The sequence below is a fragment of the Oncorhynchus tshawytscha genome, unplaced genomic scaffold (genome assembly GCF_018296145.1).
Source record: "Oncorhynchus tshawytscha isolate Ot180627B unplaced genomic scaffold, Otsh_v2.0 Un_contig_4912_pilon_pilon, whole genome shotgun sequence".
Lineage (NCBI taxonomy): Eukaryota > Metazoa > Chordata > Actinopteri > Salmoniformes > Salmonidae > Oncorhynchus > Oncorhynchus tshawytscha.
The window spans coordinates 1-101,405 of record NW_024609043.1 but is presented as its reverse complement, the minus strand read 5'-3'; the positions used below and the strand labels follow the sequence as shown (position 1 = coordinate 101,405).

Here is a 101,405-nt window from a genome sequence, read left to right as displayed (position 1 = left end):
CATATGAATTTCATGAATTATGAAGCCTTTGCAATTGTTCTTTTTATTCCATAAATACTTCAAAATTCACAAGAAGTGATGTTAGCTGATACAGATTGTAGAACAAAACGGATAACATCTAAACCTGTGTTTTCAACAGACCTTCCGGCGCCGACAGATGGCCGCCTCGCTTTGCATTGCTAGGAAACTATGCAGTATCACAAGCATTTCGCTACACTCGCATTAACATCTGCTAACCATGTGTATGTGACAAATAACATTTGATTTGATTTGCTTATAGAGATGGCTCATTCATCACAAAGCCCACTGATATTGCAAACCACTTGAATTACTTTTTCATTGGCAAGATAAGAAAACTAAGGGATGACATGTCAGCAACAAACACTGACACGACACATCCAAGTATATCGGACCAAATTATGACAGACAAGAATTGTACTTTAGAATTCCATAAAATCAGTGTGGAAGAAGTGAATAAATTGTCTATCAACAATGACAAGCCACCGGGGTCTGACAATGTAGATGGAAAATTACTGAGGATAATAGCAGACGATATTGCCACTCCTATTTGCCACATCTTCAATTTAAGCCTATTAGAGAGTGTGTGCCTCAGGCCTGGAGGGAAGCTAAAGTCATTCTGCTACCCAAGAAGAGTAAAGCCCCTTTACTGGCTCAAATAGCCGACCAATCAGGCTGTTACCAACCCTTAGAAAAAATTGTGTTTGACCAGATACAATGCTATTTTACAGTAAACAAATTGACAACAGAATTTCAAGATATTAGCTCTTGTCACTTAGTATTTTAATGAATGCATAATGGTAAACCTAGACACTTGCATATTCTAGTATTCTGAGTGGTGACTGAAGGCTTGTTACCTTGACTAGATTCATTGTTACAATTATGGGTCTTTAGCATCATGTAATATTGGAGTCAGAGTCTAAATGTTCTTCACTCTTCACATTCTTCAAATCAAATCAAATCAAATTTTATTTGTCACATACACATGGTTAGCAGATGTTAATGCGAGTGTAGCGAAATGCTTGTGCTTCTAGTTCCGACAATGCAGTAATAAAAAGCAAGTAATCTAACTAACAATTCCAAAAAAACCGACTGTCTTATACACAGTGTAAGGGGATAAAGAATATGTACATAAGGATATATGAATGAGTGATGGTACAGAGCAGCATAGGCAAGATACAGTAGATGATATCGAGTACAGTATATACATATGAGATAAGTATGTAAACCAAGTGGCATAGTTAAAGTGGCTAGTGATACATGTATTACATAAGGATGCAGTCGATGATATAGAGTACAGTATCAACGTATGCATATGAGATGAACAATGTAGGGTAAGTAACATTATATAAGGTAGCATTGTTTAAAGTGGCTAGTGATATATTTACATCATTTCCCATCAATTCCCATGATTAAAGTGGCTGGAGTAGAGTCAGTGTCATTGACAGTGTGTTGGCAGTAGCCACTCAATGTTAGTGGTGGCTGTTTAACAGTCTGATGGCCTTGAGATAGAAGCTGTTTTTCAGTCTCTCGGTCCCAGCTTTGATGCACCTGTACTGACCTCGCCTTCTGGATGACAGCGGGGTGAACAGGCAGTGGCTCGGGTGGTTGATGTCCTTGATGATCTTTATGGCCTTCCTGTAGCATCGGGTGGTGTAGGTGTCCTGGAGGGCAGGTAGTTTGCCCCCGGTGATGCGTTGTGCAGACCTCACTACCCTCTGGAGAGCCTTACGGTTGAGGGCGGTGCAGTTGCCATACCAGGCGGTGATACAGCCCGCCAGGATGCTCTCGATTGTGCATCTGTAGAAGTTTGTGAGTGCTTTTGGTGACAAGCCGAATTTCTTCAGCCTCCCCTTCCTCACGATGCTGTCTGTGTGAGTGGACCAATTCAGTTTGTCTGTGATGTGTATGCCGAGGAACTTAAAACTTGCTACCCTCTCCACTACTGTTCCATCAATGTGGATGGGGGGGGTGTTCCCTCTGCTGTTTCCTGAAGTCCACAATCATCTCCTTAGTTTTGTTGACGTTGAGTGTGAGGTTGTTTTCCTGACACCACACTCCGAGGGCCCTCACCTCCTCCCTGTAGGCCGTCTCGTCGTTGTTGGTAATCAAGCCTACCACTGTTGTATCGTCCGCAAACTTGATGATTGAGTTGGAGGCGTGCATGGCCACGCAGTCGTGGGTGAACAGGGAGTACAGGAGAGGGCTCAGAACGCACCCTTGTGGGGCCCCAGTGTTGAGGATCAGCGGGGAGGAGATGTTGTTGCCTACCCTCACCACCTGGGGGCGGCCCGTCAGGAAGTCCAGTACCCAGTTGCACAGGGCGGGGTCGAGACCCAGGGTCTCGAGCTTGATGACGAGCTTGGAGGGTACTATGGTGTTGAATGCCGAGCTGTAGTCGATGAACAGCATTCTCACATAGGTATTCCTCTTGTCCAGATGGGTTACGGCAGTGTGCAGTGTGGTTGAGATTGCATCGTCTGTGGACCTATTTGGGCGGTAAGCAAATTGGAGTGGGTCAAGGGTGTCAGGTAGGGTGGAGGTGATATGGTCCTTGACTAGTCTCTCAAAGCACTTCATGATGACGGATGTGAGTGCTACGGGCGGTAGTCGTTTAGCTCAGTTACCTTAGCTTTCTTGGGAACAGGAACAATGGTGGCCCTCTTGAAGCATGTGGGAACAGCAGACTGGTATAGGGATTGATTGAATATGTCCGTAAACACACCGGCCAGCTGGTCTGCGCATGCTCTGAGGGCGCGGCTGGGGATGCCGTCTGGGCCTGCAGCCTTGCGAGGGTTAACACGTTTAAATGTCTTACTCACTTCGGCTGCAGTGAAGGAGAGACCGCATGTTTCCGTTGCAGGCCGTGTCAGTGGCACTGTATTGTCCTCAAAGCGGGCAAAAAAGTTATTTAGTCTGCCTGGGAGCAAGACATCCTGGTCCGTGACTGGGCTGGGTTTCTTCCTGTAGTCCGTGATTGACTGTAGACCCTGCCACATACCTCTTGTGTCTGAGCCGTTGAATTGAGATTCTACTTTGTCTCTGTACTGGCGCTTAGCTTGTTTGATAGCCTTGCGGGGGGAATAGCTGCACTGTTTGTATTCAGTCAAGTTACCAGACACCTTGCCCTGATTAAAAGCAGTGGTTCGTGCCTTCAGTTTCACACGAATGCTGCCATCAATCCAAGGTTTCTGGTTAGGGAATGTTTTAATCGTTGCTATGGGAACGACATCTTCAACGCACGTTCTAATGAACTAGTCCACGTGATGGAAGCAGTCTTGGAGTGTGGAGTCAGCTTGGTCAGACCAGCGTTGGACAGACCTCAGCGTGGGAGCTTCTTGTTTTAGTTTCTGTCTGTAGGCAGGGATCAACAAAATGGAGTCGTGGTCAGCTTTTCCGAAAGGGGGGCGGGGCAGGGCCTTATATGCGTCGCGGAAGTTAGAGTAACAATGATCCAGGGTCTTTCCACCCCTGGTTGCGCAATCGATATGCTGATAAAATTTAGGGAGTCTTGTTTTCAGATTAGCCTTGTTAAAATCCCCAGCTACAATGAATGCAGCCTCCGGATAAATCGTTTCCAGTTTGCAGAGAGTTAAATAAAGTTCGTTCAGAGCCATCGATGTGTCTGCTTGGGGGGGATATATACGTCTGTGATTATAATCGAAGAGAATTCTCTTGGTAGATAATGCGGTCTACATTTGATTGTGAGGAATTCTAAATCAGGTGAACAGAAGGATTTGAGTTCCTGTATGTTTCTTTCATCACACCATGTCACGTTAGTCATAAGGCATACGCCCCCCGCCCGTCTTCTTACCAGAAAGATGTTTGTTCCTGTCGGCGCGATGCGTGGAGAAACCCGCTGGCTGCACCGCTTCGGATTGCGTCTCTCCAGTTAGCCATGTTTCCGTGAAGCAGAGAACGTTACAGTCTCTGATGTCCCTCTGGAATGCTACCCTTGCTCGGATTTCATCAACCTTGTTGTCAAGAGACTGGACATTGGCAAGAAGAATGCTAGGGAGTGGTGCACGATGTGCCCGTCTCCGGAGTCTGACCAGAAGACCGCTTCGTTTCCCTCTTTTTTTGAGTCGTTTTTTTTTTGGTCGCTGCATGTAATCCACTCGGTTACACTGGTTGTAAGGCAGAACACAGGATCCGCATCGCGAAAAACATATTCTTGGTCGTACTGATGGTGAGTTGACGCTGATCTTATATTCAGTAGTTCTTCTCGGCTGTATGTAAAGAAACCTAAGATGACCTGGGGTACTAGTGTAAGAAATAACACGTAAAAAAACAAAAAACTGCATAGTTTCCTAGGAACGCGAAGCGAGGCGGCCATCTCTGTCGGCGCCGGAAGAAGAAATGGCATACGGTCCATACTTGGTCCCTTACTCTTTTTAAGCTTCAATGATCTTCACATTTTCCAAATGTGTATTTTGGTCCTGTTTCATCCATCTGATAAATACATTACATTATCAAAGTATGTTTGTCTATTTTATGTTTCTATCTGAAAAGTCCTCTGAGGCGTGTAATGACTTCTCTGAGAAGTGGTGATCAGGGTGGAGGTGGTAGCACATGCTGGGGTGGGGGTATGGTCAGGGGGCTCCCCACACGAAGCCTGGTCACTTTTTCAAGGTCATTTTTATGATGTTTCAGAACTACTTGTCAAAACAAGTTACAAATGTATAATTTTCTTTTAAAATAAATAACAGGTCATTCTGATGAGTATGATAGAACACATTTTCAACACCAAGGACAAAAAAAAATGAGTGAGACAACCGAGCACCCTGGCTCATTGACTATAAGGTCTACAGATTCATTCAGTTTATTTTTATCAATGTGTGTGTGTGTGTATGTATATATATTCGATTGTACAGGTGTGTATATTTCAATAATTCTAATCTTTTACTTTTAGATGTGTGTGTGTGTGTGTGTATTGTTATATATTACTGCACTGTTGGAGCTAGGAACACAAGCATTTCTACACCCGCAATAACATCTGCTAAATATTTGTATGTGACCAATGATTAGAGTGTGTGTTTGTGTACGAGTACAAGTGCATAGGTTTGTGTGTGTATGTTTGTAATTGGTGGAGGGTGGTATGTGCATTAACATTAGTGAGGTAACACATAAAACATTGGTTTAGGTGTTATTACATTATTCATTAAAGTTGTAACTCACCTGATAAAGTAACTTATTACATTAAATGGAAAAAGTTATTACTATAACAATTCAACATTTTATCATATTAACCAACAAGATGTTACATTTACCAGTTTTATTACATTATAAATCTAAAAGTTATTACATTAACCGTTGTTACAAGACACAGTATGCATAGATCTTGTCTTGAACTCATGGAAATAATTATCCAATATATTATGGATTAGATTTAGGATCATTTAAAAAAATACAGATTTATAAAATACACCATTTAAGTGATAACTTCTTGTTTAGAAGATAATGGATTTAATGTATTGATCAATTGAATAAATGAATATGTACCTATTGATGAAACATTATTCTACATTATCCCCCCCCCCTTTTTTTTGTTGTTGCAGCAATTACAGCTGCAAGTCTCTTGGGGTGTCTCTATTTTTGCCCATTCTTCAAGGCAAAACTGCTCCAGCTCCTTCAAGTTGGTTGGATTCCGCTGGTATACATCAATCTTTAAGTTATACCACAGATTCTCAATTGGATTGAGGTCTGGGCTTTGACTAGGCCATTCCAAGACATTTACATGTTTCCCCCTTAAACCACTCGAGTGTTGCTTTAGCAGTATGCTTAGGGCCATTTCCATTTTTTATGGATTTAATGGTGCTCCGTTGGATGTTCAAAGTTTCAGATATAATTTTTACAACTCAACCCTGATCTGTACTTCTCCACAACTTCGTCCCGGACCTGTTTGGAGGCCTCCTTGATCTTCATGGTGCCACTTGCTTAGTGGTGTTGCAGACTCTGGGGCCTGTCAGAACAGGTGTATATATACAGTGGGGAGAACACGTATTTGATGCACTGCCGATTTTGCAACTTTTCCTACTTACAAAGCATGTAGAGGTCTGTAATTTTTTATCATAGGTACACTTCAACTGTGAGAGACGGAATCTAAAACAAAAATCCAGAAAATCACATTATATGATTTTTAAGTAATTAATTAGCATTTTATTGCATGACATAAGTATTTGATACATCAGAAAAGCAGAACCTAATATTTGGTACAGAAACCTTTGTTTGCAATTACAGAGATCATACATTTCCTGTAGTTCTTGACCAGGTTTGCACACACTGCAGCAGGGATTTTGGCCCACTCCTCAATAAAGACCTTCTCCAGATCCTTCAGGTTTTGGGGCTGTCGTTGGGCAATACAGACTTTCAGCTACCTCTAAATATTTTCTATTGGGTTCAGGTCTGGAGACTGGCTAGGCCACTCCAGGACCTTGAGATGCTTCTTACAGAGCCACTCCTTAGTTGCCCTGGCTGTGTGTTCCGGGTCGTTGTCATGCTGGAAGACCCAGCCACGACCAATCTTCAATGCTCTTACTGAGGGAAGGAGGTTGTTGGCAAAGATCTTGTGATACATGACCCCATCCATCCTCCCCTCAATACGGTGCAGTCATCCTGTCCCCTTTGCAGAAAAGCATCCCCAAAGAATGATTTCCACCTCCATGCTTCATGGTTGGGATGGTGTTCTTGGGGATGTACTCATCCTTCTTCTTCCTCCAAACACGGCGAGTGGAGTTTAGACCAAAAAGCTCTATTTGTCTCATCAGACCACATGACCTTCTCCCATTCCTCCTCTGGATCATCCAGATGGTCATTGGCAAACTTCAGACGGGCCTGGACATGCGCTGGCTTGAGCAGGGGGACCTTGCGTGCGCTGCAGGATTTTAATCCATGACGGCGTAGTGTGTTACTAATGGTTTTCTTTGAGACTGTGGTCCCAGCTCTCTTCAGGTCATTGACCAGGTCCTGCCATGTAGTTCTGGGCTGATCCCTCGCCTTCCTCATGATCATTGATGCCCCAGGTGAGATCTTGCATGGAGCCCCAGACCGAGGGTGATTGACCGTCATCTTGAACTTCTTCCATTTTCTAATAATTGCGCCAACAGGTGTTGCCTTCTCACCAAGCTGCTTGCCTATTGTCCTGAAGCCCATCCCAGCCTTGTGCAGGTCTACAATTTTAACCCTGATCTCCTTACACAGCTCTCTGGTCTTGGCCATTGTGGAGAGTTGGAGTCTGTTTGATTGAGTGTGTGGACAGGTGTCTTCTATACAGGTAACGACTTCAAACAGGTGCAGTTAATACATGTAATGAGTGGAGAACAGGATGGCTTCTTAAAGAAAAACTAACAGGTCTGTGAAAGCTGGAATTCTTACTGGTTGGTAGGTGATCTATTACTTATGTCATGCAATAAAATGCAAATTAATTACTTAAAAATCATACGTGATTTTCTGGATTTTGGTTTTAGATTCCGTCTCTCACAATTGAAGTGTACCTATGATAACAATTACAAACCTCTACATGCTTTGTAAGTAGGAAAACCTGCAAAATCGGCAGTGTATCAAATACTTGTTCTCCACACTGTATAACAATATATATATCTGTACTGAGATCGTGTGACAGATCATGTGACACTTAGATTGCACACAGGTGGACTTCATTTAACTTATGTGACTTCTGAAGGTAATTGGTTGTACCAGATCATATTTAGATGCTTCATAGCAAAGGGGGTGAATACATAAGAACACACCACTTTTGTTTTATTTATTATAATTTTTTTAAACAAGTAATATTTTTCATTTCACTTCACCAATTTGGACTATTTTGTGTATGCCCATTACATGAAATCCAAATAAAAATTAATTTAAATTACAGGTTGTAATACAACAAAATAGGAAAAATGCCAAAGGGCAGTGTATGAAAGAAGATACAATTATCAACATCCCCACAGGTTCACTATAACATTTCCTATGATAACATTTATCCATTTAGATCAATGTGTGATATTACATAGACACAGGGGAGACCTGATCCTAGATCAGAGCTGCATATTATGCTGCACAGAGGTTACCATGGTGATCAGACTGAGGCAACTGTTTAAGAATGGGAGATGGATATGACTGTTCACTAGATGTTTCCTATTGATCCTTTATTTAGTGTACTGGAACCGGTGACAGATAGGAGGGAGAGGAAATACGGCACGTTTTTGTTTTCTGGTGTTTTTTCAATTGCCCTAAATAAGCAAAGCGCTTCCTACATAGACAAACATAGGGTTTCTCTCCAGTGTGTGTTCGCTGGTGTGAATTTAGGGTCCCTGATTGACTGAAGCTCTTCCCACACTGATCACAGCTATAAGGCTTCTCTCCTGTGTGTATGCGCTGGTGTATAGTAAGTTTTTCTGACACAGCAAAGCTCTTCCCACACTGTTCACAGCTAAAAGGTTTCTCTCCTGTGTGTTGTCTCTGGTGTATATTCAGGTGTACTGATTGAGCAAAGCTCTTGCCACACTGAGCACATCTATAAGGTTTCACTCCAGTGTGTGTTCGCTGGTGTGAATTTAGTGTTCCTGATTGACTGAAGCTCTTCCCACACTTAACACAGGTAAAAGGTTTCTCTCTAGTGTGTGTCCGATGGTGTCTAGTCAGGGAGGAAGCTATAGCAAAGCTCTTCCCACACTTATCACATCTAAAAGGCTTCTCTCCAGTGTGTGTTAGCTGGTGTGTATTCAAGGTGGAAGCTAGCGCAAAGCTCTTCCCACATAGACAGACATAAGGTCTCTCTCCAGTGTGTGTCCGATGGTGTCTAGTCAGGGAGGAAGCTAGAGCAAAGTTCTTCCCACACTGATCACAGCTATAAGGTTTCTCTCCAGTGTGTGTTCTGATTGTCTTGCCACACTGAATTTAGGGTGCCTGATGTGTATGATCACAGATATAAGGTGTGTATGCAGTGTATAGTTAGGCATCTGATACAGCATAGCTCTTCCCACATTGATCACAGCTATAAGGCTTCACTCCAGTGTGTGTTAGCTTGTGTATGTTTAGGGCTCCCAAATATGAAAAGCTTTTCCCACAATCAAGGCAGGGGTAAGGCTTCTCCCCTGTATGAATTCTCAGGTGAGATTTTAAGGTGTTAGAAGCAGCGAAACTCTTCCCACACTGTGAGCAGCAGTACGGTTTCTCTCCGGTGTGAATCCGCTGGTGAATAATGAAGTCACTCCGGTTTGTGAAACTCTTCCCACAGTCAGAGCAGCAGTGGTGAGGTTTCTTCCCTGTACACCTCTGCTGATGTTTCTTGAGATGTTCTGATCTGGAAAGACTCTTCTCTGTCTCGTCAGCAACATGTGGTTGAGGATGCCCAGAAGATAAGCACCTGCCACTGAGAGAACGACGGTTAGGGGTGTCCCCTGTGAAACAAAGACATTGAATAACTAGGTTTTGGAAACATGGGTCCATAAACAAACACGATAACAAAAAAAATGTAAGTGTTATTTAGCAGACGATGTTATCCAGAGTGATTTACAGGAGGTTTAGTATCTTGCTCAAGGGCACAGACAGATTTTCTACCAAGTCGGATCAGAGATCCAAACCAGCAACCTTTCAATTTGTGGCCCAACGCTCTTAAAACACAAGACTACCTGCCTCTGTTATCATCAATATACACCCAGTTTATTAGGTACCCTCCATTCATGAAATTCTATTGACAATTAACTAGCCCCTGAGCGTTTTACTGTTTATAAATAAACAGAAGTTGCAGAAGCAGATTGTGGTCTCATCCACACACCCCATTGTTCTTACTTGATGACATCAAATCTCCATCCTCGTGTCCTTCTCTCACAGCTCCACTCTGCCCTGTTGTTTTCCTGCAGTCGACCAGCCGCACAAAACCCTCTTGAGACCCAGCAGTAAGGTGCTACCAGGAGAGTTGTGACCAGGGGACTCCGGCAGGGTGGAGGGGGACGGACTAGCTCTGTCCTGGTGACCACAGGAAGTATTGTACATAGAATATATCATTAGACCAAACATTTGATTAGTCTAAATCTCTGATTGGTGCATCCTTATAAATACCTCCTTTCTCCTGAAGTGTGTAACTGTTCACTACTTTCCACAAATGTACAGTTTTCAAATCACTTTGGGACATTTCTCAAATGTTAGTGGTATATTTTTTTACTAATGTAAAAACGTATAACACTTGTAATGCCTCCTGTCTTATGTTCAGAACCTTTGAGTTTTCATTGGAGTTGAACACATCTTTCACCCCTGAGTTAATCTTGGTTAACCCAGAACTAATGTCTCACGTAATTAGTCAACCGCACGATTTAGTTCTGAGTTCATAAGTGTTAGGATGAGAGCTTAACAGATGCTGGAATGAAGAGCTCCACCCTTCCCTCTCCAAAAAGTCAGCGAACACCAACACCTGCAAAATCGTTATTCGTCATAATAACCAGATGAAAAACCTCAACATCTGAACTACTGCTGCTCATTATGATGTAGTATTTAGAGCCAACTCCATCAATTATTTGGTTTTACCTTCCACCCTGAATTAAATGAATGTATACAGTTATCCCCATGTACAATAGAGCCACATCTTTCTGGTGCCTTTAACAGCCTGTTTCTAGCCTGTGTTGCAGTGTTATGTATCCTATACATTTATATAATCAGGGTTTGGGGGGCATTAGCCCCTCCCCCACCCCAAGCACCACTCCACTGGAATGGCCGTTGACAATTATCCAACACAGGGCTAGTCCACCATCCAGATCAGAGCTGTAAATACAATCAAGCCTGTCTAATGGCAGAGTTGTTAGTTTGGCACTGTTGATAAGCACAGCTTTGGCATGACCCTCTCCTTAGGACCATCTGGCAGAACGGCCAGAATATGTTCTATAAGTTAAGACAGGAGGCGTGCCAGACACATGCCGGAACCAACCCTATGAACTATTACTATGTAACGTGTCTGTAACCAGTATATAAGAGATCTAATGGGACTTCCCTGAGGGAGATACCTTCAGAACAGTACTTTATACTTCTAAGTTTGACCTCTCCAGCATGCTGATTAAAAAAAACTTCATTCATTTAAGATTGAATTCGAGTGTCCCTGTGTTGAATTTCCACGAGAATCCCATCACATACACTACATTCCCAAAAGTATGTGGACACATGCTCGTTGAACATCTCATTCCAAAATCATGAGCATTAATATGGAGTTGGTCTCCCCTTTGCTGCTATACAGCCTCCACTTCCGGGAAGTCTTTCCACTAGATGTTGGAACATTGCTGCGGGAACTTGCTTCAATTCAGCCACAAGTGCATTAGTGAGGTTGGGCACTGATGAAGGGCAATTAGGCCTGGCTTGCGGTCTGCGTTCCAATTCATCCCAAAGGTGTTCGATGGGATTGAGGTCAGGAGTCTCTGTGCAGGCCAGTCAAGTTCTTCCACACCAATCTCAACAAACTATTTCTGTATGGACCTTGCTTTGTGCACGGGGCATTGTCATGCTGAAATAGGAAAGGGCGTTCCCAAACTTAACACAAAGTTGGAAGCACAGAATCATCTAAATTGCATCTGTAGCGTTAAGAATTCCCTTCACTGGAACTAAGGGACCTAGCCCGAACCATGAAAAACATCCCCAGACAAGTATTCCTCCTCCACCAAAACTTTACAGTTGGCACTATGCATTGGAGCAGGTAGCTTTTCCTGGCATCTGCCAAACCCAGATTTGTCATTCGGCGGTGAGCCTTACACCACTCCAGCCGACGCTTGGCATTGCGCATAGTGACCTTAGGCTTGTGTGCAGCTGCTCAGCTATGGAAAGCCATTTCATGAAACTCCAGACGAACAGTTATTGTGCTGACGTTGCGTCTAGAGGCAGTTTGGAACTAGGTTGGGAGTGTGGCAACTGAGGACAGACAATTGTTATGCGCTACGCGCTTCAGTACTCGGTGGTCCCGTTCTGTGATCTTGTGTGGTTTACCACTTCTCAATTGAGCTGTTGTTGCTCCTAGACATTTCTACTTCACAATAACACCACTTACAGTTGACTGGGGAAATCGCTAGCAGGGCAGAAATTTGACATACTGACTTGTTGGAAAGGTGGCATCTTTGATGTTACCATGTTGAAAGTCACTGATCTCTTCAGTAAGGCCATTCTACTGCCAATGTGTGTCTATGGAGGTTGAATGGCTGTATGCTCAATTTTATACACCTGTCAGCAACAGGTGTGGCTGAAATAGCCAAATCCAATCATTTGAAGGGGTGTCCACATACTTATGCATGTACTGTATTCATACTCTGGACTAATATTTATATATTTCTGAATTCCATTCTTTTATTGTTAGACATTACTGCACTGTTGGAACTAGGAACAATCAATTCGCTACACCCTCAGTAAGATCTGCTAAGTATGTGTATGGACCAATACAATCTGATTTGTTTTGTTTTCTCAGCTAGTTTGAGTTGTGTCCTGTCTGACAGTGAAATATGGCTAGCGTTTACCGCAGCTTGGACTATGGAGTAGCTAGCTAGCGTTTACCGTAGCTTGGACTATGGAGTAGCTAGCTAGCATATTTTGTTTTGAACTGATGTAGTTAATGTAGTTCAATGCTGTGGCGCTTCCAGGCAGCTGCTTGAGAGTAAACGTGTTACAATGTTTGAGATGTTTGTTGGTGTTGTTTTTTCATTGTTTTGTGTCACACTGCTCCTTGCTCTTTTAACGGATTAAGCATGGTTTTGACAACGATGAATTGTACACACGTTGTTGAATACTCATTACATTTTCTACGGATTTACAAAAAATATGCACCTCCACTGGAACCACATATCCCGAGACCAACTTTAGTGCCTGGGGATAATGCGCGTAAGACGCAGGGTGAAGCCGGGTGAGATGGACTACAGCTGGTAAGGGCAGACGGAGGAAAACACTGACAATATAAAGTAACGGACCTAAAACACAATCGTTCACTTGAACGCAGAATTCTACCTGAATTATGTGACGTCAACAAATACGTCCCAGGATGCCCCAAGGACCCCGAATGTGCTGGTTTGTAAAATTCAAGATCATTGATGAACAAAGTGGATGAATTTGATCTGCTTCTTCATTGCAGTAAATGCATACATTGGATGCGTCACTTTAAACTTGGGCCCACGAAAATATCCCAGATTAATCTCTTTTCATATACAACTATCAGCTGTTCAGAAATGACAGGTCCAGAGAGGAGGGGGGGGTGTGGCTATGTATGTGAACCACAGTATGCAGGCAAAGAGAAGAACTGACCCGGAGAAAGAGGAATTTTAGTGTATGTGGCTTCAGCTCCGTCCTAAACGACTCCCCAGCTCATTTTCAACTCTGTTCGTGGGAGTACACTATCATCCACCATGGGCAAATGAGAAAACACTTCGGTAGAACACAGTGTATTATCTCATCAACATTGTCCATGTGATCAGGATGTCCTATACCTAAAGTGTCAAACCCATGTACAACGAGTGACTGGAGGCCCATCTCTCTAACGTCATGCCTTGGAAAAATCCAGAACTTCATTAAAAGAAAACTCAAGCCAACAGTTTTATCTGAGTGCACAAATCAGTATGCCTACCTCCCAAACTCCAGTGATACTACCGCCCTTGTGAAAGCCACACACTCCTGGCTGACAACTACAGACTCCAAACATACCAACAATGGTGAGGGTGTTACTTGCTGATATGTCCAAAGCCTTTGATCGAGTAGATCGCACAAAGCTCCTGCAACATCTGTTTGACATTGAACCAAGGTTACTAGCCTGGCTCAGCAGCTACACCACAGGAAGAAGGCAGAGGGTGATGGTTACTAGCCTGGCTCAGCAGCTACACCACCGGTAGAAGACAGAGGGTGATGGTTACTAGCCTGGCTCCACAGCTACACCACCGGTAGAAGACAGAGGGTGATGGTTACTAGCCTGGCTCCACAGCTACACCACAGGAAGAAGGCAGAGGGTGATTATTACTAGCCTGGCTCCACAGCTACACCACCGGTAGAAGGCAGAGGGTGATGGTTACTAGCCTGGCTCCACAGCTACACCACCGGTAGAAGACAGAGGGTGATGGTTACTAGCCTGGCTCCACAGCTACACCACAGGAAGAAGGCAGAGGGTGATTATTACTAGCCTGGCTCCACAGCTACACCACCGGTAGAAGACAGAGGGTGATGGTTACTAGCCTGGCTCCACAGCTACACCACCGGTAGAAGACAGAGGGTGATGGTTACTAGCCTGGCTCCACAGCTACACCACCGGTAGAAGACAGAGGGTGATGGTTACTAGCCTGGCTCCACAGCTACACCACAGGAAGAAGGCAGAGGGTGATGGGTACATAGGCTGGCTCCACAGCTACACCACAGGAAGAAGGCAGAGGGTGATGGTTACTAGCCTGGCTCCACAGCTACACCACAGGAAGAAGGCAGAGGGTGATGGTTACTAGCCTGGCTCCACAGCTACACCACAGGAAGAAGGCAGAGGGTGATGGTTACTAGCCTGGCTCAGCAGCTACACCACAGGAAGAAGGCAGAGGGTGATGGTTACTAGCCTGGCTCCACAGCTACACCACAGGTAGCTGATAGCAGTGGGTATAAGAGTGGGGGGGGGGACAAAAAAGCAATTTCAGAATGTGGGGGGGTCATGTCACCCCGCCCCCAGTGAAAGTTGCGCTCCTGATTGGTTGTATATTTTAGTTGTCACTGTAGTAGACTAAGCATAGGTGATTAGAAAAAATATCAAGACTGTTTCAAGGACAGCTTTTTTCCATCTACGTAACATCGCACAAAATCTGAAACTTTCTGTCCAAAAATTATGCAGAAAAATGTATCCATGCTTTTGTCACTTCTAGATTAGACTACTGCAATGCTCTACTTTCCGGCTACCCGGATAAAGCACTAAATAAACTTCAGTTAGTGCTAAACACGTCTGCTAGAATCTTGACTAGAACCAAAAGATGTAATCATATTACTCCAGTGCTAACCTCCACACTGGCTTCCTGCTAAGGCAAGGGCTTGATGTCAAGGTTTTACTGCTAACCTACAAAGTATTACATGGGCTTGCTCCTATCCATCTTTCTGAATTCGTCCTGCCGTACATACCTACACGTACGCTTCGGTCACAAGACGCAGGCCTCCTTAGTGTCCCAAGAATTTCTAAGCAAACAGCTGGAGGCAGGGCTTTCTCCAAAAGAGCTCAATTTTTATGGAATGGTCTGCCTACCCATGTGAGAGACGCAGACTCGGTCATGACCTTTTAAGTCTTTACTGAAGACTCATCTCTTCAGTGGGTCATATGATTGAGTGTAGTCTGGCCCAGGGGTGTGAAGGTGAACAGAAAGGAGCGACGAATCGCCCTTGCTGTCTCTGCCTGGCCAGTTCCCCTTTCCACTGGGATTCTCTGCCTCTAACCCTATTAGCTGAGTCACTGGCTTACTGGTGTTCTTCCATGCCTTCCCTAGGAGGGGTGCGTCACTTGAGTGGATTGAGTCACTGATGTGATCTTCCTGTCTGGGTTGGCGCCCCCTCGGGTTCGCGCTGTGGGGAGATCTTCGTGGGCTATACAAGGCCTTGTCTCAGAGTAGTAGGATGGTGGCGGAAGATAGCCATCTAGTGGTGTGGGGGCTGTGCTTTGGTAAAGTGGGTGGGGTTAAATCCTGCCTGTTTGGCCCTGTCTGGGGGTATCGTCAGATGGGGTCACAGTGTCTCCCGACCCCTCCTATCTCAGACTCCAGTATTTATGCTGCAACAGTATATGTGTCAGGGGGCTAGAGTCAGTTTGTTAGATCTGGAGTATTTCTTCCGTTTTATCCCATGTGAATTTAAGTTCTCTCTGCCCTAAGACCATGCCTCAGGTCTCTCTGCCCTAAGACCATGCCTCAGGTCTCTCTGCCCTAAGACCATGCCTCAGGTCTCTCTGCCCTAAGACCATGCCTCAGGTCTCTCTGCCCTAAGACCATGCCTCAGGTCTCTCCCTGCCCTAGACCATGCCTCAGGTCTCTCCCTGACCATGCCTAAGACCATGCCTCAGGTCTCTCTGCCCTAAGACCATGCCTCAGGTCTCTGCCCTAAGACCATGCCTCAGGTCTCTCTGCCCTAAGACCATGCCTCAGGTCTCTCTCTCTCTCATTTACTCCTGAGGTGCTTGACCTGTTGCACCCACTACAACCACTGTGATTATTATTATTTGTCCCTGCTGGTCATCTATAAACATTTGAACATCTTGGCCATGTACTGTTATAATCTCCACCTGGCACAGCCAGAAGAGGACTGGCCACCCCTCAGAGCCTGGTTCCTCTCTAGGTTTCTGCCTTTCTAGAGAGTGTTTTCTAGCTACCGTGCTTCTACATCTGCATTAATTGCGGTTTGAGGTTTTAGGCTGGGTTTCTGTACAGCACTTTGTGACATCGGCTGATGTAAAAAAGGCTTTATAAATACATTTGATTGAATGATTCAATTATGTTGAAATGGTGCTTGAATAGTGGAGGCAGCGCCTGTTTTCTTTGCGTTAACAATAATTCAATAGTTGTTGAGTAGTCTGAAAGCATCCGAAACATTCACTTGCTTGACCATTCTGTAGGTCATGTAACTGTTAGTTACATGGAACATATTTGGTTAACTTCACCGGAAAGACGTTGCACTCTGGTTTTATGATTACACAAAAGGTCTTGTCACGGCTGTGTCAAGGCATATGAACGAACAGGTTAGAGCAAACAAAATATCCCAAGTTTTTAATTACCATCATCGTTTAATTTGTCCAGCTGTTCAAATGTAAATGGATGATCAAAGATGACGAAAATAGGCCTAGACATGTTATACACCACAGTAAGCATACTGTAAAATAAAACTAAACTTACCCGATCCATCGTTGAAGCTATTTTTTCTTCAACATTTCTTCAAATAAAAAAAACGTGACAGTAAATCTGTAGCTAGCCTCCACTATAGTTACTTTCTTTGTTACCGCGTTCAGGTAAATAACAGCTATACCAGAGCCATCAAACGTCCTTTTAAATATCAAAACTAGATTTAATTTGTGACAATAAAATGTCTGATGTAGGCTAACCTAACTTCAGAAAGATCCTGGATAAGATCTTACCTGATCTATTAAAGTCAGGAAAACGTTCAACACCTTATTCACCATGAATCCTGTTGTCTGTTATCGTCTAACTCAACCCGAGAGTCTGTTGGAACAACGTCCTCTTCGGGAGTCCAGATAGTTTTAATTATCTGAGGCCCAGTAATGGACGCCTATAAAATACCAGACTGATTACCGCTGCGCTGTTCGTGCAGCGAACCAGTGAAACCCAAAGTATGTTCAATCCGAAGTCTGCAGTTGTCAATCAGCACTTAACAGCACTGCAATCTCCGCAGTTGTCAATGTACTTATACTTCCGTTTCACCCGAGCAGCCTCGAAGCAGTTGAGAAGGAAGTGGTCTTCTTCTTCTTTGGTATTATGGCGGTCCGCCATAAACAATTGTTATAGGTTCATACCTCCAGCAAGTGTATTGGCTGTGTATCAGTCTACTATTCTGTAGTATTAATTCATTGCACTTTGTGAAAAACCAACTAAACCCTCTGATTCAACACCAGGCCAGCAGCCTGGGAGGACAGGATATTATCGGTCAAAACACATTATAACTCTGCAGTAAAATATTGTACACCCAAGTACTTCTCTACAGCTGCCATCACAACATCTATCCACTGTGTTTTACATTCTACACCTGCGGTACAGATGACAACCATGGCTATGAACGCCCAAAAATTATTGTTGGTGTTGTTTTTTCTTTTCTTTTTTGTGTCGCACTGCATACTGTTCCTTGCTCTTTTAACGGATTAATTAAGCATGGCTTTGACAACGATGAATTATACAAACATTGTAGAATACTCATCACTGCTGGAAGGAAGTAGTCAAGAGAAGACGTTTGTGTTTATACAGGAAGTACCGCCCCCACTTACCGTCAACCAATCATGTCAATGTTGAGCTAAACAGAGCTTCAGATCTCGCCAGCTTGTAGAATTATAACAATGAAATGAGTTACCTTTGGCTCGTTCAGCCATCCTAATGGGAAAAATAGGGTCAGTACAGGCTAAGGAGATCTTATACGTTTGTTCTATGAGATAATAGCAGTCAGTTAATATTACCTTTATTAATAATGAAGCCTTTATGTGATGTAAATGCTTTTTTTATTGCATAATTGACATTAGCTAATAATGATTGATGAACAAAACGAACAAGATCTCCTAAACCTGTGTTTACAACAGTCCTTATTTTCAGCATTTATCCAAAACCATGCAAAACCGCCATTCATTTTCCCCATAGTCTTTGTCCAGCGAACCATGGCAAAATTAGTGCCTATAGAAAGATGCCATTACTATTTCTCTCTATAGAGCCCCACAGTGGATGAGTCATAATACCCTTAAAACCAAATGGTCAAACTAGGAAATGGTTCCAACCACTTTCCACCATTTACCCATAGGGGATTTTCCATAGATTTACCCTGGAGAGACATTTTGAGAATCATTTCAATCTCTCTCGGACAAGGTGACTTTTATCAATATAATCGTCTCTATTTACACTCAAATTTCGCAAACGCTAATTAGGATAAAAGTAGACATCATGCAAAACTGCAAACCCTTAAAAGCTCCTGCACATCATCTCCAGCTGACACCTTTGCTAACCTTTGCTAGGTATTGTCATTTCAAATCTTGCCCATGACAGGTCACAGAATTGTCCATTTTAAAAAGGTCATTGATTGCAAGATATTAGCTGTTGTCCCTTAGTCTTTTAATGAATGCATAACGGTAAACCTAGACACTTGCCTCTTATAGTATTCTGAGTGGTGACTCATGGCTCGCTACCTTGGCTAGATTCATTGATACAATTATGGGCTTGTAGCATTCACATCATATTGGAGTCAGAGTCTAAATGTTCTTCACTCTTCACATTCTTCTGGCAACGGTCCATACTTGGTCCCTTACTCTTTTAATTTGCTTCAATGATCTTCACCTTTTCCTAATGTATTTTGGTCCTGTTTCATCCAACCGACAACACATTACATTATCAAAGTATTTTTGTCTATTTTATGTTTCTATCTGAACATATTTTTCACTCTTACAGTCTTCTGACGTTGACAACAGAGTCCTCTGAGGCGTGGGGTGGGGGTCCGGTCAGGGGTTATCCCCGCCTGAGGCCTGGACACTTTTGAAAGGTAATTTATGACGTTTCAGAATCAATTGTCAAACAAAGTTTAAATGTATAATTTTGTTTTAAAAGCTATGACAGCTCATTTTGATATGTATACTAGAGGTCAAATATCAACTTTCTGTCAATCTGAACATTCTGAAGATGTGTCTGATGGACAGCTATGAATCTAATATTTCCAATGATATATGATTAAAGGGTAAACATGAGTAATAACCTGATGTACTGTATGCTGACGTTGTCATAGGGGTTTTACCCTATGAGAAAACTGAAAGGGATGGAGGGATGAATAGAAATAGTGATAAACACACAGAAAGGTACCATTGCTGCTGTGATAGAATGCATGTTCAACTCCAGGGACATGGCCCTTCAAAAAAACCCTATGAGACATTTTCAACCCGAGGTGAGCCCCACCGAGCACTCTGGCTCATTGACTATAAGGCCTACAGATTCATTCAGATTATTTGTTGATCAATGTGTGTGTATGAATGTACATGTGTGTACATTTCAAGAATTCCATTATTTTACTTTTGTATTTGTGAGTATTGTTGTATTTTGTTAGATATAACTGCACTGTTGGAGCTAGGAACACACGCATTTCTACACCCGCAATAACATCTGCTAAACATGTGTATGGGACAAATACAAGAGTGTGTGTTTGTGTGTGAGTACAGGTGCATAGGTTTGTAATTGGTGGAGGGTGGTATGTGCATTAACATCAGTGAGGTAACACATAAAACATTGGTTTAGGTGTTATTACATTATTCATTAAAGTTGTAACTCACCTGATAATGTAACTTATTACATTAAACGGAGTAATTTATTACTACAATTCAACATTTTATCATATTAACCAACATGACATTACATTTACCAGTTTTATTACATAAATCTAAAAGTTATTACATTAACCATTGTTACAAGAGACAGTATGCATAGTTATTACCTGGACCTCATGGATATTATTATCCAATGTATTATTGATAATTTTAAAAGGAGCATTTTAATCTATTTAGATATTATTATAAAAATATAAAGTGATAACATCTTGTTCAGAAGATAATGGATTGAATGTTTTGATCAATTATTCTACATAATGACATTTAATAATAATAGTATCATGAGTACATGAAAGAAGATACAATTATCAACATCCCCCCACAGGTTCACTATGACATTTCCTATGATAACATTTATCCATGTAGATCAATGTGTGATATTACATAGACACAGGGGAGACCTGATCCTAGATCAGAGCTGCATATTATGCTGCACAGAGGTTACCATGGTGATCAGACTGAGGCAACTGTTTAAGAATGGGAGATGGATATGACTGTTCACTAGATGTTTTCTATAGATCCTTTATTTAGGGATCTGGAACTGGTGTTGGATAGATGGGAGATGAAATAAGCCATGTTTGTGCTTTTTGGTGTTGTCTCATTGGTCCTAAAATTAGCAAAGCTCTTCCCACATATATCCAAGGTGTCTCTCCAGTGTGGTGTCTATTCAGGATGGAAGCTACAGCATAACTCTTCCCACACTTATCACAGCTATAAGGCTTCTCCTGTGTGTGTGTTAGCTTGTGTTTTGTCAGGTGGCCTGACTGATTGAAGCTCTTCCCACACTGATCACAGCTATAAGGCTTCACTCCAGTGTATAAGCAAGGCTTTCCCACAATCAAGGCAGGGGTAAGGCCTCTCCCCTGTATGAATTCTCAGATGCAATTTTAAGGTTTGAGAAGTAGGGAAACTCTTCCCACACTCTGAGCATCTGTAAGGGTTCTCTCCTGTACGGATTCTTTGTTGTACTTTAAGACTTCCTGGACAGGTGAAACTCTTCCCAGACTGAAAGCATCAATACGATTTCTCTCGGGTGTGAATCCGCTGGTGAATAATGAAGCCACTCTGGCTTGTGAAACTCTTCCGACAGTCAGAGCAGCAGTGAGGTTTCTTCCTGTACGTCTCTGCTGGTGTTTATTGAGATGTTCTGATCTGGAGAGAGTCTTCTCTGTCACGTCAGCAACGTGATAAGCCCCTCCCACTGAGAGCGCGACGGTTAGGAGAGTCCCCTGTGAAACAAAGACATTGAATAGACCGGTTTTGCAAATGTGGGTCCATAAACAAATACGATAACACGTTTAACTGTTTTGTTATTTAGCAGAAGCTCTTATTCAGAGCAACTTACAGGAGCAATTAGGGTTATTAAGTACCTTGCTCAAGGGCACAGACAGATTTTTCACCTAGTCGGCTCAAAGATTCGAACCAGCAACCTTTCGATTAGTGGCCCAACGCTCTTAACCACTAGACTACCTGCTACCCTTATCAATATACACTCAGTGGCCAGTTTATTAGGTAAACAGATGGTTTAACAGATGGTAGAACAAGGAGAAGATCCGTAACGAGGAGCTCGACCCGCTCTGTCATGATACGGGCTGAATGTCCTCTTCCAACGTGTGAAAGATGGTAACACCTGCTAAATCATGTTGTTCAAATAACCAGTGATGAAAAACCTAAACACCAGAACTACTGCTTCTAGTTATCCCACTTGGAGCATGTTGAGAAAAATGTCAGTCTCAGTTTCAGTATCCATATACAGTACATACATAGAAGAAACCATGAGATATGGGGGTATTGTGGCATGTAGCAGAAGCCTACAGTAAAAAGGTATGGGTGTAGCCTGGTGCAATTTCTGCCCCATGTAACATTGCTCAAGATTCACTTGTCAATGTGACTTGTTACTGTAACAGCATCCTCATCTAAAATCATCAGTTTACAGTGTTTTCAATCTCAAGGCCATCAGACTGCTAAACAGCAATCACTAACTCCGAGAGGCTGCTGCCTACATTGAGACCCAATCACTAGTCACTTTAAACAATGCCACTTTAAATAATGCCACTTTAATAAATGTTTACATATCTTACATTACTCCTATCACATGTGTATACTGTATTTTATACCATCTATTGCACCTTACCTATGCCACTCGGCCATTGCTCATCTATATATTTATATGTACATATTCTCATTCACCCCTTTAGAATTGTGTCTATTAGGTAGTTGTTGGGGAATTGTTAGATTACTTGTTAGATGTTACTGCACTGTCGGAACTAGAAGCACAAGCATTTCTCTACACTCGCATTAACATCTGCCAACCATGTGTATGTGACCAATAAAAATGTATTCGATTTTTAGTGGAGAGAGAGGAAGAGAGGAAAGTGGAGAGAGGGGAAGAGAGGAAAGTGGAGAGAGAGGAAGAGAGGAAAGTGGAGAGAGGGGAAGAGAGGAAAGTGGAGAGAGGGGAAAGTGGAGAGAGAGGAAAGTGGAGAGAGGGGAAGAGAGAGGAAAGTGGAGAGAGGGGAAGAGAGGAAAGTGGAGAGAGGGGAAGAGAGGAAAGTGGAGAGAGGGGAAGAGAGGAAAGTGGAGAGAGGGAAGAGAGGAAAGTGGAGAGAGAGGGAGAGGTGGAGGAAAGTGGAGAGGAAAGTGGAGAGAGAGGAAAGTGGAGAGAGAGGAAAGTGGAGAGAGAGGAAAGTGGAGAGAGAGGAAGAGGAAAGTGGAGAGAGAGGAAGAGAGGAAAGTGGAGAGAGAGGAAAGTGGAAAGAGAGAGGAAGAGAGGAAAGTGGAGAGAGAGGAAAGTGGAGAGAGAGGGAAGAGGAAAGTGGAGAGAGAGGGAAAGTGGAGAGAGAGGAAGTGGAGAGGAAAGTGGAGAGAGAGGGAAGAGAGGAAAGTGGAGAGAGGGGAAGAGAGGAAAGTGGAGAGAGAGGAAGAGAGAGAAAGTGGAGAGAGAGGAAAGTGGAAAGTGGAGAGAGGAGAGAGGAAAGTGGAGAGAGAGGAGAGAGGAAAGTGGAGAGAGAGGAAGAGAGGAAAGTGGAGAGAGGAAAGTGGAGAGAGGGGAAGAGAGGAAAGTGGAGAGAGAGGAAAGTGGAGAGAGAGGAAAGTGGAGAGAGAGGAAAGTGGAGAGAGAGAAAAGTGGAGAGAGAGGGAAAGTGGAGAGGAGGAAGGTGGAGAGAGAGGAAGAGAGGAAAGTGGAGAGAGGGGAAGAGAGGAAAGTGGAGAGAGGGGAAGAGAGGAAAGTGGAGAGAGAGGAAAGTGGAGAGGGAAGAGGAAAGTGGAGAGAGAGAGAAAGTGGAGAGAGAGGAAAGTGGAGAGAGAGGAAAGTGGAGAGAGAGGAAAGAGGAAAGTGGAGAGAGAGGAAAGTGGAGAGAGAGAAGAGAGGAAAAGTGGAGAGAGGGGAAGAGAGGAAAAGGGAGAGAGGGGAAGAGAGGAAAGTGGAGAGAGGGGAAGAAGGAGTGGAGAGAGGGAAGAGAGGAAAGTGGAGAGAGAAGAGGGAAAGTGGAGAGAGGGGAAGAGAGTGGAGAGAAAGAGGGAGAGAGAAGAGAGGAAAGTGGAGAGAGAGGAAAGTGGAGAGAGAGGAAAGTGGAGAGAGAGGAAGAGAGGAAAGTGGAGAGAGAGGAAGGTGGAGAGAGAGGAAAAGTGGAGAGAGGAAGAGAGGAAAGTGGAGAGAGAGGAAGAGAGAGAAAGTGGAGAGAAGAGGGGAAGAGGGGAAGGAGAAAGTGGAGAGAGGGGAAGAGAGGAAAGTGGAGAGAGAGGGAAAGAGGAAAGAGAGGGGGAAGAGAGGAAAGTGGAGAGAGGGAAGAGAGGAAAGTGGAGAGAGGGGAAGAGAGGAAAGTGGAGAGAGGGGAAGAGAGGAAAGTGGAGAGAGAGGAAGAGAGGAAAGTGGAGAGAGGGGAAGAGAGGAAAGTGGAGAGAGGGGAAGAGAGGAAAGTGGAGAGAGAGAAAAGTGGAGAGAGAGGAAGAGAGGAAAGTGGAGAGAGAGGAAGAGAACACACTGGAGACAATAAATTATTTTAACTACAAAAACAGATTAACGTTAATAAATGGGATTATAGATATACAGATGGTAGCAAGCAAGGCTAAACAGGTGAGTGGGTCCAGCATTTGATACACAGGATTGGAAATAAGCATAAAACGAATGACTGTGGTGTTTGTTTTGAAGCCAGAAAGACATCCACTAAAAAAACATCTAATTTCAGGGGGAAAATGGAGTCCCTAGAGAAAGTACAAGATGGGTGTCAGGGATGGAGCGGCAGTATTATCATAAGGAGATGTGTACTTGGAAAATGGAGGAGGAATGGAGGGAAAAAGAGAGGGAGAAAGAGGTCTAAGAGAGAGGGAAGAGGGTGAGCTCGATTTGGATAAAAATGGTGGGGAAAAAGGGAGATGGTTTGTCAAAGAACAAATGGTAGAACGTGTAAGCAGAGTGAGCTGAAGACAGGAGAAGAAATGGAAGTGAATGAGGGTGAAGTATCGGAAGTGAAAGGTGTGGTAAAGTTATCGGAGACCGAGGTATACACCGAGGATGAGGAAGAGTCTGACAGTAGGAGTGAAGTTTATGGAAAAAGTGGACTCTTGCCTTTTGGCTGATCCATTTGTGGTTTCACGGTGGGTGAAAAAAAGAGTTGGGTCATGTGGAATCGGAGGGAGTAACTAGAAGTTGTCTAGTGATAATTGTTTGTATTTCTGTTGGGCAGAAAGGTGTTCCTATGTGGCAGCAGTGTGTAGTAGGGAGGGTCCAAGGTGTTCCTATGTGGCAGCAGTGTGTAGTAGGGAGGGTCCAAGGTTTGAGAAGTGTGCAGAAGGGCATGAGACAAAGGAATGTGTAGCATTGGGGAAAGTAGTGGAATGTGTTAATTGTAGGGGTGCCCATGGAGCTGGGGATCAGACATGTCCTGTGTGAGAGAGAGGCAGGTTGAGGTTTCCAGGGTTAGAGTAGAGCAGAAGTTGTCATATGCTGAGGCAGTGAAGAAAGTAGAGGAAGATGGGTTAAGGGGAGGAGTGGTGAGAGTAGTAGAGATATACCCGTACAGAGGGATAGGCCTAAAAGTGAACTACTCTACAGTAGTGGGTGTTTTCAATCACGTAACATGTGACACACACATTTAATTGCACCACCAACCAACCCTACCATTATTTCAGAATATATTTTTTAAATGTATATATATTTTGACATCTCAAAACATCTATTAACTCTTCAGCAGTAAAATCTTGTACACCCAGGTACTTTTCAGCAGCTGCCCCTACACTCATTAAAAACACACGACCCCATGTCAGTTCATGCTGCAAGAGGTCTGATAGGTTGGAGGACGTCCTCCAGAAGTTGTAATAATTACTGTGTAAGTCTATGGAAGGTGGTGAGAATCATGAGCCTCCTAGGTTTTGTATTGAAGTCATTGTACCCAGAGGAGGACGGAAGCTAGCTGTCTTCCAGCTACACCATGGTGCTACCCTACAGAGTGCTGATGAGGCTACTGTAGACCTTCATTGCAAAATAGTATGTTTTAATAAATTACTTGGTAACATGATTATATTTAGTATAGTTTTTATCTAAAAGGATAACTTAAAATGTTTGAAACATTTTTTTCTGAAAAACCACTGAGGATGGTGCTTCTCTTCCCCCTGACCCCCCCCCACATTACATTGATATGCTTTGGAATGTCTAGCCAGTGTATCAGGAAAGCTAGCTAGATTTTGGTTTAGATATACAAATGTAGTTCGTTAGCTACCTCAGATTTTTCTTTTTTCTGCTGTGCTGATGTTAGCTGACTGGATGCCTTCATCTTTGAGATGAAAGAGAGGATTTTTTTTTTTTGATAGAATAGAATCACTTTTCAACGTTCAACGACATGGCAACCCCAAGAGTTGAGAATTCAGTTCTGTTTCAAAATCCTCTAGTTGAAAGTGATGGCTACAAACAGACATTTTTCTCACATCAACTGGATAAACCTTCACAGGGCGGTTCTCCAAGTCCTGAAATCGCTATGAATTCTGGATATTGTGATTTGCTTACAACCAAAAAAATGTAGCTGGCCAGTTCTAATTTGCATGTAGTGATGAATTAAAATTTTTATGACTTGATATATTAATAACATATTAATGGACATACACTGAGTGGACAAAACATCATGATCACCTGCTCTTTCCATTACATAGACTGAACAGGTGAATCCAAGTGAAAGATGTGATCACTTATTGATGCCACTTGTTAAAGCCACTTCAAATCAATGTAGATGAAGGGGAGGAGACAGGTTAAAAAGGGATTTTTAAGCCTCGAGACAATTGAGATTAAGGCAGTTTATACAATTTAAAAATAATTACAAAATATTAACAGATTTCACAACACACTGTGTGCCATCAGGGCCCTACTCCACCACTGCCACATATCTACAGTACTAAATCCATGTGTATGTTATCGTGTGTGTATGTTATCGTGTCTGTATGTTATCGTGTCTGTATGTTATCGTGTCTGTATGTTATCGTGTCTGTATGTTATCGTGTCTGTATGTGTCTGTGTTATCGCGTGTCTGTGTTATCGCGTGTCTGTGTTATCGCGTGTCTGTGTTGTTTTAATCTGCTCTTTAAATCTAATTTTACTGCATCAGTTATTTGATGTGGAATAGAGTTCTATGTAGTCATGGCTCTATGTAGTACTGTGCGCCTCCCATAGTCTGTTCTGGACTTGCGGACTGTGAAGAGACCTCCTGTGGCATGTCTTGTAAGGTATGCATGGGTGTCCGAGCTGTGTGCCAGTAGTTCAAACAGACAGCTCGGTGCATTTAACATGTTAATACCTCTCATAAATACAAGCAGTGAGGAAGTCAATCTCTCCTCCACTTTGAGCAAGGAGAGATTGATATGCATATTATTAATATTATCTCTCTGTGTACATCTAAGGGTCAGCCGTGCTGCCCTGTTCTGAGCCAAATGCAATTTTCCTAAGTCCTTTTTAGTGGCATCTCACCACACGACTGAACAGTAGTCAAGGTGCGACAAAACTAGGGCCTGTAGGACCTGCCTTGTTCACAGTGTTATGAAAGCAGAGCAAGAAAGAGATGGATATGACTGTTCAATATATGTTTTCTATTGATCCTTTATTTAGGGATCTGGAACCGGTGTCGGAGCGGAAGATGAAATACGGCACATTTTTGCTTTCTGGTGTTTTTTCATTGGCCCTAAATGAGCAAAGCTCTTCCCACAAAAACAGACATAGGGTTTCTCTCCAGTGTGTGTTCGCTGGTGTGAATTTAGGCTCCCTGATTGACTGAAACTCTTTCCACAATGCTCACAGCTGTAAGGTTTCTCTCCTGTGTGTGTTCGCTGGTGTGAATTCAGGTGTACTGATTGACTGAAGCTTTTCCCACACTGATCACAGCTATAAGGATTCTCTCCTGTGTGTGTTCGCTGGTGTGTATTCAGGTGTACTGATTGACTGAAGCTCTTCCCACACTGATCACAGCTATAAGGCTTTTCTCCTGTGTGTGTTCGCTGGTGTATAGTTAGTTTTTCTGATACAGCAAAGCTCTTTCCACACTGATCACAGCTATAAGGCTTCTCTCCAGTGTGTGTTCGCTGGTGTACAGTCAGGGTGGAAGCTAGAGCAAAGCTCTTCCCACATAGACAGACAAAAGTTCTCTCTCCAGTGTGTGTTGCCTGGTGTCTAATCAGGGAGGAAACTACAGAGAAGCTCTTCCCACAGTGATCACAGCTATAAGGCTTAACTCCTGTGTGTGTTACCTGGTGTCTATTCAGGGTGGAAGCTACAGCAAAGCGCTTTCCACACTGATCACAGCTGTAAGGCTTCACTCCAGTGTGTGTTAGCTTGTGTGTCGTCAGGTGGACTGCCTGATTGAAGCTCTTCCCACACTGATCACAGCTATAAGGCTTCACTCCAGTGTGTGTTAGCTTGTGTGTCGTCAGGTTGCATGACTGGTTGAAGCTCTTTCCACAATCAAGGCAGGGGTAAGGCCGCTCCCCTGTATGAATTCGCAAATGATATTTGAAGGCGTTAGAAGCAGTAAAACACTTCCCACATTCTGGGCAGCTGTAAGGCTTCTCTCCAGTATGGATTCTTTGGTGTACTTTAAGACCTCCTGCACAGGTGAAACTCTTCCCACACTGAGAGCAGCAGTACGGTTTCTCTCGGGTGTGAATCCGCTGGTGCATAATGAAGCCACTCCTGCGAGTGAAACTCTTTCCACAGTCAAAGCAGTAGTGGTGAGTTTTCTTCCCTCTACATCTCTGCTGGTGTTTCTTGAGGTGTTCTGATCTGGAGAGACTCTTCTCTGTCACGTCAGTAACATGTTGTTGAGGCTCCCCAGATGATAAGCTCCTCCCACTGAGAGAACGACAGTTAGGGGTGTCACCTGTGAAACAAAGACACTGAATAATAGGTTTTGGAAATATGGGTCCATAAACACTTTCTTTTTGTTATTTAGCAGATGCTTTTCTCTAGAGCGACTTACAGGAGCATATAGGGTTTTGTACTTTTCTCAAGGGCACACAGACAGATTTTTTACCTAGTTGGCTCAGAGATTTTAACAAGCAACTTTTCGATTAGTGGCCCAATGCTTTTAACTACTAGACAACCTGCTGTCTTTATCATCAATATACACTCATTGGTCAGTTTATTAGGTACACCCCCTCCATTCACAAAACTGGATCGATAATTTACTGGCCACTGAGTGTTTACTGTTTATGAATTAATTAACAGAAGTTGCAGAAGCAGATTGTGGTCTCATCCACCCCCCCATTGTTCTTACTTGATGAAATCAAATCAACCTCCTCATGTCCTTCTCTCACAGTTCCACTCTGCCCTGGTGTTTTCCTGCAGTCGACCAGCCTCACAGACACCCTCTTCAGATCCAGCAGTAAGGCGCTACCAGGAGAGTTGTGACCAGGGGACTCCGGCAGGTTGGAAGGGGACGGACTAGCTCTGTCCTGGTGACCACAGGAAGTATTGTACATAGAATATCATTAGACCAAACATTTGATTACTTTAGTCTGAATCTCTGATTGATTGGTGCATACTAATATTGCATTTATCCTGAAGTGCATCACTGATCACTACTTTCCACAACATTTTCAATCACTTTGGCAGATTTTTCATATGGAAGTGGTATATATACAGTGGGGTGAAAAAGTATTTAGTCAGCCACCAATTGTGCAAGTTCTCCCACTTAAAAATATGAGAGAGGCCTGTAATTTTCATCATAGGTACACTTCAACTATGACAGACAAAATGAGGGGAAAAAAATCCAGAAAATCACATTGTAGGATTTTTTATGAATTTATTTGCAAATTATGGTGGAAAATAAGTATTTGGTCACCTACAAACAAGCAAGATTTCCATCCACACAGACAGTGTGGTGAAGAAGACTGAACAGCACCTCTTCAACCTCAGGAGGTTGAAGAAATTCAGCTTGGCCCCTAAGACCCACAAACTTTTACAGATGCACCATTGAGAGCATCCTGTCTGGCTGAATCACCGCCTGGTATGGTAACTGCACCATTCACAACTTCAGGGCTCTCCAGAGGGTGGTGCGGTCTGCCCAATGCATCACCGGGGCACAATGCCTGCCCTCCAAGACACTGACAGCACCCAATGTCTCAGGTTGGCCAAAAAGATCATCACGTTCATCAACCACCCGAGCCACGGCCTGTTCACACCACTATCATCCAGAAGGCGAGGTCAGTACAGCTTCTCTCTCAAGGCCATCAAACTGTTATATAGCCATCACTAGCCGGCCTCCACCTAGTACCCTGCCCTGAACTTGTCACTAGCTGACTACCACCCGGTTGCGCTACCATGCACCTTAGAGACGGCTGCCCTTTGTACATAGACATGGAACACTGGTCACTTTAATAATGTTTACATACTGTTTTAACCACTTCATATGTATAAACTGTATTCTGGTGAAGTCCATAATATTCAACTAGTCCTGTATATACTGTATTCTAGTCCATCCTATTCAACTAGTCCTGTATTCTAGTCAAGGCCATCCTATTCAACTAGTCCTGTATATACTGTATTCTAGTCAAGGCCATCCTATTCAACTAGTCCTGTATTCTAGTCAAGTCCATCCTATTCAACTAGTCCTGTATATACTGTATTCTAGTCAAGGCCATCCTATTCAACTAGTCCTGTATAAACTGTATTCTAGTCCATCCTATTCAACTAGTCCTGTATTCTAGTCAAGTCCATCCTATTCAACTAGTCCTGTATATACTGTATTCTAGTCAAGGCCATCCTATTCAACTAGTCCTGTATATACTGTATTCTAGTCCATCCTATTCAACTAGTCCTGTATATACTGTATTCTAGTCAAGGCTATCCTATTCAACTAGTCCTGTATATATACTGTGCTGTGAAAAAGTATTTGCCCCCTTCCTGATTTCTTATTTTTTTGTCACACTTAAATGTTTCCGATCAAACACATTTTAATATTATACAAAGATGAACTGCATTTTGTGTTTACTTGGGTTAAGTGATCATTTTATTTACTAAGGGAAAAAAGCTATCCGAACTCTCATGGCCCTATGTGACAAAGTAATTGCCCCCATTAGTTAAATCATGAATTATCTGTGGTTAATCACATTCTTTGGAAAGCTGAGTTAAATTTCATGAGCCACACCCAGGCCTGATTACTGCCAGACTTGTTGAAACAATAAATTACTTAAATAGAACCTGTCTGACAAAGTGAAGTAGGCCAAAAGATCTCAAAAAGCAAGAGATTATGCCTCGATCTAAAGAAATTCAGGAACAGATGAGAAACAAAGTCATTGACATCTATCAGTCTGGAAATGGTTACAAAGCCATTTCTAAAGCTGTGGGACTCCAGCGAACCACGGTGAGAGACATTATTCACACATGGAGAATTTGGAACAGTGGTGTACCTTCCCAGGAGTGGCTGGCCTACCAAAATTACCCCAAGAGCGCAGCGACGACTCATCCAAGAGGTCACAAAAGGACCCACAACAACATCTAAAAGAACTGCAGGCCTCACTTGCCTCAGTTATGGTTGAGTCATGAACACTGACCTTAAGAAAGACACTGGGCAAAAATAGCATCCATGGCAGTGTCATGACTTTGCCCTCTTTGGACACAGCTCTGCACCATCCCCCTACCAGCACCATCCCCCTGCCAGCACCATCCCCCTGCCAGCACCATCCCCCTCTCTCTGTCTCCTACAACTAGGCTGCTGTGGTCAGAGAGGTCGTAAATTCCTGGAGGAGATTATCTTCTCATGGCCACAGTATAGAGAGAGAGCGTGAATTTTCATAGAGAGAACAAAGGAATTTCTTCCACCTCACAGAACTTGAGGTCCGAACAACATTTATGTTCTGGAGAATGTATAAAAGATCGGTGAAGAATCCAGCTACGAACTGGTCCATTTGGTACAATTTTGTGAAACAATACGGCCACATTACCATAACGCTGTTTATACAATAGCCTCAGATATGAGACTTACATCTAATTGTTGTATAAGATGAATGAGTGAGGATGATACTGTTTGTGAAATTGTGTAATGTGATTTTGGACTGTTTAATGAAGGAAACTCCAAATCCCTTTGGAGTTTAACTAAATCAGAGGAAGTCCATTTCTGAATGGCTTAAAAAAACAAAAATGAAGGTTTTGGAGTGGCCCACTCAAAGTCCGGACTTGAATCCGATTGAGATGCTGTGGCGTGACCTTAAAGGCGGTTCATGCTAAAAACCCTCCAATGTGGCTGAATTAAAACAATTCTGCAAAGAAGAGTAGGCCAAAATTCCTCCACAGCGATGTGAAAGACTCATTGCCAGTTATCGCAAAGGCTTGATTTCAGTTGTTGCTGCCGAGGGTGGCATAACCAATTATTAGGTTTAGGGGGCAATTGCTTTTTCACATAAGCCATGAAGGTTCGCATAGCTTTTTTCCCTTAATAAATAAAATCATCACTTAAAATGCATTTTGTGTTTACTTGGGTTATTTGTGTAATATTTAAAGTTGTTTGATGATCTGAAACATTTAAGTGTGACAAATGTGCAAAAAAATAAGAAATCAGGAAGGGGGCAAATACGTTTTCACAGCACTGTGCACACACACACACACACACACACACACACACACACAATTCTATCCTACAGGTAGAAGATTTAGTATATCCACATACTGTCTCTACATCCTGTGATGGAAAATGTTATCATGTGAAGAGCAGCCTTGAAAATGTTCATCTTTTCTAAATGTCAAATAATCCTTGGTTCCTGCCAATTATTCCTCCTCCACCAAACTTCACAGTTGGCAATATGTATTACAGCAGGCAGCATTCTCCCCCCTGCCAAACCCAGATTTGTCGTTCGGCGGTGAGCCTTACACCACTCCAGCCGACACTTGGCATTGCGCATAGTGACCTTAGGCTTGTGTGCAGCTGCTCAGCTATGGAAAGCCATTTCATGAAACTCCCGATGAACAGTTATTGTGCTGACGTTGCGTCCAGAGGCAATTTGGAACTCGGTAGGGAGGGTTGCAAAAGAGATGATTTTTACAGGCTACGCGCTTTAGTCCTCGGCGGTCAGATTCAGATATTGTGTGGCGTACCAGTTCTCCATTGAGCCAGTGTTAATCCTCGATGTTTCTACGTCACAATAACAGCACTTACAGTTAACTGGGGAAGCTCTAGCAGGGCAGAAATTTGGCATACTGACATGTTGGACCGGTGGCATCCTATGGTGATGCCACGGTGAAAGTCACTGAGGTCTTCAGTAAGGCCATTCTACTGCCAATGTGTGTCTATGGAGGTTGCATGGCTGTATGCTCAATTTTATACACCTGTCAGCAACGGGTGTGGCTGAAATACCCAAATCCAATCATTTGAAGGGGTGTCCACATACTTATGAATGTACTGTATTTATACTCTGGACTAATATTTATATATTTCTGAATTCCATTCTTTTAGATGTGTAACATTATTTTTGTGAATTGTTAGATATTACTGCACTGTTGGAATTAGACACACAAGCATTTCACTACACCCTCAATGAGATCTGATAAGTATGTGTATGTGACCAATAGAATCTGACTTGATTTGTTTTCTCAGCTACAGTTTGAGTTATGTCCTGCCTGACAGTGAAAAATGGCAAGATCTTACCATAGCGTGGACTATGGAGGAGCTAGCTAGCGTTTGTGGTAGAAATGTCAACATTGTTATTCAAATGACCTATAGAATATTTTTTAATTAGTACTTTCACACTGTCTGTTGACCTGAGAGGAGCCTCTGAGGCTTAATGCTGGCAGTTGATTTATGATGCCTTGGTGATAAGACCTAAAGACTACATTCCATTGCATGATTAGTGTCTGTGTCAAATGCTGGTCTGTCTGCCAGGGCCAGGAAAACTCTCCCCCCAGTTTCTCTTTCCCACATCACAAATGGACACTGGACTTCATCTGTTGTGGGAAGGACCCAGTGTCCCATGTTTATACATAAATTATAATACAACAAGCAGTAAATGACCGAGACAGACATTTGGCGCCATGTAAATTTCGCTGTCTGTTACTGTCTGTACCCTTGTATAATTTCACAAATCTGTTAGTTATGAGGGCTCAGGAGGACTATAAAAAGTAGTAACCCAACCCTGCTTATTTGGGCTTTTTGCTCTACACCATCTGGTAACCGTTAACCCTCCATTACTGCAGTAATTAACAAAGTGGGATGGTTTTGTAGAAATATAAAAGTCTCTCCTTTTGATTAGAATAATTACGGGGCTGTAGTGGAACAGGTCGAGAGCTTCAAGTTCCTTGGTGTCCACATCAACAACAAACTAGAATGGTCCAAACACACCAAGACAGTCGTGAAGAGGGCACGACAAAGCCTATTCCCCCTCAGCAAACTAAAAGATTTGGCATCGGTCCTGAGATCCTCAAAAGGTTCTACAGCTGCAACATCGAGAGCATTGCATCACTGCCTGGCACGGCAATTGCTCGGCCTCTGACCGCAAGGGTAGTGCGGCAGCCCAGTACATCACTGGGACAAAGCTGCCTGCCATTCAGGACCTCTACACCAGGCAGTGTCAGAAAAAGTCCCTAAAAATGGTCAAAAACCCCAGTCAGTGTTCTCTCTGCTACCGCACGGCAAGCAGTACCGGAGTGCCAAGTCTAGGACAAAAAGCTTCAACAGTTTTTACCCAAAAGCCACAAGACTCCTGAACAGGTCATCAAATGGTTACCCGGACTATTTGCATTGTGTGCCCCCAACCCCTATTTTTACGCTGCTGCTACTCTGTTTATCTTATATGCATAGTCAGGAACTATACATTCATGTACATACTACCTCAATTGGCCTGACCAACCAGTGCTCCCGCACATTGGCTACCCAGACGTTGACTATCTGCGTTGTGTCCCTCCACCACCAAACCCTCCTTTACGCTTCTACATGTACATACTACCTCAATCAGCCTGACTAACCGGTGTCTGTATATAGCCTTGCTACTGTTATTTTCAACTGTCTTTTTATTTCTTTATTTACCTATTGTTCACCTAATATATTTTTTGCATTATTGGTTAGAGCCTGTAAGTAAGCATTTCATTGTATGGTCTACACCTGTGGTATTCGGCGCACGTGTAAAATAAACTTTGATTTGACATCATTGGTTCTTAAATGGACAGAAATGTGCACCTGAGGTAGTGCTGGAATAGTGGAGGCAGCCCGTTTTCTTTGTGACTTTCGGTAACTAAATCAATAGTTATTTAGTAGTTCGAAAATGTCGGAAACATTAACTGGCTTGAACATGCTGTAGGTCATGTAACTGTTTGTTAAATACAAAATGTTTTGTGGGTTTCACCGGTTTTATGATTGAACATGTGGTTGAATTTATTCAGCCACTGTATTCTTGTCTCGGCTGTGTCAAGGCATATGAACTAACAGGTTATAGAGCAAACACAATTATCACAACACATAGGTTGTAATATGGCTATTTTTCTGCCTTGGCTTCCTGGCGACTTTACCCACACACCCTTACTGCAAGATGTAGGCTCATTTCTCCATGGTTCTGACTTAACCTGCCCATTGCCTTGTATCAATATGTGTGCTTTAGGCTAAGACAAAATATCCCTCGTTTTTATTTCCACAATTGTTTTTTTTGTCCCGCTGTTCAAATTAAACGAATGGATATGGAAGGTCAGAAGATGACAACTAGGCCTAGACATGTTATACACCACAATAAGCAAATTGTTAATAAAAGTAAACCAAACTTACCCGATCCATCGTGGAAGCTATTATTTCTTCAAATAAAAACACGACAGTACATCTGTAGCTAGCCTACACTAGTTACTTTCTTTGTTGCAGAATTCAGATTTAAAAAACAGCCAGATCAGAGCAATCAGACGTCCTTTTCAATATCAAAACTTTAGTGGTGACAAATAAATGTGATGTAGGCTAATCTCACATAGATTTGACCTGATCTATTAAAGTAAAAACGTTTAAAGCCCTATTCACCAAGAATCGTGTTATCTGTTCTCGTCTAACTCTACCCGAGAGTCTGTTGGAACAACGTCCTCTTCGGGAGTCCAGATAGTTTTAATTGTCTGAGGCCCAGTAAGTGTAGCCTATAAAATACCAGCCTGATTACCGCTGCGCTGTCCGTGCAGCGAACCAGTGAAACCCAAAGTATGTTCAATCCGACGTCCGCAGTGGAATTTTACAGCAATGCAACCGTGCTAGATGTTAGGGCATTCACACTTCCTGCGAGAAGGGCTGTTGTAAAGCAAGAAAACGTCTTCTTCTTCGGTATAATGGCGGTTTGCATACAATTATTATTGGTGCATGCTGCCACCTACTGATTTGTCTTTTTATCAGCTTACTATTTTCATTACACTTCGTGACAAAAATTGACGAGACAACTAACCCTACACCCATTAAAACTTCATAATTATTCCACTTCTTTGACCCTCTGATCCTACACCAGGCCATAAGCCTGGGAGGACGGGATATTATCCTTCAAAACACCTTGTAACTCTGCAGTAAAATATTGTACACCCAAGTACTTCTCAACAGCTGCCACCACAACATCTATCCACTGTGATTTACATTATATTCCTGTGGTACAGTTGACAACCATGGCTATTAAAACAAAACAACCTTTCTGTAGCATGTTATTCCTGTCATTCTCTATTGACCTCCGCCTAATCAGAGATCCTCTCAGGATCCCTCACCCTGGACCCATCTTCCTCTAGTACTCTCTTCACTGCCTCAGCATACAACACCACACCTTCTGCACTACTGTGATCCTGGTAACCTCAACCTGTCTTTCTCTCACCGGACACATCTGATCTCCAGCACCATGTGTATCCCTACAGTTTATACACACAACTTTTTACATCAATACTACACATTCCTTTCTCTCAGGTCACCCTGCACACTTCTCACATCTAGGAATCTCCCTGATACACACTGCTGGAAGGAAGTAGTCAAGGAAGGGAGTTTGTGTTTATACAGGAAGTACCCCCCTCCACAGAATTGTCAATTTAAAGAAATGTAGCCAATTTATTCAGTACTACGTTTAGCTAATATTAGATAGTTAATCCAGAGATTCTTACCTTTAATGCTAGATCATTGATTGCAAGATATTAGCGCTTGTCACTTAGTCTTTTAATATATGCATAACAGTAAACCTAGACACTTGCATATTATAGTATTCTGAGTGGTGACTGAAGGCTTGTTACCTTGACTAGATTCATTGTTACAATTATGGGTCTTTAGCATCATGTAATATTGGAGTCAGAGTCTAAATGTTCTTCACTCTTCACATTCTTCTGGCAACGGTCCATACTTGGTCCCTTACTCTTTTTCATTTGCTTCAATGATCTTCACCTTTTCCTAATGTATTTTGGTCCTGTTTCATCCATCTGATAAACACATTACATTATCAAAGTATGTGAATTTGAATATTTTTCTCGCTCTTACGTTGACATCAAAGTCCTGAGGCATGGAGTGACCTCTGAAGAGTGGAGATCAGGGTGGAGGTGGTAGCCAATGATGAGGTTGGGGTGCGGTTTGGGGTTCTCCCTGTCCTAGGCCTGGCCACTTTTTAAAGGTAATTTTTATGACGTTTCAGAACCACTTGTCAAACCAAGTTAAGTGTATAATTTTATTTTTAAAGCAATGACAGGCAATTCTGATATGCATCCTAGATTTAAAAGTTCACATTTCTGTCGATCTGAACATTCTGAAGATGTGTCTGATGGACAGCTGTGAATCTAATATTCCCAATGATATATGATTAAAGGGTAAACATGAGTAATAACCTGATGTACTGTATGCTGACGTTGTCATAGGGGTTTTACCCTATGGGCAAACTGAAAGGGATGGAGGGATGAATAGAAAGAGTGATAAACACACAGAAAGGTACCATTGCTGCTGTGATAGAACACATTCAACTGTAGGGACATAGTGATTCATTTTCTTTTAAGGTCTATGAGACATTTTCACCCCGACTGAGCCCCCTGGCTCATTGACCATAAGGCCTACAGATTAATTCAGTAAAAAAAATATATATAATTGTGTGTGATTGTGCAGTTGTGTACATTTCAATAACTCCTTTCTTTTCATTTTAAATGTGTATTTTTGTGTATTGTTAGATATTACCGCAATGTTGGAGCTAGGACCACAAGCATTCATACATCTGCAATAACATCTGCTAAATATGTGTATGTGACCAATACAACTTGATGATGAAACTGTGTATTTGTGTGTGAGTACAAGTACATAGGTTTGTGTGTGTGGGTGTGCAATTGGTGGAGGGTGGTATGTGTATACTATAAACATTGGTGAAGTAACACATTAAACATTGGTTTAGGTGTTATTACATGATCGGTTGAAGTTATTACATTCATAAAAAGTTGTTACATGATACCGTAACTTACTACATTAAATAGAGAAGTTATTACTATAACAATTTAACATTATCATATTAACCAACAAGATATTACATTTCCCGGTTTTATTACATTATAAATCTAAAAGTTATTACATTAACCGTTGTCACAAGACACAATATGCATAGATATAGCCTTTAACTCGTGAATATTATTATTCAATGCATCATTGATTAGTTTTAGGAGTACGTAAACACACACGTTGACTATGACATTCTATGGTAACATTTATCCATTCAAATCCCAATGTGTGATATTACATAGACACAGGGGAGACCTGATGCTGGATCAGAGCTGCATATTATGCTCCACAGAGGTTACCATGGTGATCAGACTGAGGCAACTGTCTAAGAATGGGAGATGGATATGACTGTTCACTAGATGTTTTCTATTGATCCTTTATTTAGTAATCTGGATCCAGTGTCAGATAGGAGGGAGAGGAAATATGGCACATTTCTGCTTTCTGGTGTTTTTTCATTGGCCCTAAATGAGCAAAGCTCTTTCCACATAGACAGACATAAGGTTTCTCTCCGGTGTGTGTTCGTTGGTGTGTATTTAGGGTCCATGATAGACTGAAACTCTTCCCACACTGATCACAGCTATAAGGTTTCTCTCCGGTGTGTGTTCGCTGGTGTCTATTCAGGTGTTCTGATAGCGCAAAGCTCTTCCCACACTGATCACAGCTATAAGGCTTCTCTCCAGTGTGTGTTCGCTGGTGTCTATTCAGGTGTCCTGATAGAGCAAAGCTCTTCCCACATAGACAGACATAAGGCTTCTCTCCAGTGTGTGTTACCAGGTGTGTAGTCAGCTCTCCTGACCGAGCAAAGCTCTTCCCACATTGATTACAGCTATAAGGCTTCTCTCCAGTGTGTACACGCTGGTGTATGCTTAGAATTCCTGTGTTAGCAAAGCTTTTACCACAATCAAGGCAGGGGTAAGGCTTCTCCCCTGTATGCATTCTCAGATGAGATTTGAACGTGTTAGAAGCAGCAAAACTCTTCCCACACTGTGAGCATCTGTAAGGTTTCTCTCCTGTATGAATTCTCAGATGAGATTTGAAGGCGTTAGAAGCAGCAAAACTCTTCCCACACTGAGAGCAGCAGTACGGTTTCTCTCCGGTGTGACTCCGTTGGTGCATTATGAAACCACTCCTGCTAGTGAAACTCTTCCCACAGTCAGAGCAGCAGTGGTGAGGTTTCTTCCCTGTACGTCTGTGCTTTTTGAGGTGTTCTGATCGGCAGAGACTCTTCTCTACCTTGTCACAAACATGTTGTTGAGGCTCCCCAAATAAGTCCCTACCATTGAGAGAGCGAGAGTTAAGGGTGTCCCCTGTGAAACAAAGACATTGAATGAATCGTTTTTGGAAATATGGGTCCATAAACATATCACCATCGATATACACTCAGGAGCCAGTTTATTAGGTACACTACCCTGTTCATGAAAATAGACCACTCCTACAGACAGTGTCACGCGTCTGTGGCTTGCTATATAAAGCAGGCAGACAGGCATTCAGTTACTGTTTGATTGAACATTAGAATTGGCCAAACAAGTGACGTAAGCGACCTGAGTGTCGATGCCAAGTGAGCTGGATCCAGTATCTCAGAAACGTCCGACCTCCTGGTCTTTTCACGCACGACAGTGTCTAGGGTTTACCAAGAATGGTGCGACAAACAAAAAACATCCAGTCAGAGGTGGTCCTGTGGGGGTAAACAGCTTGTTGACGAGAGAGGTCGAAGGAGAATGGCAAGAATTGTGCAAACAGAAAAATAAAGGTGCAGTACAACCGTGGTGTGCAGTGTGACATCTTGGAACGCACAACTCGTCGATCGTCGCCACTGATGAGCTATTTAAGTAGATGACTACACTGTTCCACTACTATCAGCTAAAAACAAGAAGAAGCTGCTCCAGTAATAACGCTATCACCAACACTGGACAATTAAGGAGTGTAAAAACATTACCTGGTCCGGCGAATCCCCGTTCCTGTTGCGTCATGCTGATAAGATTCAGGACTGGGTGTAATCAGGATGAGTTCATGGCACAGCCGGTTGTCAACGATACAGGATGTTGGTGATGGTGTACTGGTGTGGGGAATGTTTTTCCTGGCACAAGTTAGGTCCCTTGATACCAATTCAGCAACATTTTAACGCCACAGTGCTGACCAAACCCAATAGAGTATCTTTGGGATGAGATGGAACGGACTGTTGGCAGCACGAATGTGCCACCATCCAATCTGCAGCAACTGTGTGATTCCATTGCGTCAGCATGGACCAACATCACCAGGGAATGTTTCTGACACCTTGTAGAATCCATACCCTGAAGAATTCAGGATGTTCTGGAGGAAAAGGGGGGTCCGGTCGGGTACTAGATAGGTGTACCTAATAAACTGGCCAATGAGTATATATTGTTTATCAATCAATTAACAGAAGTTGCAGAAGCAGATTGCAGTCTAATCCACACACACCATTGTTCTTACTTGGTGAAATCAAGTCTTCCTCCTCGTGCTCACCTCTCAAAGTTCCACTCTGCCCTGGTGTTTTCCTGTAGTCGACCAGCCTCACAGACAGGCTCTTCAGACCCAGCAGTAAGGCGATATCAGGAGAGTTGCGACCAGGGGACTCCGGCAGGTTGGAGGGGGACGGACTAGCTCTGTCCTGGTGACCACAGGAAGAATTGTACATAGAATATCATTAGACCAAACATTTGATTACTTTAGTCTAAATCTCTGATTGGTGCATCCTTATATCTCCTTTCTCTTTTATTGTGTAATTGTTCACTACTTTCCACAAATGTACAGATTTTTTCAAACGGAAGTGGTTTATATATATTTTTACTCTTAGTACAAATGACAAAACTGATGACACTTGGAATGCCCCATTTTATGTTCAGAACCTTGATTGAGCATTCATTGGAGTTGAACACATCTTTCACCCCTGAGTTAGTCTTGGTTAACCCAGAACTAAAGTCTCACGTAAATGGTCAGCCGCTCTATTCAGTTCTGGGTTCATACGTGTTAGGAGAGATTAGGAGATGTTAGAAGGAGGAGCGGAACCGGAATGAGGAGCTCCCCCTGTCTCTTTCAAGATACGGGCCGAATGTCCTCTCCCCTTCCGAAATGTGAAAGATGGTAACACCTGCTAAATCATGATCTGTTCAAATAACCAGTGATGAAAAATCTAAACACCAGAACTACTGCTGCTAGTTATCCCACTTGGAGCATGTTGAGAAAAATGTCAGTCTCATAGTTTCAGTATCCTTATACAGTACATACATAGAAGAAACCATCAGTTATAGGGGTATTGTGGCATGTAGTAGAAACCCACAGTAAAAAGGTATGGGTGTAGCCTGGTGCAATTTCTGCCCCATGTAACATTGCTCAAGATCCACCTTTCTATGTGACATGTTACTGTAACAGCATCCTCATCTAAAATGGTTGGTTTCCAGAGTATCAACAACATTCAGATAATGAGTGGATTATACCACCCAAGTATTTCAGCAGTGCATGTACACTACATCATTTCAAATGGGTTTTAGATTTTTTTTTAAACTGAAAGTAAACTAGACACTATCATTTTATTTCCGTAGCTCAGATTTGAGCAGTTTGATTAAATTATTGTTAAATGTCTTAAACAACAGGAAGATATTTTCAAAAGTAATCAACTGAAAATGGCCTAAGAGTTTTGAAACATATTTTTGTGCTTAGAGTTGTGAAAATGTACCACATACATGTGAAAATTGCACCAAAGACAATTGGCAGAGTCATGGGCTGGAGGGAGTTTCCACCGTATGTTTTATACAAGCCATTTCCCTTCAAATCAGTGAAGGAAAGTGAACAAGTGCACTTTAGTCAGGACAGAAAGATAACTAGAGATTCATTAACACAGAAGCAGAGCATATCACCTCCAGGACTGTTCCTGCAGATACAAAGAAACCATTATTTAACACTATAAAATGTGTTACATATAAAATATTATGCAACACCATCAAACTGCCCTATAAAGACTTATTTAACACTAATTATTATACCTATGAAACATGGCAAAAGAATGCTGTTCATTTTATACAGCTCAGCATTCAACACCATAGTGGACACCTGGGACTGGTAGCGTGCCGCCCCAAGCTAGTGAAGGTAGGAAGCAAAAGTTAACATCCACTTGAGGTAGGCCTACACTAGAAGAATCCAACAATGATGCACGCAAGTTGTCTACATTTTAAACAATCTAATAAATATTTTGGCAGTAATTAAGAAAATAAAAGTGATTCAAAAAACAGTTAGCAAATTCCCAGTTTAAATTGCTGGGATATGACATGTACATGGAGTGTGTGACTTTCTTTATTTTGATAGTTAAACAAGGAATTAAGAAAATAAAAACATTCAAAAGAACAGAATAGCATATTCTGTAGTTTAAAGGTTAGACTCAGCGATATAACAGGCTATAGGTGCAAAGTAAATAGCATGGTGGGGAAATTTCCGGAATAACCATGAACATTGAAGCTAATCAAGGCTAAACTTCTCCAATGTTTGAAAAAATTATACTGAATAAATACATAACGCAATTTCAAAGATTTTAGTACATATGAGGAAATGAGTCAGTTGAAATAACTTCATTAGGCCCTAATCTATGGATTCCACATGACTAAGAATACAGACATGCATCTGTTGGTTACAGCTACCTTAAAAAACATTGTCTTCACAATGGGCCTCAAGATCTCATTGCTGTATTTTTGTGCATTCAAATTGACAATCGATAAAATGGAATGGTGTTTGTTGTCCGTAGCTTATGCCTGCCCATACCATAACCCCACCGCCACCATGGGGCACTCTGCTCACAATGTTGACATCAGCACGCTGCTCACCCGCAAAATACACATGGTCTGCAATTGTCAGGCCTGGTTGGAGGTACTGCCAAATTCTCAAAAACAACGTTAGAGGCGGCATATGGTAGAAATTAACAGTACATTTTCTGCCAACAGCGGTGCTGGACATTCTTGCAGTCAGCATGCCAATTACACCCTCACTCAAAACTAGGAGACATTTGTGGCATTGTTTTGTGTGACAAAAGTGCACATTTTAGAGTGGCCTTTTATAACAACTTCTTGATATGCCACACCTGTCAAGTGGATGGATTATCTTGTAAAGGAGAAAGGCTCACTAACCGAGATGTAAACACATTTCTGCAAAAAAATAGAGAAATAAGCTTTTTGTGGGATCTTTTGTTTCAGCTCATGAAACATGGGACCAACACTTTACATGTTACATTTATATTTTTGTTCAGTGTTTATGAAAGCAAGACCATCATGATTCATTGACAGGGCGTTTTTTTCTTGTAGAAATGTGGAGCCTGCCTGTATTTCCTTAAACCTTTCGAGCAATACATGTCATTCAGAAGAAAAACAAATATTTCATAACATATTTTCTTGCCCTCATTAGCGCCTCACCACTAGAACGGCAGTGCAAATATCCAACACATGGGCTAGTCCACCATCCAGATCAGAGTTGGAAAAATAATCAAGCCGGTCAAATGGCAGTTGTTCGTTTGGCACTGTTGATCTACACAGATGTGGATTAAAATGTCAGGAAGACGAGAGAAGGAGCATAATAGAATCTATTCTGGATGTTCGGAACTGGTGAGTTTGTCCTGATGTTAGCCAGCATGCATCTGCTCTCTGCAGTCCACAACATGCTGTTTGCATTTGTATTGTTTTCTCAGCTACAGTTTGACTTGTGTCCTGTCTGACAGTGAAATATGGCTAGATCTTACCGTAGCTTGGACGACAGAGTAGCTAGCTAGTGCTGTAAAAGCCAAATTGCATTGCAAGGTAGTATCGTGACAATTTCCACAAAGTTTGTTGTTGGTTTTGAAATTATATAGTTAGCCATCTATGTTTTGTGGAAATATTTAGGGCTGACATTTGGAAGTGAATTATCTATCGTTAGATGCCTTCTGTGTTCAAGTCAGCTGTTGTTGCATGACTCTAGCAAGCTAATGGCTGAAGTTATTTGTGTAACAAATCTTCCGTAAACAAATATAGCTAGATACATTTATTTGCCTGTTCATTAGCTAGCTTTCAGCTGTTAGCTATTTACAGAGGCTAGCTGTTGGACATTGGACAAGCAAGCTAATAGCAGCTGTGTTGTTGCAGAACAACAGAGTTTCTGACTCGTTCAGATAGAACTCTTGAGATTCGGCTGAAATATGTCAGCATTGTCAAATGCTACAAAAAAAGGAGCTCATTGTTGGTTCCTAATGGACAGAATTATGCCTGTGAGAGCGAGTATTTATAAAAATGTAATAAAATCTGTTGAACCTACACATTTAGTCAATCCCGACATTTTTAAAATGACATGGTCACTTTATGGTAGCTAGATGCTTGTTTTAAATCTGACTTCTAGACTTGAGGTATGTGGGCGTAGAAAATACTCTGAAAACTCAATTGCTAAAGACCCTGTTAGAAATCCGGTCTATGGTACTCCGTAACGGCTGGACAGATCATGACGAGGTGGGGACTGTGTTGTGTTTATCCAATCAAGTTCATTTGCGAGATTTCATCGACATTGGCGTCATAATGGCTTAGATTCGATGGTAGGGAAATTGTACTTTATCATTGAGCTTCAACCAATGCAAACTCCGCGAGACTAGAACATAATGGAATAGAACTAAATAATATGAAAAATGTTGCAAAAGTGAGACGTAACATGCATCATTGGTGTGGCCTCTCAATGGCCAATACATATCAGCAATCCAGGGTTTATATACATCACTGGTGTAGCCTATGCTTAATTATTTCTCCATGGTTCTGACTTAACCTGCTAACCATTGCTTGAATCATCAATCTGTGTGCGATTGACTAGTGGGCTACTTTGCTGAAATAACCACCCTGGTTTCTTTTGTCTAGACGTTCAAAGGGAACGCATAGATGTGGAAGGTCAAAGAAAACTAGACCTAGACGTTGTATACACCACAGTAAGGACACTGTTGATAACAGTCAACCAAACTTACCCGATCCATCTTGGGAGCGATTCTTTCTTCAAATAAAAAACCATGAAAGTAAAGGTGTACGCTAGAGTTACGTTCCTTGTCACGGCGTTCAGATAAAGAAAAGCTAGACCAGCGCCATCAGACGTCCTTTTACATATCAAAACTGGATTTAAGCTGTGACAAACAAACGTCTCATAGAGACTAATTTTACATCAGAAAGATCCTGTGAAATTTTATTTGGTTTGAAAACTCGACAGACGGTAACAAAGTACTTCCTGTTGATGCTTTTCGGCATCTTCTGTGGTGTTTAAGAGGTGCCGCCACCTACTGTACAAAGTGGGTGAGGCGGTTCAGGGAGTATAATTTATTGCTAGAAAATAACTGTTTGTATTCCCTCATATATATTATGTTAAATCAATGACAAATGTAGACGATTTTTTGGTATAATCACGTAATTCATCTATTTAAACTGTAAATGATTAGATGCATCACGTTGTCAATGATTGTAAATGCATTTTGTCCACGTGTGGTTGTATTGTTGGCAAATACAATATAAACAACTAAAATAGCTTGCAGCCTCTGACTGGCTGTGGTTTGCTGGAAGGTGGCAGGTGGCAGGCTGAATATGAGATGTCTTGTTATTGTCTTTCAAAAGGCTCGATGGCTTTCTATGGTTTATTTATTATGGATCCCCATTACTTCCTGCCAAGGCAGCAGTTACTCTTCCTGGGGTAAAGCAACATTAAGGCAGTTATATACAATTAAAAATATTACATTACATTTCATACCACTTTTCACAACACATTGTGTTCCCTCAGGCCACTTCTCTACTATCACATATCTATAATGCAAAATCAATGTGTACATGTGTGTAGAGTGCGTGTTTCATGTGTATGTGCGTCTGTGCCTGTGTGTCTCTTCACAGTCCCTGCTGTTACATAAGGTTTATTTGTATCTGTTTTTTTTTAAATCTGATTCTACTGCTTGTATCAGTTACCTGATGTGGAATAGAGTTCCATGTAGCCAATGCTCTATGTAGTACTGTGCCACTCCAATAAGCTGTTCTGGACTTGGAGACTGTGAAGAGACCTTTGGTGGCATGTGTAGTGGGGTATGCATAGGTGTCCGAGCTGTGTGCTAGTAGTTTAAACAGACAGCTCGGTACATTCATTCAGCTTGTCAACACTTCTTACAAAACAAGTAGTGATGAAGTCAATCGCTCCTCCACTTTGAGCCATGAGAGATTGACATGCATATTAATGTTAGCTCTCCATGTACATCTAAGGGCCAGCCATGCTGCCCTGTTCTGAGCCTATTTAAAAATTTCCGAGGTCCCTACTAAACAGTAGTCCAGGTGTGACAGAACTAGAGCCTGTAGGACCTGCCACTATGATGTGATTTTCAATTGCATTTGATGTCAAACACTTATCATCAAAACAGTATCATGCTTTTAAAACTCACTTCACTGTGAAAATACATTTGAAGAAAGAAATCCAACAGCAGGTTGTTTCAAAGACTAACACAACAAAATGGACAGCCTTTAAGGTGATGATTATTTAAAAACATCTATATGCAAATTAGAGTTATGAGTCCAAGCCGAACCCCCAAAACTGTATAAAAATTATGATTGTGCCTTTATACAATACTTAGCCTACCACATATTACGCACGGCAGAAAAACGTGAAAATACATGTTAAAATAAACATTTAAGATCTCTTGTGTGTTTGAGTGTGGATTGTATTATTATGCATACTAGATGAACTGATTACCTTTTGCTACATTCCAACATCTGTGAGAAAATGAATAGACCTAGGCGATGCGGTTGGTTCATTGATAGTGCAGGGCGGCTTACAGTTAGCCTACAATTATAGTGAATTTGTTTTTAGTAGGGACTTTTTTCTATTCATATTTTTCTTTAAAAAACAAAAAATTGTAATTATTCGCCTACCTCCTCATGCCTTTTGCACACAATGTACATAGACTCCCCTTTTTTTTCTCTACTGTGTTATTGACTTGTTAATTGTTTACTCCATGTGTAACTCTGTGTTGTCTGTTCACACTGCTATGCTTTCTTGGCAAGGTCGCAGTTGCAAATGAGAACTTGTTCTCAGCTAGCCTACCTGGTTAAATAAAGGTGAAATAAAATAAAATAAAAAATTTAGTAGGATGACACATTCCCTTTAGCTATACAGAATATCTCAGTGCCATATGTTTCCATCTCCTCCTCGCTCTCCTTTATTCCTTTCCTGAGCGCCTTCTTCCTTCTTGATGTTCCCCAACAGATTTCACTTGGTTTCCCAAATTAAGCATTGGGTAGCTACAGGAACAGGGTTGGAGAGCCAATGGGCATACAGTGTTTGGGGGGAATAACTCCTGTTGCACAGAGAGCACATGCTCCTCAAACAGTGGTTGATGTGTGGAGTGAAATAAGTGTTTTTATATTTATTTCTCAGCTGCTCATATTAAGCACATGCTCTGCAAAAATAAAAAAGTAGCCTACCTGGTCGGTGTGCTGCCACCATTTGCTGTTCAAGTGCGTAACGATGACATGTCTTTTTCCCCTGTTCCTGTCCATTTGATAATGGGCCATTCTAAATCAGAACAAATTTTACACTTTAGTAAAGAAAAGATTAAATTGAGAGTAGTCTGTTGGGTGAAAATCTGACCACTTGATGTGAGAACAGCTGTGCAGCCTGAGGCAAGGAACAGAGCACAAGCTTCTTTTTTTTTTGTAACTTCCCAAAATCATCAATAGGCTATAATCGCATCATGCAGCCCATATAGAATGTCTTTGAAATCATAACATAAGGTGTATCATTTACAACTAAAGTTGCCAAATAACTCTAAAACTAGTGTATAGGACCTTTTTCAAATGATCACTTTTACATTCAACAAAGCCACTTCATATTCGCTCTGGAATGGGAAAAATATCCTATTTTATTCAGCTAAGATCAATTGTATTCTTCTTACTATGAAAATAATTTAATAACGACATGGGCCTTATAAGCATCTTTTGTCAGCTAAATGAACAAGCCTACAGCCTTTGCAGGAAGCATGTCTGCATCCCACTGCTGGCTGGCTTCTGAAGCTAAGCAGGATTGGTCCTGGATGGGAGACCAGATGCTGCTGGAAGTGGTGTTGGAAGCCCAGTTAGGAGGCAGTCTTTCATCTGGTTTAAAAAAATAGCCCAATGCCCCAGGCAGTGATTTGGGACATTGCCCTGTATAGGGTGCTGTCTTTCGGACTGGACGTTAAACGGGTGTCCTGACTATCTGGTCACGAAAATATCCCATGGCACGTATTGTAAGAGTAGGGGTGTTAACCCTGGTGTCCTGGCTAAATTCCCAATCTGGACCTCATATCATCACAGTCACCTAATCATCCCCGGCTTCCAAATGGCTCATTCATCCCCCCTCCTCTGCCCTGTAACTGTGTCTCCTGACCCCTCCTGTCTCAGCCTCCAGTATTTATGCTGCAGTAGTTTGTGTCGGGGGGCTAGGGTCAGTTTGTTATATCTGGAGTACTTCTCCTGTCCTATTCGGTGTCCTGTGTGAATTTAAGTGTGCTCTCTCTAATTCTCTCTTTCTTTCTCCCTCTCTGAGGACCATGCCTCAAGACTACCTGACATGATGACTCCTTGCTGTCCCCAGTCCACCTGGCCGTGCTGCTGCTCAAGTTTCAACTGTTCTGCCTTATTATTATTGGACCATGCTGGTAATTTATGAACATTTGAACATCTTGGCAATGTTCTGTTATAATCTCCACCCGGCACAGCCAGAAGAGGACTGGCCACCCCACATAGCCTGGTTCCTCTCTAGGTTTCTTCCTAGGTTTTGGCCTTTCTAGGGAGTTTTTCCTAGCCACCGTGCTTCTTCACCTGCATTGCTTGCTGTTTGGGGTTTTAGGCTGGGTTTCTGTACAGCACTTTGAGATATCAGCTGATGTACGAAGGGCTATATAAATACATTTGATTTGATGATTCCCCAGATCGTTGCTGTAAATGAGAATATGTTCTCAGTCAATTTACCTGGTAAAATAAGGGTTAAATAAACTATGGCATGGAGCATAACCAGATAATATACAGCAGGCCAACTCATATTCTGTTCTTCTGAAATACATTTGCTTCATATCATAATATTTTGTTAGTCCTGACTAAAATAAATAATGGAGTTTTTGTGATGGTGTATATTAAATAGATTTGACTTTTATTTTTATGTAGATGTTTCAAAGGTATGAATCAGCAGCTTGTATGTGTGGACACCTGGAGATGCTAAACATGCTCGTGTTAATGGTCAATAACTGTGAGACTGGCAGTCTGCATAACAATAACCAACTGACAAAATGTCACAGCCCTAAGTGGGTCAACATTCCACAGGCCACAACGAACAGCCTGATCAACTCTATGCAAAGGAGATGTGTCATGCTGCATGAGGCAAATGCGGGTCACACCAGATGCTGACTGTTTTTCTCATCCACTCCCTAGGTTTTTTTTTAAGGTATCTGTGACCAACAGATGTATATCTGTATTCTCAGTCATGTGAAATCCATAGATTAGGGCCTAATGAATTTATTTAAATTACTGATTTCTTTACATGAACTTTAACTCAGTCAAATCTTTGGAATTGTTGCGTTTTATATTTTTGTTCAGAGCAGATGATCAGGACAGTGTAGAGTACTATTTGCCCGAAGAGGTGAGGTCTTGCAATGAGCTATATGACTGTACTTCTGATTCTAATTCTCAAGAGGAAAGTTAAAACCCTCAGCCACAAGGTCACTGAGACGGACCAACAGGGGATCGTCTGAAAGGAACTGACATGCAGGGATGGGATTTAAGGATTTTGGTCACTGGCCAGCAGACTGCAATGTCTACTAGCCCGGGTAACATTTGGGACCTAAATCTGTGGCATTCGTTGTTGGTAAAGGCAAAATGTCACTGCTGTGTCGGGCTAGTTTGGCACCTTTTCTACTAGCCCAATCTGAAAAGTACTAGCCTTGGGATAGCTTGATTTCCATCCCTGCTGACGTGTCTGACTTCACAGGTCATTTGACTAATCATGTACAACAGAAGCACTCTGGAACAAAACCGATTTTGTAGTTTGTATTGGAAAAACATCGAGTCCACAAGTCCTTTGTGAGCTAGTTAGCCAACTAGTTAATGTTAGCTCACTGTTTGTGTAATCACACTTTTCCAAGTGGTGACATGTTAGCTAGCCCACCAAGGCAGGGATATTTAGCTAATGTTTAGCTAGCTATGTTAGTTAACATTAGCTCAACATTCGTGTAGTCAGACTTTTTACGTGGTGACATGCTAGCTCACTAACTACTGTTGCCCTAGTGCTGGGCTAAAGTTAGCAAGTCTGACTACACGAACGGCGAGTTAACGTTATCTAGCTGGCTAGCTCACAAAGGACTTGTCAATCATGAAATGTCAGTCATTATGCTGTCCTATGCTGGTTTTCTTTTTACCTGTAAGGAAGATAACGTTAGTCAGTGGCTTTCTAGCTAACGTACATTTTTAGAAGCCCCTAGCTAGCCAACCACTGATCTTTGACACACCCAACATGGCTTGTTGGCAGCTATCAACAGGGCTTACCTGTACTGCATATCTATCTAATGTTTCTCTGCAGTGTGTGTTCGGTGGTGTCTAATCATGTTGTAAGCTACAGCAAAGCTTTTCCCACACTGATCACAGCTATAAGGCTTCTCCCCAGTGTGTGTTCGCTGGTGTGTATTCAGGGTGGAAGCTACAGCAAAGCTTTTCCCACACTGATCACAGCTATAAGGCTTCTCTCCAGTGTGTTTTCGATAGTGTCTAATCAGGGTGGAAGCTACAGCAAAGCCCTTTCCACACTGATAACAGCAATAAGGCTTCTCTCCAGTGTGTGTTCTCTGGTGTATAGTTCGTTTATCTGATAGAGCAAAGCTCTTCCCACACTGATCACAGCTATAAGGTTTCTCTCCAGTGTGTGTTCTCTTGTGTCTATTCATGGTGGAAGCTCGAGCAAAGTTCATCCCACACTGACCACAGCTATAAGGCTTCACTCCAGTGTGTGTTAGCTTGTGTGTTGTCAGGTTGCCTGACTGATTGAAGCTTTTCCCACACTGACCACAGCTATAAGGCTTCACTCCAGTGTGTATACGCTGGTGTATAGTTAGGGCTTTTGATAGAGCAAAGCTCTTCCCACACTGATCACAACTATAAGGCTTCTCTCCTGTGTGTGTTCGCAGGTGTCTAGTCAGCTCTCTTGACTGAGCAAATCTCTTCCCACACTGATCACAGTTATAAGGTTTCTCTCCAGTATGTGTTCGCTGGTGGGAATTTAAGGTCCCAGATTGACTGAAGCTCTTTCCACACTGATCACAGCTATAAGGCTTCTCTCCTGTGTGTGTTCGCAGGTGTATGTTTAGGGCTCCCAAATAAGAAAATCTTTTCCCACAATCAAGGCAGGGGTAAGGCCTCTCCCCTTTATGAATTCTCAGATGAGATTTGAAGGTGTTAGAAGCAGCGAAACACTTCCCACACTGTGAGCAGCAGTACGGTTTCTCTACGGTGTGAATAATGAAGCCACTCTGGCTTGTAAAACTCTTCCCACAGTCAGAGAAGCAGTGGTGAGGTTTCTTTCCTATACGTCTCTGCTGGTGTTTCTTGAGACGTTCTGATCTGGAGAGACTCTTCTCTGTCTTGTCAGCAACATGATATGGTTGAAGCGCCCCAGATGATAAGCCCCTCCCACTGCGAGAACGGCGGTTAGGGGTGTCCCCTGTGAAACAAAAACATTGAATAACTAGGTTTTGGAAATATGGATCGATAAACAAATACTATAACAATTTAAAATAATGTTTTTTTAGCAAATGCTCTTATCCAGAGTGACTTACAGGACCAATTAGGGTTAAGTACCTTACTCAAGGGCAGACAGATTTTCCACCTAGTCGGCTCAGAGATCCAAACCAGAAAGCTTTCAATTTGTGGCCCAATGCTCTAAACCAAGACTACCTGCCTCTCTTATCATCAATACACTCAGTGGCCAGTTTATTAGGTATACCACCCTCCGTTCACAAAATTCAATCGACAATAAACTAGCAACTGAGTGTTTTACTGTTTATAAATCAATTGAGCAGATTGTAGTCTAATCCACACACCCCATTGTTCTTACTTGATGAAATCAAATCTCCCTCCTCGTGTCCTTCTCTCACAGTTCCACTCTGCCCTGCTGTTTTCCTGCAGTCGACCAGCCACACAGACACCCTCTTCAGACCCAGCAGTAAGGCTCTACCGGGAGAGTTGTATCCAGGAGACTCCGGCAGGGTGGAGGGGGACGGACTAGCTCTGTCCTGGTGACCACAGGAAGAATTGTACATAGAATATCATTAGACCAAACATTTGATTACTTTAGTCTAAATCTCTGATTGATTGGGTGCATCCTTATAACACCGTTCTCCTGAAGTGTGTAATCGTTCACTACTTTACACAAATGTCTAGTATTTTTTTAAATCACTTTGGCAAATTTTTCAAATGGAACTTCTTATTTAGAGCCTTTGATTGAGCATTCATTGGTGTTGAACAAATTAGCCGCTCAATTTAGTTCATACGTGTTAGGAGAGCTTAAGAGTTTATGGAAAGAGGAGCTCCACCATCTCAAGATACAGGCCGAATGTCCCCTCCCCTTCCAAAATGTGAAAGATTGTAACACCTGTTAAATCACTATGCACCATAGGTATATTTCACTGGTCATCCCCAAAGCCAACACCTCCTTTGGCTGCCTTTCCTTCCAGTTCTCTGCTGCCAATGACTGGAACAAATTGCAAAAATCACTGAAGTTGGAGACTTATATTTACCTCACTAACTTTAAGCATCAGCTGTCAGAGAAGCTTACCGATCGCTGCAGCTCTACACAGCCCATCTGTAAATGGCCCATCCAACCAACTACCTATCTCATCCCCATATTTGTTTTTATTTTTCTGCCCTTTTGCACACCAGTATTTCTACTTGCACATCCTCATCTGCACATATCACTCCAGTATAAATTGCTAAATTCTAATTACTTCACCACTATTGGCCTATTTATTGCCTTACCTCCTTACTTCATTTGCACATACTGTGTACAGATTTTTCTATTGTGTTATTGACTTTGTTTATCCTGTAACTGTGTTGTTGTTGTCACACTGCTTTGCTTGATCTTCCAACATAAATTAAAAGAATGTCAATTTATACAGTTCTCAAACTGTACTTAAACTTGACACTATACAATTTGTTTAGTAGTTAAGTTTTGAGCAATTTGATTAAATTATAGTTAAATGTATTGTTTACAAATTACTGGAAAATATTTTTTCATGTAATTAATTGTAAATGGCCTTTGGAAACATGTGTTTAGAACTGTGAAAATGTACCACATACTTCAAAAATGCAACAAAGTGATGAAAAAAACTCAACTTAACGGCATTGGATTGGTGGAAGCATGGGCTCGTGGGTGTTCACACCATATGTTTTATACAAATCATTTCCTTTCAAAATCAGGGAAGTGAGCAAGTGACGACGTTGGAAGGAAAGATAATTAGGAATTCCTTAACATGGTATCTAGCCTACCAAAAACATGGTGTAACACAATAAAACATGATGTAACACTTACAAATATTATTTAAACGCCTATGCAGAAATTGCTCCACCATTTCCTGGTTGCTAAAATTGCTAAGAAGTGCACTGTAGAGATTTGTTGTACCACCTAAACAAACCGCTGTGAAATATATTTTCCATAACCCAAAATATTGTATTTTCAGATGTTTGTAGCTGGTGCACAAAACCGAAAGTAAGACTGAAAAACAAAATAAAAATGGGAAGCATAGAAATAACACACACAGAACAGATTTACTGATTCTTAGACTTCCTTTCAATGAGAATGACAGATCTATAACTGACATTGCTATGTGAATTCTCCCAAAAACAAAACATATTGCAGCTTTAACACTTTCAAACATGATTTAACACTAAGACATAGCAACATTGATATACTGTGCCTTTAGAATGTATTCACACCCCTGGACTTTCCACATTCTGTTGCGTTACAGCCTGAATTAAAAATTGATACAATTGAGATGTCGTCCCTGGCCTACACACAATACCCCATAATGTCAAAGGGGAGTTATGTTTTTCCATTTAATTTGTATTTTTTTACAAATGAACATACAGAACATTTGTGGGCAGAACTGAAAAAGTATGTGCGAGCAAGGAGGCCTACAAACCTGACTCAGTTACACCAGCTCTGTCAAGAGGAATGGGCCAATATTCCACCAACTTATTGTGGGAAGCTTGTGGAAGGGCTACCTGAAATGTTTGACCCAAGTTAAATTATTTAAAGGCAATGCTATGAAATACTAATTGAGTGTATATAAACTTCTGACCCACTGGGAATGTGATGGAAGAAATAAAAAGCTGAAATAAATCCTTCTCTCTACTATTATTCTGACATTTCACATTCTTAAAATAAAGTGGTGATCCTAACTGACCTAAGACGGGAACTTTTTTAATGAGGATTAAATGTCTGGAATTGTGAAAAACTGAGTTTAAATGTATGTGGCTATAAGGTATATGTAAAGTTCTGACTTCAACGGTAGCCTCGCTACTGTTATTTTACTGCTGCTCTTTAATGATTTGTTATTGTATTGTTGGTTAAAAAGGGCTTGTAAGTAAAGTTGACAACTAATGATTTGTTATTGTATTGTTGGTTAAGGGCTTGTAAGTAAGGTTGTTGTATTCGGCGCATGGGACAAATACAATTTGATTCGATTTCAGAAGACAACTAGCTTGATTGAGCCAAAGAGCAGGTGTTCTTAATCAAATCAAATTTGATTGGTCACATACACATATTTAGCAGATGTTATTGCAGATCTAGCGAGATGCTTGTGGTCCTACTCCAACAGTGCAGTAGTATCCAACAACTCATAACAAGACACACAAATCTAAAATAATGAATGGAATTAAGAAATGTATAGCATATCTGGACAAGCAATGTCAGTGGCATTGATTGAAATACAGTAGTATACAGTACATATGAAGTTAGTAAAACAGTATGTCAACATTGTTAAAGTGACCAGTGATTCCATGACTATGTACATTGGGCAGCAGCATCTAAGGTGCAGGGTTGAGTAATGGTGGTAGCCAGCTAGGGATGGTCCCAGCTTTGATGCACCTGTACTGACCTCGCCTTCGGATGATAGCGGAGTGAATGGGCCGTGGCTCGGGTGGTTGATGTCCTTGTGGTGATGCAACCCAACAGGATGCTCTCAATGGTGCATCTGTAAAAGTTTGTGACGGTCTTAGGGGCCAAGCAGAATCTATGCAGCCTCCTGAGGTTGATGAGGCGCTGTTGCACCTTCTTCACCACCCTGTCTGTGTGGGTGGACCACTTCAGATTGTCAGTGATGTGTACACAAAGGAACTTGAAGCTTTTCACCTTCTTCACTGCGGTCCCGTTGATGTGGATGCGGCTGTGCTCGCTCTGCTGTCTCCTGAAGTCCACGATCAGCTCCTTTGTTTTATTGAGGGAAGGGGTTATTTTCCTGACAACACTCCGCCCGGGGCCTCACCTCCTCCCTGTAGGCTGTCTCATCTTTGTTGGTAATCAGACCTACTACTGTTGTTGTCGTCTGCATACTTGATGATTGAGTTGGAGGCGTTCGTGGCCACGCAGTCATGGGTGAACAGGGAGTACAGGAGGGGGCTGAGCACGCAACCTTATTGGGCCCCAGTGTTGAGGATCAGCATAGTGGAGGTGTTGTTTCCTACCTTCACCACCTGGGGACAAACCATCAGGAAGTCCAGGATCCCGTTGCACAGGTCAGGGTTCAGACCCAGGGCCCTGAGCTTAATGAGTTTGGAGGGTACTATGGTGCTGAAGGTTGATCTATAGTCAATGAACAGCATTCTTACATAGGTATTCCTCTCATCATATATGCATAGTCACTTTAACCGTATCTATATGTACATACGACCTCAATCAGCCTGACTAACCGGTGTCTGTATGTAGCCTCGCTACTGTTATTTTTCACTGTCTTTTTACTGTTGTTTTGTTTCCTTACTTACCTATTGTACACCTTGTACCTTTTTTGCACTTTTGATTAGAGCCTGTAAGTAGGCATTTCATTGTATGGTCTACACCTGTTGTATTCGGCGCACGTGACAAATAAACTTGGATTTGATTTGTCCAGATGGGATAGGGCATTGTCATGGCGATTACATCGTCTGCAGATCTGTTGGGGAGGTAAGCAAATTGAAGTGGGTCTAGGGTGTCAGGTAAGGTGGAGGTGATATGATCCTTAACTAGCCTCAAAGCACTTCATGATGACAGAAGTGTAATGTTTTGTATACTCAGTGAAATTGTCCATTCTCACAAAAAGTTTATTTCTTTCAAATTGTGTGCACAAATTTGTTTACATCCCCGTCAGTGAGCATTTCTCCTTTGCCAAGAATGCATCCACCTGACAGGTGTGGCATATCAAAAAGCTGATTAAACAGGATGATCATTACACAGTTGCTCCTTCTGCTAGAGACAATAAAAGGCCACCCTAAAACGTGCCGTTTTCCACACAAAACAATGTGCCACAGATGTCTCAAGTTGAGGGAGAGTCCAGATGGAGCTGTAAATACAATCAAGCCTGTCTAATGGCAGAGTTGATCAGCACAGATTTGGATCACAATGTCAAGAAGACAGGAGAAGGAGCATACTGGAATGTATTCTGGATGTTTGAAACTGAGGAGTTTGTTCTGATACTAGCCAGCATACATTTGCTCACTGCACATGTTTAAATGTGCATTTTGTTTTCTCAGCTACAGTTTGAGTTGTCTTGACAGTGAAATATGGCTAGCTCTTACCATAGCTTCGACTATAGTGTGTGTTGGAAAAGCCTACTTGTATTGCAAGGTATCAAAGTGACAATTTGCCCAACGTTTGGTGTTGGTTTGTTGAACCGATGTAGTTAGCTAGCTATGTTTTGGAAATATTTAGGACTGACGTTTGGAAGTGAACTAACATTAGCTACCTTGTGTTAGTCAGCTGTTGTCTGGCTAGAGTTAGCTAATGGTTGAAGTTGTGTAACAGACCTTCCTTAAACAAATATAGCTAGCTACCTTAGCCTGTTCATTAGCTATCTAGCATTCAACTGACTGGTGTTAGCTAAGCTACAGAGGCTAGCTGCTGGACTTTGGACAAACAAGTTAACTTTAGCTACTAGCAGCTGTGTTGTTGTAGAACAGTTGCTGACCCGTTTAGATAACTCTTGAGATACGGCTAAAAATGTGTCAGAAATGCTACAAAAAAGGATCTCATAGTTGGTTCCTAATGGACAGAAATGTGCCTGTGAGAGCAATAAGTAATCAAATCTGTTGCGCTTACAAATGGACTCAAAGTGACCATTTGATTTAAATGTCATTATGGTAGCTCTTTGCTCGTTTTCATTTGACTTATATCATTGGAGCTAGGTGGGACTAAACTCTGACAACTCAATTGCTAAGGACCCTGTTAGAAGTTAAGAATATGTTACTCCGTGACGGCTGGACAGATCCTGAGAGGTGGGGAGTGTTGTCAAGTTGATTTACGAGATTGGCTTCATAATGGCTTAGATATGATGGTAGGGAAATGTTAATTTGACATTGAGCTTCAACCAATGCAAACTCCGCGAGACTAGAACATAATGGAATAGAACTAAATAATATGAAAAATGTTGCAAAAGTGAGACGTAACATGCATCATTGGTGTGGCCTCTCAATGGCCAATACATATCAGCAATCCAGGGTTTATATACATCACTGGTGTAGCCTCTCAATGGCCAATCCAGGGTTTATATACATCACTGGTGTAGCCTATGTTTAACTATTTCTCCATGGTTCTGACTTGACCTGCTAACCATTGCTTGAATCATCAATCTGTGTGCGATTGACTAGTGGGCTACTTTGCTGAAATAACCACCCTGGTTTCTTTTGTCTAGACGTTCAAAGGGAACGCATAGATGTGGAAGGTCAAAGAAAACGAGACCTAGACGTTGTATACACCACAGTAAGGACACTGTTGATAACAGTCAACCAGACTTACCCGATCCATCTTGGGAGCGATTCTTTCTTCAAATAAAACACCATGAAAGTAAAGGTGTACGCTAGAGTTACTTTCTGTGTCACGGCGTTCAGATAAAGAAAAGCTAGACCAGCGCAATCAGACGTCCTTTTACATATCAAAACTGGATTTAAATGGAGACAAATTTTACATCAGAAAGATCCTGTGGAATTTATTTTAGTTTGAAAACGAGATAGAGGATGGTAACAAAGTACTTCCTGTTGATGCTTTTCAGCTTCTTCTGTGGTGTTTAAGAGGTGCCGCCACCTACTGTATATAGTCATCAACACCTCTCTTCAAGTGGGTGAGGCGGTTTAGGGAGTCATTATGCTAGAAAATAACTGTATTCCCTCAAATATATAGTGTTAACTTAATGGCAAAAATGCAGGCTATTTTTGAATAGTGGAGGCAGCTCCTATTTTCTTTGACTTGCAGTAACTCTAAATCAATAGTTGTTCATTAAGTAGTCCGAAAACATCGGAAACATTCACTTGCTCGACCATTCTGAAGGTCATGTAACTGTTACATGCAACATTTCTTGTGAACTTAACAGGACAGATGTTGCTCTCTAGTTTTATGATGTAACAAAGGTCTGGTTGAATGTATTCTGCCGCTGTCTTCTTGTCTCAGCTGAGTCCAGACATATGAACTAACAGGTTATAACAACACAATTATTATAACATGTAATATGGCTATTTTTCTGGCTTTCTTCCCTGGTGATTTTTACCTACACACCGCTACTGCAAGTTGTAGCTTTGCCCTCATTATTTCTCCATGGCTCTGACTTTACCTGCTCGTTGCGCATTGCCTTGTATCAATCGGTGTGCTTTAGGCTAGTAGGCTACTTTGCTGAAGGACAAAATATCCCAAATGTTTATTACCACCATTGTTTATTTTGTCCAACTGTTCAAATGGAACGAATGGATATGGAAGATCAAAGATGATAACTAGACATGTTATACACCACAGTAGGAAAACTGTTAATAAGTCAAAATGTACCCGATCTATTGTTGACGCTATTAAATCTTCAGCGTTTCTTAGTGACAGTAAATCTGTAGCTAGCCTACACTATAGTTACTTTCTTTGTTACCGCGTTCAGATAAAGAACATCTAGACCAGAGCCCCCACCTACCATCAACCAATCATATCAATGTGGAACTATACAGAGCTATAGAGCTTGTCGTCCTTTAAAAAAAAGAAGCTTGTAGTCCTATATCCCGGAAATGAGTTTACCTATGACTCGTTCAGCCATCTCTATGGGTAAAATTAAATGGGAGAAAGAATAGGGTTTTTAGAATAAATGCAGAAAATAAGTCTTAGGAGAACTTATAGGTTTTGTTCTATGAGATAGTATCAGTCAGTTAATGACCTTAAAGAATTACAATTACAATATTTATTACATAAATCCTTCAAAGTTACATTAGCTGATGAAGACTCTCATAGAACAAAACGTATTCCAGACCTTTATATTTGGCATATATCCAAAAACGTCACTCCCCCCAAAATGGCTTCCAATCATGGCAACATTTGTGCCTATAAAAAGATACCATTACCATTTCATGCTTTAGAGCCCCACAGTGGACGTGTCATAACACCCGTAAAACATGGTGGTCAAACAGGGAAATGGTTCCAATAGTTTTTCCACCATTCATTTATCCCCTAGGAGATTTTAGAAACACTAACTATAAGGGCTGTGTTTCATGTAGGCCTACCCTGGCAAGACATTTTTTATAACCATGTTAATCTCTGTCGGACAAGGTGACTTTTAAATCAATATAATATATAACATTTATCCATTTAGATGACAATGTGTGATATTGCATGGAAATGGCAAACCTGCTTCTAGATCAGAGCTGCATATTATAGATGCAGTAAAGGAGTCAATGGAACGAAGATCGTTCAACAAATCTGATCTAACAAAGTGGATATTCGTCAAATCGTCATGATATACAGCATCTGGAAAGTATTCAGACAAGGGCTATCCCGACAAAAAAATTCTGTAGACCGAAATTAATTTGTTCTTTTAACCAACTGATTGATCTAAATGTTTCAAAGTGTATTTTTCTACATATAGACACACCCAATGTGTTTTAATAAAATTAACTATATGCACTGATCTTATCTGATGATTTTAAGCTTACGGTTTGATGAAATAAGGCAAATGCCTCGAGGGCGCCAGAGATCTAGATAAAAAAACATACCCGATCCAACTGTTCTCCTCCCGCTCCTGCTGGCTTTCTCCGATTCTACCATTACTCTCCTGAAGTTGCCAGTAATGGGCTACAGGAGGAGTTGGCAACCTTTCTCATGTGGAATGCCAATATATCTTACCATTTCTACCAATATGCGTGCCAGTTATGGTTTTCATATGCACATTTGTCATGTGGTTAAACAAACCTAGCCAAATCTTAATAAATGGTACAAACCTAAAAAGTAACTTCTATTGCAATTGCCAACTATGTAAAAATAGCCTACATAAAGCCAACAAATAAACATTGCAGCCTGCAGGTAGAAAATATCCTGATTTTTTTCAAATGAAATATCCTATGAATCACATTGGCGACACATGGCCTGTCTGCAACGAACTTATGTCAACTATTAACTTGGGTCCGGCTCTAAGCTTATGCTAGCAAACTTGCAACATGAAGAAAAAGATGAGATGAACCCTCGGTTTCCTGTTCCAATGAGCTCTGGATAGACACAGCTGTAGGCCATTTGTGCAAGGGATAAGAAACTTCGGCAGGAGCTCAATGGAGCTGAGTACCGGCACCTCAAAATGTTCTACTGCTTGAGCTTCTGTTAGTCTTGTAGAATATTAGCTCAAAAGTATTGTGGCGCTAATGCACCAAAATATAAACAGTACCAGCATGAATACCAGAACCGGTCTCAGTCCAAGTCGAGCACTGATAAGAAGTGATCAGGTAGGCCTATTATGACATTTCCACTAGATCAGAGCATGGCATTTTATCTTTTCACACTGGTTATTTAAAGTGAGAGAGCTGGAAAGATTTTCCAAATACAATGATTAACTATTGCAATTCTCAATGGATGTAAAAACAGACTTTGTTTGCTTGCTGTTTTGAGGTAAAGAAGACAACATTTACTTTGAGAAGCTCCACGGGTCATTAGTGATGGTGCGTTAAGCCAATCAGAAATACTATCAGATCTCCAAATGGGCACATTTATGTACACACATTTGCCCGCAGGCCAGGTAGCCTACAGGTCTACTTCTATGCATGCGGGTCCTTACTCAACATTGACAGGAGGCTCCAAACAAAAGACTGACTAAAATGACAAAACACATCAATTGAATGAAATCAACCAAAACTTGTTTCTCACAAGTGCAGCATAGGTTGTGCGGTCTGCAAACAACGTGTCGACTCCGACAATAATACTGGAATAATTATATTGAATGCATGAACAGAAATTACTGTAACCAAAGTAACAAACATTGTAGATTAGGAATTAACGTTTGAATGCACTATTGGTGATATGTAATGGGGAAGTGATATCAAACGCAAACAATTCACACAATGAAGTTATGAAACAATGAATGTGCACAAATTGGCAGGAGAGAGAAGCACAAAGTGCATCTTTGCGCTGCATGGTCAATCCGACATCTGCATTGGCCATGCAGCATTTATGGTGATACGACATCAGTAGAAGTTAGGGAATTCATACTTCTTGCTCTTCGCGAAACAGTGCAAGAAGTGAGTTTGTTTTCTACAGGATGTACCATCAACGCGGAGCTAAAGAGCCCTCCACATTGTTACAAAATTTGGGAGGAGTATATATATATATATGCGCCTATCTCAGGTAACTAATCTATTGGAGGCCTAGACTAAAAGCCCATCTCAGGTAACTAATCAATTGGAGGCCTAGACTAAAAGCCCATCTCAGGTAACTAATCTATTGGAGGCCTAGACTAAAAGCCCATCTCAGGTAACTAATCTATTGGAGGCCTAGACTAAAAGCCCATCTCAGGTAACTGATCTATTGGAGGCCTAGACTAAAAGCCCATCTCAGGTAACTGATCTATTGGAGGTGTAGACTAAAAGCCCATCTAAGGTAACTGATCAATTGGAGGCCTAGACTAAAAGCCCATCTCAGGTAACTGATCTATTGGAGGCCTAGACTAAAAGCCCATCTCAGGTAACTAATCTATTGGAGGCCTAGACTAAAAGCCCATCTCAGGTAACTGATCTATTGGAAGTGTAGACTAAAAGCCCATCTAAGGTAACTAATCAATTGGAGGCCTAGACTAAAAGCCTACTCATGCTTGATCCGAAAATGTATGTGTGTGAGACACACGTTACTACTTGACTAAAACCAACAGTCAGACAACCAAACAATCGACTAATTTGGGGTCAGCCTTAATTCAGACCCCTTGATTTCCCCCCTCTGTTGGGGAATAATCAGAATGAGTTGGTAACATAGATAAGATGTTTTATATTCATCATATGCTTGTGAGTTACTTCTCATCAGAATGTTATTTTTGGATAATACTGTTGGCCGGTTGCAGTTCTCTGTTCTCTGACATGGGGTCAGTTACTTGGGCCGCAGAGAGGGGAGGGGTCAAGCTTGTCTTCATATGTAAACATATCTTTTAAATCAATTATCTCTTGGCTCCACAATGTCTGTGTGCCAGTCACTGTGTCTCTGTGATCTTGTCAAGGAGGGGGTATTTGATATATGCCTGTTGATAGGTTTTGTTTTATGGTCTTGAGAGCAAGAAAATAACATAGTTTGGGAGACAAAGCTGAACGATAATTTATACCCAATGCTGTCTGGCTATGTGTGTCTTTGCTATAAAGGATCTCAGTTGCAATGTGTAAGGACTCTCAGAGAATTCATTGATAGACACTGAATTGATTTGAGATTCACAGGGTTGTGATGTAGCTCATATAATTAAAGATGGACTTTATGATAACTCTGACTTGTGTGTGGTTTGCGCTCATGATTAGGTAAATACAGGAAATTTCCACGACACCTCCCCCACATTTTATTATGTCACAGCCTTACTCTAGCCTTACTCTGGAATATTCTTGGTGGTTCCAAACTTCTTCCATTTCAGAATGGAGGCCACTGTGTCCTTGGGGACCTTCAAAGCCGCAGAAAAGTTTTGGTTCCTTCTCCAGATCTGTGCCTCGACACAATCCTGCTTCAGAGCTCTACAGACAATTCCTTCGACCTCATGGCTTGGTTTTTGCTCTGACATGCACTGTCAACTGTGGGACCATAAATAGACAGTTGTGTGCCTTTCCTAATCATGTCCAATCAACTGAATGTACCACAGGTAGACTCCAAACCAGTTGTATTAACATCTCAATGGAAACAGGATGCACCTGACTCATAGCAAAGGGTCTGAATACTTATGTAAATAAAATATAGTTACATTTTTTAAATACATTTTTTAAAATTCCTAAACTTTTCGCTTTGTCATTATGGGGTAGTGTGTAGATTGAGGCGGGGGGGAGTATTTCATACATTTTAGAATAAGGCTGTAATGTAACCAAATGTGGAAAATCGTCACTCGGTCTGAATACTTTCCAAATGCACTATATGTATTGTAACAGGCTCACAATGTTGTTACTTAAGTCCAATTTGGATATATTTGGCTGTTTTTTCAGGATAACGTTTAAAAGTTGAAGTGACTTCTAAATGCTTACCCTGGTTAGCATAGCTAGTATCTGGTGGTGGTAGTCAATCATTTTTAACTGTAATGCAGTTGATTGGGGAATATGAAATTCACATTTGCTCGTTGGGGTTGGCATACAAGCATTATACTCTGATTTGTACCTCAATATATTGTGACATACACATATAAACAATAGTCTAAACGTAGGATAATTTTGCTGGGGGGCAATGAAGAGATTCAGGATTATTCCCCCATGGCCTTTTCTCCCACACATTTCCATGGCAATTCCATTGTTTTGCTCGAGTTCGATTGACTTCTTTACTGCATCTACAGTTGAAGTCGGAAGTTTACATACACTTAGGTTGGAGCCATTAAAACTTGTTTTTCAACCACTCCACACATTTCTTGTTAACAAACTATAGTTTGGCAAGTCAGTTAGGACATTTACTTTGTGTATGACACGTAATTTTCCCAACATTTGTTTACAGCTTATTTCACTAATAATTCACAATCACAATTCCAGTGGGTCAGAAGTTTATATACACTGTGCCTTTTAAACAGGTTGACTGTGCCTTTAAACAGGTTGGAAAATTCCAGAAAATTGACATGGCTTTAGAAGCTTCTGAACCTGAAAGGCCGCTCAGCAAGGAAGAAGCCACTGCTCCAAAACCGCCATAAAAAAGCCAGACTATGGTTTGCAACTGCACATGGGGACAAAGATCATACTTTTTGGAGAAATGTTCTCTGGTCTGACGAAACAAAAATAGAACCGTTTGGCCATAATTGTCACGCCCTGGTCTTAGTATTTTATGTTTTCTTTATTTATTTGGCCAGGCCAGGGTGTGACATGGGTTTATTTTGTGGTGTGTTTTTGTATGGGGGTTTTTCGTAGGTTTTGGGATTGTGGTTTAGTGGGGTTTTCTAGCATAGTCTATGGTTGCCTGAGGCGATTCTCAATCAGAGGCAGGTGATTATCGTTGTCTCTGATTGGGAACCATATTTAGGCAGCCATATTCTTTGAGTGTTTCGTGGGTGATTGTTCATGTTTCTGTGTGTGTTTGCACAAGATAGACTGTTTAGGTTTTCACGTTACGTTTATTGTTTTTGTATTGTTCGTGTTTCATCTTTTATTAAAGATGTATCGAATTAACCACGCTGCATTTTGGTCCGACTCTCTTTCACCCGAAGAAAACCGTAACAGAATCACCCACCACAACGGGACCAAGCGCCGTGGTGACAGGCAGCGACAGCAGGAGCAGCGAAAAGAGGAATGGACATGGGAAGAACTGGAGGCGGCGAAAGCGGAGAGGCGCTGGTATGAGGAGGCAGCACGGCGACGCGGATGGAAGCCCGAGAGTCAGCCCCAAAAATGTATTGGGGGGGGGGCTCACAGGGAGTATGACTACGCCAGGTAGGAGACCTGCGCAAACTTCCTGTGCTTACCGGGGGGCTAAAAAGACCGGGCAGGCACCGTGTTATGCTGTGGAGCGCACGGTGTCTCCAGTGCGGGTGCATAGCCCGGTGCGGTACATACCAGCTCCTCGTATTGGCCGGGCTAGAGTGGGCATCGAGCCAGGTAAGGTTGGGCAGGCTCGGTGCTCAAGAGCTCCAGTGTGCCTGCACGGTCCGGTCTAACCAGTGCCACCTCCACACACCAGTCCTCTGGTGGTAGCTCCCCGCACCAGGCTTCCTGTGCGTGTTCTCGGCCCAGTACCACCAGTGCCAGCACCACGCATCAGGCCTACAGTGCGCCACAACATCATGCTGTGGAGGTGCTTTCTGCAGGAGGGATTCTGTGCACTTCACAAAATAGATGGCATCATCAGGATGGGAAATTATGTGGATATATTGAAGCAACATCTCAAGACATCAGTCAGGAAGTTGAAGCTTGGTCGCAAATGGGTCTTCCAAATGGACAATGACCCCAAGCATACTTCCAAAGTTGTGGCAAAATGGCTTAAGGACAACACAGTTAAGGTATTGGAGTGGCCATCACAAAGCGCTGACCTCAAGTCTATAGAATATTTGTGGGCAGAACTGAAAAAGCATGTGCGAGCAAGGAGGCCTACAAACCTGACTCAGTTACACCAGCTCTGTCAGGAGGAATGGGCCAAAATTCACCCAACTTATTGTGGGAAGCTTGTGGAAGGCTACCCAAAAGTTTGACCCACGTTAAACAAATTAAAGGCAATGCTACCAAATACTAATTGAGTGTATGTAAACTTCTGACCCACTGGGAATGTGATGAAAGAAATAAAAGCTGAAATAAATCATTCTACGATTATTCTGACATTTCACATTCTTAAAATAAAATGGTGATCCTAACTGACCTAGGACAGGTCAGACAGGGAATTTTTATTTGGATTAAATGTCAGGAATTGTGAACAACTGAGTTGAAATGTTTTATGGCTAAGATGTATGTATACTTCCGACTTCAACTGTATGTTCCAAACAGGTTTATGGTGATCAGACTAAATCAACTGTTTTAAGAAAGAGATGGAAAGATGACTGTTCACTAGATGTTTTCTATTGATCCTTTTATTTAGGGATCTGGAACCGGTGTCAGATAGGAGGGAGAGGAAATACAAGACATTTTTAGTTTTCTGGTGTTTTTCCACATAGGCCCTAAATGAACAAAGCTTTCCACACATCTAAGGTTTCTCTCCAGTGTGTGTTTGCTGGTGTGAATTTAGGTTTCCTGATTGACTGAAGCTCTTCCCACACTGATCACAGGTATAAGGTTTCTCTCCAGTGTGTGTTCGCTGGTGTGTATTCAGGTGTACTGATTGACTGAAGCTCTTCCCACACTGATCACAGGTATAAGGCTTCTCTCCAGTGTGTGTTCGCTGGTGTATAATCAGGGAGAAAGCTACAGCAAAGCTCTTCCCACACTGACCACAGCAAAAAGGTTTCTTTGCTGTGTGTATGCGCTGGTGTATAGTTAGTGTTTCTGAAGAAGCAAAGCTCTTTCCACACTGATAACAACTATAAGGCTTATCTCTGGTGTGTGTTCGCTGGTGTGTAGTCAGATTGGAAGCTACAGCAAAGCTCTTCCCACATAGACAGACATAAGGTTTCTCTCCAGTGTGTGTACGCTGGTGTCTAGTCAGGGAGGAAGTTAGAGCAAAACTCTTCCCACACTGATCACAGCTAAAAGGCTTCACTCCAGTGTGTGTTAGTTGGTGTGTTGTCAGGTGGCCAGACTGACTGAAACTCTTCCCACATTGATCACAGCTATAAGGCTTCACTCCAGTGTGTGTTAGCTTGTGTATGTTTAGGGCGCCCAAATAAGCAAAGCTTTTCCCACAATCAAGGCAGGGGTAAGGCCTCTCCCCTGAATGAATTCTCAGATGATATTTTAAGGTTTGAGAAGCAGTGAAACTCTTTCCACACTGAGAGCAGCAGTACGGTTTCTTTCCGGTGTGAATCCGCTGGTGAATAATGAAGCCACTTCGGCTTGTGAAATTCTTCCCACAGTCAGAGCAGCAGTAGTGAGGTTTCTTCCCTGTACGTCTCTGCTGGGGTTTCTTGAGATGTTCTGATTTGGAGAGAGTCTTCTCTGTCTCTTCAGCAACATCGTGTGGCTGAGGCTCCCCAGATGATAAGCCCCTCCCACTGAGAGAACGAGAGTTAGGGGTGTCCCCTGTGAAAGACATTGAATAATTAGGTTTTGGAAATATGTGTGAATAAATAAGTTTGTTATTTTGCAGACGCTCTTATCCAGAGAGAATTACAGCAGCAATTAGGGTTAAGTACCTTGCTCAAGGGCACATGGACAGATTTTTCACCTAGTCGGTTTAGAGATTCTAACCAGCAACCTTACAATTAGTGGCCCTGATCATCAATATACACTCAGTGGAGTGGCCCGTTTATTAAGTACACCCCCTCCGTTCACGAAACTGGATCGACAATTTACTAGCCACTGAGTGTTTACTGTTTATCAATCAATTAACAGAAATTACAGAATCATATTGTGGTCTCATCCACACCCCCATTGTTCTTACTTGATGATATCAAATCTCCCTCCTTGTGTCCTTCTCTCACAGCTCCACTCTGCCCTGCTGTTTTCCTGCAGTCGACCAGCCGCACAGAAACCCTCTTCAGATCCAGCAGTAAGGTGCTACCAGGAGAGTTGTGACCAGGGGACTCCGGCAGGTTGGAGGGGGACGGACTAGCTCTGTCCTGGTGACCACAGAAGTATTGTACATAGAATATCATTAGACCAAACATTTGATTACTTTATAATACCTTCTTTCTCTACTTCACACTTCAATCACTTCAGCAAATTTTTCAAATGTTAGTGGTAGATTTTTTTACTAATGTAAAAACGTAGTACACTTGTAATGCCTCCTGTCTTATGTTCAGAACCTTTGAGTATTCATTGGAGTTGAACAAGTTTTTCACCCCTGAGCCAATCTTGGTTAACCCAGAACTAATGTCTCATGTAATTAGTCAACCGCACGATTTAGTTGAGTTCATACGTGTTAGGATGAGAGCTTAACAGATGCTAGAAGGAAGAGCTCCACCTTCTCAAGATATGGGCCGAATGTCCCCTCCCCTTTCCAAAATGTTGGCGAACGCCAACACCCTGCGAAACCGTGATTTGTCGTAATAACCAGAGGCAAAAGCAAAACACATGAACTACTGCTGTTCATAATGATGTAGTATTTAGAGCTAAATCCATCAATTATTTGGTTTTACCTTCCACCCTGAATTAAATGAATGTCAATTTATACAGTTATCCCCATGAAGAATAGAGCCACCGCTTTCTGGTGCCTTTTACAGTTGGTTTCTAGCAGAGTTATGTTATCCTATACATTTATATAATCAGGGTTTGGGGGGGCATTAGCCCCTCCCCCACCCCAAGCTCCACACCACTGGAATGGCCGTTGACAAATATCCAACTGTCATGACGTTGCCCTTTTTGGGAACAGCAAGCCCCATCCCCCTCTCCCTGTCTGCAACCTTTTTGTCCTCTCATGATTGAGAAAAACATGATCTACTGAGAATTTCTCGAAGTTGGGGTTTTATTCGGAATTGCAGAAAAGGGCTGTCCCAGGATGCCCGACCCTAACTGGGCTCATAGGCGGTCCTCTGATTTAGTTCAACTCCAAAGGGAATTGGAGTTTCCTTCAATAAAAGTACAAAATCACATTACACAATTTTACAAACAGTATCATCCTCACTCATTCATCTTATCCAACAATTAGATGTAAACCTCATATCTGAGGCTATTACAGTGCCTTGCGAAAGTATGGAGGGAAACTATGACTATGTAACCTGTCTGTAACCAGTCTATAAGAGATCTAATGGGACTGCCCTGAGGGAGCTACCTTCAGAACGGTACTTTATACTTCTAAGTTTGACCTCTCCAGCATGCTGATAAAACAATGATTATTTTAAGATTGACTTTCAGTGTCCCTGTGTTACATTTACACGACTATCCCATCATACACCACATGACCAAAGGTATAGGGACACCTGCTCATCGAATAACTCTTAACAAAATCACAGGCATTAATATGGAGTTGGTCCCCCTTTTGCTGCTATAACAGCCTCCACTCTGCTGGGAAGGCTTTCCACTAGATGTTGGCGCATTGCTGTTGGGACTTGCTTCAATTCAGCCACGAGCATGAGGTTGGGCATTGATGTTGGCCGTTTAGGCCTGGCTCCGGGTCTGGGTTCTAATTCATCCCAAAGGTGTTTGATGGGGTTGAGGACAGGGCTCTGTGCGGGCCAGTGAAGTTCTTCCACACCAATCTCGACAAAACATTTCTGTATTGACCTCACTTTGTGCACAGGAGCATTGTCATGCTGAAACAGGAAAGGGCCTTCCCCAAACTGTTACCACAAAGTTGGAAGGGCAGAATGTCATTGTATGCTATTGCGTTAAGAATTCCCTTCACTGGAACTAAGGGGCCTAGCCCGAACCATGAAAAACAGTCCCAGACAATTATTCCTCTTCCACCAAACTTTACAGTTGGCACTATGCATTGGGGCAGGTAGCATTCTCCTGGCATCCACCAAACCCAGATTTGTCCGTCGGCGGCGAGCCTTACACCGCTCCAGCCGACGCTTCGCATTGCGCATGGTGATCTTAGGCTTGTGTGCGGCTGCTCAGCTATGGAAACCCATTTCATGAAACTCCCGACCAACAGTTATTATGCTGACATTGCGTCCAGAGGCAGTTTGGTACCCGGTATGAAATGTTGGAACTGAGGATAAACAATTTTTACGTGCAACGCTTCAGTACTCGGCGGTCCCATTCTGTGAGCTTGAATGGCATACCCCGTATTCTTATCGGCAGACTCAACAGCCTTGGTTTCTCATATGACTGCCTCGCCTGGTTCACCAACTACTTCTCAGATAGTTCAGTGTGTCAAATCGGAGGGCCTGTTGTCTATACCTCTGGAAGTCTCTATGGGGATACCACAGGGTTCAATTCTCGGGCTGACTCTTTTCTCTGCGTATATCAATGATGTCATTCTTGCTGCGGGTGATTCCCTGATCCACCTCTACGCAAATGACAACATTCTATATACATTTGGCCCTTCTAAATGTAGCCGATGTGAAATGGCTAGCTAGTTAGCGGTGGTGCGCGCTAGTGGCGTTTCAATTGGTGATGTCACTTGCTCTGAGACCTTGAAGTAGTGGTTCCCCTTCCTCTGCAAGGGCTGTGGCTTTTGTGGAGCGATGGGTAACGATGCTTCGAGGGTGACTGATGACGTGTGCAGAGCGTCCCTGGTTCGCGCCCATGTCGGGGCGAGGGGACGGGCGTAAAGACTTTACTGTTACATAAACAAATAACACAAGCTCTAAGGCCACAAGACTGTGTACCTCCTGCTATGCTCTCAACGTGAGGATCGGTACAAACAAAGTAATGGGACTTGCTGAAGCTGCCATCTTGTGCCGTTGTTTTCCACGTACATCTTTTCAAGAACTGACTGTATTAACAAACCTCCAAACGAGCTTCAATGCCATCCAACACTCCTTCCGTGGCCTCCAACTGCTCTTAAACGCTAGTAAAGCTAAATGCATGCTCTTCAACTGTTCGCTGCCTGCGCCCGCCCGCCCGACTAGCATCACTACTCTGGACGGTTCTGACTTAGAATATGTGGACAACTACAAATAGCTAGGTGTCTGGCTAGACTGTAAACTTTACTTCCAGAGTCATATTAAACATTTCCAATCCAAAATTAAATCTAGAATCGGCTTCCTATTCACGCCGCCACACATGCCCTCCTAAAACTGACTATCCTACCGATCCTTGACTTTGGCGATGTCATAGCTAGCTAGTGTTTGGTAGAAATTACAACATTGTTATTCAAATGACCTTTTATTAGAATATTCTTCAATTAGTACTTTCACACTGTCTGTTGGCCTGAGAGGAGCCTTAATGAGGCTTAATGCTGGCAGTTTATTTACAATGCCTTGGTGATAAGAGCTAAACTACATTCCACTGCATGATTCGTGTCTGTGTCAAATGCTGTTCTGCCAGGGCCAGGAAAACTCTCCCCCCAGTTTCTCTTTCACATCGCAAATGGACACTGGACTTCATCTGTTGAGGGAAGGATCTAGTGTCCAATGTTGTATTATAATTTCTGTATAAACAAGCTGTAAATGACCTAGAGACAGACATTTGGCGCCATGTAAATATTGCTGTCTGTTACTGTCTGTACCCTTGTATAATTTCACAAATCTGTTAGTTATGTGGGCTCAGGAGGACTATAAAAAGTAGTAACATAACCCTGCTTATTTGGGCTTTTTGCTCTACACCATCTGGTGACCACTAACGCTCCATTACTGCCGTAATTAATAATAAAGTTGGATGGTTTTGTAGAAATCTAAAAGTCTCTCCATTTGATTAGAATAATTACAAGTTGCAAAAGTTCATTGTATTGCATTGTAAGGTAACAGAGTGACAATTTTGTTTAACTGATGTAACGTTAGCTCGCTAATTATGTTTTGTGGAAAAATGTAGGACTGCCGTTTGGACATGAACTAGCTATCGTCAGCTGTTCTTGTCTGTTAGGTAACTTTAGTAAAATTTTTAACAAACCTTCCAGAAACAATTACATCTTTCATTGCCTGTTAGCTAAGCTACAGAGGCTAGCTGCTGGACTTTGGACAAACAAGCTAACTTTAGCTACTAGCAGCTGTATTGTTGCCAAGCAACAGAGATGCTGACCAGGTTAGAACTCTGAGATGAAGCTGAAAATAAACTCGTATCAGAAATGCCACAAAAAGGAAGTACGTCATTGGTTCTTAAATGAACGGAAATGTGCACCTGAGGTAATGCTGGAAAAGTGGAGGCAGCCCGTTTTCTTTGTGACTTGCGGTAACTAAATCAATAGTTATTTAGTAGTTCTAAAATGTCGGGAAACAATAACTGGCTTGATCATGCATAAGGTCATGTAACTTTGTTTACTTGCAAAATGTATGACTGAACAAAAAGTGTGGTTGAATTTATTCTGCCACTGTCTTGTCAATGCATATTAACTAACAGGTTATAGAGCAAACAACGCAATTATCACTGGCTTCCTGGTGATTTTACCGCTACTGCAAGGCGTAGCTTTAGCCTCATTATTTCTCCATGGTTCTGACTTTACCTGCTCGTTGCGCATTGCCTTGTATCAATGCGTGCGCTTTAGGCTAGTAGGCTACTTTGCTGAAGGACAACATTTCCCAGGGTTTTATTGCCACCATTTGTTTTCTGTCCAGTTGTTCAAATGAAACGAATGGATATGGAAGATCAAAGTTGATAACTAGACCTAGACATGTTATACACCACATTAGGCATACTGTTAATAAAAGTAAACTAAACTTACCCGATCCATAGTGGAAGCTATTCTTTCTTCAGCGTTTATTCAAATAAAAAAGTGACAGTAAATCTGTAGCTAGCCTACACTAGTTACTTTCTTTGTTGCAGAATTCAGATTTTAAAAAAACAGCTAGATCAGAGCGATCAGATGTCATTATCAATATCAAAACTTAAGTGGTGACAAATAAGTGTCTGATGTGGGCTAATCTTAGTTTAGAAAGATCCTGGATAAGATTTTACCTGATCTATTAAAGTCAATAAAACGTTCAACACCCTATTCACCAAGAATCATGTTGTCTGTTATCGTCTAACTCTATACGAGTCTGTTGGAACAACGTCCTCTTCGGGAGTCCAGATAGTTTTAATTGTCTAAGGCCCAGTAATGGAAGCCTATAAAATACCAGACTGATTGCAGCAGCGCTATCCGTGCAGTGAACCAGAAAACCCCGATGTATGTTCAATCCGACGTCCTCAGTGTCCATTTACAGCAATGCAACCGTGGTCGAAGTCAAGACTTCCCGCGAGAGCTGTTGAAAAGCAATAAAACGGTCTTCTTCTTCGGTATTATAAGCGCTTCGCATACAATTGTTAAGTGCATGTCGCCACCTACTGATTTGTCTGTTTATCAGCGTACTATTTTGTAGTACTATTCTGTAGAATGAAATCATTACACTTTGAAAAAAATGCCCAACCAACTAACCCTACACCCATTAAAAAGTCATAATTATTCCACTTCTTTGGCCCTCTGATCCAACACCAGGCCAGCAGACTGGGAGGACGGGATATTATTGTTCAAAACACCTTGTAACTCTGCAGTAAAATATTATACACCCAAGTTCTTTGCAGCTGCCACCACATCTATCCACTGTGATTTACATTCTATTCCTGTGGTACAGTTGACAACCATGGCCATGAACACAACATTAACAACAAACAACCTTCCTGAAGCATGTTATTCCTGTCACTCTCTATTGACCTCTACCTAATCACAGGGATCCTCTCAGGAACCTTCACCCTGGACCCATCTCACTCTATTGACCTCTACCTAATCACAGGAATCCTCTCAGGATCCTTCACCCTGGACCCATCTCACTCTATTGACCTCTACCTAATCACAGGGATCCTCTCAGGATCCCTCACCCTGGACCCATCTCACTCTAGTGACCTCTACCTAATCTCAGGGATCCTCTCAGGATCCCTCACCCTGGACCCATCTCACTCTAGTGACCTCTACCTAATCTCAGGGATCCTCTCAGGATCCCTCACCCTGGACCCATCTCACTCTAGTGACCTCTACCTAATCACAGGGATCCTCTCAGGATCTTTCACCCTGGACCCATCTCACTCTACTACTCTCTTCACTGCCTCAGCATACAACACCTTCTGCACTACTGTGATCCTGGTAACCTCAACCTGTCTTTCTCTCACTGGACACATCTGATCTCCAGCACCATGTGTATCCCTACAGTTTATACACACAACTTTTTACATCAATACTACACATTCCTTTCTCTCAGGTCCTCCTGCGCACTTCTCACATCTAGGAATCTCCCTGCCACACACTGCTGGAAGGAAGTTGTCAAGGAAAGGAGTTTGTGTTTATACAGGAAGTACCACCTCACTTACCGTAAACCAATCATGTCAATGTCGAGCTATATGAGCTCTTCAGCTTGTAGTCTTAAAACTCGGAAATTAGTTACTTTTGGCTCATTCAGCCATCCCAATGGGAAAAATTAATGGGGAAAAATTTGGGTTTTGAAATTGATGGCGAAATAAGGTTCGCACAGGCTAAGGAGATCTTATACGTTTTTGTTCTATGAGATAATAGCAGTCAGTGAGTATGACCTTTATGAATTATGAAGCCTTTGTGATGAGCTTTGTTTTATTACATAAATACTTCAAAATTCACAAGAAGTGACATTCGCTGATAGATTGTATAGCATCTAAACCTGTGTTTCCACAGACCTTATTGTCTGCATTTATCCAAACACCATACAAAAACACCATTCATTTCCCCATAGGCTTTGTCCAGCGAACCATGGCAAAATTAGTGCCTATAAAATGATGCCATTACTATTTCTCTCTATAGAGCCCCACCGTGGACGAGTCATAATACCCATAAAACCTAGTGGCCAAACAGGGAAATGGATCCATTTGTTTTCCACCATTCATTTTTCCCAATAGGTGATTTCCAATAGGCTTACCCTGGGGAGACATTTTGATAACCGTGTAAATCTCTCTCGGAGAAGGTGACTTATCAATATAGTCGGCACAATTTACTCTCAAATGTCACTAATGCTAATTCGCATTAAAGTAGACATCATGCAACGCTACAGATCCATAAAAGCTTCTGCACATCATCTCCAGCTGACAACATCACTAACAGGTATTGTGTAATTTTTAAACTTCCCCATGACAGGTCACCGAATTGTCAATTTAATGAAATGCAGCAAGTTTATTCATTGCTACATTTAGATCATTAATCCAGACATGCTTACGTTTATGCTAGATCATTGATTGCAAGATATTAGCTCTTGTACGTTAGTCTTTTAATAAATGCTTAACAGTAAACCTAGACACTTGTAACGGCTGTCCTCGTCATCTGATGAGGAATATGAAGGATCGGACCAATATGCAGCGTGGTAAGTGTCCATGTTCATATTTATTTAAACTCAGAACACTAAGACAAAATAGCAAAAAATAGACCAACACGAAACAGTTCTGTCTGGTGCAGAGACAGAGACAGAAAACAACTACCCACAACCCATAGTGGGAAAACAGTCTGCCTAAGTATGGGTCTCAATCAGAGACAACGATCGACAGCTGCCTCTGATTGGGAACCATACCAGGCCAAACACAGAAATACAAAACCTAGACTACAAAACATAGAATGCCCACCCCAACTCACGCCCTGACCAAACTAAAACAGAGACATAAAAAAGGAACTAAGGTCAGGATGTGACAGCACTTGCATCTCATAGTATTCCGAATGGTGATTCAAGGCTCGCTACCTTGGCTAGCCTCTCAAGGATCGGATCCTATTTTTCCCAATTTTCGCCTAAAATGACATACCCAAATCTAACTGCCTGTAGCTCAGGACCTGAAGCAAGGATATGTGTATTTTTGATACCATTTGAAAGGAAACACTGAAGTTTGGAAATGTGAAATGAATGTAGGAGAATATTCTTGTTAATTACAACCTCTTGCTAATCACATTAGCCTACGTTAGCTCAACCATCCCGTGGGTGGACACCGATCCTCTAGAGGCTAGATTCATTGATACAATTATGGGCCTATAGCATTCATAATATTGTGAGTCAGTGAAAATTTTCTTTACTCTTCACCTTCTGGCAACGGTCCATACTTGATCTTACTCTTATTAATTTGTATTTTGGTCCTGATTCGTTCAACAATACATTACAGTATCAAAGTATGTTTGTCTATCTTTAAAAAAATGTCAGGGGCTCTCCCCGCCTGAGGCCTGGCCACTTTGTTAGGGTCATTTTTATTACGATTCAGAACAACTCCTGGTATGTATCCTAGAGTTTGTAGATCACATTTCTGTCAATCTGAACATTCTGAAGATGTGTCTGATGTACAGCTGTGAATCTAATATTTCCAATGATATATGATTAAAGGGTAAACATGAGTAATAACCTGATGTACTGTATGCTGACGTTGTCATAGGGGTTTTACCCTATGGGCAAACTGAAAGGGATGGAGGGATGAATAGAAATAGTGATAACACACAGAAAGCTACCATTGATGCAATGATAGAACACATTCAACTGTAGGGACATAGACCTTAAAACAAATCTATATGAGACATTTTCACCCCGACCGAGCACCCTGGCTCATTGACTATAAGGCCTACAGATTCATTCTGTTTTTATTGTTTATCAATATGTGTGTATGATTGTACAGATGCATATACTTCAAGAATTCCCTTCTTTTACTCTCAGATGTGTGTATTGTTAGATATTACTGCACTGTTGGAGTCAGGAACACAAGCATTTCTACACCCGCAATAACATCTGCTAAATATGTGTATGTGACAAATACAATTTGAAGATTAGTGTTTGTGTACAAGTGCATAGGTGTGTGTGTGTGTGGGTTTGCAATTGGTGGAGGGTGGTATGTGCATTAACATTGGTGTAGTAACGTAAAACATTGGTTTAGGTGTTATTACATGATCGGTTTAAGTTATTATGTTACTCACCTGACTGATAATGTAACTTATTACATTAAATGGAAAAAGTTATTACTATAAAAATTCAACATTTTATCATATTAACCAACATGACATTACATATACCAGTTTTATTACATTATAAATCTGTTATTACATTAACCGTTGCTACAAGACAGCATACATAGATCTTTCCTTGACCTCATGAATATTATTATTCAATATATTATGGATTAGTTTTAGTATCATTTTAATCAATTTAGATATCACTTTAATTTTATATTAACGTCCTATTTAGAAGATAATGGATTGAATTCATATTAAATTGAATACATTAATATACACCTATTGTTGAAACATTATTCTACATAATGACATTTAATAATAATAGTATCATGAGTACATTTTCTATGATAACATTTATCCACTTAGATCCCAATGTGTGATATTACATAGACACAGGGGAGACCTGATCCTAGATCAGGGCTGCATATTATGCTCCACAGAGGTTACCATGGTGATCAGACTAAGGCAACTGTTTGACAATGGGAGATGGATATGATTGTTCATAGACAGACCTAAGGTTTGTTCGCTGGTGTGAATTCAGGATCCCTGATTGACTGAAGTTCTTCCCACACTGATCACAGCAATAAGGCTTCTTTCTCTCCAGCGTGTGTTATCGTGTGTCTATTCAGGTTGTAAGCAACAGCAAAGCTCTTCCCACACTGATCACAGCTATAAGGCTTCACTCCTGCGTGTGTTAGCTTGGGTATGGTTAGGGCTCCTACACTAACAAAGCTTTGCCACAATCAAGGCAGGGGTAAGGCTTCTCCCCTGTATGAATTCTCAGATGAGATTTGAAGGTGTTAGAGGCAGAGAAACTCTTCCCACACTGAACATATATAAGGCATCTCTCCAGTGTGAATCCACTGGTGAATAATGAAGCCAATCCTTCTAGTGAAACTCTTCCCACAGTCAGAGCAGCAGTGGTGAGGTTTCTTCCCTGTATGTCTCTGCTGGTGTTTCTTGAGATGTTCTGATCTGGAGAGATTCTTTGTCTCGTCAGCAACATGATGTTGTTGAGGGTCCCCAGATAAGTCCCTCCCACTGAGAGAGCAACGGTTAGGAGTGTCCCCTGTGAAACAAAGACATTGAATAAATAGGTTTTGGAAATATGGGTCCATAATCAAATACAACAACAATTAGGGTTAAGTACCTTGCTCAAAATGTACAGACAGATTTTTCACCTACTTAACGAAACTGTATCGATAATTTACTGGCCACTGAATGTTTTACTCTTTTATAATGTCATAAAATTACCTTTCAAATGTGTCCAGGCCTCGGGCGGGGAGAACCCCTGACCGGACCCCCACCCCATCATGGGCTACCACCTCCACCCAGACCACCACTCCTCAGAGGTCACTACATGCCTCAGAGAACTCTGATGTCAAAGTCAGAAGACTGTAAAAGTGCAACATATTTTCAGATAGAAACAGGAAATAGACAAACATACTTTGATAATGCAATGTGTTGTCAGTTGGACAAAACAGGGCCAAAATACACATTAGGAAAAGGTTAAGATCATTGAAGCAAATGAAAGAGTAATGGATCAAGTATGGACCGTTGCATGAAGAAGGTGAAGAGTAAAGAATATTTTGACTCTGACTCCAATATTATGTGAATGCTATAGGCCCATAATTGTATCAATGAATCTAACCAAGGTAGCAAGCCTTGAGTCACCACTCAAGATACTATACGATGCAAGTGTCTAGGTTTACCGTTATGCATTCATTAAAAGACTAAGTGACAAGAGCTAATATCTTGCAATCAATGATCTAGCAAGGTAAGAATCTCTGGATTAACTATCTAATATTAGCTAATTGTAGTAATGAATAAATTGACTACATTTCTTTAAATGGACAATTCTGGGACCTGTCATGGGCAAGTTTTAAAATGTCACAATACATGTTAGTGATGTTGTCAGCTAGAGATGATGTGCAGGAGCGTTTATTAAGGGATTTGTTTCATTGCATGATGTCTACTTTCATGCTAATTAGCATTAGTGACATTTGAGATTAAAAAGAGCAGACTATATTTATAAAAGTCACCTTGTCCGAGAAAGATTTTCAGGGTAATCTGATCATTTGAGAATAAATATAGCTGACTATACTGATCAAGTCACCTTGTCTGAGAGAGAGTTACATGGTAATCAAAATGTCTCCCCAGGGTAAGCCTATGGGAAATCCCCTATAGGGATAAATGAATGGTGGAAAACAATTGGAACCATTTCCCTGTTTGGCCACCAGGTTTTATGGGTTTTATGACTCGGCCATGTGGGGCTCTAAAGAGAGGACTAGTAATGGCATTTTTTTATAGGCACTAATTTTCCATGGTTCATTGGACAAAGCCTATGGGGAAAATGTAACTGTTTTTGTATGGTGTTTGGATAAATGCTGAAAATAAGGACTGTTGTAAACACAGGTTTAGGAGATCTTATTAGATTTGTTCCAGAATTTTTATCAGCTAACGTCACTTGTGAATTTAAGAATTGATTGAACTAAAACAGCATATAAATCACAAATACTACATTATTCATAAAGGTCATATTAACTGACTGCTATTATCTCATAGAACAAAACGTATAAGATCTCCTTAGCCTGTGCTGACCTTATTTTCAGTGTTTATTCCAAAACTTCAATTTTTTCCCATTGGGATGGCTGAACGAGCCAAAGGTAACTAATTTCTGAGTTTTAAGACTACAAGCTGAAGAGCTCATATAGCTCGACATTGACATGATTTGTTTACGTTGGTGAGGTACTTCCTGTATAAACACGAATTCCCTTCCTTGACTACTTCCTTCCAGCAGTGTGTATCAGGGAGATTCCTAGATGTGAGAAGTGTGCAGGAGGACCTGAGAGAAAGGAATGTGTAGTATTGATGTAAAAGTTGTGTGTATAAACTGTAGGGATTCACATGGTGCTGGAGATCAGATGTGTCCGGTGAGAGAAAGACAGGTTGAGGTTACCAGGATCACAGTAGTGCAGAAGGTGTTGTATGCTGAGGCAGTGAAGAAAGTAGTAGAGGAAGATGGGTCCAGGGTGAGGGATCCTGAGAGGATCCCTGTGATTAGGCGGAGGTCAATAGAGAGTGATAGGAATAACATGCTTCAGTAAGTTTTGGCCAAGTTCATGGCCATGGTTGTCAACTGTACCACAGTAATAGAATGTAAATCACAGTGGATAGATGTTGTGGTGGCAGCTGTTGAGAAGTACTTGGGTGTACAATATTTTACTGCAGAGTTACAAGGTGTTTTGAAGGATAATATCCCGTCCTCCCAGGCTTATGGCCTGATGTTGAATCAGAGGGCCAAAGTAGTGGAATAATGATGACGTTTTAATGGGTGTAGGGTTAGTTTGTTTTTCACAAAGTGTAGTGAGTTCTTACTACAGAATAGTAGTCTGATGCACAGCCAATACACTAAGTGGCAGCATGCACCAATAACAGTTTGCGGACCGCCATAACACTAACGAAGAAGAAGACCACTTCCTTCACAGCTCAGCTCGGCTCTGCTCGGTGAAGCGGAATTAGTATACATCCACTGACTACTGTGGAGGTTGCATTGTTGTAAATGCTTCATGGCCCCTGCAGATTTTGGATTAAACATACATCAGCTTTTACTGGTTCCCTGCACGGATAGCGCTGCTGTAATCAGTCTGCTATTTTATAGGCGTCCATTACTACACTTACTGGGTCTCAGACAATTAACTATCTGGACTCTTGAAGAGGACGTTGTTCCAACAGACTCTCGGGTTGAGGTAGACTTTAATCATGATACACAGGCATAAGGATTGTTGGTGAATAGGGTGTTGGACGTTTTCTTGACTCTAAAAGAACCAGTAAAATCTTATCCAGGATCTTTCTGAAGTATGATTACTTTAGATTAATCGAGTTTTGATATTTAAAAGGACGTTTGATTGCTTTGGTCTAGCTGTGACAAAGTAACTGTAGTGTAAACTAGCTACAAATTAACTGTCACTTTTTTTATTTGAAGAAAGAATAGCTTCCACGATGAATCGGGTAAGTTTGGTTTACTTTTATTAACAGTATTCCTACTGTGGTGTATAACATGTCGAGGCCTAGTTTTAACAATAGTTGATCTTCCATATCTCTTCGCTCCATTTGAACAACTGGACAAAATAAACAATGGTGGTAATAAACACGTGGGATATTTTGTCCTTCAGCAAAGTAGCCTACTAGCCTAAAGCACACAGATTGATACAAGGCAATGCGCAACAAGCAGGTAAAGTCAGAACCATGGAGAAATAATGAGGGCAAAGCTACATCTTGCAGCACCGGGGTAAAGTCACCGGGAAGCCAAGGCAGAAAAAGAGCCATATTACAACCTATGTTTGATCCATAACCTGTTAGTTCATATGCCTTGACACAACCGAGACAAGAAGGTGGCTGAATAAATTCAAATACACCTTTTGTTCAATCATAAAACCGGAGAGGAACATCAGTCCAGTTGAGTTCACAAAACATGTTGGATGTGAAACGGCTAGCAAGTTAGCGGGGTGCGCAAATAGCGTTTCAATCCGTGAAGTCGCTCGCTTTGAGACCTTGAAGTAGTGGTTCCCTTTGCTCTGCAAGGGCCGCGGCTTTGTGGAGCGATGGGCACACAGACAACAGTCGTGGGTGACTGTTTGTGTGCAGAGAGGGTCCCCGGTTCGAGCCTGGGTATGCGCGAGGCGACTGACTAAAGCTATACTATTACACATGTAACAAACAGTTACACGACCTACAGAATGGTCAAGCAAATTTTCCAACGTTTTCAGAATACTAAACAACTATTGATTTAGAGTTACCGCAGGTCAAAAAAACAGGCGCTGCCTCCAATATTCAAGCACCATTTCAACTTCAACATCCTCTAATCACCTATGCTTTGTCTACTACAGTGACAACTAAAATATACCAAAAACCAGGGGCACAATTTTCACTGGGGATGGAGTGAACATGTCCCCACCACATTCTGAAATTGAAATTTTGTCCCCCAGAGTTTTATCATTGTACTGTGATACTAAATGAGGAGGCTGTGTGCTTTAGGACCACGTGGACCCTCCGGCTGTTAATCGTACTGTGTAATCATTATGTCCACCCACTTCTGAAACCAAAGATGCGCCCCTGCCAAAACATGATTGAGTCCGATCAACCTAAGCTTAATATGATGCATCTATTCATGTGCATGCAAGTAGAAAAAAACCATGTTGACTCACCCAACTGGTAGAGAAATGCAAATGCCATCTTCCTCTGTCAATAAGTACACACTTTTAGTTTTTTCTGTCCTCTGTGACCTGGCTAAGGTGCTTGCGCACACTAGCCTTGTAAACCTCTATTCATGGGCAACGGTACTGAGGCCAGCTAGTTAATAGCCCCTTTTCAAATTATTACTCTTTTGAGAAGTAACTGTGAGATGCTCATCTCACTACACTGTCCCCTCCCCAAATGTTTCTTTTATTGTTTTAGATTCCATTATATTCCTGTCGTGAGTGTTCCGTATTTTCTGCGCCTACTTCGCTAAAAGTCTTGCAAATAAAACAGCACTATTGCTTCCATAAAGTGACCATTGGACTTAAAATGTTTGACAGCATTTGTAGGTGCAACAGTTTATCAAATGTATAATGTATCACTTTCAAGTGCACATTTATGTCCACTAAGAACCATTGACTACCTTTTTGTATTATTTCTGCAAATGCCAACTTCGTTTCAGCCAAATCTCAGAGTTCTAACCTGGTCAGCATCTCTGTTGCTTGGCAACAATGGTGGCAGGGTGGAAATCTCTCCTCTGGAACAGGGTAGATGTTACTGTCTTTGCAAGGGGGATAGTGGAGGCCATCTCTGTCACTCCCCTTAGTGATGTGGTCACCCTCTCCCTGTTGGGCATGCAGGTCATTGGTCCACATATGAATGATGATATGGCTTAGGGAGCCAAGCTGGGCCACAGTAGCTCTGTCTGTTGTGGGGCACCATAACTTTGACAGAATTTTATTTGGGAAAAGTTGATTCTCTAATATAAGCTTGCCATTTGATTGATGGGAGTAATTACAAGCCATGAGATGGGGATGGAGGGGGTCAGCTGGGTTGGTGCATTGTTTGGTTGGATTGGTTTGTATGTTCTGATTCAGCTGTTGTCCTGGTCCAAGGTGTTTGTGGAACTCTTTGTAGAGTGGATAGTGGTGGCTGAGAAATACCTGCCTTGGCTCATGTAGCTCCTTCTACAGGTCCTGCATGTGGCCAGTGTTGACTGTACTGGACAGCTCCTCTCTAAGTCTGCAGGCTTCCATCCTGAGAGTCTGGTTGTCCTCCTCAACATTGTTCATTGCACACTGCTGCTCCCGGATCTTCTCCCTATGCTGACGCACCAGGCTGATCATCTCCTCTATAAGATGCTGTGGTGCAGGTGTCACGTGTGAGAGGCATGCTCAGGGCTGTGTCTGCTGCAGGTGATGGAGGGAGAGGGACACTGGGGACTACATACTGGGGCACAGAAGGAGTGGAGGCTGTTGTGGGTAGTGACAGTGGAGATGTTGTAGGTAGTGACAGTGACAGTGGAGATGTTGTAAGTGCAGCAAGAGGTTTTTTTAGTCGAAGTAGTAGACCCAATCAATCAGAAATATTTGGTCTCGCCTCCTGAGTGGGGCAGCGGTCTAAGGTACTGCATCGCAGTGCTAGAGGCATCGCTACAGAACCGGGTTCAATCCCTGGTGCGGCTGGCTTACGGGTGAAGCGAGCAGTGTGTCAAGAAGCAGTGCTGCTTGGCAGGATTGTATTTCGGGAGGGACACATGGCTCTCGACCTTCGCCTCTCCCGAGGCCATACTGGAATTGCAGCGATGGGACAAGACTGTTAATTACCAATTGGAAATCATGAAATGGAGGGTAATAAAAATAAATATATATTTGGTCTAATTATATTCTATGTACAATACTTCCTCTGGTCACCAGGACAGAGCTAGCCCACATACCTCCACCCTGCCAGAGTCCCCGGGTTGCAACTCTCCCGGTAGCGCCTTACTGCAGGGGGTCTGAAGAGGGTGTCTTCATTGCTGATCGACTGCAGGAAAACACCAGGGCAGAGTGGATCTTCGAGAGGTGACACAAGGAGGGAGATGGAGATTTGATTTCATCAAGTAAGAACAATGTTCTATGTGGATTAGACTACATTCTGCTTCTGAAACTTCTGTTAATTGATTGATAAACATTATACACTCCTTGCCAGTTTATTAGGTACACCCATCTTGTACCGGATCGGAGCTGCCCTTTTTCTCCAGAACAGCCTTAATTCTTCGGGCATTGATTCTACAAAGCGCCAGAATTTTTCCAGAGGGATGTTGATCCATGCTGACGCGATGGCATTACGCAGTTGCTGCAGATTGGACAGTGTCACATTCATGCTGCCAACAGCCCGTTCCATCTCATCCCAAAGTTACTCTATTGGGTTTGGTCAGCAACTATGTTCAGATTGGCTGTGGCGTTAAATCGTTGCTCAGTTGGTATCAGGGTACCTAACATGTGCCAGGAAGACATTCCCCACACCAGTACACCGCCGCCAGGCTGGATGGGTCCATGGGCTCATGCTTTGCACACCAAATCCCGACTGCCATCAGCATGACGCAACAAAAACCGGGATTTGGTCGGACCAGGTAATGTTTTCCAATCCTCAATTGTCCAGTGTTGATCGCGTGCCCTCTGGAGCCGTTTCTTATTTTTAGTTAATAGAGTGGAACCCGGTGTGGTCCTCTGCTGTAATAGCCCACCCGTGACGAGGATCGACTAGTTATGCGTTCCGTGATTCTGTTCTGTACACCACTGTTGTACTGCGCTGTTATTTTTTTGTGGCCCGCCTGTTAGCTGGCATGATTCTTGCCATTCTCCTTCAACTTCTCTTATCAACGAGCCGTTTTCACCCACAGGACTGCCGCTGACATTGTCTTTTGTTTGTCACTCGTTTTGCCTATTCTAACGTTTAATGAAAACAGTAACTGAATGTCTCTACCTGTCTGCCTGCTTTTGGTAGCAAGCCACAGCCACGTGACCCACTGTCTGTCGGTGTACCTAATAAACTGGTCACTGAGTGTACTGTATTTATTGATGATAATTATTTGTTTATGGACACATATTTCATAAACCTAGTTATTCAATGTCTTCGCTTTCACAGGGGACACACCTAAACGTGGTTATCTCGGTGGGAGGGGCTTATCTGCTCACCTTCAACCACATGTTGCTGACGAGGCAGAGAAGTGTCTCTCCAGATCAGAACACTTCAAGAAACACCAGCAGAGATGTATAGGGAAGAAACCTCAACACTGCTGCTCTGACTGTGGGAAGAATTTCACTAGCCGGAGTTGCTTCATTATTCACCAGCGGATTCACACCGGCGAGAGACCGTACTTCTGCTCTCAGTGTGGGAAGAGGCACATCTCTGCAGGGCGTCTTAAAGAACACCAAAGAATCCATACAGGAGAGAAAACCTTTACAGATGCCTACAGTGTGGGGAAGAGTTTTGCTCTATCTGGCACCTTAAAAACTCACCTGAGAATCCATACAGGAGAGAAACCCTACTGCTGCTCTCAGTGTGGGAGGAGTTTTACTGTATCTACCGCCTTAAAATCTCATCTGAGAGTCCATACAGGAGAGAAACCGTACTGCTGCTCTCAGTGTGGGAAGGGTTTTGCTGTATCTAGTGCCTTAAAATCGCATTTGATAATTCATACTGGCGAGAGGCCTTTACCCCTGCCTTCGTTGTGGGAAAAGCTTTGTTAGTGCAGGAAACCTAACTGTACACAAGCGGATACACACTGGAGAGAGGCCTTATAGCTGTGATCAGTGTGGAAAGAGCTTTGCTCTAGCTTCCGTTCTGACTTCACACCGGCACATACACACTGGAAAGAAACCTTATAGCTGTGAACAGTGTAGGAAGAGCTTTGCCGTAGCTTCCTCCCTGAGTAGACACCAGCGAACACACACTGGAGAGAAACCTTATGTTTGTCTTTTGTGGAAAGAGCTTTGCTCAGTTAGGGACAATGAAAAGTCACCAGAAAACAAAAACGTGCCGTATTTCATCTCCTCCTATATGGCACCGGTTCCAGATCCCTAAATAAACTATAAAAATAACTTCTAGTGAACAGGCATATCCATCTTCCATTGTTAAACAGTTGACTTAGTTTGATCACCATGGTAACCTGGAGCATAATATGCAGCTCTGATCCAGCATCAGGTCTCCCTGTGTCTATGTAATATCACACAATGGGATTTAAATGGATAAATGTTATCATAGAAGATGTCATAGTCAACCTGTGTGTGTGTGTGTGTGTGTGTGTGTGTGTGTGCTCATAAAACGAATCAATGATACATTGGATAATCGCCAAGGCAAGAACTGTGCATATTGTCTTGTAACACCGGTTAATGTAATAACTTTTAGATGTGTAATGTAATATCTTGTACCCCAGAAATTGAACGTAAAATCACAGAAAATAGATGCTGTGGTGGCAGCTGCAGAGACTTATTTGGCTATATGAGATTTGGCTTCAGAAGAGTTGCATGGTGTGTTGAAGGGTGATGTCCCGTCCTCCCAGGCTGTAGGGGTGGTGCAGGAGCAGATCGGGTCAAAGTAGTGGAATGGGGTAGTGGGTTTTTAATGTGTAGGTGGCAGCTGCTGAGAAGTAACTGGTTGTACAATATTTTACTGCAGGAGAGTTAATAGATATTTTGAGAAAGAAATATATATGAACTCAGCAAAAAGAAACGTTCCTCACACTGTCAACTGCGTTTATTTTCAGCAAACTTAACATGTAAATATTTGTATATTTGTATGAACATAAGATAAACAGAGACATAAACTGAACAAGTTCCACAGACATGTGACTAACAGAAATTGAATAATGTGTCCCTGAACAGAGTGGGGGTCAAAATGTATAGTCAGTATCTGGTATACCAGGTGCACTAAGTACTGCAGTGCATCTCCTCCTCCTCATGGACTGCACCAGATTTGCCAGTTCTTGCTGTGAGATGTTACCCCACTCTTCCACCAAGGCACCTGCAAGTTCCCGGACATTTCTGTTGGGAATGGTCCTAGGCCTCACCCTCCGATCCAACAGCTCCCAGACGTGCTCAATGGGATTGAGATCCGGGCTCTTCGCTGGCCATGGCAGAACTCTGACATTCCAGTCTTGCAGGAAATCACACACAGAACGAGCAATATGGCTGGTGGCATTGTCATGCTGGAGGGTCATGTCAGGATGAGCCTGCAGGAAGGGTACCACATGAGGGAGGAGGATGTCTTCCCTGTAAAGCACAGCGTTGAGATTGCCTGCAATGACATCAAGCTCAGTCTGATGATGCTGTAACACAATGCCCCAGACCATGAGAGACCCTCCACCTCCAAATCAATCCAGCTCCAGAGTACAGGCCTCGGTGTAACGCTCATAACTTCTACGATAAACGCGAATCCAACCATCACCTCTGGTGAGACAAAACCGCGATTCGTCAGTGAACAGCACTTTTGCCAGTCCTGTCTGGTCCAGTGACGGTGGGTTTGTGCCCGTAGGTGAAGTTGTTGCCGGTCATGTCTGGTGAGGACCTGCCTTACAACAGGCCTACAAGCCCTCAGTCCAGCCTCTCTCAGCCTATTGCGGACAGTCTGAGCACTGATGGCGGCATTGTGTGTTCCTGGTGTAACTCGGGCAGTTGTTGTTGCTATCCTGTACCTGTCCGGCAGGTGTGATGTTCAAATGTACCGATCCTGTACAGGTGTTACACGTGGTCTGCCACTGCGAGGACGATCAGCTGTCCGTCCTGTCTCCCTGTAGTCTTCGGTGTCTCACAGTACGGACATTGCAATTTATTGCCCTGGCCACATCTGCAGTCCTCATGCCTCCTTGCAGCATACCTAAGGCACATTCATGCAGGTGAGCAAGGGATCCTGGACATCTTTCTTTTGGTGTTTTTCAGAGTCAGTAGAAAGGACACTAATGAGAGGCCTATGTTTTCATAACTGTGACCTTAATTGCCTACCGTCTGTAAGCTGTAAGTGTCTTAACGACCGCTCCACAGGTGCATGTTGATTAATTGTTTATGGTTCATTGAAAAAGCATGGAAACAGTGTTTAAACCCTTTACAATGAAGATGTGAAATTATTTGGGTTTTTAAAATTATCTTTGAAAGACAGGGTCCTGAATAAGGGCCGTTTTCATTTTTTGCTGAGTGTTACAGTTGAAGTCAGAAGTTTACATACACCTTAGCCAAATGCATTTAAACTCAGTTTTCACAATTCCTGACATTTAATCATAGTAGAAATTCCCTGTCTTAGGTCAATAAGGATCACCACTTTATTTTAAGAATGTGAAATGTCAGAAAAATATTCCCAGTGGGTCATAAGTTTACATACTCTAAATTAGTATTTGGTAGCATTGCCTTTAAATTGTTTAACTTGGGTCAAACGTTTCGGGTAGCCTTCTACAAGCTTCCCACAATAAGTTGGGTGAATTTTGGCCCATTCCTCCTGACAGAGCTGGTGTAACTGAGTCAGGTTTGTAGACATCCTTGCTTGCACACACCTTTTCAGTTCTGCCCACAAATGTTCTATAGGATTGAGGTCAGGGCTTTGTAATGGCCACTCCAATACCTTGACTTTGTTGTCCTTAAGCCATTTTGCCACAACTTTGGAAGTATGCTTGGGGTCATTGTCCATTTGGAAGACCCATTTGCGACCAAGCTTTAACTTCCTGACTGATGTCTTGAGATGTTGCTTCAATATATCCACATAATTTTCCCATCCTCACCATGCCATCTATTTTTTGTGAAGTGCACCAGTACCTCGTGCAGCAAATCACCCCCCACAACATGATGCTGCCACCCCAAGCATAACGATGGTCATTATGGCCAAACAGTTCTATTTTTTGTTTCATCAGACCAGAGGACATTTCTCCAAAAGTACAATCTTTGTCCCCATGTGGTGCAGTTGCAAACCATAGTCTGGCTTTTTTATGGCAGTTTTGGAGCAGTGGCTTCTTCCTTGCTGAGCGGCCTTTCAGGTTGTCGATATAGGACTCATTTTACTGTGGATACAGATACTTTTGTGCCTGTTTCCTCCAGCATCTTCACAAGGTCCTTTGCTGTTGTTCTGGGATTGATTTGCACTTTTCGCATCAATGTACGTTAATCTCTAGGAGACAGAACGCGTCTCCTTCCTGAGCAAAAAGCAAAAGAGCCACTGAGTTTGAAGGTAGGCCTTGAAATACATCCACAGGTACACCTCCAATTGACTCAAATGTCAATTAGCCTATCAGAAGCTTTTAAAGCCATGACATTATTTTCTGGAATTTTCCAAGCTGATTAAAGGCACAGTCAACATAGTGTATGTAAACTTCTGACCCACTGAAATTGTGATGCAGTGAATTATAAGTGAAATAATCTGTCTGTAAACAATTGTTGGAAAAATGACTTGTCATGCACAAAGAGGCTTAACCGACTTGCCAAAACTATAGTTTGTTCACAAGAAATTTGTGGAGTGGTTATAAAAACGAGTTTTATTGACTCCAACCTAAGTGTATGTAAGTTTCCGACTTCAACTATATATAGCCATATATATTTATTATGAGATAGTGGTATATATATATATATATATTTATTATGAGATAGTATATATATATATATATATTTATTATGAGATATATTATGAGATAGTGGTATATATATATATATATTATATTATTAGTGGTTATGAGATAGTGGGTATATATATATATATATATATTTATTATGAGATAGTGGTATATATATATATATATATTTATTATGAGATAGTGGTATATATATATATATATATATTTATTATGAGATAGTGGTATATATATATATATATATTTATTATGAGATAGTGGTATATATATATATATATATTTATTATGAGATAGTGGTATATATATATATATAATTTTATTATGAGATAGTGGTATATATATATATATTTATTTATTATGAGATATGGTATATATATATATATTTATTTATTATGAGATAGTGGTATATATATATATATTTATATTTATTATATATATATATTTATTTTATTATGAGATAGTGGTATATAGGTGTCGGTTTGGTTGGTGGTGAAATTGTCTTTCTTTTTTATTTATGTAACATGATTGAAACACCCACTACTGCAGAGTAGGTGGCAGCATGCACAACCATGCAAATGCCATGACGCCGAAGAAGACCATTTCCGAATGCCTGACTTCTGTGGAGGAAGCACCGCCTTAAATACTGTATGGCGACCCGTCATTCAGGGCATGTGGGCAGAAAATAGATATATTTGTAAAAAAAATAAAATGTTGGCTGTTGTTTTTCCATTAATACATGTTTCATATCAGTTTGCAAACTATTTTTAAAAATGTATAAATAATTGAGTTAATAAAGCTGCATACAAATGTTTCTTTCTTAAGGCAGCTCCAAAATGCAGGTGTTTCAAGCCTCAGTGCTTTTCTGTGGTTGTGGGGCAGCCAGCGGAGAATACAGAACATAGGGGTTGGTAATGTTCTCTAGTTACGCTGTGTTGCACATTTTCTTAACATTTGTCATAATTAGCAATGAATTTGTATCCCCTCTGGTCGGCCTTCGACTGCATATTTTCTTCCAACCTGAAAACGTTGTGAAGCCAAGCCCATTTTCTGAATTTCATTATGCACCCAAAAGGTACGGAAATGGTGTCCATTGCTTGTATACCTCATATTTTGGCGAATGTAGTATGACAACCCGGGACTTTTTGGCATACTAACTATGACTAATAAGCACACTACATACTCAATTTACCTCACAAATAGTATGGTTAGTGTGGTTAGTATTAGAGGTCGACCGATTTAATTAGGGCCTATTTTCAAGTTTTCATAACAATCGGAAATCTGTACTTTTGGACACCGATTTTGTCATTTAAATATATATATTTTTTTTACACCTTTATTTAACTAGACAAGTCAGTTAAGAACACATTCTTATTTTCAATGACGGCTTAGGAATGGTGGGTTAACTGCCTCGTTCAGGGGCAGAACGACAGATTGGCACCTTGTCAGCTCGGGAACCAATCTTGCAACCTTACAGTTACCTAGTCCAACGCAATAATGACCTGCCTCTCATTGCACTCCACAAGGAGACTAACTGCCTGTTACGCGAATGCAGTAAGCCAAGGTAAGTTGCTAGCAGCTCTTCGTTGTGCGTCAAGCTTTGCGCTGTTTGACTTCAAGCCTGTCAACTCCCGACATGAGGCTGGTGTAACTGAAGTGAAATGGCTAGCTATTTAGCGCGCGCTAATAGCGCTTCAAACGTCACTCGCTCTGAGCCTGTGGTTGTTTCCCTTGCTCTGCATGGGTAACGCTGCATCGAATGTGGCTGTTGTCGTTGTGTTTCTGGTTCGAGCCCAGGGAGGAGCAATGAGAGGGACGGAAGCTATACCGTTACACTGGCAATACTAAAGTGCCTATAAGAACATCCAATAGTCAAGGTTAATGAAATACAAATGGTATAGAGGGAAATAGTCCTGTAATTCATATAACTACAACCTAAAACTTCTTACCTGGGAATATTGAAGACTCATGTTAAAAGAAACCACCAGCTTTCATATGTTCTGAGCAAGGAACTGAAACGTTAGCTTTCTTACATGGCACATATTGCACTTTTACGTTCTTCTCCAACACTTTGTTTTTAAATTGAACATGTTTCATTATTTATTTGAGGCTAAATTGATTTTATTGATGTATTATATTAAGTTAAAATAAGTGTTCATTCAGTATTGTTGTAATTGTCATTATTACAAATAAATAAATACAAATTGGCTGATTTTAATCGGCATCGGCTTTTTTGGTCCTCCAATAATCGGTATCGGTATCGAGGTTGAAAAATCATAATCGGTCGACCTCTCGTTAGTATGTGTATTCGAACACAGGTTAGGTCACAGAAAAATCTTTGGGGAGAGCTCGACTGGGAAAATACGGTTTGAACGGTCATCCAACTCGGAATTCCATTTAGTGAACTTGGGCCTCTAGAACTTTGACCTGAAAATCACTGACGTCATGATTCACCTTTGTTTTTCCCAGAGTTTTCAGTTGTCTTGAAAGCACCATAAATCCAAAGAATGCCAGACTTTGGTTACAAAATTTGCCCATAAGAAGGACCGTCGCACCACCTTCCTGTTCAAGTGAGCACAGGGCCACATGGTGAGTCCAAAAATGTCTTGTATGCTGCTGCATAAATGATGTAATATGCCAGGGAGATATGTATACTGTAGTTAAGTAGGTAATACTAAGTGTATGTTGTGTAGTAAGCTGTTAATGGCCCATGTGCCTCACCTTAATAATTTGGTACCTTTCCCCCTCATAACTTAGCCTACTGTTCTGACTTGGTGGTGTATGTTTAGCCTATAGCCTGTTTTCGATAAATTGAATATTGTAAGAGCTTTCATCGTCTGCTTACATACCCCCTTTATTTATCCTACAGTCTGACTTGGTGTACAGGGAGAATAGCCTACTGTAAGACCAGCCCATATTCTGAATTCTGTCACTGTACATTTCAAAAGTGCTGAACAAATAGTTATATTGACTGTTACTTTATATTGATTACTACTGCGTTGTTCATTGTCTTAATTGAAATTACGGATTGCCTCATCTGCTCATCGTTCCCTTATGTCCTAGTTTGTACATCTCAATTGTCAGTAGAAACCACATTTGTTTAAGCAAGTCAGCCATATCAGCTATGTTTTTTAAAGGCAGTAAATGAGGCTGAATGAACTGTAAGGCTGCCAGACAAGGCGCCGTTAATAGTAAGGGTAAAGATTCACTCCATGGTGCTGAAAAGATAGCTCTGCTGTTGGGACAGCTTTACGTAGGCCCTAATACTTTGTGGGCAATGTTTGTCACTGTTACAGTGCAATTAATGTATTGTTTAGTGTTCTGTTGTTGCTTTGCTGTCATGCATCCCCAAAAATGTTTGGGGTTTGCCCCACCAAGATTTACATGCTGAAATCGTCACTGGCTTTACTGGTTCACTGCACGGATAGCGTAGTGGTAATCAGTCTGTTATTTACGAGGCTACTCTTACTGGGCCTCAGCCAATAACAATATCTGGACTCTGGAAGAGAACGTTGTCAGAGAGGAAGAGGCAAAGAGGCCCAACTCGAGCCACCTAGCCATGGTCTAATTTGAAAGACAATAGCAAGGGATTTCACTCATCTCAAATCCGGCCTGCCACTTTACAGCAAACCACAGCCAGCCATAGACAGCAAGTTGTTTTTGTTGTTTCTATAAATACCTTACAATTGTTGTGATGTTAGTTGCAAATGTTAAAATAATGCAACCACACGTGGACAAAATGCAGTTGCAATCATTGAGGATGACACCAAAAATCTGACAATATAATTTAATGTTCAAATAGATTATTGATATATTGATTATAGCAAAAACAACCTACATTTTTTTTTACATTCATTTAACATACTATATATTTGAGACAATACAAACAGTTATTTTCTAGCAATAAATTAATCCCTAAACCGCATCACCCACTTGTAGAAAAGTGTTTGACTGTGTACAGTAGGTGGCGGTACAATTTAAACACCACAGAAGAAGTTGAAAAACATCAACAGGAAGTGCTTTGTTACCGTCCTCTTGCGTTTTTAAACCAAATAAAGACCCACAGGCTTTTGCTGGATCTTTTCGGGTGTAAAATTAGTCTACATGAAACGTTTATTTGTCCCCATTTTAAATCGAGTTTTGATAATTAATTAGGTGTGATCGAGCTTTTATTTGTTTGAACGCTACGACAAGGAAATTAACTGCAGTGTACACATTTACTGTCTTGTTTGTTATTTGAAACGTTGAAGAACGAATACAGTAGCTTCCACTATGGATCGGGTAAGTTTGTTTGACTTGTATTAACAGTATGCCTACTGTGGTGTATAACATGTCTAGGTCTTCATCTTTGACCTTTCAATAACCATGAGTTCGATTTTGAACAGCAGGACAAAAGAAACCACGGTGGTAATTTCAGCCAAGTAGCCTACTAGCTCATCGCACACAGATTGATGAAACAAGGCAATGCGCAACCAGCAGGTCAAGTCAGAACCAGGAGAAATAATTAGGCATCGCCTTCACCAATTATGTATATAAACACTGGATTGCTGATGCTATATATTGGCCATTGTGAGGCTTTGAAGCCACCGGTTAACTTCTTTGAGGTATTTTCTGACTTGTGTTTTCCCGCGTCTTTATGCGGAAGTAATACAACAATGATAGCTAGTGTCGAATAATGATATGGAGTTAATATTCGTCAAATTACTGAGCGTGTTCTCAACGCAAATAACTATCAGATTGTCCTTATTTAGCATATCAAGATCCTAATGTGGTCCACAGTCGGGCCTATCAAATCAAATTTTATGTCACATGCGGGAATACAACGGTTGTAGACTTTACAGTGAAATGCTTAACGTTACTTACAATAAGGAGACCAGATTTCTGAAATGAAAACCGGGGACATTTCCAGTTCGGCGGTCAATATATCATTAAAATATCCAATGTTATTATCTCTGAAATAAAAAAGGGGGACACTTCCGGGTTCATGTATTTTGTCTAACAGGCACACTGTGATAGAGAAAACAACTATACTACAGACGAGACAGAACTGTCTGATCTGAACAGCCCTTCAGTGGTCCTGCTAGTCTGGGTAGAATAAGAGCATAAGTGAACGTGAGCAAAATTGAAGAAAAAAACAGGCAATGGTATATGTGAAATACTTAACACAATAAAGAAATAAGACAATGACGTGATTGGTAACTACATAATATAATTTATACCAACCTAATCTGTATATTTCTCAGAAGAATGTATCATCTTTAAGGATTTCTCTTCTTTGGCCTGCTTCTCCATGAACTCCTGGCAGGGGAGGTTGAAGTTTGTCTTCACAATAAGCACGGCCTTGATGGTAGGAACAGTGAACCTATTTCTTGCTGTTGTCCATATATCATTCATTCCGTTTCTTGGGAAGAGCCATTGTACCTCCTCTGTCTGCTCTTATTACTCTTTTCCTTCCTCTCCAATCTTTCTCCTCCTCTTTTCTTCACTCATCTTACTGCTCTTTCTTTCTTTCCTTCTCTTCAAATTTCCACCTCAATCTTCTGCAATCTCATCACTTCACTCTTTTTACTCTCTTCATTTTTCCTTCTCCTTCCTCTCCAATCTTTAATAATAAATAGTACACTATTAGATAAAATACTTTGGTTAACAGATTCCCATTTGCTTGCCTCATTTTTGTATTTTATTTCAAAAACATTGTTTGGAATAAAAAAAATTGGCAGGCTCTGTAATCATATCTTTACCTTTTCTCTCTTTCACTCTTCTTATCCAGTCTTCCTCCTCTCCACTCTCTAACAGAAAACATTATGCTAATGTTATCCATGAAAATTTCAAAATATATTTTCACACTACTTATTATAATGCCAAACCATTAAAATTGTAATCTAAAAATAAATATTCTCATAATTAATTGTGCATTCATTTAATATAATCATATTTTCAAAATAGCCCGTCCACTGCATGTTTACGTGTGAACGTTTTTAACCTAGCTACCATTTACAGTAGCTAGCTAACCTAGCTAGATAACTTAAACGACATAGCTAAGCTAGCATAACCTATTTTAAATCTTAGAGCAGATCATCAAACTATATAATAAAGTGTGACATTATAACATCACTAGCTAGTATCTCAAACGATTGTAACTTACCTGGCTTGTTTGTTTGTGGTAATGTTGTGGATTCACTTGACACTTGCTAGCTTCTGGCTGAGTTTTCCACAGCAGGTCTCTCTAAAACTAGCTCCCAGCAAATAGTTAGCAGCTTCATTCACTCTTTTTCTTCTACTATATCGAGCAGCCCCCTCTGCTGGACAAAACAAGCACAACGCGTTTGAGACATCAACCGGTAGGCTCTGCTGCCCGGTCTTTCTTGCCACGTAAAATATTATTTCACTTTGCAGTCTGTTTTTAACGCACTGTTAAAAACGGGGACATTTCGAGGACAGGCCACCAAAACGGGGACATCTGGTCACCTAACTTACAAGCCCTTAACCAACAATGCAGTTTTAAGAAAATCCTAAAAAAGTAAGATAAAAATAACCAAATAATTAAAGAGCAGCAGTAAATAACAATAGTGTTACTGGTACAGAGTCAATGTGTGGAGGTGTTGAGGTAATGATGTACGTGTAGATAGCCACTTTAATAACTCTATGTATAGACACTAACAGAGTTGCAGCAGCGTGGTGGGGCAATGCAAATAGTCTGGGTAGCCATTTGATTAGCTGTTCAGGAGTCTGTTTAGAAGCCTCTTGGACCTAGACTTGGTGCTCCGGTACAGCTTGCCCGGGGGGGGTAGCAGAGAGAATGGTCTATGATTAGGGTGACTGCAGTCTTTGACAATTGTTAGGGCCTTCCTCTGACGCCGCCTGCTATAGAGGTCCTGGATGGCAAGGAGCTTGGCCCCAGTGATGTACTGGGCTGTTCGCACTACCCTATGTAGTGCCTTGTGGTTGGAGGCCGAGGCAGTTGCCATACCAAGCAGTGACGCAACCAGCCAGGATGCTCTCGATTGTGCAGCTGTAGAACCTTTTGAGGATCTGAGGACCCATGCCAAATCTTTTAGTCTTCTGAGAGGGAATAGGTTTTGTTGTGCCCTTTTCATGACTGTCTTGGTGTTCTTGGTCCATGTTAGTTTGTTGACGTGGACACCAAGGAACTTGAAGCTCTCAACCTGCTCCACTGCAGCTCCGTCGATGAGAATTGGGGCGTGCTCTGTCCTCTTTTTCCTGTAGTTCACAATCATCTCCTTTGTCTTGATCACGTTGAGGGAGAGGTTGTTGTCCTTGCACCACACAGTCAGGTCTCTGACCTCCCTATAGGTTGGATCATCGTTGTCGGTGACCAATGTTGTCATCAGCAAACTTAATGATGGTGTTGGAGTCGTGCCTTACCGTGCAGTCATGAGGGGACTGAGCATGCACCCCTGAGGGGCTAAACTGTTGAGGATAAGTGTGGCGGATGTGTTGTTATCTACCCTTGCTACCTGGGGTGGCCCCATAAGGAAGTCAGGATCTAGTTGCAGAGGAAGGTGTTTAGTCCCAGGGTCCTTAGCTTATTGATGAGCTTTAAGGGCACTATGGTGTTGAACGCTGAGCTGTTGTCAATGAATAGCAGTCTCACATAGGTGTTCCTTTTGTCCAGATGGGGAAGGGCATTGTGGAGTGCAATAGAGATTGCATCATCTTTGGATCTGTTGGTGTGGTATGCAAATTGGAGTGGGTCTAGGGTTTCTAGGATAATGGTGTAGATGTGAGCCATGACCATACTTTCAAAGCATTTCATGGCTACAGACGGTAGCGGTAGTCAGTAGCCATTTAGGCAAGTTACCTTTGTATACAGGGATTATGGTGGTCTGCTTGAAACATGTTCGTATTACAGACTCGGAGAGGGAGAGTTGAAAATGTCAGTGAAGACACTTGCCAGTTGGTCAGCGCATGCTCGAACTACACGTCCTGATAATCCGTCTGGCCCATCAGCCTTGTGAATGTTGACCTGTTTAAGGTCTTTCTCACATTGCGGTGGAGAGCGTGATCACACAGTCGTCTGGAACAGCTGATGCTCTCATGCATGTTTCAGTGTTTTCTTGCCTCGAGCGACATGGCTCGTCTGGTAGGCTCGTGTCACTGGGCAGCTCTGGGCTGTGCTTCCCTTTGTAGTCTGTTATAGTTTGCAAGCCCTGTCAGAGCCGGTGTAGGTACGATTCGATCTTAGTCCTGTATTGGCGCTTTGCCTGTTTGATGGTTCGTCGGAGGGCATAGCGTATTTTCTTATAAGCTTCAGTGTAGTCTCCCTCCTTGAATGTGGCAGCTCTACCCTTTAGCTCAGTACAAATGTTGCCTGTAATCCCATGGCTTCGGGTTGGTGTATGTACGTACAGTCACTGTGGGGACGACGTCATCAATGCACTTTATTGATGAGGCTAGTGACTGATGTGGTGTACTCCAATGCCATCGGAAGAACCCCGGAACATACTCAGTCTGTGCTAGCAAAACAGTCCTGTAGTTTAGCATCTGCTTCATCTGACCACTTTTTTATAGAACGAGTCACTGGTGCTTCCTGCTTGAATTTTTGCTTGTAAGCAGGAATCGGGAGAATAGAATTATGGTCAGATTTGCCAAATGGAGGGCGGGGAGAGCTTTGGCGTCTCTGTGTGTAGTATAGGTGGTCCAGAGTTCTTTTCCTCTGGTTGCACATTTAACATGCTGATAGATATTTGGTAAAACGGATTTAAGTTTCCCTGCATTAAAGTCCCGGCTAATAGGAGCGCTGCCTCTGGATGAATGTTTTCCTGTTTGCTTATGAGGGGGAATACAGCTCATTGAGTGTGGTTTTAGTGCCAGCCTCTAACTGGTAGTATGTAGATGGCTACAAAAAATACAGATAAACTCTAGGTAGATAGTGTGGTCTTCAGCTTATCATGAGATACTCTACCTCAGGTGAGAAAAACCCTTCGACTTCCTTAGATATCGTGCACCACCTATTAGAGGTCGACCAATTATGATTTTTCAACGCCGGTACCGGTTATTGGAGGTCTTAAAAAAGCCGATACCGATGATTAATAGTCCATTTATATATAAATTAAATTTTTTATTTTAATTGTATTTTTTTAAATATATATATATTTGTAATAATGACAATTACAACAATACTGAATGAACAATGAACTCTTTTATTTTAACTTGATATAATACATAAATAAAATCTAGTCTCAAATAAATGAAACATGTTCAATTTGGTTTAAAGATGCAAAAACCGTGTTGAAGAAGAAAGTAAAAGTGCAATATGTACCATGTAAAAAGCTAACTTTTGAGTTCCTTGCGCAGAACATGAGAACATACGAAAGCTGGTGGTTCAATATTCCCAGTTCTTCAATTTTCCCAGTTAAGAAGTTTTTAAGTCGTAGTTATTATAGGACTTTAAAAAATATATGTATATATTTTTTTACCTTTATTTAACCAGGCAAGTCAGTTAAAAAATTCTTATTTTCAATGACGGCCTAGGAACAGTGGGTTAACTGCCTGTTCAGGGGAAGAACAACAGATTTGTACCTTGTCAGCTCAGGGTTTGAACTTGCAACCTTCCGGTTACTAGTCCAACACTCTAACCACTAGGCTACCCTGCCGCCCCAAAATGAAGCGTCGACTATTTCTCTCTATACCATTTTTATTTCATATACCTTTAACTGTTGAATGTTCTAATAGGCACTTTAGGCTGGCAATACTAATCTCAGGAGTTGATAGGCTTGAAGTCATAAACAGCGTTGTGAAGCAAGCATTGCTAAGAGCTGCTGGCAAACGCAGTAAAGTTTGAATGACTCTTACGAGCCTGCTGCTGCCTACCACTGCTCAATCAGACTGCTCTATCAAATCATAGACTTAATTATAATATAATAAACACAGAAATACGAGCCTTTGGTCATTAATATGGTCAAATCCGGAAACTCTCATTTTGAAAACAAAACGTTAATTCTTTCAGTGAAATACGGAGCCGTTCTGTATTTTATAGAACGAGGCGGCAACCTAAGACTAAATATTACTGTTACATCGCACAACCTTCAATGTTATGTCATAATTATGTACAATTCTGGCAAATTACTTCCAATGAGCCAAACAGCCCAAACTGTTGCATATACCCTGACTGTATGCAATGAATGCAAGTGACACAATTTCCCTAGTTAATATTGCCTGCTAACATGAATTTAACTAAATATGCAGGTTTAAAAAATATACTTCGGTGTATTGATTTTAAGGCAAAATATGTTTAGGTACATTCGTGCAACGATTGTTCCTTTTTTTGCGAATGCGCTTTTGTTAAATGATCTGCCGTTTGGTGAAGTAGGCTGTGATTTGATGATAAATTAACAGGCACCGCATTGATTATATGAAACACAGGACAAGTTAGATAAACTAGTAATATCGTGAACTATGTGTAGTTAACTAGTGATTGTGAAAGATTGATTGTTTTTATAAGGTAAGTTTAATGCTAGCTAGCAACTTACCTTGGTTCCTTGCTGTACTCGTAACAGGTGGTCAGGCTGCCACGCAGTTTCCTCATGGAATGCAATGTAATTGGCCATAATCGGCGTCAAAAATGCAGATTACAGATTCTTATGAAAATCGACCTAACTAATCGTATGTCCTTAATGTTGTCGTTCAGCCACGACTCGGAAACATAAGATATTACAGTTTTTAATGTCCCGCTGGTAGGATATACGTGCTTTCAGTTCGTTCCATTTATTTTCCAGTGATTGAATGTTAGCTAGCAGAACGGAAGACAAGGGCAGATTAGCCACTCGTCGCCTGATCCTCACAAGACATCTGATCTCTTTCTGCAAAACGTCGTTTCCTTTTCCAGCAAATCACAGGGATCTGGGCTGGTGGTGTCTGTAGTATATCCCTCGCGTCCGACTCATTGAATTGAACGAAGTTCTTCTTTGAGGTGAGTAATCCCAATACTGATGCCCAGAAGCTCTTTTCGGTCATAAGAAGGTAGCAGCAACATTATGTACAAAACAAGTTACGAACAACGCAAAAAAGGAAAAGAAAATAGCATGGTTGGTTAGAGCCGATAAGGCGGCAGCCCTACCCTATGAGTTGGATGTGCTGAGAAATATACAATGTAGGCCGCCTGTCAGTATTTGTCATCATATTGAGAAAATAAGATGTCCACATAAGCCTATCACAGGATATGAGTCAATATCCGGCCAAACCATGAATGATATCTGGAGGGAATCAAAAACGATTTGTGCATAATAATGAAAACTGCTAAAAACTGAACCACAAAACCAAAATTGTATAGTGTCGAGTTTACGTACAGTTTGAAAACAACTGTATAAATTGACATCAATTTAATTTAGGTTGGAAGCTAAAACCAAATAATTCATGAATTTGACTGTAAATACTACACCACTCTTCTTCAGCCAGTGTACTTCTATACAGTAGGGCAAAGTGGGTCACTGTGCTACCATTTTGAAATGATGGTGTGGTGTACAAATCACTGCTAAAATACTTGGGTGTTAAATTAGTTTATTCCACTCATTATCTGAATGTTGTTGATTTTTAGTTACAGTAATTAGACATAGACAATTGGATCTTAAACAATGTTACATGGGGCAGAAATTGCACCAGGCTACACCCATACCTTTTTACTGTAGGTTTCTACTACATGCCACAATACCCCTATATCTGATGGTTTCTTCTATGTATGTACTGTATAAGGATACTGAAACTATGAGACTGACATTTTCTCAACATGCTCCAAGTGGGATAACTAGCAGCAGTGGTTCTGGTGTTTAGGTTTTCATCACTGGTTATTTGAACAAGCCATGATTTAGCAGGTGTTACCATCTTTCACATTTCGGAAAGGGAGGGGACATTTGGCCCTTATCAAGAGGGAGGAACTCCTCATTCTGGTTCTGCTCCTCGTTCTAGCATCTCCTAATCTCTTAACTCGGGTGAAAGATGTGTTCAACTCCAATGAATGCTCAATCAAGGTTCTGAACATAAAATGGGGCATTCCAAGTGTCATCAGTTTTGGCATTTGTACTAAGAGTAAAAAAAT

General features: G+C 41.7%; 4 protein-coding genes and 2 long non-coding RNA genes across 12 annotated transcripts; 1 reads left to right on the top strand and 5 right to left on the bottom strand.

Moving 5' to 3' along the window:
* Positions 1 to 8,979: 8,979 nt before the first annotated feature.
* On the bottom strand, positions 8,980 to 58,235 carry LOC121844144 (zinc finger protein 664-like). Of its 4 annotated transcripts, none has more exons than XR_006081884.1 (3): positions 16,869 to 17,911; positions 9,797 to 9,987; positions 8,980 to 9,419 (listed from the first exon to the last, which is right to left on the bottom strand). XR_006081884.1 is itself a non-coding variant. In XM_042314061.1 (3 exons), the coding sequence occupies exons 1-3, from the start codon at positions 58,018 to 58,020 to the stop codon at positions 9,138 to 9,140; spliced, it is 441 nt and encodes a 146-aa protein (XP_042169995.1). In that variant the 5' UTR covers positions 58,021 to 58,235; the 3' UTR covers positions 8,980 to 9,137. The 4 variants fall into 4 exon arrangements, 2 of the variants coding, with proteins under 2 accessions (XP_042169995.1, XP_042169994.1); XR_006081883.1 differs by having other exon boundaries at positions 8,980 to 9,391; positions 9,811 to 9,987; XM_042314061.1 differs by lacking the exons at positions 9,797 to 9,987; positions 16,869 to 17,911 and adding exons at positions 52,084 to 52,261; positions 58,012 to 58,235 and having other exon boundaries at positions 8,980 to 9,391.
* LOC112240589 (zinc finger protein 2 homolog) lies at positions 20,009 to 35,956 on the bottom strand. Of its 2 annotated transcripts, XM_024408859.2 has the most exons (4): positions 35,275 to 35,956; positions 28,807 to 28,984; positions 27,782 to 28,410; positions 20,009 to 21,282 (listed from the first exon to the last, which is right to left on the bottom strand). In XM_024408859.2, exons 1-4 carry the CDS (start codon positions 35,281 to 35,283, stop codon positions 20,941 to 20,943), a joined length of 1,158 nt encoding a protein of 385 aa, XP_024264627.2. In that variant the 5' UTR covers positions 35,284 to 35,956; the 3' UTR covers positions 20,009 to 20,940. The 2 variants fall into 2 exon arrangements, with proteins under 2 accessions (XP_024264627.2, XP_024264626.2); XM_024408858.2 differs by lacking the exon at positions 20,009 to 21,282 and having other exon boundaries at positions 27,120 to 28,410; positions 35,275 to 35,857.
* On the bottom strand, positions 36,542 to 48,329 carry LOC121844145 (zinc finger protein 239-like). Of its 3 annotated transcripts, none has more exons than XM_042314063.1 (3): positions 47,430 to 48,329; positions 40,426 to 40,603; positions 36,542 to 39,281 (listed from the first exon to the last, which is right to left on the bottom strand). In XM_042314063.1, the coding sequence occupies exons 1-3, from the start codon at positions 47,517 to 47,519 to the stop codon at positions 38,356 to 38,358; spliced, it is 1,194 nt and encodes a 397-aa protein (XP_042169997.1). In that variant the 5' UTR covers positions 47,520 to 48,329; the 3' UTR covers positions 36,542 to 38,355. The 3 variants fall into 3 exon arrangements, with proteins under 3 accessions (XP_042169997.1, XP_042169998.1, XP_042169999.1); XM_042314064.1 differs by having other exon boundaries at positions 40,459 to 40,603; positions 47,430 to 48,328; XM_042314065.1 differs by lacking the exon at positions 47,430 to 48,329 and adding an exon at positions 44,951 to 45,670.
* Positions 58,236 to 66,063: 7,828 nt separating the features above from the next.
* On the bottom strand, positions 66,064 to 73,002 carry LOC112241034 (zinc finger protein 239-like). The gene is made up of 3 exons (XM_024409221.2): positions 72,496 to 73,002; positions 67,672 to 67,849; positions 66,064 to 67,310 (listed from the first exon to the last, which is right to left on the bottom strand). Exons 1-3 carry the CDS (start codon positions 72,502 to 72,504, stop codon positions 66,319 to 66,321), a joined length of 1,179 nt encoding a protein of 392 aa, XP_024264989.2. The 5' UTR covers positions 72,505 to 73,002; the 3' UTR covers positions 66,064 to 66,318.
* Positions 73,003 to 80,513: 7,511 nt separating this feature from the next.
* On the top strand, positions 80,514 to 85,194 carry LOC121844143. Its single transcript, XR_006081882.1, has 3 exons — positions 80,514 to 80,754; positions 83,679 to 83,863; positions 84,892 to 85,194. It is a non-coding gene; the product is annotated as an uncharacterized LOC121844143 (long non-coding RNA).
* A 9,418-nt stretch (positions 85,195 to 94,612) lies between these two features.
* LOC121844142 lies at positions 94,613 to 95,709 on the bottom strand. Its single transcript, XR_006081881.1, has 3 exons — positions 95,496 to 95,709; positions 95,092 to 95,139; positions 94,613 to 94,952 (listed from the first exon to the last, which is right to left on the bottom strand). It is a non-coding gene; the product is annotated as an uncharacterized LOC121844142 (long non-coding RNA).
* Between the last annotated feature and the right edge of the window lie 5,696 nt (positions 95,710 to 101,405).

What these genes read in the sequence shown, in the direction of transcription:
- LOC112240589 (XM_024408858.2), bottom strand. An exon ending in GGTTGATTTGATTTCATCAA is followed by an intron (nt 28,411 to 28,806) that starts GTAAGAACAATG and finishes TTTGTTTCACAG; the next exon opens with GTGACACCCCTAACTGTCGT.
- LOC121844145 (XM_042314063.1), bottom strand. Translation starts at nt 47,519, where the DNA reads ATGGCCCATTATCAAATGGACAGGAACAGGGGAAAAAGACATGTCATC. An exon ending in GGTGGCAGCACACCGACCAG is followed by an intron (nt 40,604 to 47,429) that starts GTAGGCTACTTT and finishes TGTGGTCACCAG; the next exon opens with GACAGAGCTAGTCCGTCCCC. An exon ending in GGAAGACTTGATTTCACCAA is followed by an intron (nt 39,282 to 40,425) that starts GTAAGAACAATG and finishes TTTGTTTCACAG; the next exon opens with GGGACACCCTTAACTCTCGC.
- LOC121844144 (XM_042314060.1), bottom strand. An exon ending in GGGAGATTTGATTTCATCAA is followed by an intron (nt 51,691 to 52,083) that starts GTAAGAACAATG and finishes TTTGTTTCACAG; the next exon opens with GGGACACCCCTAACCGCCGT.
- LOC112241034 (XM_024409221.2), bottom strand. An exon ending in GGGAGATTTGATATCATCAA is followed by an intron (nt 67,311 to 67,671) that starts GTAAGAACAATG and finishes TGTCTTTCACAG; the next exon opens with GGGACACCCCTAACTCTCGT.